Source organism: Emys orbicularis, chromosome 18 (assembly GCF_028017835.1).
Source record: "Emys orbicularis isolate rEmyOrb1 chromosome 18, rEmyOrb1.hap1, whole genome shotgun sequence".
NCBI classification, from domain to species: Eukaryota; Metazoa; Chordata; order Testudines; family Emydidae; genus Emys; species Emys orbicularis.
In genome coordinates this window covers 7,385,590-7,527,863 of record NC_088700.1, presented here as the reverse complement: position 1 = coordinate 7,527,863, position 142,274 = coordinate 7,385,590, and the positions used below count along the sequence as shown (strand labels likewise).

Sequence of the window (142,274 nt, the reverse complement as noted above, 5' to 3'; positions counted from 1 at the left end):
CCAAAGCAAGCCAGCAATGATGTGTAGGTGTTAAAAGGAGAGTCTGCTAAGATGCTAAGCTGGGGTCCTATTTCTGTGTAACTAGCTGCTAGGTCTTATTGAGCTCTCAGCTGTAACCTTCGCTCCCTGCACTGATGAAATAGCAATAATCATAACAATTAATAATAAATGAGTCATCCCCAAATCTGTTGGCTGCTTCTAACGCCAACTTATTCAGCTGGTGGCTAGACATTGCAACAGCTGTGTGTGACTTGAAGCCTGTCGGATTGAAAAATCATCTCCTCAGAAACAAAAAGCGCCAAGAATAGCTCCCGAGCGGTTGCAGAGGAAAGCGCAGGTGGCACTGAAATCATTCGCTCCTGATGGGCCTCTACCTCAGAGGACATTGCTCCTATTGGACTGCCGCACAGCTCTCAGCTCCTGCAGGGGCTGCCGAACCACCCCACTTGCAAGGCACTCCCTCATGTCTGCACGTACCTTCCCCAGGGAGGTTCTGTTTTCCATTCTGATGTTGCTCTCCCCCTTGGTCATAATTGCTGGCCTTCAGGGCATGCTGCAAGGCTCATCTTTTTTACCGGGACTATTGGGAAGGGGAGATGTTGCCTCAGGTGTCACGTCTAGGGAAGGTGGAATAATCCTGCCCTATCTCAGAGGGGTACGGCGAAGCCATATTCATTAATGATCATGGTACTAGGTTGATAGGGGTCATCTAAGTACTTGGACACCCAAATGCAGGATTTTAACTGCTCAGGCAGAGGTGAAAGGGTCTGCTGAGCATTTCCCAAGCTATATGACCCCTCCCCCCAGCCTGATGTGACTGAAGACAGTTCACACCATGAACAGGGAGGACTCTATGCTGCCCTTTTGTTTCCACATGAGCAACTGCCCTTGACATCAATGGGAGATGCATGCAGGGACTGAGGGCAGAGTGCAGCCCTTAATCATAGAACCAGAGGAATGTGGGGCTGGAAGGGACCTTGAGAAGTCATCAAGTCCAGCCCCCTGCGCTGAGGCAGGGCCAAGTAAACCTGGCCCATCCCTGACAGGGGTTTGTCCAACCTGTTCTTAAAAACCTCCAGTGACAGGGATTTCACAACCTCCCTCGGAAGCCAGTTCCAGAGCTGAACTAGCCTTAGAGTTAGAAACTTCTTCCCAGTATCGAACCTAAATCTCCCTGGCTGCAGACTAAGCCCATTGCTTCTTGTCCTACCTCCAGTGGAGATGGAGAACAACAGAGCCCCATCCTGCCTAGACCAGCCCTTAACATACTTGAAGACTGTTATCAGGTCTCCCCTCAGTGCCTGGTTCCCGGACTGGCTTGCTCCCTAGGCGTGGCGTGGGGAGAAAACAGCTAGTGCATTAATGGCATCACCTGAAGGAAGCACCTGTGCCAGATATCAACTGATGTTCGATGTAGTGTGCTCCAATATGAGATGAAAGCAACCCTCATCCTGTTACTGGGGAAAACAGTCCCCAAGTCCTCCAGCCTCTGTTACTTCTCATACCGCAAACCATAAACCCTCCTCCAAACGATTTGCCACCTGCCTTCCTGTGTTCTAGAAAAACAGAAGGAAGTATTTAGATCTGAAGCCCTGCTGCTGTTTGAGCAGGGCCGGCTCTGGCTTTTTTGCCGCCCCAGGCAAAAAAGCCTCCCGCCGCCCCCCGGTGGGGAGCGCCGCGAATAGGGCGGCGAGCCCGGCCGGGGCCGCGCTCTCCCCGACCGGCCGGAGCGCCGGGAGGAGGGCGGCGAGCCCGCTCTCCCCGGCCGGCCGGAGCGCCGGGAGGAGGGCGGGGAGCCCGGCCGCGGGCCCCGCTCTCCCCGACCGGCCGGAGCGCCGGGGGGAGGGCGGCGAGCCCGCCGCGGCTCCGCTCTCCCCGGCGGCAGGAGCGCCGGGAGGAGGGCGGCGAGCCCGGCCGGGGCCCCGCTCTCCCCAACTGGCCAGAGTGCCGCGAGGAGGGTGGAGAGCCCGACCGGGGCCCCGCTCTCCCCGGCCAGCCGGAGAGCTGGGAGGAGGGCGGAGAGCCCGCCGCGGCTCCGCTCTCCCCGGCGGCAGGAGCGCCGGGAGGAAGGCGGAGAACCCGGCCGGGGCCCCGCTCTCCCCGACCGGCCGGAGCGCCGGGGGGAGGGCGGCGAGCCCGGCCGGGGCCCCGCTCTCCCCGACCGGCCAGAGCGCCGCGAGGAGGGCGGAGAGCCCGGCCGGGGCCCCGCTCTCCCAGTCGCGGCCCCGCTCTCGGGCCTGAGCGCCGCCCCCCTCCAGGTGCCGCCCCAAGCACATGCTTGGTAGGCTGGTGCCTGGAGCCGGCCCTGTGTTTGAGTATCACTGGGCTGGAAAAATATGCGAGCTCAGCTGGTTTAAATCAGCCCGGTTCCAATGGAAACCGTGGGCGAGCTCCTGAGCTGTAGTAAATCAACCCTGCTCTGTTGGAGGCAATGGGCCAGATTTCCAACTGGTGTAACTCAGCACCACTCCATTGGAGTTAGGGGACTAGATCCTCAGCTAGCATCAATCAGTGTATCTCCACTGAACTCAATGGGGCTACTTCAACTGACACCAGTTTAGGATCTGGCCTATGCAAAAGTCAAAGGGACATAGTCTGCCCTTCCGCAGTTCTGGAAAACTCAGAAGAGATTTACATCTGCTGAGGATCTGGCCCTGTAGTGGTACATGAGCTGCAAAAAGAATACAGAAGCTTGGGGTGGGAGGAATCAGAGCCAGCTCTTGATAATAAATTTCTCGCACCAGGTGAGGAAGGGAGACTATGAAGGATTAGCACAGACATGAAAATTAAGAGTCAGAAATAATTAAAACTGCCTGGATCTCTGTTTAGCCCCAAAGGAAGCCCTCATCGCAGTGTGGGTGCTCATTAAAGAGATATAATTAGAAATCTGAAACCACTGATGAACCACTTTAAATCCCCAACACCGCATTCTTCCTGATAAAGGAGCCTTCACCCTCTTGCATCTCCTCTCAAAAGACACTTAGTGCTGCAGAGGGCCCTAATGAAAGAGAGCGAGTGCTGGCCCGGCCTGGAGAGTTAAGAGACACAGCAAATTACATTGCAGCCTTAATTCTAAAATAGCTTCATCAAAGGTAGGAGAAAATGAGACGTGAATCAGGAGCTCAGGCATAATTGGCCACCCCCCTGCTTCTTCCAGACTCTTCACCAGCTAATCTAATGTCATTACTATCTGGGATGACCATGGAAGGACAGTCTCTGCCCTGAACAGTACACAGGGATATATTTCACTCATGTAAATTGTTATATTCATGGCACACACCGAGCAGTTAGATAAAAACCTGAAACACACTAGCTGGAAGGTTGCAACATAACACTGGTTTATTTCTTAGAATCCAGAGCCCTAACACACAAGAACCAAAAGCAGAGGGAGATAAAACAGGCTGCTCCCTAAGGCACAGAGGCACAACTCACCCCACCTCACTCAGCTCACACACTTCCCTATGGAGCCCACTAGCCTGCAAGCAGGATCAGGGGCCTTATATCAAATCCCAGAGAAAGACGTCAGCTCTGCTGATGCATGTGAATAATTTACGGTTTTTGTCAGATGAATTTACTTCACCAATGATGCCATAGTATCATCAACAAAGAGCAGGGGGGTGGTTGGATGAGTGCCTTCAACATTCTCCGGACTTCTGTTCTCCCCTTTCCCCCGATGGCCATCAGGTGCCCTTCTCTGGTTTGTGACCCAATTTTCTCTTCGCCTCCCCTAGTGGCTGCAGATGTCTCTCACACTTCCTAAGGTCGCTAACCCTCCAGGATTGTCCTGGAGTCTCCAGGAATTATGTCATTTGACGAAACCTCCAGGAATATGTGCAACCCTACATAACCCTCCGCTCTATCCCACCATCCCTTCTGCACCGTTCCATGGCAATCTCAGGACATCCTCCTGCTATCTCACCCTGCCTGCTGCAGTTCTCTCCAGCCCCAGCATGCACAGGTGGGTGCTGCAAGAACGCATTGGCAGACGCCCCCGCACATAAACACCATGCCTCTGCTTGGATGCTACCCACGGTTCCTTTGAATTTTGCCCCCTAGATCAGGGCCGGCTCCAGCATTTCTGCGGCCCCAAGCAAAAAAAAAAAAAAAAAAAGCCGCGATCGGCGGCGGCAGTTCAGCGGCAGGTCCTTCGCTCCTAGAGGGAGTGAGGGACCTGCCGCCCAAGAATTGCCGCAGGTGCCGCCCCTCTCCCTTGGCCGCCCCAAGCACCTGCTTGTTAAGCTGGTGCCTGGAGCCGGCCCTGCCCTAGATGCACGTTCTCACAGGCGCACATTTGTCCCCAAAGAATGTTCCCGGGAAGAGGCAGCATCCATGAAGACTTGTGCAAATTGGTATTGACTCCCCAGGAGCGTGAGGTTGGCCATCCTTTGTGAGTCTGGGAGCGAGCCAGCTGTCACAGATCCTAGCCAGTACCCCCCATGGCCACCCACTGGGACTACTGGGAGGAGAATCCGAGCTTCTGCTGCTCTGGAGATCCTGGGTGTTTGAAGCTTCTGGAGCCTGCAGCACCGGTTCCTTCCTTGGACTCTCTGGCATATTTCCTGGGCACGCTGACTCTCAGTCTGCTCCCCCTCTTGGAAATTGACCTCCTCTGTCCATCTGCCCGAGGACCAGCGCTGACCCCTGAGATACCCCAGTTACTTAAATGCTCCCCTGTTCTAGAAGGTGCACCCCTTTTTCTAATGGTGTGACGCGTCTGGTTACAGTTTAACTCTGATGAGGAAGGGACGGGCGGCGATGGTGAAGCAGTCAACACCGAGTCTAACAAATCTGTGCTCTTGTACTTTATCATACAAAGCAGAGGAGAGCCCAGACCATGCAAAACACTAAACGTTACATGCGTGTCCCTCTCTGGCTTGCCCTTTCTCTGGAATTACATATCCCACCCTACGACCAAAGCCTCATTCCAAAAATGGCTCTACTTTCATGTTCCCAAACTCCCTGAGTCACTCTCTTGCAAAAGGTCCCTGGCTGATTCAGAAGAGCTGCCTGGGCTTTAACAGAAACACTTAAGAAATATTCTGGGTCCGAACTTTTGCTTCTAACGAGCTTTCAGAACTCCAGCAAAGAAATGACTGATTAATTCCAATCCTGAAAACTAGTATTTACAGTGGGCCAGGTACAATTCCCCAGTTGCACATTCTGGGTCTCTGTACATTGGAAGCAGTGGGTAAAGTCATCTCCCACTGATCAGCGTTGAAGCGTGCCCTGCAGTTAGAGGAACCTGGGTCGTGCTTGGCAAAAGCTTCCAAACTGCTCTCCTGTTGGAGGCAAGACAGATTTAAGGCTTCCCAGCTCAGAACAGCGTCTCAGCTGACAGCGCAGTGCTCTTTATTTACATATTGCACGGCCGCTGAACAATGGAGTGTCAGGGGCGATTAAACGGAAAACCATCACGGCAGCAGAAATAACTGCAAGGCCGGCACTTAACACCATGTTTATGGATGTCCCGTCATAATCCTCTGCAGCATTTCAGATCCAGGCTGGGGTGCGCCAGGCCTGCAGACATTCTGATAGACCTGAAGGCAGATGGGAATGTTTATAGGGTGCAGCGTTAGGTTAAACCTCTCAGGCCAGCTGATCAGCTGCCATAAATCAGCATAGCGCCGTTGGCCTCGGGGCAGCCACGCCACTTTACATCACCTGTGGAGCCTTATATTTAAAGGAGGGAGAGAGACTTCGGCTCTGTGTTGCCAGGGCCTTGGAGAATGAGCAGGGGAAAAGATGGAGAACTCTGACTTTGCACCATTTGTGCTGTTTGTTTGACTCTTCTGTGCTCCGGAGCTTATAAAAACACGACTGAGGAGAGGTGGTTCTGAGGAGGGTGGGGTTACGGACCTGATCTTGAGTAGAGTCTGGGCTTGAGGCAGACTCAGGGCTTGGTTTTGCATTTGGGTTTGGATTCAAGGGACCTCAAATCCTGCAAGCTTTACTCACAAGATCTGGGCCACACCTAAACCAGAGAAGTAAGTCCTGGGTGCTCCTCCTGTGGAGGGAAGAGGCAGGATATTGTTGTAATTAATAAGACAGGGAATTTTTATAGAGGCTGCCGGAGCCAGATGGACCCTAGGGTCCCTTCTTACTCTCTGGTTCCCAGCCTGATTAACACAGCTGGTGGTGCTTCATGTCACTGCGCAGACCTGGGCTGGACAATGAAGTCATGGAAGGGTCTGCTGACTACACTGCAGACCCCACTCTCAGTTCTGGACCATATCCATGAAATGCAACTTCCCCCAACCCCTTGAAACTCAAAGGGGGTTTGGATCAGAGGTTCCACTTCTGTCCCAGCTTTAATAAATACAGACGTAATTAAAGGCAAAATCATATGTACCGGGGATTCTATTTTACTGGTGGCTTTGGAGCTCTGTTCAGAGGCCAACGTTTATCTAAGGCACTCTGTCCATCAAGGGTCTCCAGAGCTCAGACACCAGCTCCGTTCTGGGGGTTGATGCCACACTGACCCATAAAGCTTGTTGGGGGGGGTTTAACGTAACTCTGAGAAAGAAGCTTTAATCCTGGAGATTTGGGGCCAGACTCAGTCCTGGCACAGGTGGGGGGAATTCCATAGCACCCAGGTAAGTGGCACTCACTTACACCGGGGCTGGATTTGACCCCTTTGACTGCACACAGCCCAGGCTGAAAATATTCTGTGAATGGTTTGAATACGTGATGAAAACCCTGGGGCTAACGATAGCACACTAGGGTGTTGTGAGGCTTAATTCCTTTAGGTCTGAAAGCACTTGGAGACCCACACAGGAAAGACACCATTAGAGAAGTGCAAAGTAGTTGGGTTTTTTTTCCATGAGGAGAAAGCAGCAGCCAACCCTGGCCATGTTTCCTCTTTAAAGAGCAAAACATTATGATGAATAGAACTTAGATTTTATCTTGTGGAAATGATCCTGGAGTTTGTAGTGATGAGACATAATCCCTGACAGAAGAGGGCATGGGAGGGGGGTGAGGCGGAGGAAGCCTCCCAAACGAGAGCTGATTATTTCCTCCTAAGGCCTTTGAGTTGTACAAATGTTAGAGTTTGGGTCAAAATGTCTCTATGTTCATCCATCTCATCCATGCCACAGGCGGCATTTCTGAGCCCCTGGGGATTCCCCTGGTGTGGGACAGCCCCAGTGGGGAGGAGGAGCGTCTGCAGTGGGCTGTGCTCTGGCCATCCCCAGCTGGCAAACTGTCCCCTGAGGGCCACTGGCAGAGGTTAGAACAGTCTCTCTGCCGGGGCTTCCCTTCTGATGGCAGGTGCAGAATTTCTGAGCTTCCATCACATGCTTCAGGGCTGCGTCTTTCCCAGTGAAGATGAAATAAGGCACTGACCACACCAGACTTTAGGGTGAGCCGCTCTCTCGTCTTTCCTGTTATATTTTTGCTGTCTGAGCAATTTGGCAGAAAGCTTCTCACTGCAGCCTCAGCCGGCTCCTCAGCCACGCGGGGACGGTACTTGGCAGTTTTCTTCTCAGGCACCGAATTGAGAGCATCAGGCAGGGGCATGTCCTTTCCCTGGATGACTTGTCAGAGCTACGACCTGAATGAGGTTTGAATCAGGCAGTCAGGTCTTCAGGGCCAGGATTATATTCCCACTCTGTGTTTGCACAACCTCAAAGCATACTAGCTAACTTAGGTACAATCATAGCCTCCATTCCCATAGTATCTGATCACTTCACAAATTCTTTAATATAGTTATCCTCACAACACCCTTGAGAAGTGCTGGTAGCCCCGTGTTACAGAAACAAGGCATAGAAAGAGAAAGGCTCTGATCCCATTGAAATCAATAGGAGTTAAGAAACATAAGAACAGCCACACTGGGTCAGAGCAATGGTCCATCTAGCCCAAGATCCTGTCTTCCGACAGTGGCCAATGCCAGATGCTTCAGAGGGAATAAACAGGCACCTAAATACTTTTGATCAGGAAGGGTGAGGCAGAAAAGGGACACGAGTGATGCTGTACCAAGTCCCATGCCAGCACCCTGACCCCTGAGCCATCCTTTGGCTCCTGAAGTCTGTTCCACTACAAATAAAAATAAATAAATGTGCCTGATGTTATTTGAATGAAAGGTGCAACCCTTCAGATTTCAACGTGACTCACCGTTCTTCAGCCAACTGAAAAGAGCCCTGGTTGCTCTCTGCTAGGAGGAGGGCAGCATTTTGAAGGTGATGGAAGCAAATGCATATCACATTCCCCGCACTCTGTGTCCATTGACCTGACATTAATGTGAAACCAAGTGCACAGTGAATTAGAAATCAAAGACCCAACCATCAATACACTAACCTAAATCAGTCAACCCTGAAGGTGTAATGAGGGGCGAGTTTAGAAATTATTACTCAGCCAAGTGAGAAAAACCTCAGGTCCCCAGCATGAGCACAAACAGGCAGAGAGACGCAAGCTCATTAGGAAGTAGCCTGCGGGTGTGTAATAGAGGGAAGTGCGTATTACCTACCCAGCACCTGCCACTTCCTTCCTCGGGACCCTGCTATTTGGGGAGGGGGGAGCAGAAACTCCCTGCTATTTGGGGAGGGGGGAGCTCGTGAAACTCAGCTGGACTGAGCCACCCAAACAGAACTAGGGAATTGATGAATGGCTTCTCTTCCAGCTGGGATTAGGTCAAGAGATGGAAGGAACCATCAATACACACAACCCGCGGCTGGTACCAGCTCCACTATCAGGATAAAGAAAGGTAGTGCATCTCCTATGAAACGGCCTCTGCAGAGCTGTGCTACTGAGTGTAGACCACGGGGTGTTGTTAAATTAGGGGTTGGATGAACTAGTTGTTTGTAAAGTACATTGACACTAACGAATCCTGTGTGCACTTTAAAACTTCTTTCATTTTGTTAATGTGTATTACAGTCGTGGCTAAAGGCCTCAACCGGGATTAGGACTTCATTGTGCTATGTGCTATACATACACATAGGAAGAGCCTCAGTCCCTGTCCTGAACAGCTTACAGTCGAAATAGAAAAGACAGACAAAGGGGTTGGTGGGGGATAACAGAGACTCAGTGGTCACACAGTGGGTGAGTTGGGAATAGAATGCAGGTCTCCTGACTCTCAGTCCAGTGCCCAGTTCACTAGACCACACTGGCATAGTTACCTGCATCAATGCCCAGTTCACGTTGTGCATCTCCCCAGGCTGAAATTGACGGGTTACAACTATGGGTGTCCAGAGAAACATTAGTTTTCTCTCTCCGTCTCTTGCGACCGACCCAGCTCCTTCCTGAACTCGATGGAGGTCTGGAAATTGCAATAGTGCACGTTCGTTCCAAATCCCACTTCCAAAACCATCCTAATCATTCAGAACACAACAGTACAGGAGATCTGAATGTTGTTTTGCTTTCCTGTTGTAGATTATTAATCCGTATACCCTCACCCATCTGTAGCCACATAAGAACTTCATGCATGTCACCCGCTGCATGCCAGGGATACTTGGAAGTTCCTGGCAGCATGAGATATAGCACCCCCTTCTCCTGCTTCGGAACCACAGGCTCCTGCCAGTTGAATTAATGGAGAATCTCAGTTAGGTTTTAGTACTATAGAGCATATGACACATAGTTAAGTAGTTCAGATTTCTTCCAGAAGAAGGCAAGGGGGTCCACATGAGCTAACCAGCTCTGGAGAACTCAACAGTGGAAGCTGTGTGTGTTATTGTACACTGTTTTAGTGCACACAGTCATTTCAGTACCAACATGGTTAATTGTAGCTTTATGTACCAGATCATTTTTAGGTAAAATTGCTTTGCTAGTGGGTGTTAATTTGATTTGGATGGTTTTTTATGTGAATGGAGTCAAGCAAGTTTCACAGCTAATGATTCAAAGGCTTGTGCCTCATGACTGCTGAGATATGACAGCAAAGGGCTATTGAATGCAAATCAGACTAGAAATGTATCGCTTTAACTAAGGGAAGGGGAGGGGAAATCAGTATTTTAATGGGGAGACTGTTGACCAGATGAGTCAAATTTTCCCTGGGTTCTGTCCTCACGCATACAGGTACAAATCTGGACACAACAACTTCTCCCAGGTGCTAGAAAACAATTTGCCACAAGTCTGGGAGTGACAGGCCAGCTCACAGATCAGACCAAGTGAACAACTACCAGTCAGCCAAGAGCAGCACGGAAGGAATGGAGAAAATCCAGGCACCCGTGTCTCTTAGGGAGCCTTTTATTGTTGGGCTGTAGAACAAAACAGCTTCATAGCTGACACATGGCTGAGTTGTCCAGGGCTGGTTAGCGTGTCCCCATCTCTCCCCACTCACCGCATGCACATCCTGCTCTCCCATGCACTGATGTTCACCCCATGTTGTTCTGGGGTTGCTCCATCTTGGCCCTAGTGTAAACAAGAGCAGGCTCTGACCCTGAGCATCTGAGGGAGGCAAGTAACACACCTGTGCCCATTCATTGTCTGGGATCCTTGCAGATTCCTCCCTCCCTCAGTTCTTTCCTTCCACTTCCTCCGGAAGCAACTAGCAGTGGAGAGAATCCTTGGGGGCAGGGACATGTTCCTTGACTTACTGTAAGGAGGGATTTTTAACCCCTTGTCATCACCACCACCCCATCGTGGCCTGTGTAGCTCTGGCACCGCCCCTCCTCCGCGGTCTGTGGGACTTTGGCCCACCCTGGCCCCATCACCTGGGCATTCGTTAGCCAGAGCTGCTTCGTTCTGCTCCAGGTAGGGACACAAACAAACCCTTCTGGCAGGTGACTCTATGCCCCTGACCACTCTGGTTCGGCTGCCCCTGAGCATCCATGGGGTTGGTGGAAGATCTGCCCAGCCTGGGGTATAATCATTTGTGGAGCTGCTGGGAGCTCGTCAGCATCTGAATCTCCATCTCTGTGTCTTTCCCCCCGATTTAGGGATCTTTTCCATATGGCAAGTGTCCCTCCTGCAGAGCTGTGCACACTCAGACTGAAAGTGCCTCATTGCTGTAATACAGGCCAAAATCTCGTTCTGCAATCCCATTCCAACCAACCTGAGCACAGCTGGGCCAATCGCTGCAGACAGGGCTGTTCTGAACAGCCAGCACACCACACTCCATATCAGTTCTGCACCAACACCGTCCATTGTCACCCAGCAAGCTCCCACGGAGGGGATGGAGTTCTGCGGTGGAGAATGCTCCTTGCTGGTGTTTGATGTTCTTGTATCACTGGAATGGGCAAGGCCCATTTCTCTGGGGGAATGTCCCAGAGTGCACTGGGCTATTGAGAAACCCCACCCTATCTCCCCACTGCCTATCCGTCTGCAAAACCAAGCTGGGAGATGGATGAGAACAGGCTGTGTCATGAATTTTCAGCACTTCCATTCCTAACTGGAAATCACACAAGAGTGGCCTTGTGACGCTTTGGTGTTTCAGCTCCATCCAATCCCAGGCAGAAATTGGAAGGGGGAGAGGGGAATGGATCTGAATATTTAATAACCTTAAAAGGGAATCGGGTTGTGCTCAGTTCTAGTAAATAGTGAAGGATCAGAGAGCTGCTAATGGATTTGTGTAGCCATGCTGGGGGCCACTGGTCCCTAGAGATTATCCCCACAAGCATCTATTATGCTAGGTCCCCCAGGTGAGAGGTGCTCTGCAAAGGGTCAGTCCGCTCCCTTGAGCCTTGATCACCTTTCCAAAGGGGAAAGAACAGCACCTCGGAAAGGTCTGTTTCTCCACTTCTCTCTACGGCCCCGCGTTGGAGTCTCATTTCCTGTATCTAGCAGAACCCTAACCCTCCAAATCGTTAATTGTACCTGGCAGGCTACTTGCTAATGGCTTCATTCGGACTAGTCTACGTTTGAGCTCAGCTCGGCTAAAAGGAGGGATGTCGCTGCAATAAGGATAGCTGCCCGATGAAAATGCAAGAGCTCTGCTTGTGAGAAGAGAGAAAAAAAGAAAACCCAGGAGCCTTTTGCTCCTGTGAATATATTCCAGGGGGAAAGGGTCTGGAGTATTTGCAGACACCAGGGCTTAATTTGTGCCAACCTGAGCCCCGGCACCTCTATGCTTGGTAATTCCTAGCCCCAGCACTTCTGGGCTTGGCAGTTCCTAGCCCCGGCACCTCTGGGCCTGGCAGTTCCTAGCCCCGGCACTTCTGGGCTTGGCAGTTCAGAGCCCCAGCACTTCTGGGCCTGGCAGTTCCTAGCCCCGGCACCTCTGGGCCTGGCAGTTCCTAGCCCTGGCACCTCTGGGCTCGGCAGTTCCTAGCCCCGGCACCTCTGGGTCTGGCAGTTCCTAGCCCCGGCACCTCTGGGCCTGGCAGTTCCTAGCCCCGGCACTTCTGGGCTTGGCAGTTCCTAGCCCCGGCACCTCTGGGCCTGGCAGTTCCTAGCCCCGGTGCCTCTGGGCTTGGCAGTTCCTAGCCCTGGCACCTCTGGGTCTGGCAGTTCCTAGCCCCGGCACCTCTGGGCCTGGCAGTTCCTAGCCCCGGCACTTCTGGGCTTGGCAGTTCAGAGCCCCAGCACTTCTGGGCCTGGCAGTTCCTAGCCCCGGCACCTCTGGGCCTGGTAGTTCCTAGCCCCGGCACCTCTGGGCTCGGCAGTTCCTAGCCCTGGCACCTCTGGGTCTGGCAGTTCCTAGCCCTGGCACCTCTGGGCCTGGCAGTTCCTAGCCCCGGCACTTCTGGGCTTGGCAGTTCCTAGCCCCGGCACTTCTGGGCTTGGCAGTTCCTAGCCCCGGCACCTCTGGGCCTGGCAGTTCCTAGCCCCGGCACTTCTGGGCTTGGCAGTTCAGAGCCCCGGCACCTCTGGGCTTGGCAGTTCCGAGCCCCGGCACCTCTGGGCCTGGCAGTTCCTAGCCCCGGCACCTCTGGGCTCGGCAGTTCCTAGCCCCGGCACCTCTGGGTCTGGCAGTTCCTAGCCCCGGCACCTCTGGGCTCAGCAATTCCTAGCCCCGGCACCTCTGGGCTTGGCAATTCCTAGCCCCGGCACCTCTGGGCTTGGCAGTTCCTAGCCCCGGCACCTCTGGGCTTGGCAGTTCCTAGCCCCGGCACCTCTGGGCCTGGCAGTTCCTAGCCCCGGCACCTCTGGGCCTGGCAGTTCCTAGCCCCAGCACCTCTGGGCTTGGCAGTTCCTAGCCCCGGCACCTCTGGGCTTGCTGCATCAGTTATGGAAGTAAAAAAATTATTTGAGCCCTGGCATCTCTTTCATTACAAATTAAGCACTGGCAGACACCCTAGGGCTGACCCCTCGGCAGAGACCCTAGCCCATGTCCTTTCACTGCCTGCAGTTTAAACACGTGATCCCAAAAGGATTTGCAGAGCCACCACAAATAATACAGAGAAATAAGTTGGCTGCCTGCTTTAAACAATGACATCTTTCAACTGCTGTTGCGTCCTTCTGCTCTGTGGATCGCCGGCGGCCTCTGGTGACCTAAGGCAGTAATTGCAGGTGAGGAGAGCCCCTCTTCTCCTTCGGGACTCCAGTGAGGGTTCCAGGTAGCAATGGAAAGTCATGTCAGCAGCATAGCAAGCCGTGTATAAAGGTTCAGCCCGGTCCTTGGTACTGTGCTGGTCAGAGGCAAAAGGCTCAGGGAGCAGATCTGGGGCTGGTGCGCTAGGGAGATGCGACAGGCGTCAGCCAGCTTTGCGGAGAGGGCGTCCAGGGGAAGCAAAGCTCTGATGCGTCGGGCTGGATTCGTCTGGCTGCTGAGGTCCCTGCATGCCGCCCTGGTAGCGTCAAAGGAGCCTTCCAGTAGGAGTTGCATTGCTAGAGCGGCGTGAAGGAGCCTTTGTGTAAATGAGAGCCCGGCATTGCATCTCCAAAAAACAGGCCTCTCCGTCCCTCTGAGAAGAGCTGTTGTCACTGGTGCGCGTGCCCTGGGACATTTCTTCAGCTCCCTGGCCTGCCCAGACTGTGCCACCCAGGCCTGCTACGCTCCAGTCCCTCTCCTGCGTGCTTTCCAGACAGACCCCCCTCATCTCCGCGGGGATACTAACGTTCCTGCGCTCTGCGGGAGGGCTCGGCTCAGGGGGCCTGACAGCTCCGAGCAGGCTGCCTGGCGAAGATGCAGAGTGGGTGGGGAAGAGGAGAGAGGCAGAGCAGGCGGAGAGAGGGGAGCGCAGCAGGAGGAGAGGAGGGGGCGGAAGGAAGAGGAGAGAGTGAAAGCAGCAGGAGGGGAGAGAGAAAGAGAGGAGCCGGAGGGAGGCATCATCCAGAGACAATGCTGAGTGAAACCAACTAACGGGGGGACTGGGTTAGAGGGCAGACAGGGTTGGTCCCGCTGGGGCCTGTTGGACCTGCTCACCGAGGTCACATATAAAGGGTGGAGGGAGGAGGAAACAGCCTCACTGGAACATCCCCTCCAAGGCTCGGCGCGAACCGTTCCCCTGCTCACCTCACCCTGCATCTCTGCTCTCATCCCTTCACCATACTAATGAACCCGCTCTCATCAACTCCCCCGGCTCCTCCCCCGGCTCCTCCCCCGCCACCCCCACGCTGCTTCCTACACCTCCCAGACGGGGTGAGTCGACCAGCTGCTTGTTCAACACCCTCCTGGAAAGTCACTGCTCCCACAAGGCCCACAGGCCTTCAGCCAGATCAGCAAGAGCCGTCGCCCCACCTTTAAAAGTTCACTCTACACCCGCAGCCCCGCTCGGGCTCTTGAACAGCGCCCTGAGCTGGCCAAGTGTTTAGCTTGCAAGTGCCATTGGTGTCTTCTCCTGTGCTTTGCTAGTGGGTGAGGCAAGTGCCTTGATGGCGCATAATAAATAGAGTATGTGGGAAATTTTGCACACTTCCCCCACCCTTGCCCCCTCCTTCCTGACCAGATCTAATCAGTAATGAATGACCCTAATGCATGACTGGGAGAAGACAGAGCTACTGCTCCACCCGCTCTCATGTTCATGTCCCCCGCATCTCAGGATGACCGACTGCTTCAGTGAGTGGTACGTGACCCACTGTGTTGACTGCTCCAATATAATAATAATGCCTAGCTGCTATCTGGCAGTTTTCATCAGTAGATCTCAAAGTGCTTTACAGATGAGGTTAGTATCATTATCCCCATTTTTACAGATGGGAAAACTGAAGCACAGAGTGGTGAAGTGACTTGTCCAAGATCATCTAGCAGGCCTGTGGCAGAGCCTGGAATAGAAGCCAGATCTCCTCAATCTCAGTCTAGCGCTCTGTCCAGTAGGCCACACTGCCTCCATAGAGGAGAAGAATTTACTACTGCTACCCACTGTCGGAGCCACTCCCCTAGCTCAAGTGGTGGAACCTTTGCTCTTGAGCTGGAGGTTGTGGGTTGAATCTCCATGGATGGCCCATGATGGTGCGTGGCTGCATTAGCTTTGTTTATTTCTGTTCCATACGGGCTCGCAAGACTTCAAAGACAGATGTGTGGGGACTGATCTTACCCCTGTTGAAGTCAATGACATTATTCCCACTGAGCTGAATGGGAGAAGGCCTCTCCTGTATCGCTGGCTGTGAAATCTGGAAATGAGGTGCTAGATACTGGGCGAGTGAGGGGTGGGATGAGGTTTCTACAAAATGTAGGATCAGAGCTTTGCTGTATGACTATCACATGAGGGAAAGTGCTGAGGGGTTCCTGCTTGAACAATGCAAGGCCTAACTAAGCCAAGTTTGAGCCAGCAATGCCGTTGTTTCTGCTAACACCCCAAAAACAGGCCCCACGTCTGTGTGTGTGGTTGTGTGAAATTAATTAACACAGCTGCTGTTGCCATGGAAAGCCCTAATTGTGATGCAAGAGAAGTTAATGAAATGACTGATAATTAACAGAAAATGACACAAAACTGAAAGGGAGGGTTGTTGTGGTGAGCAGGAGCGGCGCCAGGGTTTTTGGCGCCCTAGGCGGGGGTCCTTTCGCGCTCCCAGTCGTCGGCGGCAATTCTGCGGCGGGGGGTCCTTCCGCACTCCCGGTCTTCGGGGCACTTCAACGGCGGGTCCTGGAGCAAGTGAAGGACCCGCCGCAGACTTGCCGCCGAAGACCCGGAGCGCGGAAGGACCCCCCCGCCGCCGAATTGCCCCCCCCCCAAAATCCTGGTGCCCTAGGCGACCGCCTAGGTCGCCTAAATGGAAGCGCCGGCCCCGATGGTGGGTCGGTTCTGTGGTCAGATTACAGGGGTGGGTAAATTGCAATGACAAACTGACGATCAAAGCAATGAATGAATTAGGAAAATAAATAATATTAAAGTCTGACATGGGCTGCGTTCCTTGTTTTTGTCCTGAAAGCAGAACTTTTAACTCCCACAGAAACACTCTTCATAGGATACTGAAAGCAGCTGTGGATTCATCCTGCTCTCGAATTCATTATAATGCTTTTCAGCTTTTCAGCAAAACCCTGGCAAAATCAGCCTCACAGCCCCTGTGTGAGGTTGGGAGATAGCACGTTATAGGTTGGGAAACACACTGTGTTTAAAGGCCTGGGTTTCTGAAGCACTGTATGTCCACAGCTCCAATTGAAGTCACAGAGAGCTACAGATCAGTAGTTCTGAAAATCAGGCAACAGATAAGTAAAAAACAAAAAAGGGAAGATCATGTAGACATTCTTGGATCTGTATCTGTTCCTACAGAAAGGAAACATTCATGTTTAAGCCCCCCAAGATGATGGCCAGGAAAACTGAATTCTAATTTTGGCTGTACAGAGTTCCCAGGTGGCCGTCAGCAAGACACTTCATCTCTCTGTGTCTCCCTTTCCGCATCTGTGAAATGGGCTAACACTTCTCTGCTTCAGTGGAACTGTTGTATGCAGAGCTGGTCAGAGAAATTTCAACAGAGCTATGTTCCATCTGAATATGCAACTCCATTGACATCAAAACACCTCGCAAAATTGGGTGGATTTTGCCAGAATTTTTGATTTGGAAGAAAATCAGAAGGAAAAAATTCCAACAATGTGGAAACATCCCAGCTCAATGCTTTTGGAATGAAAAATTCCAGTTTTTGTTGTTGTTGTTGTTTGCTGTTTGTTTGTTTGTTTAAACGACTTTTTGTTCCAAATCTTTTAAAATTGTATTTTATATAATACAACATTTTAAAAGTCAAAATTGAAACAAAACATTTCAGTTGACCTGAAAAGGAAAAAATATCGAATTTTCCTTCACCGAGAATTTCAAAATTTGGGGGTTTACTCCAGCTTGGAACAGTGCCAGCTTTTGAAATCTCAAAATGGAACTGCCACCCTCAGCCCAGCTCAAGTCGTGAGACTTAATTCATAAATGCTTGTGACATGCTTTGAGATCCTCAGGCGGAAGATGCAAGGAAGGGAAATCTGGCTCAGGTAGAGCATCTTGATTGTTCACAACATCCTGACGTTGGTGCATCTCGGAGAAGAGAGAGAACTCTTCACAGATAAGCTGAAAATGTATGGCTCACAGTGCTAATCTTCGCAAAACCCATGCTGGCCCCATAGATTTTGTCTGCATCCACTCGTGCTGTCTTGTCCATCCCCTGCCTCTGGTTAGATTTGCCAGGCAGAGATGGCCTGGGCACTGATCTGTATTCACAGTCTGTTCAACCTGCCTTTTGGAGGCAAAAGGATGATATCATCACCACCATGTGGACGCTGCTTGGAAGATGCCCTGGGTCTCCACACTGTCTGGAATTCCCTGGGGGTCCACATGGTTCCATGGGAGCTTCCCGGCCTCGAGATGCTTTTGGAGTATCTTAGCACAACTGACAGATACAGTGTAAATGAAACTCCAGAGAAGAGGGGAAGAGCAGGAAAGCTCCAGGTTACAGATCATTCCGCTGCTAAGCAAGAGACTCCCATTAGACTGGGCACAGTCCCTGAAGGACTGGTTTGCAGAGAGTGAGTGCCCGCAACTCCAGATGAAGTCAATAAGAAATGCAGGTGCTCAATACCTCTGATTATGAGGCCCTAAACTAAGTCCTCCTGTTTAAAGAGGATGTGAGCCTGATAAACCAGCTTCAGCACTGTTTGATGACTCTACTGTGAAATGTGGCATCAGATATATCTCAGCACCAATTTATACAGCATTACAGCGTGTACCTCCATATCTCCTGGACATCGTTTGGCAGATCTGTGCTTTGAATGTCACTGCAGTCTTTCAGAATATCTTCCCCTACTATCCCATCAAGCTCTGTGTACCTGTGTACCATCTGCTGGAAACCTTTCTCCATGTGGAGAGAGCCATCTCTCTCTTTTCACTAGATAAACCCTAAAGCCTTTTCTTGTCTCTCTTAAGCTGTCTTCCTGTGCAACAGATATGGCTTTGCTTTATTAGTCTCTACATTTCTCTCGGTAAGTGCAAACAGCTTCCTTTTATCAGTCCCGTTACAGCTTTTACTCCTTCTGTCTACCGTGAATGCCACTTACTGCTCGATTTTAGATGGTCAAATAGTTTGAGTGTAGTCGTCAGATGCTGGCAATCTTGTCTTAGAGAGGATACTCGCACTAGAACAAGATGTTAGGAATGATTGTTAAAAAGTGACCACACTTTCACTCCATTTTAAATTCTTTCTCTCAAAAGACCCAGTCAGCAGCACCTCAGACTCTGAATTTGTCATTCTGGACAAAGATTTGTAACTTCATTTCCCCAGTCAAGAACATGTGATGCACAATAGGGGAAGATTTGATCAACTTCACTGAGACAGGTGTTCTACTCTGAAATATAGAATTATAAACCTGAATTATAAATCTGAAAATAGCCTCACATGAACCATTTGTGTTCTGATCAATGAAACAATCTAACATATGGCTTGATCCAAAGTCCACTTAAGTCAATAAAAAAAAAAAACTCCAATCCAAGATCTTTTGGGGCTTAGTACACCTCTACCCCGATATAACGCTGTCCTCGGGAGCCAAAAAATCTTACCACGTTAGAGGTGAAACCGCGTTATATCGAACTTGCTTTGATCCGCCGGAGCGCGCAGCCCCGCCCCCCCAGAGCGCTGCTTTACCGCGTTATATCTGAATTTGTGTTATATCGGGTCGCGTTATATCGGGGTAGAGGTGTACCTGATCGCACCTACAAATCAGTTGCATAGAAGCTCCAAGTGAAAATAACTGCAGCCAGAATTATCAGGTTTCAGATTAGCAGCTGTATCCGCAAAAAGAACAGGAGTACTTGTGGCACCTTAGAGACTAACGAATTTATTTGAGCATAAGCTTTCGTGGGCTACAGCCCACTTCATCAGATGCATTGATGAAGTGGGCTGTAGCCCATGAAAGCTTATGCTCAAATAAATTCGTTAGTCTCTAAGGTGCCACAAGTACTCCTGTTCTTTTTGCAGAATTATCAGAGTTCCAAACTTGCAAGCACAAAAGAGAGACCAGTTTTTAATAACTTGCATTAAAATGTGTGGGATGTTGGGGGTGGGGAGCATATTTTCAGTTGGGCTGAAGCCCAGCTGAATTTTGTGGACACAAGGATCTAAGTACTTGTACACGTTATTGCACAAAATCTGAGTACCAGATAGTGATAGGCACAGCTGCTTAGATGTGTCCCGACTCCCTGCCATGTCGTTGCAGAAGGTCGGCACATTTGCAGCCATAAAAGGGTGAAAATTTGCTCCTCTCTCTCTCTGCACCTAGAAAAGCACTTTTGGTGACAGAACAGTTTGCTTCTCCATGGCTTATCCCAGCATATTTTTGGTTTTAAGGGCTGAAGAGGAGTTTGGCTGTGTCGTTAAAATTCCAGATGTTGAATTCAGGCCTTGGCTGTGGTGACAACGATCAGTTAGCCTTTTCTCCAGCTTTGAGGTGAGCCGGACGGTGCCCTTGGAGCCGTGAGTGGATAAGAGCACTCATTGCTATAATAGCTGAGATGAGGCACACAACCTTGTTTCCAAGTACATTTCATGCATCAATTCAAAAGTGCTCCTTCAGCAAGGGACCCAGAAGAAGCAGTGCCATGTTCAAAGCCCACTGGAAAGGCTGGGACAGACTCATTGCATTTGTTCCGTAGGAAGTGACAATGGGCGGGTGATTTATGGCTGTGTTTTCACAGGAGGTGGGATGCATCCAAGCTGTAAAGTCAATTAATACAGGAGAGAGAGATCTTGTCTTTTTTAAATGGTACTTATTTATTTATTTTTCTGGTAGCACCTACAATGTGCTAGGGAGGGAAAGCATAGTCCTCACCCCTGAGAAACCTACAGTTAGAGCAGGTAGGGAAATAAAATAGAGATATCTCTTTTTGCAAAAATATGTGAAGTGATTTCCATTTTGAAGGGGGAAAATGGACCCATTTGTCACATTTTTTCAACTTTTTTATTATCAAAATACCATCAAAATGCTTCCTGAAGTGTAATGCTGTATAAATTGGGGCTTTGCTAACTGAAATTTTTCTGTAATTATTTTGATAATGTTCTCATTCATTTTTTTTCACTTACAAATCCGGGCGGGGGGGGGGGGCGGGGACGAAAAAAGGCATGACGTATTTTGGGGGAAAAAACAAAAAAACAATTGGAAAAGGGCCATTTTTCAGCCCCCCAAAATGTTTGCTTGAAAAATGTTTAACCAGCTCTGCTCACAATCTAAAGACAGACGAAAGGACAGAAGGCACGGGGATGAGCCGTTTGGGGCAGGGACAGTACTGAACACAGTAAGAACCCTTGTCACAGGTACTACGATAATACAAATAATTTATATATATATATATATATATATATATATATACGTCAACACAGATATATATGACTTCGGGGGGCTTTGGCTGGGCACAGAGGTGCATCTGGTTTAGGGAAATCAAAGAGAGGGTGTAAATGCAAAGTATTATAATCAAATATTGTTAGTACCATGCAGCAAATAGGAAAGTGGACCAACGAGTTACACTGCACTTATGCCTTACCCATAGTTTCCTTTCTTAGCAGATTGTGATCAGACAATAATTATCTGCATACACCAGTATCTCTCAAACCAGATGGCACAGGGGTCCCCTTGGGCAGTGCATTGCAAACCTGCTTCCAGGTTTCCCTGTGTACAGTGAAATGATGCAATTTGGGATGGTTCTGTAATGTTCTCTACATCCCTCTGTCTTTGTAGATTTGGCAGTGATGGATTTGATCTGAGAAAGTGGCCTTGTGGTTTGGTGCTCTATCCTGCTCCTGGACATCTGCTCGGTGTTGGAAGCTGAATCTCTCCTAGTAAAATCAGGGTCTTTCCTTCTTTCTAACCAGCGAAGGGACGGGAGCCACTTAGTCAGTGCTGGAAACTGAAATCCTCTCTCTAGGCATGGACCAGGGACAGAGTGGGTGGCACCAGGGCAAGCTTCCTGCCTTGCCAATGTGCTTCAATCCATCCCTAGAGGGATCCATGTTCCCACATCTGTTCACTTCCTGGCCCGCTATGAGCACTGCAGTAGAGTATCCGTCAGGATGGTAGTTTTGCTTTTCTGGAAACTGGTCCACTAGGAACTGGACTGAAAGAACCAGCTCTTTTCATGTGGGCCCCTGAACAGCCCTTGGATAGTAACCCCTTCGAGTCGTTTGGCCTGAATTGGAAACATCCATACCTGTTTTCCAGTCTGATTTGTTTTTCACCTTTCCTTTATTTTTTACAAAGGGCCCCAATCCCCTCTAGCATGTCCGGTAATGATAATAAACTGAACCACTGCCTTGTTCTCAATTGAAATGTTTGACCAAAAATGTAATCAGGTTTTAGGGATTGGCCATTACTTGGTCTTTATTTGTAAATTTCACAAACCCTCTTGCCAAATGTAACAATCCTCTTGTGAATGACATAGTCAACCGGTTGGCTTGTTTACTGATCTGAAAGCATAGGCTACACAGCAGCTGGAAGGTGGTCTTGTGTTTAGAGCAAGCACCTGAAAGTCAGGATTCCTGGGTTATGTTTCTGTCTCTGCCACTGACTCGCTGTGTGAGCTAGGTCAAGACACTTAAACCTCCTTAAGGCCTCAATTTATCCGTCTCTAAAATTCATATAAGGATATTTACTTCACCAAGCTAGCCTCCTAGGGGGTGTTATGAGTAGAACTGGGTGGGAAACAGTTTTCCAAACCCATGAAAAGAGTTCCGATTTTGAAATATTTTCCTGTCTTGAATTGGGATGAAAAGTTGAAATGTCGAAAATTTTCACAAACCAAAGATCCACACACAAAAAAGAAAACTGGTTCTGGTCAATCGAAATATTTTGGTTTTGGCAATTTTGAAATATTTTGTTTCAATTCTGGCCATATTTTATTTTATTGTTTTAATGGTTTTACTATAACTAGCTTAAATTTTGGAACAGAAAGTCATTTTGAATTGGAAAACTGGAATTTTTTCTTTCAAAAATGTTGAAACAAAACATTTTGACATTTTTTACCAAAAAAAATTTAAGTTAAAAAAATCAGTTGGAACAGACCCTTTCCTGCAGAAAGTTTTGGTTTCGATAGATCAGCGTTTTCTGATTAAAAAAAACATTCTGTCGCAAAATTCCCGACCAGCTGTCGTTATGACGTTTAGTTAATGGAATATGTTGAATCCTGCATAACGGCCATCCTCACTGAATGAACTTTTGTTTTAAGAGATCGTTCCTAAAAGCAATAAGTACAGTTCTGCTCCATGATTATTAGACGACGCCCTCTCTTTTAGTTTTGGTCAGTCCTGTGAATGGTTGCTTGGAACAGGTTCCGCTCTAGCTGCAGAGTCTTCGTGAAAACTGCTGTCTATGTGAGTAGTAGTTGTTGTCCACGCTCATCCTTCTGCAGTGTCGCAAATTACCTTCCCTCTTCTGGCATGGGAGAGCTTTCCACTACTCCACCAGATAGTCCAGTTTGGCTTCAGGACATCCTTTCCATATGACTCTGCTGGACTGAGTTACATTGGAAGTCAAATGAAATGATCGTATACAATCATTAATTATTGGTATTACTGTAGTGCCTAGGAGTTCTGGTTTTGGGCCAGGTCCCCATCACAGTGGTTCTCAAACTTTTGTACTGGTGACCCCTTTCACATCGCAAGCCTCTGAGTGTGACCCCCACTTATAAATTAAAAACCCTTTTCATATATTTAACATCATTATAAATGCTGGAGGCAAAGCGGGGTTTGGGGTGGAGGTTGACAGCTTGTGCCCCGCCCCCATTAATAACCTCCCGACCCCCTGAGGGTTCCCGACCCCCAGTTTGAGAACCCCTGGGCTAGGTGCTGTACAAACTCAGAACACAAGGTTGGTTCCTTGCCCAGCTTACAATCTATATAAAAGATCATTGTGGTTCTTTCTTGCCTCAAAATCTAGGAAGATCTCCAGGGACTCCGTGCATTACCTTGCCGGTGCCTGTTCCTGATTTTTGCAAACATGTGACTGTGATTAAGTGTGAGCAAGTGAGTGATAGGAACCTCTGCCCTCTTTGGTTTGAGTTGAAAGCAGGTGCAAGGTGTTTATTTGGTTGTATTGTCTTTATTAAGCCCAAGCAAAATAAAATGACCCTCACCAGAGAGGCCACCTTGGTAGAGCCAGAGTCTTAGTGCAAAGAAACCAGGATGGGACAACCATCTGCCTCTGGCTTCCAGGTGGGATCAGCAACAAGCAGCATTAGATTGCCAAGGCAGATGTTATTTTTAAGATGCAGATTGGGATGTGGGGGGAGGGGAGGAATAAACTAACTCTGGAGATTCCCATCAAGGCATATTTGCATAATTAACACTAAAATTACTCCCCGGTCTGTCATAATAATTAGAATGGCTCATAAACTGAGCCTGATGACTCAGAATACTAAACTCTGAAATGAGCCCTGCTCTCAGCCCTGATGGCTGATGGAGTGGGGCGGTGGGGGATAGTCCAGCCGTGCTTCTGTTTTTATCTTTCATTCTTTCCTTTGTTTTTCCAGTGAACCCAACAGCAGCAGACTGTGAGGGCTCGGATTCCCCTGTGGAAGGGCTGATGTCCTCTGTAAAGGGGGAAGGAGGGGGTCAGTCTGGAGATGAACAGACTTTGTTAAGTGTTGATCAAGAACAGATGTGAAGAGAGACCCATAGCAGTGACATTCGTGCAGGTTAGGGGAACATTCCAACTCCACTCTTCCACTGGGGAGACGCTGCCATTCGGTCACAGGCTGTGCCACATGTGTCATCCTTAAAGCAGGAACCAAGCCGGCTGCGATACAGCTGACTGGAGAGGAAGGATGGTCCAGGCTGAGGATGCCAGCCTGACACTTGGTTCAGCTCCCTTCTCTGCTACAGTCTTCTTGGGTGACCTTGAGTGAGTCACTTAGTCTCTCTGTGCCTGGGTCTGTATAATGGGGATAACAGCACTGCCCTACCTCACGGGAGTGTTGTGAGGATAAATACATAAAGGGGCATGAGCCAGATAAGTATCTAAGTTAGACAGAGGCGAAGTGCTGGTTACTAATAAAGGCTGGATTGCTCTAGCACAGAGAAATAGTGCCTTCCATGGACAGAGGGGCTGAAATACTTGCATTCCCCAGACCCTAGCAGAAGCTCTTCTGTACCTCCTCTGTGAGGATGGGAAAAGGAGCATCTGCTCTCCCAAGTGAGTTAATGCAGACTCACTCTAATAACGGTAAAGCCAAAAGCTGATATTCAGATAAGAAAGACCCAGACTGCAGAGTCCTTTGTCCTAAGGAAAGGATTGACGGGGCCATGGCTTGGGGCTCTAGAAAGTCCTGGCTCCTTGCAGTATTAATATACATGCAGAATAAATAAATACATTTCCAGAGCTGAAGAAGAGCTCTGTATATCTTGAAAGCTTGTCTGTTCCGCCAACAGAAGTTGGTCCAATAAAAGATATTCCCTCCCCCACCCTGTCTCTCACATTAAAAGGACGTTGTTTAGGTTGCAAAACCAAACATGGAAAGTTAGGAAATGCCTGTGCACCTGTAATTCTAGCCCTCGTCTCCCCCCAGCACCTGTGCACTGAATGAGGCAGAGGGTCTATGGAAACTCTAGTAGGTGATCGTGTAAGACTGCAGGTAAAATTTTCAAAATACCTAAGTGACTAAGGACCCTAAGGCCCATTGACTTTCACTGGCCAAACTCCCAATGGAAGTCAGTAGGACTTAGGCTACTTAGCCGTTAAAAATGTTACCAGGTATCATAATGCATACACACAAGACAGCCTGCTTCAGGAATCTTGTGGGACTTAGTTAACCCCTCTTTGTAGAGCATTTTAGTACTTTTCATCTGAAGATCTCAAAGGAGGGCAATTAGACTGTGAGGATGTTTTAGGACCCAGAGTATTTTTTTTTTTTTGTTCAGCACCTTGCACAATTGGGTCATGGTCTCTGACTGTGGCTTCTAGATGCTACCACAATACAAATCATAAATAATAATGTTAGTGTCTTTGAATTCATCTTTAAAATAGACTTAATTCAAACCATGTCCTGAAAGCACAGAAATCTGAGCAACATTTGAACATAAAGTCATCGTTTCTCTCCCCCAAAAACTCTGTGTTTTTTCATGTTGTTGTTTTTTAAAACCGTTCCTCCCACCCAGCAGCAATTGTGTTCAGAGCAGCATAATTCTGTGCAGCAGCTAGTGTGCCAGAGCAAAAAAACAACCCTCAACCCTAAGATTAAACTCAGCATCGGGATCCGGTGCACTTGGCAACACTTATTTTTTTTCCCCGCAACAAAATGTCAAAAATGTACTTAATGAGAACTTCTCCTTTTACAAATGAAGCAGTAATCTGTCAGAAGGGAAAATCTGCTGCACAGCTCATCCCTTGTCCCTTTGCCAGCATGCATTAAAGTTCATTAGCTAGCTTCTCTTATCTCAGCTTCTCTGCGGGTTTCTACCATGAGGATGACAGATAGTGGGGCAGGAGTGCCATCTATAGAGACCAGGTAGAATTAGTGAAGTGTGGTTATGCTCCAGAAAGTGTGTATACAAACAGGCACTTTCCCTTCCATCCTATTTGCTCCCTGTGCATCTTTGAGCCCGTTCTGCTGACTTTATTAACGAAGGGCGAGATTTTTCAAAAGGAAGTTCCTGGCTTGGAATTGGGCACCGAGAGCCCAGCCAAACGTTTGCTACTGTTAGTTCTGCAGAATCAGTGCAGCTATGGGAGAGGGAACAATCTGGATCCTGTTCTGTTTCCTGCATCGTCATTCTCATTTTATTTTGATTACGGCACCACCTTAAGGTACATCTATACTGCAGTAAAAGCTGGCCTGGGTCGGCTGATTTGGGCTTGCAGGGCTCAGGCTGTAGGCCTATAAAATTGTAGCTGTTCTGACTTGGGCTGGAGCCTGGGCTCTGAGGCTCCATGCGGGGGGAGGGTCACAGAGCCCAGGTTCCAGCCCCAAGGTCTACAATGCAGCTTGAGCCCCATGAGCCAGAGACAGCTGACACAGGCTTTGAGATTCGGTGCAACGGGCTTTTTATTGCACCGGGGACATACCCTTAGAGGTCCCAAAGATATCACTGCCCTGACAGCCTTACAGTCTAACTAGACACGACAAAAGGTGGGAGAAGGGAAATACTGCCATCTCCATTTTACAGGTGGGGAAACGAGGCACAGAAAGACAGGCACACCACTCTGTCATCTATTCTGTTGTGCAGTTGGGCCTTAGCAGACTAAGAGATATCATCGTCATCATAATCCCTAGCTCTTATAGAGCATTTTCCATCAGTAGAGCTCAAAGCCCTTTACAATGAGGTCAGTGTCATTCTCCCCATTTTACAGATGGAAAAACTGAGGCACAGAGCAGGGATGGTGTCCCTAGCCTCTGTTTGCCAGAAGCTGGGAACGGGCAATGGGATGGATCACTTGATGATACCTGTTCTGTTCATTCCCTCTGGGGCACCTGGCATTGGCCACTGTCAGAAGACAGGATACTGGGCTAGCTGGACCTTTGCTCTGACCCAGTATGGCCATTCTTATGATGAGATTTGCCACAGTCACAAAACAAACCAATGCCAGAACTAGGAATTGGACCTAGATCTCCTGGGTGTTCTCCATGAGGATACAAATAAAGTTATGCATGCAGGAAACTTTAAGTACTGTCGGAAGGTTGATTCCTGTAGTGTAAATAACTTTCTATATCCTCCGTACAATGATTGTTTCTGGTGTAAATTTTGACCAGCTTTATAGAAGAGACAGAAAGACTGGAAGAAGTGTAGGTTCTATTCTATATTGATCCTTTGTAACAGTGGGCAAATTACTTGTCTCTCTGCCCCTCATTTCCCCATCTGTATCATGGGGATAATTGAACTGCCCTGCCTCCCGGGGTGTTGTGAAGATAAATATATTAAATATTGTGAGGGGCCCAGATATTATGGTAATCAAGGCCATATAAGTACCTAAGTTAGCTAGGAACACTGGACGACTGACAGCTATAGCTTCATAAACTCTCATATTACAATGGCTAAGATGACTAATTCTCTTCTCACTTACACCAGCGTGACCGTATTGACTTCAGTGGCGATCTCCTGATTTACACCAGAGAAACAAGAGGTGCATCGGGCCTCTAATATCCAAAACACTGCTGAACGAGTGCACAGTAATAAGCGGACCAACAAAAATGCCGTGACCTTTCAATAAGAATTCATTTGCATCTTGCAGTAAACCGAACTCACATCAGAGACTCGGACTGAGTGAAAAATGAGAAGCAATCAACTCTTTGAGGCAGGGACTATGTCACTCACAGTGTATGTGTTAGTCCAGCAACTCACACAATGGGGCTCTGGTCTGGACTGAGGACTCTGGGGACTAATACAATCAGTAAAAGAAAAATCTACTCTGGATTCATTCTGCATAGGAACACGTGGTGCATTCTGAAATGCACCCATGACATTTATTTCAATGCAAGTTCTAATATTTTCCAAGATATCATAAAAGGAGGAAAAGCTTCCTTTTCACTGGAATTTCTCTGATTGTTTCACACAACTCATTAAGCTTCTATATATTTTTAATCTAAAAAAGAGGGACTGCGGTGAGAAAATTGCTTGGGAATTTGGGTTTCATCTTTTGTTTCCTCTCAGTGGCTCCAGATCAAGTATGTTCAGTTCCTGAGTCAATAAATGACTTTTCCTAACTGTCTGTGTGGCTCATTTTGCCTGGAATTGGAAAATCCAGCTGATTTCTTGCTGCTCTTGATGGCGTCACCAGTAATAAAGTCTCTGCTAATGAGGCCTAAGGGACCGTAGAATCCAGGTCTCTGTCTCATAGCTGAATTGGATCTTCCAGGCTAACAGGATCAAGGACCCCTCTATTTTATACAGGCTCCTATACTGCCCTCATCACCATAGTATCTATGCACCTTGTGCCCATCCCTCATCCTGCCTCCTGCCAATAAGCCACCATCCTACCCTGGAGGGACCAAATCTAGAATGGAGAGGGAAGCTCAGCCTCAGGTCTTCCAGCGAGGATGCCAGTTGAGACCAACGATGGCTGTATTTTGAATGATGTGGATGCTCATTCATTGGGAACTGGGTTGCGACTCATGTAACCACCTTTCCCCCCCCCCCTCCTTCCCACCCAAATTTGGCAAAGAGAAATCTCCTCCTAGGCCTGAGATGAGACGGTAGGTGACAAGTGACTGGGGTTCCTCATGAAAAAGTGTGATAGAACCTTCACTCCTCCAGCAACCCGTTTATACAGCTGGCAAAGCAAAGCAGCCCCAAAGCTACTGGGCCGATCCTCAGCTGGTGTCGACTTGTGTAGCTCCACTGACACTAGCTGAGGATCTGGCCCATTGACTATTTCTTTGATTCAGTTCCATTTTTACTGCTAGCCAGGTTGCCAGTGCCTCACTTGGGCTCATGCTGCCAGGACATGCTGTGCCGAGGACAGATATGCCAGAAACAGCATGAGACAGATTTTTGTCACATCAGTTCCACATAGTGCAGTGTCTGCTGTTGACTGAACACTGAGGATCTGTGGAGCAGAATCTTGAGCAACTGAGACAAGCGGGACTGTCTCATCCAGACAAGGCAGAAATTTGGTTATCTCCCATTAAGAACTGATGCTAATGTAAGAACCTGTGAAGCTCTGAGCACTTCCCACAGCACTTCCCTCAGTACCTTGTAGGACGTGCTCAATTTTGTACAGGATCAGGCCCATATTTAAAGGCATGGAAGGATGGTAAAGCACATAAAAAAACATCTCTTATAGACAAGTACAATGTCATGCACTGTATGTGAGGCACTTTCCAGGAAGGATGGGCTCTGTCCTAAGGAGCTCATGCTCCAAAGACAGGCAGATCAAGTAGACAGAGGTGAGGAGGGGGAAAGGGCTATAAATAAGTCTATAAATAAGTCAACTTGATTTACTGTAAGCAACACACCAGAAGTGGGTCTTTCTGAGGGACTGAGATACGGACGGAGTTGGGCTTTTGTGGATGAGCCCGGAGAGGACGTGTCATGCGTAGTGGGCCAGGTGACAGAAGGAACAGAGGTGACGAACAGGAGGACAAAGTTGAGAACATTGGAGAGGGGATAGGGCCATGCAAAGGAAGATAACTAGAGAAAGGCAGAATTAGGAGCTGTAGGATGCTGGCCTGTTTTCTCAGCCCAGGGCAGACTAACACCTGGTTCAACCCTCTTCTCAGGGCTTCATCTTTGTTTCTTCAACATAAGCCCAATGAAGCACATTGCTTGTCCCTTCCCCCTCAACTGGGGTCTATCTATTCCTACAGGTTTCCACTCTATGGGCCACCTGCCTGACGGTCAGACTCTGCTCCAGGGCCTGACCCAGAAGCAAGTTTGCTTCCTGTAGCTCTCCCCTTACGGGCTCCTGGCAGCTCTCTCCCCAGCTGGGCTACTTGCTAGCTTTTATAGCCACCTGATTCCAAGCTGATCAATCTCAACTGGGGCAGGGGGTGAGGTAAGCTGATCCATCACAGGTGAGGCTGGGACAGGTGCACACTTATGCACACACGCGTGTATACAAGCGCACACATGTTCATAGACACACACACGGTCCTGCACACAGAGGCCACAACTGTAGGCAAGAGATTCCTTGCAAGATTTTTTTTTTATCTAAAAGCTGTCAGAGCTGAACTAAACAAACGTGGAAAAATGAGTGCCTGCACAGTAATGTACTTTAGAAATGTAATGGCATGAGCTGTGTGTCCTGATGAAATCTCATTCATCACTGGTATTCCTGCCTTCCAGAAGAGAAGTTAAATTAACCGAGAGTTTTGCTCCAGTCTTTTCAAATGAAGATGTTGCCTTTTTAACTGGCTTCTAAAGACTGCCTTAAAGCATCTGCTCTCCGGCTAAGGAGCCAGTTCCTGCTGGCTTCATTGGGAGGGAACCTGTGAGCTGTGTATCTGAGGGAAGGAATGGGCTCCTAAATAGCATTGGTTGTCCTGGCAACGTCCTGAGGGAAAAGATCCCAAAACACACAAGTATGGACATAGACCCGGACATATGAAGACACCATTCATGCAGTAATTTGTGGAGCTAAGTAATAAAGTGTATTTATCATGTACCTTTGGCTTACTTGCCATGCGCTCGCTCAGGGTGAAATTTGCCCTGTCCATAGAGTGAGGACAAGGCCTACGTAACACATAATTCCCCTTACGTTGTATCTTGAGGACTAGCACCACATAGCCTTGTGCTAGCCCTCTGCACAGGAATGATGTTCACGCTGACCCATCTCCACCAGGCCTCGCTCTATCATTCCAAAACTCTAGGAATGTTCCAGAGAGCTGCCACCCACAAAAATGTTTCCTTTTCTTCCTGTAAATGTGGAATTTTCTTCCCCAAAAACGTCACAGCCCCAGGCTTGAACCAGTGACAGGTTTGAGGTCAGAAACCTCATATCCTCTTAGTGCCGGAAAGGAGAACTGTATACCAATGGAAAGAGTTGAGTCTCACATGGACACACACCGCTGGCTCCTAGTCCTTGCAGATCCGGAGATGTTAGCCTCTAAACTTATCTATATAGGTGCTTGTATGGGCCCTATCACTATAATATCTGAGCGCCTCACAATCGCTAAAAGACTCACAACACTGCTGTGAAGTAGGGGACTCTTATCCCATTTTACAGATGGGAAACTGAGGCACGGTGTAGATAGGGTGACTTGCCCGAGGTCACACTGGAAGTGTGTGGCTGAGCTGTGAACTGAACCTAGGTCTCCTGAGTCCCATTCTATGCCCCTTTCACTAGCCCATCCATCCTAGCCTGGGAACTCATGACATTTCTAGGTATAGAAAGGCTATTTTTGGCCATTGTTAGAGGCTTTTAGAAGACATTTCTTATATATATTTTCCCTTCCCTGTGACAACTTGGCTCCTGTGACCAAATTCTGTGCTAACTTACGCCTCATGAGATACTTATGACTTCCCTGGGCTGTAAGCAAGTGCAGAATCTGGCCCATAGTTACTGAAGCACTAGCTCTACAGGTGGCTAAGGAAGCAGGAACCGAATGTCTTTCATTAATATGCACCTGTCCAGTGTGGCCTTAGACTAAAGTCCTGACTATTCTTTGTATGTCTGAGCAGCACAAGCTCCACCCTGCTCTAAAGAATAGGGTCATGGGAGCAGCAGAAATTCTGCTGCCTGGGGAAAAGATGCATCTATTATGCAGTAGAGCTGACCACACAGCCTCCTGTGCTTGAAATAAAACAGCCCTGAAAGCAATTTTATTACTCAGCTGAACCTGTATTACTTCTGCCTCTCAACAGATGTGCCAATGACATTCATATAAATTACCCTGGTGGAAATGTGAAGTGGTAATTAAAAAGAAACCTCCCTCCATCTAACAGCAGCATCTCTTCTCTCCTCGCTCCCAGCGTCTCTTTCTGCAGGGCGATAAAGCCACTCCTGGAGCTTTAGGCACTGAACGAGTGTCAGGTTTCTGCTTCCTGCAAACTCTTCCCTGTCGCTGTAGCGAGGGGCGGCCTGGAACCAAACCGAACTGGCGCCACGTCGACAGGAAGGCAGAAAAAAATAAGCGATAAGACAGAAAGCAACACAAGGCCTGATCCACAGCTGGTATCACTCAGCAGAGCGCCTATATCTGCAGCAAGCTACAATCCCACTCGCATCAACAAAACTGCACCAGACAGTGAATCCAGAAGGGTGCATCCATTCCCCACCTACATGCTCCAGGGAGGGAGTAAGCTAGTCAGTAACTCTATTTACTCCTGTCTGTCTTGATGCAATGCCTAGGTGGCCTATGCACAGGTGTAATGGGCACTCTTACTCCCTTAAGCAGGCATGTAGTCTGGCAGAATCTAGCCCTCCACATTATCTCTGCCACAAGGAGAGATGATGATACACACAAAGCCACGTGCAAGTGCGTGTCAGATTTTAATTCTCCCTAGTTCGCTGCCATCCAGCTTCTTCCCTCTAGCTCCTTACAGCAGGTTCCTTCCCTGTGGTCTATCCAAGCTGCTCATGCCTTTCCTTCCCACGCTCATCACAATTTGCTCAGCCGACCTGAAGCAGGGTAACAGAAGGAACTGGGCCTGATTCCCCTCTTTGCCTTCCACACTGAGCTTATTCCTCTGCGGGTGATTCAAACGGTGTGATGACCAGGAAAGGAAAGGTGCCATTAAATATGGCCAAAGTTCTCCGCTGAATTTTCCCATGGAACAGCTCTGCCCAGGGGGACCTAGCAAAATGTGAAAGACACCAAGTAAATGGTAAGGAAACTTTTGTCTCTTTGATCCACATAGTCCAATCTGACCAATGCCACATAACTGAACAAAGCTGGGCCTTTAGTGACTAGCATTCAGAAGCTACTTTGTTATATGAACTAAATGTCATGCTTCCTCAGGCAAATAATTTCTGAAATGCATTGTCAATGGTAGACTGCTTAAACTGCCCAGGTGGCTTAATAGACTGGCCTTTCATCTCCAGAAACTGGCTTCTCTTACAAAAAGCACCAAACAATCATACCCTGCTCAGCTCAGCTAGTCTCTGCTCAGTGCAGGCCCAGGAGTGGAATAGTGAGGAAGCGTGAAACTCAGAGATAAAATACATTGGCAGAGCTAGACTAGAGAAACTTCCATCAGTCAGTGACTAGAGCTAAATAAAGCTATGGGCTTGACTCTCCCGTGTCATGCTGGTGTAATTCCACTGAAGTCATGGAGTCAGACTGGTTAATGGAGTGGAGAATTAGGCTCATATATGTGACTCTGCCCCCAGAGTCCCTGTGTGACCTTAGACAAGTCACTTAATCTCTTTCTGCCTCGGTTCCCCATCTGTAAAATGGGAATAACAATCTCCCACCCTTTGTTCATCTTTTCTATTTGAACTGTAGGCTCTTTGGGGGCAGGGACTGTCTCTCACTATGCCTTTGTACAGCACCTGGAGACACAATCTTGGTTGGGAGATTCTAGTTGCTACCGTTAATACAATTAGTTAATAATAACCCCCCCCCCCCCCCCCACACACACACACACACACACACACCACACTACATTCAGCATTCATGCCTGTGACTGGTGCCTCGGCACCACAATGCAGGGGGCTATATAAATGCAGAAAATAGATTAGAGCAGATAATTAGCTAAAGGCTTTGGCTAGCAGCCAAGGAATCAAACACTGAATGGGTGATAATTTCAAATGGGCTGCGTGTTAAGCACCCGATGACATCAGTTACAGTCCCTGCCCAGAGGAAACATCTCTCTAAATATCAACTTGTTTTTCTTCATGTTTACAGGAAGGACAGGAATAGACCTGCTTTATGCTCCAGAAGGCTCTGATAAACCCTTCTCACATAACGTATTTCTAGTGCCCTTTTACAATCAATATTTCTCCAGCCCTTGCCAGCTAATAAAAGGATGGGATGATAAATCAGATATTGTCCTTGGTCAAAAATTGTCACCACTGGAGATACACCAGGGCCCTGACAGTAAAATGCAAGTGGATCCAAAATAAGGGATAAAAATAAAATGTCTCCTTCTAGAAGTTCAGCCGGGTACAGTAGGGCGCTCTTCTATCTGAGTCTGCGCAGAATTGATGCCCAGCATGGTGCTAGGAGATGCTGTATGCCACTGCTAGGGTGACCAGATGTCCCAATAAAATCGGGACTGTCCCGATATTTAACCCTTTGTCCCGCGTCCAGATCAATGTACGATCGGCACGCCATTTGTCCCGATATTCGGGTAAGGAGGCAAGCGGGAGGGATAGCTCAGTGGTTTGAGCATTGGCCTGCTAAACCCAGGATTGTGAGTTCAATCCTTGAGGGGGCCATTTAGGGATCTGGGGCAAAAATCTGTCTGGGGGTTGGTCCTGCTCTGAGCAGGGGGTTGGACTAGATGACCTCCTGAGGTCCCTTCCAACCCTGATATTCTATAAGGCCCTGACCCTGTGGGTGCTCTGGGGTTGGAGCATCCACAGGGAAAAATTGCAGCCAAGCTCCCCCCTCTTCACTTCCTTCTCCTCCCCCCAATGCGCCATGTCCCTGCTCCTCTTTCCCCCCCTCCAGTGCTTCCCGACACCTAACAGCTGTTTGGCGGCGCTTAGCACTTTCCAGGGGGGAGGAGCAGGGACACAGCGCGCTCAGGGGGGAAGGGGGTAGAATGGGGTGAGGGCGGTGCAGAAGCGGGAAGAGGTGGGGGGTGGGCGAGCACCCACCCAGCAGAGAGGAAGCTCTGCCCTTTTACACTAACAGTGGATCTGGCCCCAAAATTACAAATTACTATTTATTATTTGTATTGCAGTGGCACCTAAAGGCCACGATCGATGCCCAGTTGTGCAAGGTGCTGTACACATACATCTAACAGTAGGGGAACCTTTTCCCTCTGAGTCAGCATTGTCCCAGTGGAGCACTAGGGGTCAGCTCTCAGGTGAGATGTAAGATCAATGTGCTGACCCCAAGATGCTTTTCATAAGACATGGGGTATTTGTTAACCATGCATGTGCTGGCCCAATTCTGCCTCCCTAAAATTATCTTGGAATTTCAGTCTCCTTTCCAGCACTTCTCCTGCAGGGAGGCCTGCACTGACATCCAGCTGCTGAGTGCCATCTCATAGGTGGCTAAAGTGATTCTTGTGTCCATGAAGCATGTGGACAAGATAGGCACTCTATATAGGCGAGACATTATAATTGCAGCTAAAAAGCTGTTGGTCCAAAACTGTGTTGGGACTTGGCAGTAAAACAGTCAGAAAAACAAGAATGAGGAAAGCTTGGTAGTTTGAGGCTAGCATGCATTTTCTTTCCACTCAATTCCACTGAAAAGCTTTCAGTGATCCTAGTGAAAAGTCAAAGCGGAGCCATTTCCTTTTGAAATACGTGGCACAGAGCATCATCTTAGTTTCATTATGTTTTTCCTTCATTGTGCTTCTTTGATCTCACCCTTTAAACAGTCCATGTTGAAGCACACAGCCCTCTTTTTAATCGACTTCACCGACCACTGTTGTGGATCCTAATGCTCTGTGTTTATATTCCAGCTCGGGGCTGGAATCAAAACATCACTGTGGGAAATTCTCCAGCAGGATGGGACAAATGATTCACTTAAAAAAAAAAAAAAAGATATTGGCTTGAAGTCCACGAATGAATCCCTCGGTGTTCTGCAGTGCTCCCGAGCTTCTATGACACAGAAAACAGATATGCTTTCAGAGGCGCATTACAGTCGTTAAACTGACATGACCCTGGCCTCCCGTCTTTGGTGTTCTTTGTTTTGATTGGCTGGCCATTCTGAACAGAGCTTGTGAATATTCAGCCTCTTTGATGAAGGTGGGATGAGAGCCCAATAAAATTGTACAATACTGAAAAAGTCAGGACCCTACTATGTTGTTATTTTGTATTTTTTGTACAGCTGCCAGGTTGTGACAGGCGCTCTACAGAACCAATCAGAAGGCATGGTCCCTGTTTGACACGCTCATGTTAGAAGTGACACAACAAGTCAAAGTAACAAACAAAAAGAGGGGGAGAAAGGACAAGGGTTGCAATAATAATATCACGCAGTTGCTTGGGTTTGGCATGCACCTGTCTTGATTCCGTTCAAAGTAAAGCTTTTGTCTTATTTACTGATCCTTTTTTTTTTTTTTTTACTAAATAACTTGTAGGTGGTGGGTCGCATAGGCTACCAATGTGTGATGTATGCAGCACTATAGTATGCCTGGCATTTTGCAAGCCCAGCTCTCCAGCCACGCAAGTCATCCTTCCTCATGTGAGTAGTGCCCTGAAAGGGAGTTACTCCTCCTTAGGCCAGGTGTGTTTGGCCCAACGGGCTCAAAGTGCCGTGTCACCAGATACACAAAAATGTTTTCTATAACAAACGATATAAATTGCCTTTTACAGATGATGTATTTTTGAAGAGAGATTTTTAAAGCTATGATCCGTGAGATGCGTCCTCTGAGCTAGCCGAGCTGTGCGCTGCACAGAAGAGAGTTGGAACAAAGGTGATTTGTGCCACTTTTGCACCTCCCCAACCCTGGGGTTGGGTGGGAGCCAGTTCGGACCCAAGAGTAACTCAGAGCAGCCTCTACAGTCTCACCCGGCTCTTTAGGGCCCCAGCAGCCAGGAATGGCCAGAGTGCAATGGCACTGTGGCCATGCCCCCTTTATGCCAGGCATAGAACAGATTCATCAGCTCTGCACAGCCCAGAAATTCCCCTTATCCTGGAGAAATTCTCAGGATGCTAGTTAAGCTGCCTTTACAGTCCTTTTCTGTGCAATGCTAAGGTGCTGCAGTAAGCTTAAAGATGTGGCCTGAGATGTAAAAAATAAATGAATCATGTAAAGTACATGCAATAAAAGGGCAGAAATCTCTGATCCACACTCCGGAGCCTCCACCTACACCCCAATCTGTAAACCAAGGTCCATGAAATGGAAGTTGTCCCAGGGCAGAGTCTGAAGTGGGCATTAACAGGAGCACAAATGAAGCCCATAAAGAAGGTGCCAGTGGCTGGCACAAGGTCATGGTTTGGTGGCTGATTAAGCACCATCACCTCTGGAGCTTCTTTTTAGCAGATGGAATCCAAATGTCCCTGTGTGGGGGGAAAAAACCTCTGTCCATTTAGAGTGTATCCTGTACTGTAGACATGTCATATTACTCTTGATATCAGCTCACATTGCTACTAATAGGACTGGAAGATGATATCTTGAGATGACTTTTCATGCTGTCTGCGGCTCTATGGGAAATTTCAGAAACCCGATATTGTCTATGGTGATAAAAGTCTGACACCTAATGGTCACATCCGATAGTGTAACAAAAATAGAAATTGGCCGGCTATTCAGTTATGGGGGAAAAAAACTTATAGCATTTATTAAAGATGAAACCAGGAGGAGTCCACAGAAATTTAAGAGATATCTGTGGAAATTACTCTCATAATCTACATAAAATTAGATACTTTCTGTGTTTTTTAAACCTCCAGCAGAATTTATAACAGGATTATTTATATATGTATGTATATGGAAGGAAAGAAAGAAAAAAAAACCCTTCTGATAGTTTTTTTTTAACCTATTTATAGCCTGTAATGGAGACTTATTCTCTACTGATTTCTATAGATAGGTCAAAATATAAGACTTGTCTATAATGATAACCAGAAACAGAAGAGGTTGCAACCAAATCTTTTGGCATTAAATTTTATTCCTAGGTTTTACTCTAATTCCGGGTGTGCAGGCTGCTAGCACCAATATAGGGAAGTCTGAAAACAATACCTGACTCTGCCCCATACAAATTCTGGGCCCAATCTTGGGAGGTGCTGAATACTTTCAGCCCCCATTGGTGGTAATAAGAACTGAGGCTGTTCAGCAAGTCATAAGATTGGATCCTGAAGCATTAAAAGTAATAATTTTCCTTTGGATATATTTAGTAAGTACCATGTGCCTCTATTTTATTTTAAGTGGTATGTAAGGGCCATTTACATTGATTGACCCCTCTGCTGCAGTCGCAGCAAAGGTGCCAAGGACGAATTGGGCCGTGATGACTAAGAGTGGAAAGTCAGTGAAGCTATGCCGAGGATTCACCAGCTGAGGATCTGCCTGCAATTCCCCTTCTCCTCCTACAGGTGGGCCTTCCAGGTCAGCACTGAGGCACTCTGGGATAGAAGCTCACACTACCTCTGCTCCTGCTGTCTCTCTCCTGCAAATAAATGGAGACCTTCAGTTTCCAAGGTTGTTCGCTGGCAGCTTTCACCAACAGTGAATTCACTCTTTAGAAAATGAGATCTGTCTCTTACGACCTCGAGGCCCAGATGTGTCCCTTTGACATCCATTAAATAACAACTTAACTTTGCAATCAGTGATATTACTCCCTGACCTGATCGTTCTCCATCTACTCTGCTGAGTATAACCGTGTGGAAGAGATTTAACAATGTTTCAAAATGAGAAGGTGCAAGTGGGCATTATTTGGGGGCCATTCCTTGTCACTTCAACCCACAAAATTACAGTGTTTATAACAATCCTGGAGAGTTGATGCAGTTCTTTGTTTGTTGCCGGTTGATGTCCCCTGGCATTCAGAGCAGTGGGTTGTGCTTCCCACATTAGTGGGAAGCAAGTTAGAGCCACACACAAGTTTTGCAACAAAACTAGGGGGAACATCCCTTCTGGGTTTCACCATAAAGCCAAAACTTGCACCAGTTTTGCTGCAAAGTTTGCTGTGTCTCATGAATCTTGGTTGACAGCCATGCAAGCCTGCAGTCCCAAGTTCTGAGTAAACCCAGGGGTCAGTTATAGCTTCCACTTGGAACCATACAAAACCATATAATTTTATATCGTTTCCACCCCCAAACTCAATGACCTGGGCTGGATTTCACTTTTTTAAGGTTTGTTTGAACCTGAAATTCAAAGTGAAACTCAGAGAATGTAAACCTACCAGGACCAAGGAAAAAATAGTTCACGCAAACCCCACAGACTGAGATTGCCAAGTTTCACACTGCTGTAGACACAGCTATATGCTTGTGCATTGCACAATTTAGGAACCCCTAATGGTCTGAATGAAACAGGAGCATGGTAGAAGTGTGTGGTGTTTTAACAAGGGTCACTATGAGAAATATTATTGGACATGGAGCCACAGGTTACCTAACATCAGGAGAAACTGCCAGGTAATTCTTTTTTCGTGTCTTTTCAGCTTTGTCCTTTTTTGTCTGGGGAAAAAAAAGCCATTTCCAATGCTCCAGGCTCAACCCTGGATAATCCATATACAGAAGCAGCTTTAGCATCTAGCATCTAATGCACGTATAAGGAGAGCCCCTTGCAATGAGCTGCAAACGAAATAGTCAGATCCTGCGGTCAGGAGAATGTTCCATTTTGAAAACACTGACATTTTCATTCTGGTAATTTTAAAAAGGGTGCCAATTAGTGCTAATCAGTTTTGTCATGTGTCCCCGAGGGAACTGGGCTGAGACCACTGGCTTCATTTTCACATACGTTACACTGGTCTACAATTTTTGAGAAGTCGTCTGCTTCAGAGATAAAATGTGCTATTTATTATGTATTTTGATGTGCTGAATTCAAATATGACAATTAAAACAACTGATTGGCTACTGTTTCTGAGATATTTAAGTTTTTACATTTTATGTCTATGTATATTGTGTAGATAGTAGAGTTTTAATCATAAATTGTAAACCTAGGTCTTTTCATGTGTTTATGGTTGCTTTACATGATAATATTTCACCTGTCCTGTTTATGTAACACTTTAAAAATCAGCAAAAGGGTTATATAAATAAAATTTATTATGAAACAAAAGGCAAAAAACTATTATGTACATAGTTTAGTCCTTCTTGGCTTGTCTCTTGTATTCATTAAATGGAGCATCTCTTGTCACTGTTCAGCAATAGTCTGCAAGCATTGATGGGCTCCATTTGCCCTGTTAGCGTTTCTCCATTGTTGCAATGTCCTGGTGAAATTGCTCGCCGTGCTCGTCGCTCACTGCGCCGCAGTTCGGTGGAAAAAAATCTAGATGAGAGTGCAAAAAATGTATCTTTAGTGACATGTTGCAACCAAGGCTTTTGTATGCCTTGAGGAGGTTTTCCACCAACAACCTGTAGTTGTCTGCCTTGTTGTTTCCGAGAAAATTTATTGCCACTAACTGGAAGGCTTTCCATGCCGTCTTTTCCTTGCCACGCAGTGCATGGTCAAATGCATCATCTCGAAGAAGTTCACGAATCTGAGGACCAACAAAGACACCTTCCTTTATCTTAACTTCACTTAACCTTGGAAATTTTCCACGGAGGTACTTGAAAGCTGCTTGTGTTTTGTCAATGGCCTTGACAAAGTTCTTCATCAGACCCAGCTTGATGTGTAAGGGTGGTAACAAAATCTTCCTTGATTCAACAAGTGGTGGATGCTGAACACTTTTCCTCCCAGGCTCCAATGACTGTCAGAGTGGCCAATCTTTCTTGATGTAGTGGGAATCTCTTGCACGACTATCCCATTCACAGAGAAAACAGCAGTACTTTGTGTATCCAGTCTGCAGACCAAGCAAGAGAGCAACAACCTTCAAATCACCACAAAGCTGCCACTGATGTTGGTCATAGTTTATGCACCTCAAAAGTTGTTTCATGTTGTCATAGGTTTCCTTCATATGGACTGTAGGACCAACTGGAATTGATGGCAAAACATTGCCATTATGCAGTAAAACAGCTTTAAGACTCGTCTTCGATGAATCAATGAACAGTCTCCACTCATCTGGATCGTGAACGATGTTGAGGGCTGCCATCACACCATCGATGTTGTTGCAGGCTACAAGATCACCTTCCATGAAGAAGAATGGGACAAGATCCTTTTGACGGTCACGGAACATGGAAACCCTAACATCACCTGCCAAGAGATTCCACTGCTGTAGTCTGGAGCCCAACAGCTCTGCCTTACTCTTGGGTAGTTCCAAATCCCTGACAAGGTCATTCAGTTCACCTTGTGTTATGAGGTGTGGTTCAGAGGAGGAGGATGGGAGAAAATGTGGGTCCTGTGACATTGATGGTTCAGGACCAGAAGTTTCATCCTCTTCCTCTTCCTCGTCTGACTCAAGTGAGAATGATTCTGGTGCATCAGGAACCGGCAGTCCTTCTCCGTGGGGTACTGGGCGTATAGCTGATGGAATGTTTGGATAATGCACAGTCCACTTTTTCTTCTTTGACACACCTTTCCCAACTGGAGGCACCATGCAGAAGTAACAATTGCTGGTATGATCTGTTGGCTCTCTCCAAATCATTGGCACTGCAAAAGGCATAGATTTCCTTTTCCTGTTCAACCACTGGCGAAGATTTGTTGCACAAGTGTTGCAGCATATGTGTGGGGCCCACCTCTTCTCCTGATCTCCAATTTTGCAGCCAAAATAAAGGTGATAGGCTTTCTTAACCATAGTGGTTATACTGCGCTTTTGTGATGCAAAAGTCACTTCACCACAAACATAGCAGAAGTTATCTGCACTGTTCACACAAGTACGAGGCATCTCTGCTCACTTTGGCTAGACAGAAATGTGTCCCTTTGCAAAATCAAACACTGACAAATAAGAGAGCACGACACTGTATGATTTCTAGAGCTGATATAGGGCAATTTGTTCAGCAGAGTGATGTAAGCTTCGTTATGATTGCATCATCCAGGACTTCTAGGAATAACATGATGCAATTCATATCATGTATGACACAATACCAGCTTCAGATTGCATCATTCATTGTTTTGCCTAAAAAGCAAGTACTGTCCAAACCCAGTCATAGATTTATTCATAGATCCAGTCAAAGATGTATTTTAGTCATTTCTGGTTTAAATTGAGATCCCTTCCCTTTATAACTCACTTATCCTCCGCCATTCCCAAGTCAAGGGTCGTATATACTGACCCAATAGCATATCTTGAAAACTAGAGCCAATCAACAATTTTAAGCATCATTTTCGTTCTCAGTGACCCAGAATTAGTAAAGTTTGACTACATTTATTTCAGAAGCATTGTGGCTGTAGAGCAGTGTTATTGATCAGAAAGACAAATGACCCTTAAGGGGACCTCAGGAAGTGGCTTGGTGGGTCTCTCAAGTCAAGGGACGTGCAATGTGACAACTCACCCAGCAGAGTCGTAAAATCCTGCCTCAGCTTTCTAGCTCTCGGTAACTGCAGAGTGCTGACAGTCAACAAGCAGTTTCTATGCAGCTCCCAAGGAAAGGTGTGTGTACAACAACAGTGCTGCAATCATTTAGGTGTTTATCTTAAAAAGTGTGTGTATGTGCAAACTGAACTGGCACATTTCCAACGGGGTGCACAAACATTGAGTCCTTCCTCCTTTCTCACGTGGCTTTGGAGGGAAGGACGTGTCATGCAGAGAGCATACCTTAGTCACCACTGAGCTACAGTCTCAGCGGTTAGGGATGAGGGAAGCTTATTAGAAGCTTTGTATGGGTGGGGTGGGGTTTTGTAGAAGGTGCCTTTTAGAAAGCTTGTTCAGCCAAGCAATCTCTGAATTTAAAAGCACATTATATATGCCAAAAGAAACACTGACCATTCAGTGAGTTTTATTTCCCCCGTTTCAGCTACCGTAGGGTAGGAGGAAGTTAATATGGGAGGCTGTAACCATACATGCCAGCCGGAGTTGGCATCTCATCAGATTTTGCAAACAAAGCAGGTCAGTAGTTAGTTGGGGATGTCTAAGGAAACGTCAGGAAGTGGAGTTTGTTTCCCAGGAAATGGCATGCTTCTCTCTGAATCGGTATTGAAATAATATCCCTGTTCTCTGGAAGTGCCCTCTTTTGGGCGAAATAGAGAACCAATGTCTTGTCCTCACATGGGTTCCAGTTCTCCTCTGCCCACACCCAGTTTAGACATTTGCATGCTGCAAAGTGAGTGCAAAGGTGTGTGCTAATGCTACTAGATCGTAACTGGAGCATTTTACACCAACATTTGAACGGTGCAAAGACTAAACAAGGTGCAGGGCAACAGCAAATTGGACCAGTGATCATTAAAGTTCCAATGGCACTTTTTGCAAGAGTAGGAGCCATAAGCCTTCGTGTCCAGACCAAATTCTTCTAACTGTTATATCGTAACTAGCTAAACCTCCCCTCCAATTTCAGTTATACTTTCTAGCCTAAACTCTATTGTGTCATTGCAATATGCTGTCAGACAGCTGACATGTTCCATCCCGAGGTGGCAGCAATTCAGTTGTGGTCATGCAATCGCTATCCAAAATGCATAGCATGCTTTGTAATATTTGAATAAAATAAGAAAATGAATGTGTGATATCATTATTAAGAGGAGTAGGGTCTGATTCTGACCTCATTTACGTTAGTGTAAATCAACAGCAACTCTCCTGAAGTTAATGGAGTAACGCTGGTGTACAAAAGGTGGAACAGCGAAGAATCAGGGCCATTGTGTCAGGCTAGTGTTGTGCAGCAGATTGATGGCACGGCCACTAGATGTCACTCCGTTTTAAGATTGTGATTGAAAATTTTAGATTTTTTCTCATTGACATGTAGTTGAGGGGGGGTGGGGTGTCTGTAAAATTTGCAGCATTTCCTGCATTCACGGTAGATCTTCTCTGTGTGGTTTTGGTAACAGGCATACCAAATATTGCATGTTTCATCAGATGAATGTGTAGTGAATGCTAATTGTTGTGAAGCATCATACAAATATTTATGCTCTGTGAAATTAAGTTTATTGGAAAATAAATCAAGGTGGCATGTTGACCCTTTCATCTGTGGAAAACTAAAGAGAACTGACATACATTTGGAGATATTATTAACAGGAGCATCATAGGTGAGACACAGAAGATAACTGTCCTGCTCTACTCAGCACTGGTAAGGCCTCAACTGGACTATTGTGTCCAGTTTGGGAAAGATGTGGACAATTTAGAGAGAGTCCATGGGAGAGTAACCAAAATGATAACATTTATATAAAACTTCGCCTATGAGGAAAGGTTTAAAAAATGGGGCATGTTTAGTCTTGGGAAAAGAAGACTGAGGAGGGACCAGATAGTCTTCAAATATGTTAAGGAAGGTTATAAAGAGGACAGTGATCAATTGTTCTCCATGTCCACTGAATGTAGGATCAGAAGTAATGGGCTTAATCTGCAGCAAGGGAGATTTAGGTTAGATATAAGGCAATCTTTCTAACTGTAAGGATAATTAAGTACTGGAATAGGTTACCAAGGGAGGTTGTGGAACCCCAACATTGGGTGTCTTTAAGAACAAGTTAGGCAAACGCCTGTCAGTGATAGCCTAGGTATATTGGTCCTGCCACTGCATTGGGGGGCGGGGAGAGGAGCTCTCAAGGTCTCTTCCAACCTTACATTTCTGTGATATACAAACTGAGGGTGACTTAAATATTCTTTACATGAACATTGAAATTGGCTTCTCGTAAAAGAGTTGCTGGGCTTTTTGATCATTAAGGCCCCAATGAGCAAAGCTCTTAAGCATGTACATAACTGTAAGTATGTGAGTGGCTGTACTGAAGTCGTGTTGGATCAGGGACTTAACGGAAGTTCTTGCTCTCTTCTGAAAAGTGTTACATCTGCTGTTCCATGGTATAGTATCTGAACAGCAACAAACGCTCTAGAATTGCCTTCTCATTAATCCTGAGGATATATCTCCCTATTCCTTTGTTCATAGAGGTTTCTAGATGCAGCAATTAGAAACTGAAGCCAAATTCTTTGCTGAGCCAACTCAGGGGGAAGCTTTAAGCCACCTTTGAACCCTCCTGATTCAAAGTTTGTCCTGCGGCAAAAACAGCTCCCAGCATAACTGTTGCTTTCTCCTCCTCAGTGCTGCTTGTGGCACGAGTCAGAATGGCTATAACAGTATGTGCTATGCCCGCTCTCTTCCGACTCCCTGGTTCCACCCTCAACATGCCTCCTACACCGGGGCTTGCTGCAGACAGGAGCAAGTATAGGGAGCAGAATCTCTCTTTGAGTTTTGGGGTTGTTTGGTTTTAAGGATTTTTTTCCCCTTGACCAAGGGGTTTATATTACACTCCCAAGGGTCCATTAGCGTGAATTGTTTTTTGTTATCTTTGTATGCTACATTTTTCCTGGTCTTGGTAATAGCATCTGTGTATAAATGCACTGCACTGTGTGGGCCCAATCTTGCACATTTAAAACAGGTGAGTAGTCCTGTTGGACAACTCAGGTGAGTAAAGTTATATATGTGCATCAGTATTTGCAAGATTGGGACTTTAGGCCCTGATCTTGAGATGAGTTCCACACAGGTGACTCTAGGCCCCAATCTTGTAAAGACTTATGTATGTGCTTATCTTTAAACATGGCAGTAGCCTGGGACTACTCACCTGTGTAAGTATTTGCAGGTTGGCGGAGTGTCTTTTTTTGTAATTTTATTGCAAAATATCCATTATATATAGTTTAAAGTATTTTTTGTTCTAAAGCATATTTTCTCTATTTCATTTTCACCTGGTGTTGAAAGACATTTTAGGTTTTAACTCTTTCCAGTCTTTAAAAATGTTATGTACATTTACATAGAAAATGTTACCTATTTGTTCAAGGAATATTCCATTATTTCCTTCTCTCTCTAATGCAGAGTGCAAACTACAGTTTAGCTTTTGTTGATTCCTTTGTACACCTCCACCTCTAATCTTCTTCAAACTGATTGTCCCTTTGCCCTTTTCTAGGCCTGCATAACAATGCAGGACCTAAAATGAACAGAGTAAAAAGGGCTATAAATATAATCCTGAAACAGCACCATCACTGCAACAATAGTTTGCTTTCACGGCTAAGAAAAAGGAACCGATAGTCCTCTTTATGAGCTGTCTGTTACTAGAAGGAGTGGTATTTCTGTCCGGGTGTTTCAGTGAGTTAAATAGGAGATGGCAGATGGTGTGGAGAAGACTCAGAGATAGCCACAGAGCTAGATGGGAAGTATAGCTTGAGCTAAAGGTCTTTGTTAAGTGCAGGGAGAGACAGACATGGCTGGGAAAATGGAAGAACTTAAAACAAGCACTGTATGATGATTATTTGCCTACATAAAGACACTACTGAAGGGGTCACTTGCAAATTTTGAACATGGGATCTTTAGATCAAGCCTGAGCCTCTTACTGCTTGAGCTATACATATGTGTGTAAAGACTGATACTCATGACTTCACCAAGTCCCAATCTAATACCTATTGAAGTGTCAGTAGAAAGACGCCTGCTAACTTCAATGGGCTTTGGATCAGGCAACAAATGCGTTAACAAGGTTGAACTCATGTTAACTCTTAAAAAAAAGTTTACTTTTTTGAGAGGCAATTTGTTTCCATGGACACGAGCAGCATCTAGGGACCGGTGACTGTCCAGAGATTAGCCCCACAACTGAAGTGCTGGTGTTAATACAACCACTGCAACTTGGGGTGCTGCCCTCCTGAAGCAGCACGCCTAGAGGAGACCTGCTAACATCCCCAACATGGGACACCTGCAGTGACGTGCAGGGAACCTCGGGGGCCATTGCTGGGGCAAGATGCAGAGAATCCGGTGAGCCATGGAAAAGACGCATTAAGTCCTGCAGCCGAGGGAGACTTCACTTCAGGCTCTTGGACTCGGAGAGGGGATTTTTCAGAAGGGCTCACACCACCCACCGGAGGGGGGAGGCGCAGGTTTTCCAGGGGACTCCCCTCCCCTTTCGGTACCCAGATGTGGGGCCAGATTCTGAAAATCTTTAGGTAGCTAAACGGGAACTGAGCTCTTTTGCAAATCGGCTCCCCAATGCCTGAACAAAGGATGCCGCAGTCTTTGCTGGTCTAAGGCACAAGGGGCCGGGAGGTTTCGGAACCGATGATGGGGGGCAGAGATTAAAGAGGCGGAGCCGGTTCCCCCCCTCCCATGGCCTCTTAGCCTCATGTAGCTCAGGGACCCCCCAGCAATTCGCCATCTGCAACCCCGGCTCCCGTGCACGCTCCGCGGGGGCAGAGCTGGCAGGGCTGGGGCCATGCACCCGCCTGCCTGCGCTGCCCCCCAGTTGGGGCCCGGACCCGCGCGCCTGTAGCCCCGTCCCCACCCCAGGCTACGGCGCGGGGCGATGCGCCCCGGGCAGCCCGGTCCCTACCCCCCGCTCCGGCCGGGGCCAGGCCACCGCCTCCCCCGGCGGAGCCCTGCGGCGCATGCCCCCCGCTCCCCGGGGGCAGGGGAGGAAGCGCCGCCCGGCGCCCGCCCCTGCACCAGCTCGGCGGGCAGCGGCCGGAGCAGGCGGGAGCCGCGCCCCGGGGCCCACGCCGCGACCCGCTCCCCCAGCGCCCCCACCCCGGGGCCCGGCGGCAGGTGAGCGGCCAGCGCGGCGGGGAGGCGCCGAGGCCCCGGCCGGGCAGCGGAACAGCCAGGCCCAGGGCGGCGGGAGCCGTTGCCAGGCGGAGCCGAGGGGCCAGGCCCGGGGCAGCCTCCGCTCTGGGCGGCGGGGCGAGGCCAAGGGCGGTTGTGGGGCCGGGGTCTCGGGGACGGTTAAGGCCCGGGCTCCTGGCGGGAGGGGCTGGGATCGCAGAGCGGGGTCCTTGGGGGTACGGGGTGGGATACGGGGGGGGCTCTCTGGCGGTGACAAGGCAGGGGCCCTGGGGTGATGGGGTGGGGGCCCTGGGGTATGCAGGGCTGGGGTCGAGGGCTCCCTGGGGGTGACGGGCTGGGATCCCGGGAGCGGGGTCCTTGGGGGTACAGGGCTAGGATATGGGGAGCGGGGTACTGGGGAGGCTCGCTGAGGGGGTCACAGGCTGGGAACCCGGGAGGGGGGCTCTCTGGCGGTGACATGCTGAGATCCTAGGGAGTGACAAGGCAGGGTACCTGGGGTGACGGGCTGGGGTCCCTGGAGGTGACATCCCTGGGGTGTGCAGGGCTGGGGGTCGAGGGCTCCCTGGGGGTGACAGGCTGGGATCCCTGAGGCTGGGCTGGGGGAAGGGGTCCCTAGGGATGGCAGCCTAGGGTGTGTCTGGAAGGGATTGGAGGTTACAGCCCAGGAGGGTGGAGGTGGTGATGTTTGAGCAGAGAAGCCAAGGGCTGGTTAGGAGTGTTCCTGGGTTGGGGTCCCTGGGGGGGGAGGCAGAGGCCAGTGTGAGGTGGGGCTGAGGAAGACCAGTGCTTTGATGTCTCCTGATAAGGGCATCTCCTTCAGGAAGGCGAAACTCAGTGTGCCTGGCCATTCTTGGGCACTGAAGGTACCGTGGCACTGTTTGTGGGCCATCTACTTTGCAGTGATCGGACTCTTCAGCTGCTGTTCTCAAATCCTTTTGCCGAGGCAGGTTGCTATCACTGTGTCCATTTACAGCAAGTTGCTGAAGGTTGTGTGGCAAGTCAGTGGCACAGCTCTGAAGAGAACTGTGTCCTCTTCAGGTCTACGCCCAACCAGCAAGAGTCAGGATGCTAACTTTAATGTCCTGGCCAAACTCCACTTGGATAACTAAATTCTACTTCCTAAAATGTCTGTGCTTGTATTTGGGTGCAGTATCCCTCACTTGCTGTCTTAAATTACTGTGGTACATTACTGTCTAACATTAAATAGCTGCTACGTAACTCCTTAGAAGTGGCTGCATTTCAAGACTCAGTGACTTGATAGCTGTGTATACTCTCTGTAAAGTACTTTGGGATCCTTTGTGCATAAAAATGATGAATGTGGTTATTATAGGTAGTCTATTGCTTTAATTTAGTGGTGTGCAATTAAGTTCCGGCAGCCGCTATTAAATGATTGGCAGTGGCCCACTGACGTTATGGGTGGATAACATGACACAAAAGTTAAACCCAATCCCCTGTGGATAGCTATGAATTTTCAGTATGCCAACAATCCCATGTTCAGATAATGAAGACATCCGCTATTCTGGAAAGAAAGAGGTTAATAGGGAAAAATAGTGATGTGTACAGAGCCAAAAGCTTAAACGTATTGAATGCATTACTCAGGGGTAACTAGCCCAGTGTTCTGATTCTCTCTCACTCTTAATTCATTTCTCTCATAACATGATTGTTTAACTTACCACCAGTGCTTGAAAGCTTTTGGGGTTTTTTATGAAGTATACTGTAAATTATACCACAGAAAACTTGGAAACTATTTAATCATCCACATTCTTTACCAGTGACCCTCAGTACATGTTACAAGTAAAGTCTTCTAGGCTGCTACTAAGTAATGACCACCTAGCTAGGTCACCAGTTCACCTGTGGTTCCTAATTGCTTGACACTTGAAAGGTCAAAGATACTTGTATTTTATTAGAATGTGCATACGAGGGGTAAACCCTTAACTTTTTTTTTTTTTTTTTTTGCTTGACTATAGAGAGAATTTATAATGGCATGTGTCAGATTGCTCCGGGCACCAACCAAATGGAAGAACATTCTTAATCAATACCCTTAAAAATTAAATTATACAACAAGAGCAATGCTCTAAAACTAATTATCACGGGGGGGGGGGGATCAAGAATCGATATTTAGATATTTAGAGCCAAAGGCTTGAGTGAGAATGTTTTATACCAGAACATTGTGGCAGGGAGCCAAAGGATGAAGGAGCAGCAAAAGCATTAGCTCCGTTGGACTTTCCGGGATGGGAAATCATGTAAGGCAGATCGGGGTGACTCTGCCTAGACTGGTGGGATTTGAACAATGACCCGGGCTGCTTTTAAAATGGTGTTAAAGTGTTTTTTTCTTTTCCCTTAGGATGGACGAGAGACCAACCTGAAAAACAGTTCTTTTGCGGACTTCTTCATTGCCTGCTAGAATGTTTCTTATGAATGCCTCTCCTTTGATTGCTCTGCAGACAAAATGGGAGTCCTTTGGACAATCAAGGAGCTGTAGATACCCTGTTTGCTTCTCTGAATCTGAAGAGGATGTTACTAGAGCATCTGTAAGTGCAAAAGTTCAGATGATCATAAACAACCTGCAAAGTCAAGAGTCTTCCCTGGGTATGAACAATGATTATGACTGTATTACACAGAAAAAACGAAAGGGAGAAAAAAGGAGTAACAGACTTACATCTACACAACAGCACACTAAATATTCCAAGCGAGGTTGCCCTGCTGATTCTGATGGCACAGAAGTGGAAGACAGTTCAGAGTTTGGGACCCTCCTGTTGGAGTCTGATAGTGACGATTCTGTTGATCGAGACATAGAGGAAGCCATTCAAGAGTACTTGAAAAAGAAAAGCAAGAGTATCCAGCCGTTGCCAAGCAATGCAGAGTGTTCAGATAGAACAGATGGAGACAAGAGGGTCAAAAGGGAACTCTCACAGAACAAGGTGACTAGAAATCTACTCCCTATGAAATTTAAAGCTGAAATGGTGACTGAAGGCTTCATTTCTGACCACGTGGGAATTTGTGAAAAGCTACGGTCTGCTTCACCTCTGAGCATCAGTAGTGATGACTCTTTTGAACAGAGCATACATGCTGAAATTGTACAGTTCTTGAATGAAAAGAAACAGCAAGAAACTAATAAGTGTGTAATTGTGGAGGATAAAAACCTAGAACAGAGAGAAACTCAAGTGAAATCTATGTTTAAATGTAACAAAGAATCAGCTAACAAAGCAAATCGCAGTACTTTAAAGCAAGGATGCAAAGCACTCCTCTTAAGGCACCAGCCCAAACTAAGGAAGACCAATGTACAATCTAAATGTTTGAAGTCTAAAATCAGTGAAGAGCCTAGTGACTTCAGTAGAGGAAACCAGGCACATTTTAAAATGACTGCTACTAGCCAACCCTGGGTTGTCGAGCAAAATAAAGAAGGTGAAGGCAAGAGAAATTTCTGCAAAACCGAAGGGGAACAAATAATTGAAAGCACACACTTATCTGATTCAAGTAGCGATGATGGTATCGAAGAAGCCATTCAGCTTTATCAGCTGGAGAAAATCAAGAAAGAGGCAAACCCTACAACAGACTTGCAAAAAGGTGTGGCAGACATTTCGGCAAGCCTAACAATTAGCTCAACAAAATGTGCATCGGCAGAAGACCATAAAAAACCCTTAAGCAGCAAAAGGAGAGAGATGAGTACAAAATCTACACAATTTAAAGGCACTGGCAATGAATTTAACAAACTGTTTAAGCCGTTGAAAAAAGCCAGAAGTTGTGCATCTCCAGTAAACAAAATTGCCAAATGCGAGCTCACGTTGCAGGCTTCTTGCAGGGCAGACGCATCTGCAGAACTGATGTGTGCGGAAGCCATCCTTGACATTTCCAAAACAATCGTGCCACCCCAAATGGGAAGTGAGGACAAATCATTTGCAGCAAACCCTTTCTTCTATCCCCAAAGCATGCCTTCCTCCCACTGTGAAAGTGACAGCAGCCCTGTGGATAGCGATGATAGCATAGAGCAAGAAATCAGGGCTTTTTTGGCTCTCAAGGCACAGTCAGAAAGGCTTGTAACAAAACCTGATAATTTGTCCCACTCTGTGCAGAGGCCTTTGTCTTCTGAGCGTAACAGTGTAATTGGTGGCGTTGAGCCTTCCCTCCCCAAAACACTGAATTTATCGTTGAGTCGTAAAAGGAGACTTAAAGGAGAAAGCAAAGTAGCAAAACAGAGCATAGACAATAAAACAGAAGGGATGGAGATGGGATGTACCCATGCAGGTTATGGTAATAGCGCCAAAATGCCAGTTTTGCAAGATGGGAGTGGCCTGAGCTGTCATAGAAAAGCTTGTGAAGCTGGAAGGTCTGGTAACAAAGAAACAAGTCAGCAGCAGATCTCTACAGAATTTACTGGGCTTGTTGACAAGCACGTAGCTTTAGACTTCGCAAACAGCTTGATGCAGGTTCAGAGTAACACAAGAGAACTGATAAAAAATACAGTCCAGGCTCAAGAGAGAGATGGTACAGATGACAAGAGCAGTTCTCTGGACAGCGATGAAGATCTTGATAGCGCTATCAAAGACCTCTTAAGGTCCAAGAGGAAACTAAAGAAAAAGTCCAAAGACCAAAAAATCCAATGCAAGAAGAAAGTCAGATTTGGTGACACAGAAACCCAGCTTTTGGATGAACTCAGTAGCCTCCAGCAAAAGGACTGGAAATGCCAAAGTTCTATTCTGCTAAAAAGCTGCCTCTCAAAATCACGTAAAGATACTAAGGAAAATACAGTTAGAAGCCCCCAGAACAATGTAAATGGCAGGCTCTCAAAGGGAAGAACAGAAAGCATAAAGGACTTACCGTTTGCGTTGCAGTTTAAAAAAGAATGTAAACCTAAACCAGTTTGCAACGAGAATAACCTGGAGGCAGCTAAAAATAAAAGATGTTCTTTGACTGCTACTTCAGCAACAGATGACAGCAGCTCTGTGGATAGCGACGACAGCATCGAACAAGAAATTAGGAAATTTTTGGCAGAAAAGGCTAAAGACTCTGCAAGCAGTATGGAAATACGGAGGGATAACTTAACTGCTGACTCATTGAGAGTTACCAAACCATGTGCAAATAAAGGAAAAGCAAAGCATCAGCTAATTGAAAATGAGACTAACATGTTATCAGGTCAGAGTAAAAAAACTAAAAAGGTATCTCATCAAACAGATGAATTGAAAAGCTCTCGGAGAACTGTAGGAGAAAGTGCAATAATGCATGATGGTGGGAAAAGTGCATCCTACGCAGAGAACGTGTACCTCCATACTACTCTAGAGTTGAAGGCTGAGCAAGGGACAGTATGGACTAAAGGTTTAGCTGCTGGTGCTTTGTCTGTAAAAGGAAATTCATTAAGTAAAAAGAGTACTATAGAGCCTAAGCAGAAAAGCCTTTCATCTACACACAGCAAAGGTGATGGGTGTAAATTGCAAAAATACTTTAATGCTAAGTCTAATTCCAAAAGAAATAGCACCTTTCAGTTAAAAATTTCAAGCAAATTTATAGCTGGTCTAAAGTATGCTCGCGATAGAAAGAAATCTGTGCTTTTAAACAAAAGGCAAAATGTAGAACATTCACTTCCCCATAGCAGCACATTAAGGACTGAGGTAGCTCTCCCGAATGTTTGTGCACTTGAACAAAAAAGTGGAGCCTTGGTGCAAAATGGGGACCTTGGTGGAGAGGGAAAGACAGGAATAAAAGAAGCAAATTTTACTCAGAGCCTCATAATAGAGGAGACAAGTCTCCGTATAGCAGAAACCTGTGAAAAACTGGAGGCTGCTCCTTTGCATGTTAAAACTGAAGCAGATGATTACAGAAAGGATAACACTTTGGGAGACAAACAGATGTATTGCAGCTCAGATTCAAATCCAGATCCCCAATTGCAGGAACCCATCATGGCAGCAGTAAATGGTGACAGAGTTAGCGTAGGAACATTTATTTTTGAGAGCCAAAACACGTACACTAAGGAAGAGGAAGGAGAGCGCCAGCAAGACAGCAGCAGGCAGGAAGAAATTAATGTACCCAACTCTAGTTTGGAAGGGAAAATGTTAGCCCAGCAAAGTAGGGAAGCTGATTGTAAAGAGGACCATGTTCAGGAAACTTTAGACAGAAGTTCAGCAGAATTTAGTGACCTAGCTGTAGAGGAATGCACAAGTTCCCTGGTGAAAAGCGAGGTGTCAGATTTGTAAGTACTTTTTTTTATAACAATATTCAGTCTTTAGAAAATACCTATCATTGTAAATATCTTGATAAAACATGAGAGTAAAAGGAAAAAGATGGAAGATACTGATCATGTGTACACTAATGTGAAAAATCCTATTTAACAGGTGTATCATGGATAAATGTTTAATTTTTTTTTGTAGATTTTGTAAATTATTTAAAGTGCTTTAAGAAAATATTTTTATAATGATTTTTAGGGCATGCATTACTACAGGATGCTGTATTTAACATGTAATTGTCATAGATAAGAAGATAGCATGGCTAATTATGCTTTAAATTATATGGTGCATCAAAACATACATATATTGAAAGTGAACCCATTTGTGTCCACAATGTATTGGCCAGTTGCTAAGAGATCTTAGAAAACAACAGCAGCTGATTAGGAATATTACAGATACTGAAGCACATTCTCTGACATTTCATGGAATTGGAACTATTTTAGAACAGCCTCATGTAGCCATTTTCCACTTGGGTCCCCATCTTGAAATTAGAACTGCTCTGCTGGACTACTGTAACTAACACAGGGCCACTGAAGTCAATGTAGCTCCATGCAGATGCAGGGGTCTGTCCCTATAGATTCAATTGCAAGTTCAGGAACATGGTGTGGAGCAGTCTTTTAAGGGCTTCCTGCTTCAACTCTGGGACTGCTGAGTCCTTTTTATCTGCCGAACATTCTGATAACCTCCTGTAAGCAGATGCTTCAAAGCACAATTGCAGTTCAGTAAAGTGAAGCGGCTTTTTGCTTCTATATGTTCATTCAAACAACATTATTTCAGTGGATTGCACTAGATCTACATGCTGCTGAAGTATCCAAGGCCAAAATAATTCCATAGGCATTCTTTAATCTCATTTTGATGCCCTACGATTACATGATGAGTTTTGGCCTTCAACATTAACTTCATGTTGCATTGGAGTGTCTTGTGTCTAGTTTTTAACAGTGGTTTCTATAAAATGCATCTCTGCAAAAATTTGATCCCTTTCTACTGTTTTGTGCAATAGAGCAAACTTAGGCTTGCTACAGTAAACACTTCCTTAAAAGCTTTGACTGGCAAATATTTTGTTTGAGTGAGATCCTAGGGTATTTTCAGTGTCCCTACTCCATTCACCCCTCACACCCCCCTTCCATCGAGAGTAAAAATCAGGTTGTTTTTTTAAATGGGACACTGATGTTGGAATAAGAGCATCCCCACACAGAGACTTGCACTGAAATAACTAAAATATGTGAATTAAAACTGATTTAAAGTTATTTCAGTTTCAGTTTGTGTGTAGTGAAGCCCTTCAAGTCAGTCTGTATCTTTTGTATCAGCGGTTTGATTTGGCATTTCTGTAATAATCTGGTCTTTTTAAATGGGTAACCTCTTCCAAATCTCTGTCTACCACCCATCTATTTCTTATTTCAACAGCCTGCCTGAGGCTGGCCTTAATTTCCCAGAATAGAGCAAAAACCGTCAAGAATGCATCCAGTATTGCATTTCATCCCCCTATGTGCTCTGATCTTGCAGAGAATTGACAGGCTATGGCATAGAATAGTGTAATACTAGTAATGTTGTTATAAAAAAAGAAACAATGACCTTTATGTCTAGACATCTATTGTGTGCTTTATACTGTTGTGCAGTTACACTTAAAAATATTTTAATAGTGGTTGTCTGGCATCTTATTGCCTGACCACGTTTGATTTTTAGATTAAATATTTACATCAGGTCACTGCAAATTTTAATTTAGTAATAGTACACCTGGAAAAAAAGTTTTATTCTAAGCCCCCAAACCTGCAATCAGTCTGCACAGGCATAAGGTTCTGCCTGCCTGAATCTGATTGCAGGATTGGGGTCTTTAGTTTGAAATTGGGATGCAAGCTAGTATTTTAAAATAGCAGTTTTCCAAATATATTGCTTTAATAAGATTAAGCTGTAATTGTTTTTAATGATGGAAGCACTATATACCCTGTCTGTATAAACTAGGCTGAGTGTTTCCTCAATTAAAATTTCAGTAAACCAACATTAAGATTTAAAAAGTGTCTCATGCCCCAATTGATGTGCATGTGGTTGAAACCTTTCTTGATGTACTAATTCACTTTCAGTTAAGATGCAGTTCCTTGTAACTTGTGCTTTAAACTAATCTAATTTTTAAAGAGCACTTTTTTAAAAATTGAAAAACTTGATTTGTATATAAGAAATGGTGTGAATTCATAAGTTTATAACATTTAATAAATTGGGTTCTGATCATGAACCATGAAACCAGCAAGATTTCAAGTGGTTTGTATCAACATCCTGAGTCGAACGACTGATTCAAAATGAAATCTTTCTTTCCCTGCCCATTTTTTTTTTAAATGCAAAGTTGTCAAGAACTGCTGCCAGCAGTTTTTGTGACTAGGGTCAGCTGGATTAAAAAAAAAAAGATTTACTCCTGCTTCCCTTGAAGACTGTGGCAAAACTCCCATTGACTTAACTGGGAGCAAGATCAGCCCTAAACATTCATCTGCTCCTGCTGCTTATTGTCTCCTCCCACTTCTGTACACATCTTATCTGAAATCATAATTCTGTGGCTATGACACCAGGAGTCTGGTTTCCAGTGGGAAGAAGAAGCAGGAACAGATTTAAAAGATCTGGGTTCTATGTAGATATTCCTAGTAACAATAAAGAGAGCCAGAGGAGAACCCACGAAGCTATAAGAAGAAGTGTGACTAGAATGTAGTTTGTAGAATTTCATGAGTGATGTGAAAAAAGGGGTCTGTCAATCTAGAAGTTCTAATGGCTCCCAATTGCACTGAGAGCTGGGTTGCCAGATGCTCCAGCGCTGCAAGGGAAGTAATAGCCGGCACCTTTCTTCCCCTAAGCTTGTGGACAAGGAGTGGGATCTTTCCTCCGCTTGCCGTAGCAGCTTCTGAAGACTGCTTTGCAGGAGCATTATTTTTGCTCTCTTGGGAGGTAGGCAGAGGTCAGCAGGAGATAGTGGGATTGGAGATGGAAAGCATTTGTAGACACTTCACTAAGGTACTTGGGCACCACTAACCCCCACCTTCCAGGATCAGCACTCACTCTTCTTACCCAGCACCACTTCTCCAGTATCCAGGACCAGTATACACTCTTTACAGCACCCAGGACCAGTGCTGAGGATTGGAGGCAGTGTGGGTGGTTGTCTGCCTGCACTGGGAGAGGAGGCGGCGAATGGTTTCCGGCTTACACTGGGGTGTGGATGGCTGGGGTTTGAGACTATATTGGGAGGAGGGTGGTTGGGGATTAAAGATATTCTGCACGTGGCAGAAGCTTGTCTATTGTGGCCTGAGGTTGCATTTTGGTATGTGACCCAACCAGTCTTCCCTGATGTTTCTGTCATAATGTGTGCCTTACGGATACCTCCCTAGATTGCTTTGATGCTTCTCCTGAATTTTTCAAACTTCATCCCCTTAGAATTGCTCACTAGTCAGAGAAGCAAACTGTCCACAGGGCACTTTATTCTAAACACTACACATCACCTTCAGTGTTGGCACCACAGCCATACGCAGGCTGTTGTCGGGCTTCTTCCCATGCTGTGTTTGCAACAGCATCATTCTGGACACCATTCTCATCAACCATTCACTAAGTCAAGAAAATAAAGCCTGAGTCCTTGGAACAATAAACAATCAATAGGAAACTAATAGACTAAAGGCTGCCCAGTTCAGGAATAGTAGCACTACATTAACTGAGTCAGTGACTCTGTGAATTTATGTGGATTTAAGCTTCATCCAGAACCTGCTTTGGGATCACAAAAGAGATCTGCCTGACCCCTTCGTACAAGGCAATGTCGTCTTAGGCACAATGCCAAAATGGTTTGAGCTTCTGCTTTCTTTGTACTGAGGAATGCCTTATTGGCACTCATCAAAGAAGCCAATGACTGAAAAGGTATGGAGCTAGACTAACCCACTTGACCCTTCCTGTGACACCTCCAGGTGATGGTTGAAGGTGCACTGGCATGCCCTTGCAGTGCCTGTCCTGTAGTTACAGTGACTCCAAACTTCCTTTAGAGGTTGGTGTTATCCTTTTACTGTTCCATATTTCCTCTGCAGTAGACAAACTCAGATCTTAGCAGGTAAGTAAAGAAGAAAATGACTTACTTTAAAATCATCCACTGTCTTATTTTAAAATGTAATTATTTGTGATTTTTAACTCTGTGCATAAATTCTGCTAATGTAGGTTTTAAGCAATTTAAAATATATATATTTTTGATGCCTAAAGCAGAAGTGATTATAATGCAGATCTGTTCCACTTTGCCTACTGATGCATATTTTTTGTTGTTGTTGTTATTTTCCAGTTCTTTAAGAACCTCTATTGATCCTGGATTGACAATACAACCTTATATAACTTTATCTCCAACACAGCTATGTAAAAATCTTACTTTAAAAATCCAGAATGGAAGGAGAGAATTCCAGGTAGATTCTTTTTTTTTTTTTTTTTTTTTTTTTGAGTGCCTCATTTTTTAATCCTCGGTGTCCCAAAGTTTAAAATATTTAAACATATTGAGGGCCTCTTCGTTGCCATGGATCTTCTCTGGAGCTTACTAGATATACTTTATCTTATACTTAATGCTCCATATAAATTGATCCTAGCAGGAATCATCTGTAGGGGCCTTTTTCTGGTTAGAATGGACCAGGCCATCGTTGTAGAAAAGCCTCCTCTTTACCTTACTTAATGCACTATTTTAAGAGCAGACTACAGTGAAGCATTTATGCAGCATGCAGATGCAAGGAGAGAGAACCATTGTTCGTACACATATCCTAAATGCAGAAGTCCTGTGTTGACCATGATATACATTGTATGTGGACTGGATAATCTGGAGGATTTGTAATAAGATAATGGAGGCTTTCACCTCTAGGTCAGCTGTGATTTTAAGTTGCTTGTATCTAACAACGGCCTGGTGACCTGTGTGCAATGAATTTGACAAGTCTCAGTCCCATTCCCAGTGTACAGATGTCCCCATTAATAAAGCCACCACTTCAAATGGCATTAATTAGCGCCTTTCTTGGCAGTCTCAGTAGAAAGGTCAAGAATTAGATGGGACCATAGAGGTTCCTCCAGGTCAGGAAGAAAGTACATGTGTATGCCTGCACTGTCTATTCTTTACCTGCTCTGCTACTAAACAGAGGATTACAGTCCCCAGAGCTGTCAATACAGCACTTTTCACCAGTACTCCATTCATCTAAAACTGGTAACGGTTAAGTGTTCGCTATATTTCAGACTCTGATACAACACTGATGGGCTCATTAAAAATAACTAGGCAAAGAGATTTGTAATATTTGTCTGGTGGGGGTGGAGAGGGAATGAAGGGTTGTCTTAAAATGTTTGGAACAAGTGTTTCCAGAGGCTGAAAAAATGTTATACTAGTAAATTCTGGATTAGTCACACTTAGAGAAAATGTAAATTTACAACATCTGACATCAACATCTTAGCTTAGGACTAAGCATATCAACAGCATCCCTGTGATAAATACTCAAATACAGTGTAAATTTTTTAGACTAAAACCTGTGTAAATACCTAGAAAAAAAATCAAATGTCCTAACACTCTCTTTTAGTATGGGCAATTTTCTTCATAACCCTATGGAAAGACTTCCCCCCCTAAATCATGTTGGTATGTTTAATCTAGGAATGGTGGGGGTTATTTGTTTTGCTTTGTTTTTTGGTGCTTTCAGAAAGTGTGCTGCATGTTTGAAGGAAGAAAAAAAAAAAAAAAAAAAAAAAAGCCTGACTTGTTTCTCAGGGTTGAAAAGCAATGGAAATAACAAAATAATGTATGTACTGCACGTCACTATGACACCACCCGTAGTTTTTAGACCAGCTAGTAGGCTTTCTGCAGGCAATTTTGTAGCTCATCTGCTGTTTAAAACAGCTATTCAAGGCTTTTCCCACGACAGTTAGAAGTTTTACCAGTTAGCATGAATATTATCCAAATACCCAGGTCATGGTGATGTTTGATTCTAAAAATGATGGAATAATCACTTTGTTTCCTAAAAGGAGGGATGAGTTTAGTTGTGCAACTTGTATTATTTCATCTAAAAGTGGTGTGGTGGTGTGTTCCAGCTCTTTATAATGATACACAAATACAATTCTGTGCAATATGACTTTATTTTGCATAGCATCTTTAATACAAACTGTATCCCCAAATGTGCTACAAAGTTAAATTATGCAAGGCAGCCTGTTGTGGAAGATTGTGAGATAAACCATATGTAACAAAGTGAAGCATTCAGCTCAAATACCAAAACCAGGGAAGAGGATTAGGCATAAGAGAGAAGATTTTTTTTTTTTTAGGTGAGATTTTAAAAATGGTGGAGAAAGTATGTGGTAGAGAGATATGGGCAGGTAAATGTGAGTAGTTTTTTAAAAAGAGGCAGTCCTCTCTGTAAACTAATCTCATCGGTAGAAAAAGTGGACGGAATAGTAAAATTGTGTAAAATTGCCTGAACTGTTTCTTATTTATTCTGCACTGTGTTGACTTTGTATTTCAGGCAAAGAATTGGAAACAATGGAGGAAATGAAGACATGCCCTGAAGTCCTAGAAGAGAATTGGTAAATGAGAAAGCAGAGGGCTGATTTTTTTTTCTAAATTACTTCGGTTTTTCTTTGGAAGCCATGTGATAGATATTGAAAATATAAACCCTTTGGGTGAATTTCAGCCCTTGCTTTATTATACTTGTTCAACCGCATTGACGGGTTATAAATGAAGGCAGAATTCTGCTCGGTATTTCTGTATTTGAGATCACCAAATATTGTGTGGTGTAATAGTGGAACTACACCATGGGCCTCCTCCAAAATTCTTTAGGAACTACAATAGGTTTTAGATCAGGCACCATATATTTGTATTTGTTTATTCTGTGTTCATGCCTTTATTAGACTTACTATTCAGTTTCATTATTGATCTTGTTAACTAGTAAAGTAACCTTGCCTTGCTTGTATTTTTGAAAACTTCGCCCTGTCATGCTTGATCCATTTGGTTTTATAAGACAGTATAAAAATGATCCATGTCAGAGTGAAGTTTTCTTAAGAAAATGTTATGAAAAATATAGGTTGCAGTATTACCTGGACACATCTCATCTATTATACCAAATATTATTTTCAGCCAGCTGCTGGAAATTTTTCATAGCTTTTAGTTATATATTACCAGTGTGTTGCACTGTTAAACTAGGATAGTGTCTCCTCCACAAACAAAGTTCTTGAGAACTATAAGTGGAAATACATTGCACAGTTAGAACTGCAGTGGAGTGTGAGTTATATAAAATGACACAGTTTCATTGGTTGTATAACTGCATTTGTTGCAATAAAACTTTAGAAAATATTTCTCTAGGATTCATTGCCCTTGTTTGAATAATTCATTAAGAAATTATAGTCTTGAGACAGGAAGGAATAACAAATGTTCTACAACAAATCAGTTAACAATACTATTTAAAGGGTTAATATCTTTGGGAAAACATGGATCTTGAGATATCCTGGTCAGATTCTAAACAACATAGAAACAAAGATTCAAAAATTCATTCATCCTTTAGTACCATGCAGTACATGAGCCAAGAGTTGAAAGGATCACTTGTGATTGAAGAAAAGCCTATTAAGTATATGTAGATCTTTGTTGTAAGCTATGTTAACTGAACTACCACTTAATTATAAGTAACTATATGTTGACTGGAAGGGGTTCAGCAAGGATTTCTACCTGAACACCTGAATATCATTTAACCATAATAAATGTGTGTTAATGGATGTCTTTTTTTCTAATAAAAGTTTATTCTTGAAATTCTATAGTGATTTTTTCCAGTTCCATGGTGAAACATGTTTGTGTTTCCTAGACAGAAGCTATTGAAACTGTTTACAATGAAATTTCTTTAAAATTTTTGTATCTCCAAACCTAAATTTGAGGGTTTAGCTACTTGACAGTCTCTCTCAAACAAATTTCCCTGATGACATCTTTTCTCAGCTTTATGAACACAATTCCACCTTAAAACTCTTAATTTTGTAGTTGCTTTGTCAAATCCTCATAGGAAATGTCCTGTTATCAAGCAAGGTAATTTTTTTTTCCTGCAGTGGGAAAAACATAGTTTAACAGGACAAGATTTGACTTTTAAGGTTAATGTGTCGGAGCATTTTTGTTAATCTGCTACTGTAGGAATTATTTTACGGCCAGTTTATGTACTTCTATTCTTCTAAGCGGTATCAGCTCAAGTTATTGGTACCATTTAAACTACTGTTTCTTGCAGTAGACAAGAGTCTATGTCACAGAAGTCACCATTGTAACTGGTACAGATTGTGTTCAATAAATATGTCTGTTCTATTTTAGGGAAAAAACTGATGATTATTCATATCAGATGATGATATATTTCTACTCCAGCAGTAACTAAGTATGTTAACCAGCAGCTACTAAAGTTAGACATTTATAAATCAGTAGGTTCAGATTACTTGCATCCAAGAGTTTTGAAAGAGCTGGCCAACGAGCACTGTGGACCTTTAATGTTGATTGTCAGTAAGTCTTGGATGTTGACAAATTGGAGAGAGAAGAGCCATGAGAATGATTAAAGGGTTAAAAAATATGTTGTATAGTGATAGACTGAGAAAGCTCAATTTATTTATCTTAGCAGAGAGAGGATTAAGGGGTGATATGATCACAGTCTATAAGTACCTTCATTGGGAACAAATGCAGATAATGGGCTCTTCAACGTAGCAGAGAAAGATGGCTCACTGGAAGTTGAAACTAGACAAATTCAGACAGGAAATAAGGTGTAAATTTCTAACAGTGAAGGTAATTAACCATTGGAGCAATTTACCAAGGCCCTGGTGGATTTAAATCAAGATTGGATGTTTTGCTAAAAGATCTGCTCTAGGAATTGTTTTGAGGAAGTTCTGTGGCCTGTTCTACAGGAAGTCAGACTAGATGATCACAATGGCCCCTTCTAACTCTAGAATCTATGAATAAGTGTAGCCCTTACTTGGCAATCTTAGCAGAGACCCAAGATAGGAGTGGGCCGTAGAACTTCTCTGACATACCCGGCAGTGGTGTATGCTGGGCATTCCTGAGGCACACTGGCAGGGCAGCGTGGCATGGGAAAGTGTGTGTGCTGGCTGCCTGTGCTGTACTGTAGAGTGGAGCCATCCATTTATGTTTAACAAGCATTAAATTCACTTATGTTCACAGGCATTTTAAGAAAACAACAAACATTTTTCCGGATTTTTTTTCTTTATTAACACACCTGCTCTAAAGCAACATTTTGCTCTTATTACTCTCTCAATGACAGAGATTTCATCCTTTCTCATTTACCCATTTTATTCTGTTTTCATGACCTTTTCTACTACATCATGCTAACATTGGATCTAGGCTCTCCTTCAGCAAGGTAACCTAAAGTCAGACATTATAATACAAGATTCCCATTGCAGCTTAATGATGCTTTAATGGCATGTAGCATTATTGTAACAGAAGCCTGTGTTTGTTGTGGTGAATCATCCTGCAAGCTAACGTGGCAGACGGAAGTATATTTAACATCACTCAGTGCAGGAGTGCACTGTTTCCAGTCATGCTTTCAAAGAGAGTCTTAGGAGCTGATTTAGAGAGAAGCAGAAATCCTAAGGAAATGTCAATGCTATTGTTTGCTTGTTTGATTTTTTTAACCAGGCAGTAGACAGTAAACTGAAGAACAGGTGTCATACTGCAGACACTATGGCTGAAACATTATTCACAGTGGGATGGCCCACTGCCATTGTAACTGGGGTGAAAGTTGAGTCTGTCGTAGAAGGTGATAAGGTTATCTATGCCAGTCACGTCACTTTTCTCCATGTAGGTGTTGAGCCCGTTATTCCTATACATGCCACACTTTCCAAGATGTTTTGAAAATGCATGTGAGGTAATGTTAAAGGAGGTCTGTGGGGGAGAAAAGCAAGAGGAAATATTTTAGATACCCATATGAATAGCATCTCTGTGTTTTACAAGAGCTAGGGTATAATTACAAGGGCTCTAAATCTTCATGCTTCAAAGCATGAACCAAACACCAGCCATGGTCAGGAAAAAAACCCTACACATCCACCCATTGTTTGCGTATTTTTAATCAAGGGCTTTGTAGTCTAGGAAACTTGTCCTAAATTTTGCTGCAAGGGTGCTGGTTTCTGCAGCACACGAGTGGAGCAGGCCAGAGATGTTACACCAACTTCAGCTAAATTCAAAAACTGAAATTCTTACATAGTGTATTAATTCTTCTATCGCAGAAAGGTATACTATGTGTGAGTGGGGAGAAGAGCTAGGGCCACCTTCTGAAGCTTCAGGCATTGATCATCACACATTTCCCTGTGTGTGGTTTTGGTTATAGTTTATTTTTTCACTTTGGCAATCCCTATGTTCCACCTCGGCTTTTCTGATTATTATTTTTTTTTTTACGTAGTAGTAGTAGTATAATTGTTTGTGGGGGTGTTTGTGAGTAAACACCTTGTTCTCTTTGGCATCAGACTTCAGCCACAAGTTGCCAGAGACTAACTCTTTTTGTTTATTTAGGAGGGGAATATATTGTGTCCAATTAAAAAATCATTGATCTACTCCAGTGTGTTTCCAAAGAGATTCTAGATCAGTGCATCTGCCCCCTTTTAAACTACTGCGTCTTTTCTTTCTAACCCTCCTATACTGTAAAATTCACTGCTTGGAGATACCAAAGCTTCTGGGTGGGATTTTTCAAAAGCCCCTAAGTGACATGAGAGCACGTGTCTCACTGAAAGTCATTTAGAGGCTTCTGAAAATCCCACCTTCTGATTTCAAAGATCTGCTGAGACCTACAATATGAAAATAGAACTATGGTGCCCCTCAGTTTTTTCATGAATTATATTACTGTATTTTTCCTTCCTTTGTAAGTTGCTGGCGTGGCAACATGAAATGCAAAATTGAATAGCAATTGAAAAATTCGCCTATTGGGTCTTATACAGGAGACCTAAATTTGAACCACTGCTGGCCACCATCAAAAACCCTTAAATTTAACAAAAGGTATAAGGGTAAAATAAATTCTGAACATCAATTTCCCTTGACTACTTTTCAGTATTCTGTGCCTGTATTCTGGTTGGCTGTGCCACACACGTACTGTTTCCCTACCCAGTTTGCTCATGCCAAGAACAGGCGATTTCTGGGCAGAGGAGGGTGAGTAAACAGTGCCTGCAGGATAATATATGCATTTTAAAATACTGCAAACCGTAGATACTCCTGTAAGGAAGGTAATGAATTAGCCTGAAGTGAATTGACATTTTTTTAAAGGAACAAAGCAAAAAGCGTAGCTGAGTATTTTTTTAAAGTACTCCTACAGATAAAGCAAATAACTTATTCCTCAACAGGTACCTAGAGTTCACTTAAAAGGTAAGATTGATACACACTGTAATTAGCTTTGTGCTGCATATACTTACTGGCATTTCATGTACAGTAGGCGCTTTGCTTCCATAGATCTGGTTGGTGGTCCTGTACATTGGATGGGGCTCATTCGTTCTACACAATAGAATGTAATTTTACTTGGTATGGTTTCTTTCATACAAACTGTATCCCACAGCACTCTACAGAGTTAAATAGTACAGTTTACGGAGATAAATTACAGTAACAGATGGACATTAAGAAGTGCAGACAAAGGAAAAGATGCTTTTTGGGATGAGATGGGGAATGGATAAGGTGGGGAGAGATGAGAAGGCATTTCTAAGGGTACGTCTAGTGTACGAAATTATTTTGAAATTATTTGAATTTTCGGAAGCGATTTTATACATTCGGTCTTGTGTGTCCCCACTAAAGCGCGTGAATTTGGCGGAGTGTGTCCACAGTACCGAGGCTAGCATCGAATGCTGGAGTGGTCCACAGTTCCCGCAGTCCCTGCCGCCCATTGGAATTCTGGGTTAAGCTCCCAGTGCATGATGGGGCAAAAATATTCTCGCGGGTGTTTCTGGGTGTGTGTCGACACTCGCTCCTCCCTCCGTGAAAGCTACGGCAGACACCATACTGCCAGCAGACGGTGCACCGCCTGTCTCCTGATACTATCCGAAAATTCGAATAGAATAATTTCAAAATAATTTCGTACTGTAGACGTACCTGTCTCCTGGTACTATGAATCCACCTTGCATGTCCTCTCGTCACCAGCAGTGAGATTGATGGGGCAGAGAGGAAATGTCTGCTAAGGAAACAGCAAGACAAAGATCCTGGAGGAATTTAAGAACAAGGACAATTCTATGCATGCTTGACTCTGGAGAGCTGGGGCTTGAATGAAGATGGAGCAAAGCGTGCTTGGGACCTCTGGCCATGATGGCTAATCTGGCTGTAGGTAATGGGACACATCCCAGAGGCCCTTCGGGCCTTAACATGGGTATCATTTTCACAATCTTGCAGAGGTCATGATGCCTTCACAGGATCTCAGGTCATTGTTGCAAAGTGTGGCAACCTCTGGGTGCACCATGAACCCCTCCCTCTCTCTCAACATGCTGCTTTTGCTCATCACACAAGTTGTATCAGCTTCCTCACCTGTAGCCCCGAAACCATCCTGGGTGGTTGAACCTGGCTGGCAAATCGTCATTAACTCTGTAGTAATCACTGGTTCTCTGGGACCGACCCTCCTCTGCCTCTTTGTTACAGGTGGTGATGGCTTCCAGCAGATGCTCCTGGGACATTTTGAGCTAAGACCTTTTGGGGACTCTGGTCCAAGCTGGACAAAGAGGCAGGAAATTGACCAGGCCCATAAGAAACAGGGTGCTTAAGTAACAAACGATGTTGCTAGGAGACAGGCGGTAACTTGGCAACAAAGAGAGAGGCCCTTAAAGGCACAGTACTGTTTCTTAGACAAGGGTCCAGCTTACGAACACTTTCCATGCACACCTCTGGGAGTAGTCCCTTGAGGGCTGTGGAAGTGTTAGCTCCTACTAAGCCCTGCAGTGGTTGCAGGAGCAAGCCCTTATTTCTGTTACTTTCAGTCCCCCTAGTTCAGAGGTTTTCCTGAGAGTATTTTGCATGCCTCCTTTTCTATCTGTATATGTACCAGAGAGAACCCCGCTGAAGTGAAGAACTGAAGGTGCATTTGCTGACCTATATTGTCTCATTGTTTCCTGGCATTCCCTTTCTGTCTGCACCTGTTGTCTTTTATCCCATACTTAGTCCCTGCTGCAAAGAATTGACCTTCTATCTTTTTGTTCTGTTTGCACAGCGCCTTGCGCAATGGGATCCTAATCTGTGACTGGGGCTTTTAAGGGCTACCCCAGTCCAAACCATCAATACTGATCATTTCTAAAAAGGGGGTTGATCTGAGGAACAGTCATTTGCTCACCAATAAACCCTGCTGCTTCCAGGGGGGCTGGAACAATGTTTACAGTGGGGGTGCTGGGAGCCCTTGTACCAAACTGTAAACCCTGCATATACCGTATGGGAAAGTGCTTCAACCCAGGGGGTGCTGCAGCCCCCCAGTTCCAGCACCGAGGGTTGTTTCTAGCGCTTCACACCTGTGCGGGTCCCTGGAGAAACCCAGTCGGCCCCGGCTAGGAATCCAGCCAACACCGGCTCTGTGAGGGCAGGTTTTTGCAGTGTCTGCCTTTGAAGGGGCATTTACAGGCTCCCTGCGGGGTCTGGGTCGTTACACCGGCCCCAGCCCTGCAGACTAGCCCGCGGCAGGGCGGGCTCGCCGCTGGCGGCTGCACCCCGGCAGGGGAGGCGGAGCTGCGGCTGGAGGAAGCGGAAAGGGCCGGTGCAGCAGGCTACGCTGCCCTTCCGTGCCCGGGCCTGCTGCTGCCGCAGCTCCGCTCCGGAGATGGCCGCTGCCAGGCTGCTGCAGGCGGGTGAGGCAGGGAGACGGGGCTTCCCCTGCGTGCAAAGACTCGGGCTGCAGGGGGGCTGGAGCCGCGGGGAGCGGAGTTTGGGGGGGGGGGGGGACAGGCGGGCGGATCCGAGCCCAGGCGAGCTGGGCAAGGTGCCTCTCTGCTGCCCTGGGCCGTGGCTATGCCAGGCTTTTCCCTGGTGGGTCTCAGGCTGGGGCAGGTCGGCCAACCTACAGCATATGTAAAAATCCCCAGTGGCTTAAAAATCCGGAGGTCGTTTTTTAAAAAATGGAGCCTGGTCCTTTGCTCTCTGGTGTCTGAGCCTTGAGGGTGCACGTGGGTGACCAGGACCAGAGGGGGGGGGCAAATGGGGCAATTTGCCCCAGGCCCCGCAGGGGCCCCCACGAGAATATAGTATTCTATAGTATTGCAACTTTTTTTTTATGGAAGGGGCCCCCGAAATTGCTTTGCCCCAGGCCCCCTGAATCCTCTGGGCAGCCCTGTGGGTGACAGAAGCTAAACACTTGCCTTTAAATGTGAGCTGAGCTTCTCCTGCCATCTCCTGATTCCAGGAGCTGGGGCTTTAAGAACTCCCCCCGGCGATCTGGAGACTTGCCTCTTGTGGGGTTATGCTGCTGGAGTCTAGCTCCCCGGGAAACAGCCCCTGTGGTGGTTACCGAAATCAAGCAACCAACTTCCCGAGCCGCTGGTTTTGTAGCAGCTTCCCCCTTCTTCTCCCTAGCAGAGCTCCTAAGCCTGTGCCCCCTGCTGCCTACCCTCTCCCCTGCCAGGGTGTCTGCTCTATGCTTTGCTAGAGGAAGGGGGGCTGCTTGACTTGTTATGAGGTCCCAGTATCCCTTATGCAGAGCCTGCCCCATGTTCCCTGCCATCTGGTGTGCACACTTCATACTTCCCAGAGCCCAGTTGGAGGAGAGAAAGTTCTTCGATCTTTCTTAGGAAACTAGGCTCTAACACTGAGAGGCCCTGCGCAAGCCACTTCTCCACGGTTTGCACCTCTGGGAAGTGGGTCTAATATTAACCTGTGTTTCAAGGACTTGGGAAGCCTTAGTGTTTGTGGGTGCTACAACGTATTCTGATTGGTGTCTTTATTTTACTACCCATCTGTTTAAGGCTTTTGTTTAATTTCTCCCTTCTCTCCATTGTCAGGGGTACCGAGGTTTCGCTGCCTGGGGTCCCTGGGGAAAGCCGCTCCCGGTACCTCACAGCTCAGCAGTCGACTTTTTGGAACTCTTCTTGCCCCGGAAGCGAATCAGCAGGTGGACCCCACTGGTAAGAGTCCTGACCCCACCTACTTTAGGAGAGTGAAAGCAACCAGGCTATTTGGCTTCTACTATCCAAAGCAAGTTGAGTTAAGCCAACCATCCCTCTCTGATAGCCACCAGGTTTGCTTTAAGCCAGAAGATAATGTATCATTAAATTAATGAGCATCTCTTCTAAGCCCTGTTGGCTACTTTCATTTTCAGATTGTCTATGCATGTGATTTTCAGTACATTAGATTCCCCTCTAACCTATCTGATCACGCACCTAGGAGAGGAAGGAAGATTTTGTGGCTAAAGTCTGGGATTGAGAGTCAGGACTCCTGGCTCTGCCACAGACTTCCAGTGTGACCTTGGGGAAGTCACTTAACTTCTCTGTATATCTGCTTCCCTGTATGTAAGAAGAGAGAAATAATATGAGTCTTGAAGTGTAAAGCTCTAAGATACTTGGATGGAAGGGATTGTATAAATGCATTAACCGCCATATACACGCCCAAACATTGTGCTGTTATTGGCAATCCAGGACTAAACGACGCTCTCCTTTTCACACCACAACCGAACCTTTGTGCTGCACAAACTGGGGGCAGAGCTCAAACCTCTTTTTTGTCCTTCTTTCAGTTATTAGGAGAAAGCTTATAACCGAGCCCCTCAGACACCCGGACTTCTTCAACGTGAAGGAGCTCTTCTCCCTGAAAGAGCTCTTTGATGCCAGAGTGCACTTGGGGCATAAAAAAGGTTGCCGTCACAGGTAAGTTACACAACTTGGATGTGGAGCCTTGGGGTTGAGCCAATACCCACTGAGTCAATGAGTGTATTTCCATCGACTTTGGATCCGGTCTTTAGTTAAAAGAAGGGTAGGATTATTTGCCCTGTAAAGTGCTTGCAAGGTGGCTCCTTCCTAATGACTTTGGCAATAAGTCTGTGTTTGACTGTCATAGCACCGAAAAGGTTATTTTATTTGCTGTCACACGGGCATGCAGCATTGGAAGCAAAAGGTTTTAGGCGTCCAAAGATTTCTTCATATTGCCGATATTCTGGGATTCCAGTGTCATGAGCTGAGTGGCCGGTGGGTTGGTTTAGAACCAAAATAAAACCAGATCCACCTGGGCAAGCCCCTGTCTATCGGGGCGTGGTGCAGGGATCTGATTGGTTGATCAGGGCCTTAACTGCCCTTTCCCTTAAATGGAACACAGGAATTGCCAGACAGGATCAGACCCAAGGTCCGTCTAGCCCAGTGGCCTGTCTCTGACGGCGGCTAGCAGCAGATCCTTCAGAAGAAGGTGAAGAAGGCAATTATGGAATAACCTGCCCCCTGGCAAATTTTCTCCTTGACTCCCATTGGTTAGAGGCTGGCTGATGCCCCAATGTAGGAGAGTTTCTATAGGGGCAGGGAGCATTTGGAAATGTCAGTCAAAAAATAAAAATGTTCCGAGTTCTTTATGTCTCATTCTCCTTCCCCAGGTTTATGGAGCCATATATCTTTGGCTGCCGCCTTGATCAGGACATTATAGACTTGGATCAGACGATGAAACACCTCCAGCTGGCTCTGAACTTCACAGCCCATGTCGCCTACCGCAAAGGGATCATCCTCTTCATCAACCGCAACCGTCAGTTCGGCCACCTGGTGGAGGTCACGGCCAGGGACTGCGGGGAGTACGCCCACACCCGCTACTGGCAGGGGGGCCTGCTGACCAATGCCCATGTCCAGTACGGGAGCGGGATTCGCCTGCCCGACCTCCTCATCTTCATCAGCACCCTGAACAACGTCTTCGAGCCACACGTGGCCATTCGGGATGCCACCAAGATGAACATCCCCACTGTGGGAGTGGTGGACACTAACTGCAACCCCTCCATCATCACGTACCCCATCCCTGGGAACGACGACAGCCCCCTGGCGGTGGAGCTCTATTGCAAGCTCTTTAAGATGACCATTACCCGGGCAAAGAACAAAAGGAAGCAGATGGAGGCTTTGTATGGACTGCAAAACAAAGCTGACAGCAGTTAGATCAGCCTCGTGCTCTTACTAGCCCCAGTGCAAAATCTGCTAGCTCATCCATACCACGATGGTGTTCAGTACTCAGCAGGTTACCTACCAGGCGTCTTTGACTTGCCGGCAACATGCATAGGGCTTGGGAGGGAAGGAGGAGGGGATGGGAATGCTGGCTCCCACCCTAGCTCTGTACAGGTCTGATCCAGCTCCCATTGAAGGCAGTGGAAATATTAACATGAACTTCAATGAGAATTGGATTGGGTCCTAGGAGAAAGGTCCCTGGCCTACTCCTGAGGAGGAGATCCCATGGTGATGGCAGCCCCCGCTCTGCTGTCACACATCTGGGCTCATCTGTGATTCTTAACTTGCCAAACAAAACAAAAAAAGGTGAGTGGATTTGTCAATGAATATCAGTCACCTGTGGGAGCCACTTCCCCCCCCAAAAGGAATTTCATCCAGAGCAACTAGAACTATGCAAGACTAAATAAGATAGGTATATCCAGTTTGGTTGCTTGTATTTGCCTCTTTTTCAAGGAGGAATGTGTAAAGCATCTGTCGTGTGATTTCCCTCCCCCACCGTCCTTAAACTTACTGTGATCTGAATTTAACTGTTAAAGTTCCCATCCCCTCTCCTCCCACTTCTCTTCTCCCTAAGAAAAAATAAAATATTCCTTCTTTTGCACATGCAGGTGTGTTTTATTAAATGAAAGCTGAGAAATCCCTTACAAAAATATAAACTGACTGAATGTCATTGGTTGGGGGAGAGAAAAGGGGTCTTACTGCCTAATCAGTGCCAAGTCTGAGTCAGGTGTTAGGTCATAGGCTGAGTATAAATTGCATCATATGATCCTAAAATACGGCTGGTAAAATCTCTACTCTTTCAAGTGTCCCTATCAGCTTGAAATCTGGTGAGTTTAAAAAACAAGTTACGTAGTTTCAGGTTCTACACTAGCCCCTGAGTGACCCAGGCCCATTTTTGTAGCTTGAAAATCATAAGAATGGCCATACTGAGTCAGACCAATGGTCCATCTAGCCTAGTATCCTGTTTCTGACAGTGGCCAGTGCCAGATGCTTCAGAGGGAATGAACAGAACTGGACAATTATTGAGTGATCCATCCCATTGTCCAGTCCCAGCTTCTGGCAGTTGGAGGTTTTAGGAACACACAGAGCATGGGGTTACACCCTTGACCATTTTGGCTAAGTGCCATTGATAAATCTATCCTCCATGAATTTATCTAATTCTTTTTTGAACCCACTTACATTTTTGGCCTTCACAAAATCCCCTGGCAATGAGTTCCACAGGTCGACTATGTGTTGTGTGAAGAAATACTTCGTTATGTTAGTTTTGAAGCTGCTGCCTATTAATTTCATTGGGTGAAACTCCCCACCCGCCCCCACCCCGCCGGTTCTTGTGTTATGGGAAAGGATAAATACTTCCTTGTTCACTTTCTCCACACCATTCATGATTTTATAGATCTCTATCATTACCCCCTCCCCGCCCCCAGTCATATCCATATTCAAGGTATGGGCATACCATGGATTTATATAGTGGCATTATGATATTTTCTATTCTATATTATCTATCCTTTTCCTAATGGTACATAATGTTGTTAGCTTTTTTGACTGCTGCTGCACATTGAGCAGATATTTTCAGGGGACTGTCCACGATGACTCTGAGATCTCTTTCTTGAGTGGTAACCGCTAATTTAAACCCCATCATTTTGTATAGTTTGGGTTATTTTTTCCATTTTGCATTACTTTGCACTTATCAACATTGAATTTTCATCTGCCGTTTTGTTGCCCAGTGACCCAGTTTAGTGAAATCACTTTACTCTTTGCAGTCAGGTTTGGACTTAACTTCTCTTGAGTAATTTTGTATTGGCTGTAATTTTGCCACCTTTTCACCTACTTTTCCAGATCATTTATGAATATGTTGAATATCATAGCCCCCAGTACAGATCCTTGGGGGGACCCTGCTATTTACCTCCCTCCATTGTGAAAACTGACCACTTGTTCCTACCTTTGTTTCCTAATGTTTAGCCAGTTACTGATCCATGAGAGGACCTTCCCTCTTATTCCTTGACTGCTTAGTTGTCAAAGATTTTCTGAAAGTCCAAAAATACTATGTCAACTGGATCACCCATGTCCACATGTGCGTTGACTCCCTCGAAGAATTCTAATAGATTGGTGAGGCCTGGTTTCAACTTTACAAAAACTATGTTGACTTTTCCCCCTCATATCGTATTGATCTATGTGTCTGATCATTTTGTTCTTTACTATAGTTTCAATCCATTTGCCTGGTACAGAAGTTAGGCTTACTGGTTTGTACTTGCCAGAATTGCCTCTGGCCCCTTTTTTAAAAATAGGCGTTACATTAACTACCCTCCAGTCATCACACTTTCACTCCTTTTTGAGTGTTTTGTTTTTCTGTTGCTGAAAGATCCACACAAACACTAGAGGGAATTGGCTGTAAAGGGGAAATGACGCTGTATTTGGCAGCATTTTATATACTCATACTTAGGGTGACCAGATGTCCTGATTTTATAGGGACAGTCCCGATATTTGGGGCTTTTTCTTATATAGGCTCCTATTACCCCCAACCCCCTGTCCTGATTTGTCACACTTTCTGTCTAGTCACCCTACTCATATTCAAACTAAACTAACAGGGGAAATATTTTTTTCTCCAGTCTCTTCCCATCACAATGATTGTAAGTGTTGCTTGTAACAACAATAACTAAAGCATTATCCAGACAACAGTGTGATATTTTTAAAGATTAGAGCATTCCATTAAAAGCTTTTATGTTTTGTTTTTTATGTTATAACTCTATTGCTTTATGTGGAAGGAAAATATGGGTGCTGAAATTGAATAAGGCCCCAGTTCACCAAAGCTCTTATGCTTGTGCTTAACTTTTTAGCTTAACATTGATTTCCCATTGAACGACTCACATGATTAGGGGGTGCTTTGCTGAAGTGCAGCCTATGTTATGAAAAGACTGGGTTCTCGGCTTAGCATTTGAAACAATCAGTTTCTTTTAACACCAGTGGCAAGATCTGTGTTTGACTTAGAAACTACTAATCAAATTGTGCTTGTCCGTGTGCCATTGCTTTTTAAACCAGCCTCCCCGTTCATTTCAAGAGGAAAGTGTGTTTAGTAATGGCTGTTACCTATATGGTCCTATGTATATGCACACCTTGAATATGGAAATGGTGCACAGGTCTTACTCAAGCTCACCAGGCTAGCTTCCCGTTTGCTTTCAGTCCATCAGCCTTATTGCAGCTGTCTCCTCATATGCATGCACAATGAGATATTCCAAGGGTAAAATCACTTCCTGGACAGGAATGGGTCTCTAATCCAGCCTTACCCCACTTCTCGTTCCTCCCCAAGGCTGATCTCCTCCCCATTTCCCTTCCTTTCGTCCCCTGCCTTTACAGACCCCTTTCCAGTGTTGCCAGCTCTTGAGATAGTTGGTGTTTCTCTTAAAGTTCCATTTCCTGGAGTCATGGGATTCATTGAGACTCTCGCCATTGTAGGTTTTTTTTTTAAAAGGAAACCTGTGTGTCTAGCCTGCATGGCTGGGGAAGGAAGCTGGGAAATGTGAGCTCTATAGGCTCAGACACCAGGAGGAGCAATAAAAAAACACATGCTATTTTGAATGTATTTAGCTGTTGAACAGAGCTAGGCTCATGCCTTTTGAACGCTAGAAGTTGGCCATATTGCCCCCCGTTTCTTTTTGCCTTGCCCCCCCCCTCCCTTCCCCATGCTGATTCTCCTCCTCCCTTCTCTGCTTCCTCCCCCCATTCCTCTCCTCCCCAGGCTGACCCCTCCCTGGGCCCCTGAAGCCGACTCGCTGCACTTCACGCTCCTGTCCAGCAGGGGGAGTGTGTCTGCGACCACGAGGCAGCTGCGGGCCGCGGAGGACACGGTGTTTTGTCCCTCTAGGGCTCCCGTCGGGCAGCTCTATATAAGCGGGAGGCGCGGGCCTATGGGCCCCTTTTTCTCGGCTAGCTGCAGAGCGGCGGTAAGTGAGGGGCGGCTGGGCTCCGCCCTCGCCGGACTGTGCGGGGGCTCGCCACCCCGCACCCCTGCCAGGCCCTGCCTCGGACCCTCCCCTCCTGGAGCCGCTCAACGGTCACCCGCGGGGCTGGGCCCGGCTGCCCCCGCCCCCCCGGCCCGTATTCGCGCCCCGCCCGTGTATCTTTGGGAGGGGTCTTCCCGGGGTTCCAAGCTCCCTTCCCCCCCAGCCTGCAGGATAGACACGCCCCCCCCGAGCCCCGCCCCCACCTGCCCCCGCTTGGGGAGGGGGAAGGGCCTGAGAAGCGCGGGGGGCCCTCTGACACCGGTCCCCAGCTCCTGCCCGGCGCTTTCGGGCAGCGGGTCGCAGGGCGGCTCGCGCTGTGCTCCCCCTTTCGCAGAGCGCGGTGGGGTGGGGGACGCAGGCGGGTCCGTGGTTATGGGGCGGGGGGGCGTTTAAAGCGGGGGGGCCGCGCTCCAGTGGGAACGTGGCCCGGATCAGCCGTAGTGAGTAACCTGCAAGTGATGTCTGGGAGCGCTTTGTGTGCACCGATCTTGCTGGTTCCTTCCTCTTCAAATCAGCCATTTTAAAGGCATTTGTGTTGTCTTGAAGCCTTGTACACCAGCTAGGGCCCTACCAAATTCACAGCCATGAAAAATGCATCACAGACCATGAAATCTGGTCTCCCTGTGTGACATTTGTGTGTGTGTTTTTGCCCTGTACTATACAGATTTCACGGGGGAGACCAGCGTTTCTCAGATTGGGGGTCCTGACCCAAAAGGGAGTTGGGTGTGGTCACAAGGTTATTTGCCATCCTTACATCTGTGCTGACTTCAGAGCTGGGTGCCCGGAGAGCGGCTGCAGGCCGGGAGCTGCTGCCTTCAGAGCGGGGCGGCCAGAAAGTGGTGGCTGCTGGCTGAGGGCCAGCTCTGCGGGCAGCGGGCAGCAGCGCAGAAATAAGGGTGGTAATACCTTACTGTACCATCCTTCTGCGCTGCTGCTGGTGGCATGGCGATTCTGCATTCAGAGCTGGGCTCCCAGCCTGCAGTTGCTGCTCTCCGGCTGCCCACCTCTGAAGTCGGCATCGCTGCCAGCAGTAGTGCAGAAGTAAGGGTAGCAGTACCGCCACACACACATACCCTTACAGTAACCTTGCAACACCCCCCTCCACACACAGCTCCTTTTTGGGTCCGGATCCCTACAATTATAACACTGACATTTCAGATTTAAATAGCTGAAACTATGAAATTGATGACTTTTAAAATCTTACGACCATGAAATTGACCAAAATGGACTGTTAATTTGGTAGGGCGCTACTTATGGCTTTGATTTTCAGAGATGCTGACCACTGCCCAACTTCTACTGACTTCATGGGAGTTGGCAGTGCTCAGCTTTTCTCAAAATCAGACCCTGCTTTTCCTGCAGATAAAATTTTTAAAGTAATCTGGCCATGCATCTTGAATTGTTAAAGAGGGGAAATTGTTGTTTTCAAAACTCTCTAAAGCTCTTTTCCTTGGAAATATTTATTTGATTATGCCCTCTTTTCCTTGTGTAATATGTCATGCATCCAGACACAAGTGAACTGCCAATCCTGTGCTTTTATTCCCAAGGTTTTAAAGGAAGGTTGGGACGAGGGGTGAAAGTGAATATTTTAGAAATTAAAGTGGGGAGAAGATTTTTGGGGACTAAGGTAAATTGAGGTGGGCTTTCAGGCAAGGGAATTCTTGGGTGAGGAAAGAATAAAATTTAGGGGCTTGTGTGTGAGGCAGCTGTTTGATACTCAGTGCCTTTTTTCTGATTTTCTTTTTCCTGTTTAGCGAAAATATATAAAGAGATTGTGGCATGAAAGGAGGCTTGATCCTAAAAATGAGACACAGGGTGAGTGAATTTAGGCCTAGTACAAAGTTATCTAAGTATGGTGGTCTATGAAACACGTTGTGCTGGCTAGCAGAGAGCTTGTGTTAGCTGCTACTCATTATTTGCAGCTGCTAAATTACATGGAAAATACATGAAATGTTTTCCTAATGTTACTTTTCCTGTAGGTCCCAGAGGTATGCTGCACGATTACAAATGGGAAGGGGCCTGTCCATGAGACCATCTCTGTATTAAAACATGACTCGTACAATGGAAGACATTGAGCACCCTCACTTAGCAATTAGGATATAAAGAGTTGTGCATCTACTTTAGAATTAGTGATATTATTCCACTCTAAGCACATATGGGTTTGATTTAGAAATTATTGTATGATGTTCTTTGGCAGTGTTATGCAGGAAGTTAGATTAGGCGATCTAATAGTCCCTTCTGGCCTTAAAAATGTATGAATCCTAAAATCTCACACTGTAACTAGCTTTGGGGAAAATTCCCTTGAGAGAGAGCAGTATGAGGTGTTACATATGCACACAACAGTGCATGAACAAATGGGGGTGTAAAGAGGTTGTTATAAGGCTTTATTGATGTCCTGAAATGTTTTCGTTTTATTGACTGTGCATCAGAATCTTCACCAATGTAATGAAATCCTTGCGATTTGCCATTTATGTATGCATCTTTTGACGTTAGATAGGTCCCTGCCCCGGATTTTACAATGTGGCTACCGTGTGCCATCTTTGTTCATTGGGTGGCAGAGAGCGAGGGGCTATGTCTGCACTCTGTGCTCTGAAACCCATGAGCACTCAGAATGATTAATAGCCTGACATCATTTATAAAATAGACTTGCTTTATTGGCGGCACATGAGAAACTGGATAAACGTGCCCTAGAAGTCTCAGACTTCTCCCGTTTTGAACTTAATTGATCAAAGAATACCTTGTACTACAGTGGGAAAGCACTACTAGAAAGTTTGTGGAGCATTGTCTGGGTTTATCTTTTGAAATTATACGATCCACTCAGTAAATATTCCTATACCCACAGTTGGGAAACTGAGTAATGGAGAGAATATGATTTACCTATGGTCATATAACAAATTGGTGGCACTGCTGAGAATAGATCCCAGAAGTCCTGACTCCTAGTCTACAGCTCTAGCCACTTGATTAATTTCTCCATAATCTCCTTCTAATCCAATTCTGCGGTCAGGTCCATCAAGGGAGACCTTGTAAAAAACCACTCTGCTCTTGCTGTGGGACTGGTGGAAAGTAAAATTAATTGCAAAGATGATGTACATGTTTTATCCTCATAAGGTAAAAAAATGGTTATATTCAGTTTGGGTGTAGTGCTTAGTCTTCCAAACTGCTCTCAGCCACACGCTGATACCCAAATAGTGGGCCTCTGAAGTGCGTGTCTAAGGGTACGTCTATACTTACCTCCAGGTCCGGCGGTAAGCAATCGATCTTCTGGGATCGATTTATCGCGTCTTGTCTAGACGCGATAAATCAATCCCGGAAGTGCTTGCCGTCGACGCCGGTACTCCTGCTCCGCGAGAGGAGTACGCGGAGTCGACGGGGGAGCCTACCTGCCGCGTGTGGACCCACGGTAAGTTCGAACTAAGATGCTTCGACTTCAGCTACGTTATTCACGTAGCTGAAGTTGCGTATCTTAGTTCGAAGTGGGGGGTTAGTGTGGACCAGGCCTAAATGGGTATAATAACTGCTCTAGTTATTTTCTGTTTTTCTTTTTGCTCTTTTTACAGGGGGGCAAATGTGAATACTGCAAACGCAGGAGGTTTTCTCCTAGAGCTGAGGTGGGCAACATTTCATGCAGGTTCACTACGTGCCCCTAAAGGCGTTGCAGATATGGTTGCTGTGCCATGTTTGTGTCATCAGGTGGCAGAGAGGAAGAGGCTGTGTCTACGCTCAGTGCTCTGAAATCATGAGCACTCAGAATGATTAGCAGCCTGACATTTTGTTTGTTTTCTTTACATTGTTTAATATAAATGTAGTAGTCAGTGAAAGGTGCTCAAGTGCAGGTATCGCAGGAGCAGGGACAGTTTCTTTGCCCTGTCCCAATGTGTTCACCTCTGGGCAAGAAGGTAATTGGTCTCTCTACCCATTCCATTGGGGCAAATTGTGGTGATGCCTTTTGCATTGTGACACTTGTCCTACATTGGACTGACACCAACTAACCTATTGTGCATTACCAGCAGATAGCTGTTTAGCGGCTAACCATTTTTAGTTGCAGTACTACCAGTTGGAGCTGAATTTGAATCCGAGCCTAGAATTGATGAGTATTGTATTCCACCAGTACCAGTCCCCTTCAATCATTTGGTATCCCCTGATGATGTTGGTTCTAAAGTAGCGTAAAGAGGATGAACAAGGTCTTTTGTGAAAATTCACTGTTTTGATCAGCAAGAGTGGGGAGCTCTAACCTTGTTCATGTACCGTTGTGACCTGGTGTTTCCGTGAACTGCAATTTACTCAGTATTTGGTGATCTTTAAAATTATAGGTGGAACTGCCCTGATATTTCACTCTGCAGACTGGGATCCTTTAATGGAAATAAATGCCCATCTAGCACATTATTCCCCCCCCCCCCCCGCCCTCCATTTGTTCAAGAACATAGTTTGCAGAGGTGAGCCTGAATCCAAACTCTGCTTCTCTGAAATATCCTAGATCCAAACATCCAATCCTTTCCATCTCTCTTGAATTCTAATTCCTTTCCATGTCAAGTTTTAGAATGATTATAATTGCTGTACAATGTGTTTTGTCTTTTTGGGCAGAAGAATCAAAAGATCCCATGGTCCAAGAAGTCTGCATCCTAGATGTGAGGTGAGCATGGAGACCGTGTATATTCTAACTAGTACTTCCATATACCAGAGACCATCAGCTAAGCTCTTGTCCAGACTAGGAATTAGAATGTGTTTGCTAACCATGTTGACAGCCACATGTTAAACTGACGTGTTAAACACACAGCCTTGTCTACACTAGCCTGTTAGTATGTGTTGTCTAGACCAGAATTTGGAAGAAGTTAGCTAAGTCCTTGATGTACAGCTCTGCAATCAAATGTAGATATAAGCTGTAAAATGGCAGGTATTTGCATTGCTTTAGATTGCTGAGAGATGGTGGGAGGGAGATGAGAGCTGTCTCAGAGGAGCTGCTTATGAAATTCAGCAGCAGTTTTGAGTTTTCTAAAGCCCCCTGTGTTTTGCACAACAGTAAGTGGATAGAGGGGCAATTATGTGTCGATTTCAGTCTCATGGTTGAGATTTCTTTTTTGTTGCTGCTTTGTTTTTATTGTGAAAGAATCGCTACTTCTCTTCAGCATCCTGTGTGTTAATAGTCCCATGCCCCTAGAGGCATTACACATGTGGCTGTCATGCCATGTGTGTGTCATTAGGTGGCAGAGAGGAAGAGGCTGTGTCTACGCTCAGTGCTCTGAAACCTGTGAGCACTCAGAATGATTAGCAGCCTGACATTGTTTCCAGGTATACCTGCTTTCTCCAGAGGATTGGTGAAAGATGGCGCAAATGTCCTTTGAAAGGCAGTTAAAAGCACACTAATTTTAGCTGCATCAGGAAAAGGCCCTACATCCTTGTATGCAAGGACAAGTAGAAGTGACTGTTCTATTCTAAGGAACTCCTCAGTCCTATGCTTGCCTTTCAAACTGTCTTCTGTGGCCTTGGGGAAATTGCCACTTGATGTCAGTTCTGCTATCTCTAAATTGGAGATAACATTTTAATACCCCTCATGAAGTTTTTTGAGGGTTATACTTTTAAAGCACTTTGAAGACAAAAAGCATCATGTAAATGCTAAGAATCTGGAATGAGAGAGTGACTTTCCAGTTTATCTAATGCCACATGAAGAGTTCTCCCAGTATACCTATAGCAGTCTAATTATGCAGCTGTAGTTTTGCTGCTTAATTTCCCATGTAGACAAGCCGTAAGTAATGCTTCTATTTAAAATGTTAATCCATTAGCTTCAGTTCTGGGTTTGTGAGACTAGGCACACTTGTTAATGAAAGAGCAAAGAGATAAATTCTGGTTATTTATGAATTTAAGTAGAAATATTTGTGGCTATTTTGTTGGCATGCAGCATGGTTGAATGTATAAGGTTACACAGTATCCAACAAGGGGGGGTAAGCAAAGGATGTATGAATTGTAGGAACATTACTGAGTTCATGCAGTGCCTGCATGGAAATAAAAGAACAGTTCAATGGGTTTTACATTTGAATGCATAATTTTAAAATAGGGAGAACTGAGAAGTATTTTAAAATGCTTTGCAAATGTTTGATTTTCTGTCTCCTATTCACAGTTGCTCTTGAGGAGGACAGCACTAATTTCCTTTGAAATGGTATAACATAAATGCTGTTGAAGGTACGTATTATGGCATCCTTCGCACTGGAATCTAGTATTCCAGGCATGACATCAGTTACCACAACTGCTGGTGCCAGTGAGTTGGAGCATAAAAACTGATGTTTAAGGGACATCATGGTCAGGTTATTTTAAAAAAATCATATTTATAAAAGAAAATGTCCGTATCTATGTCACTAATAAACTGTAAGATGCTTGAAAATGAAAGAAGGGCTTAAAATGTAATTTACCTTCCATAATTTTTGCTGATTCCCCTCCCCTCTTTTACTGTCCCTAATTTAGATTGGACAATGAAATTAGATTGATAGTTTCACTTTCTGGTTCTCTGAAGCACTGTGCTTATGCATATGTTTAGGTTACTTAGGCTGAAGGGGATTTTTAAATTCAACCTGGATCTAAGCTCCCAGACCATCTACTGTTAATTTTGAGCAATTATTTTTTCCTACATTGTGTCCATCTTTGTTTTTTAAGCCTTAAAGAAAAGCCCAGTGACCATGGAAGGCAGTCCTATAATGCATTCGTTATTTAATTTAGAACAATCATGGTCATACATCATTGTCCACTGGGTTTGGGCTGGAACTTTTTTCCTGGCTAATGTAGGAAACTGATAGTCTGTTAGAGCTCTCACATTTTGTTTTATACGTACATTTTAATATTTGTAAGCACTATAAAATTCATGTGCACACAAGCAGAACTACGTAACTTTCATCATAATTACTGATAACAGCAACTACCTTTGAAACCAAATTGTTTCAGATGTTTGTGTGTTAACACTGCTTAGCCCTCTGGCACAGGGCAGGTCCATCGCTAGTGTGTCAGCATTGTGGAGACATATTAGCCTCTTAAGTTCAGATAGATAAAGTAGATGTTTGCTACTTCACTTGGCAAGGCTACGTTTTTAAATTTTCCTTTTACCGTTGCCTGCTAATCAGTTACTGCCCCGTGGAGACATAACTACGACTGCAGTGTTGTCTTTATGCCAGAAGGAGGCAGACAGGAAGCATTGGCTGCTTTGAGTCTATATCCTTAAAGAATGGATGCAGACATTTACAGTGGCTAAACAATTTATTAATTTGGGGAGGAAGAGTGAGGGGGCTGTCTGTTTTCTTTGCATCAGACTGTTCTGTAGAGATTGGGTTTGTGTTAAGGTTTTTTAAACAATCATTTCAACAAATGAAAATCACTTACCTTTTAAAGTAATCCGCATGTTTAAGGACTGTTTGGTTTCAAATTAAATTGGTCTTAATGCGTTAATATAGCAATTAACTTGTAATACAAAGTTATTATAGCACAGCATTTCTCTCAAATGTCTCAACAACAAAATTATGCTAAATCCGGTAGACACATTTGCTAAAGAACTTTAACGCTGATTGTATGTTTCCACACGTCTGTTTGCAAAATCCTTTCAAACACTGCAAAAGCATTCATCATATGTCACAAGTTTGTAATAAAACAGACGTTAATTCAGATATGTTAAAGGAATAGATCAGCTAAAAGAATACGCTTTCAATATCCAATCCAAGCTCTGTGCAGAAATTCAGTGAAGTCCTTTTATAAGAGAGGAATAAACTTAAGAGTGCATCCAAAGGTGAAATGCTTTGATCTGATTAAAAAAAAACAAAAACAGAACTTTTCTTTAAAGGTGCAACATGGCTTGTAAGTTTTCTACTGAGTTTATATGTTAATGCATCTGCAAAGAAGCTTGACCTCCAAGCTAATGAGCTGTTAGGGAGCAAAGATATAAACATGTTGTAATAATTGTGCAACACCTATGCCATCTCGGGGGTATAGTGCAGATAGCCCTCCACTGTATTGCTGTTGTAATGTGACTGAAGAGGAATAGGCTATGGCCAGACTGAGCATTCTAAAACTCCTGAAGGCTTTGACTAATAAGCCTGGTCCACACTAACCCCCCACTTCGAACTAAGGTATGCAAATTCAGCTACGTTAATACCGTAGCTGAATTCGAAGTACCTTAGTTCGAACTTACCGCGGGTCCAGACGCGGCAGGCAGGCTCCCCCGTCGATGCCGCGTACTCCTCTCGCCAAGCTGGAGTACCGGCGTCGACGGCGAGCACTTCCGGGATCGATTTATCGCGTCTAGACAAGACGCGATAAATCGATCCCAGAAGATCGATTGCTTACTGCCGGACCAGGAAGTAAGTGTAGACCTGCCCATAGCCTGACAAAATTTGGCAGTGCTGAATGCTGGATAATGTCCTCATTAAGTGGGCATTAGAGGGGCCAAAGGTACCATTAACCAAGTGAATAGCTGGTGGCTGCAAAATGAGCCATTTAATTGAGAAAAGGCACTGCCCGATATCAGTGGCTTCTTAAAAGAATGTTAATAAGGTTGAAGTGGATTTCCCAACATGTTAATAGTGCTAGTTAATAATTCTCTTCCCAAAGGCAGACAGCAATCCAAATATGGACTACACCTTTCTGGGGGACTCATCCATGGTTCTGACTTTCAGCCATTGAAAATCCCAACCTTTTAAAGTAAGACATGTTTTGAAAGAAAAACCATTGTTCACATTGACTCATACATCAGAATCTAGAACCAAGTCTTTACCATTGCATATGTTGCATTTAAATCACAAATATTCAAGATGTAAATATTGGGAAAAATAAAGCGCTTTTGAGACTCCCATCTATCTAACCATTCATACCCCATGTGAGGAGAGATTGAGGGGGTGGAGTTATAGCATAGCATATTGAAAGCTGTGCCAGAAGGAGGTCAGTAGTAAAATGGTAGCCAATTAAGAATCAAGATAATTAAGAGTGGGGGAAAAAAATGATCTGCATAATTACAGTCTGAGATGTTGAGCAAAATTTAAGATAATGGCTTTTTTGGACTAACTACACAATTAAGTAATGGTCTGACTCAAACCAAAAAATACAAAGAAATTAAGAGATTAGGCTATTGCTCTAGTTACAGCTCACTGGCTAGATATTGCATACAATACCTTATGAAAGTCACTGTTCCAAGACCTGGACACAGCTAAATGAGTTCAAGAGAAACTAAATCCTATGTTCCACTATGTGCTCTCTAGCTGGCAGTGAGGAAAATACCAACCTTCCTAAGGATTAAACAGACGAGCATGGAAACCTCAGTTGAGTTCAATGTTACTGTATCAGGTATTTATATGTAATTTCCTGCAGATGTAATTAGCATCATGAGACACTGCAAATAGGTAGTAGGTTAGGACTTCAACACATTTTGATTTAAGCACTCCAGCAGTGTGAGGGTTGCAGTTGTAAAATCACCATAGCCATGTGGTGTCAGGCCTTTGAGGGTCTGAGTTTGAGAGAATGAAAGCTCCAGTCTCGACACAAGTGTTAATACGGAACAAACAATAGTTTGTGGAACTGTCATATGATTTCACTTCAAGTTTTTTTTTTTTTTTTTTTTAATTCATGTACCCCCACCAACATCTTGAACTCATGAAAACAGGAATATGATGGAAAAGCTATAAGAGACAAACTTGGAGGATTTTAAAAAAAACTTGGAAGAGTTGAAATATTACTGATATAATGAGAAACTTAGTAAACTGTCAAGAAGCACGTGTATTAAGAAAGGTTAAAAATGTGCATTGTTGCATATTCTAAATTAAACCTAAAACCTGTCTTGAGACCCAGTTTAGCTTATGCTGCCTTTACTTTTTCTTCTAGGGTTGTCTTAGAATTCATACTTACTATATATGGCAATCTCTTCATAAATATTGCTATCGTTTGGTTTCTGCATCAGGTTCGCTTATCAGTTGCCATGGGCTTTTACCTGCAGCTTGTGGCAATGGTGTTATTATCTGAGATGGGTTCTTGTATCAAATCTTATTACTCAATATGCCCAGAAACTACTACAACTCGATAATATTAGTGAAATTAGTTGCCAAAGGAGATGAAGTAATTTGCATAATAGCAAAGTAATAAAACCTTAGTCAATAACTAAGGCTGGATCCAATCTGTTGGAGTGCAGCTGAGAATGATAAATCCTTGATTGCAAATGGTTTTGGGGAAAAATCCTTCCTTTGGTGCAGCTCAGTGGCATCCTGGGTAACGCTCTGTTGCTATTGGAGACCCAGTTTGAATACCAAGAGCCAAAATCCAAGCTAGACTTCATAAAGGTGTCTAAATAGCTGCATCTTCCTACTGAGCAGCCATAGGAAGGTGTAAGTTAAAGAAAGTGAGAGTTGGAGCAGGTGCCGGACTGCTTAATTTAGCCTCTGACATCCTTCTGTTATTGATCCTCCCTGTACATCCCTCTTGCAGCACCTCCGCATAGAAATTACACTCACATAGATTCTCAATCTCAAGCCTACTTGCTGACGTAATCATCTAGTTTAGTTTTGGCTGTGATTGATACGGGCTTGGACCTGCTGTGAGGTTAGCACACACCTTTTAGTTTTGAGGTGGGAGGCAGAGAAAGAACCTTGCATTGCTCACCAGTAGCATCTGCTCATTGAGATTTGCTATTGATGCTTCGTTCCTCTGCAGTTGGAAGGAAGGTGGCTACAAGTTGGCTTTACAGTGGTGATTAGGGGGGAACGTGGGAACTGGCAGAGGACTCTGAGGGATGCAGAAGACCCTCCCAGCAAGAAAGGATTGGAAAAAAGCCCTATGGCTTGCTAAACTCAAATGATTAGGTCTTTAACCTTTTTCCTGAGTGACCCATATCCTGAAGCTGATGGTTCAGTGTCGCCCAATAACCCTATGCAAAAATGGAATCCCTTGCTGTGGACAAATCACGAGGTCGTGAACGGCTTCTTAACCCTGTGTCCTCTTTGTTAAATGGGCCCTGAGTATTCTTTACTGGAATGAAATTCAGCTCGGTGCATGCACAGAGCCATATTCATGACTTAAATGCATTGTCAAAGAGATTCATTGGGGTTTACAGGTTGCATAGGGCCTCCTGCCTGGCCTTCAGTGCTGGGATAAATTTTACCCACCGAGAGTCCATATTGCTCTGGACTAGTAATGTCCACCTACCACTGTTCTTGGGCACGGAGTGGTTAAAATGTAAGCACCTTTCGAATTCTTCATTTAGCCGTTGTAATGACTTTCCTGGAAAACTGGGTTTCATTTTATGGAGCTGTTTTTCTTTGAGAAATGAAATTCTCTGAATAGTCCTTGAGTCATAACTGACTCGGTTCAACATCCTTGGTTCATTGGCTACAGGGACAAGATCATCTTGTTGCCAATCAGAACAGAGACGTATGTTCATTTTAAATGTGTAAAGTACTCAGATGCTGTACCACAGTGATCAGCAAGGTCTTAAATGCAGGGACTGATCAGCTTCTATCTTTCCCCTAGAGCCACAATCAGAGGTGTCAAACCAGACGTGCTTGAGGAGCAGTATGATGTACCTTCCTGGGCTACGGAAGTATTGCAATGTCTAGCACTATATGAGGACGGCATTTATTTGAAGTTCTAATTCTAATATGCTGGGGCACTTTGTTTGCAGATGACACCTGTAGGTTTGTGTTTTCTAACAAACCTGGCAGCAGCAAAAGAAACCATTTGGGGTCTTTGCACTTGAAGTTTGCTAGATATATCTTCAGCCTCTGCCATGCACTGCCTCAAAGTCACTGCAAGCACTACAGACAGTGAATGTGAATATAATATGCGGTGATGTAAATATATTCTTTGCAACTCTAAATGTTCTCTGTAACCTGTTTAGCCAAGGTGCAATAAAGAATAAATAGCTATTCTGATCTTCACATTGCTTCTCTGAGTGTTCCTGATAAACTACATTAAATGCTATATGCATGTATTTTCCAGGCATTTTCAGATTAGCAAATGGATAGTGAAACCATAAAGAGACTAGTTTAAACTGACTTTCTTCCTGGCTTGGGGTGGGGGCTTCATTTAAGTGTCAGTCTAAAGAGAAAAGGGGCCTACCCAATTATCTAAAGTGAATTATTTTGATGTATTCACAGTACCATAAGTAATATCCATTTGAACCATTCCAATTTTTTTATTTTTAAATTGCATTCAAAAAATTATTTAAATTCACTTCTGATTCAACTGGCAAAAGATGGAAAATCTGGCTCTTAACTAGGCAGAATCCTTAAAAACTCTTCAACCGAGTGCCCTTTTAATGCAATAGCATGCATGACGTTCGGATTGTGGGCCTTGCCTTTGCATTTCTAGGTCCCTTTCTTTTCCTTTTTTTCTACCCACTGTAGTTTTATAGTATTTAACAAGTCAGAGTAACTTTTATGGACATAACACAATTAATCTGAAACCCCAAACAAACAAAATACCCCCCACAAAAGATGCTTAGCCTTCTGGTGTATGAATTACTGTGGTGCAAAGCTGGCCTGGCTCTGGGAAAGCAAGTTAGACTGGCTGCAAGCTAGATTTAAAGCATTGTTGCCACTAAAACATTTTCCCCATAAATAACAGTTGAGTGGTGATGATGATCTTATAGAACTAATAGAAGGGACTGATATCTCTACTCCAAAGGGCTCATAACTTTACAGCTATGACATTAAAGATTGCTTTCAGAGGCCATATATCCCGTGGGACAGAATTTTTTTTTTCTAGTGATTGTACTTCAGATGTGCTTAACTTCACGAAGCTACTGTCGGATCACCAGCATGCAGTCTATCAGAATGGATAAAATTGTGCAGGGAATGGAGAACCAACAATAGTTTACATAAACTAAACACCCCGCTCAATCCATGTGTTCAGAGCATCTTGAATGCTAAAGGATTATTATAAGTGAATACAAATGGAAACAAAGGGTCAGTACTTCAATAGCAGGTAGTGTTCAGACAGCCAAATGAGATTTGTTTTTGTTGCTTACTGGAAAATTGTCTGAAATTCCTTTTTTATTTTTATTTGGGGGCAGGGGAAGAGCAGTGGATTAATGGGGGGTTAGCCTTTTACTTTTCCAGTCAAATCCTGTCAATTTTAAAAGTGCCGATTAAACCAAGGGGTGGATTTGGACCTGAACTGGTGTCTGAGCACTGTTTTTTCTCTTGATATGGGGAATACAGTATACCATGTAGCATATATGCCACTATGTTAATTTGGTTTGTGTCTGCCTGGGGACTTTCTGTATTTGTATAGGTCTGTTTTATCCTTATGTTATAGCCATCAGTGTTTTCCTTTAACTGTAATCATTTTCATACATTATTAAACAATGCAAATGGGTAATGGTGCGGTCCACCGGGTAATGCTCCTTCTCGCAAGCGTAGCAACTGTTTACACGAAACCTAGAATTTGCCAGAACCTACCTACTATGTGGTCAGGCAGTTCAGGAAGGTGTGTAACAACCAGAATCAATGTGTGTGTGGGTGGGTGAGCTTGTCTATCGGCTCCCTACACTATGTCTGAATTTTACAGTATCAAATTCAGACATTAAAATAAATTGTGCAGACTCCAGGCTGGGATAATCTACCCTTTTAAGAATCACCAGACGTTGGTATTTAAAAGGCTGTTTGCCATTGATGTACCAGTGCTACTCTCACAAAAGCTATTTATTTACATCAGAGGTGTTCATCAAAATAAGATATGACAATTACAGCATGATGATTCATTCTCTGTCTGCACTTGTGATTGTTCCTTGATTAGCAGGAAAGAGGTGCAGCTTGACTCTGATTCCTCTTATCTTCTTCCCTCAAACCTATTCAGTCAGGCTCTTGGTATTTCTACTTTGCATCATGTTCTTTACAGACCTAAAGCACGCTATTGATGATTTTGCATGGGTCATTGATGCTTTATTGGGGGGGAGGGGGGAATTCATGAAGGAAAAAGGGCTGCAGCCATGTGAACTACCTGTTTCTGGTGCATTTCCTCTGGCGGAACGAAGAGGCATGACCGTCTATCCTTAACTGGATACCAACACTATAGCCCACCATCACGGCTGCCCTGTTAGGAATATTTGGTATTTGAAATCTTCTTCCAAAGCAAGGTCTTGAGATTATTCAACACAAGTGAGTGGTGCACTTCCATCTGGCTAGCCAGGCCACTAAGGGTCATACAGGTTCGTAGCTGCTTCTGCAGCTCTTCTTTCAAGTCAGACGGAGCTCCATATAGCAAGTAATCCTGCAGTAGCCCACAGACTTTTGCCAGGTTGGGCTGGACCAGGTCACCCTTGCACTGCTTCATGAGTTTGTCACAAGTTGCCATGCAGTCCTTCCCGTAGGTGCAGTCCACGTTCTGCTCACAGTGACGTCCCTTGAGGAAACCTCTGATTGTCATCTCTGTTGCCACCTTCCTCAGGTTGACCATTTTGAAGTCATACTTGTCGTTATAGCCCACGTTCTTAAAGCTAGTTTCACAGATGTAGAAGTTCCCGTACGTCCCATGGAATATCTCCTCCACAAACTCCAGAAGGCCAATGGCGATTTTTGCTCTCCTGGGCCAGGCTGGGGCAAACCACTGGTGAATAATCCGATGGATGGCTGAAGGCAGCAATGGCTGGAAGAAGTGAGGGACATTAGTACCGTAAAGGGAGTTGTGAGGGATCTTCTCCGTGACATACAGGTCCCCGCAGTGCCCCAGCAATTTGGAGGTGTGTTCTTTCTCATGCAAGGAGAGCATGAGCAGGAATTCGTTTAGATGAAGTAGAGCCCAGATGGATTTGGCCTCTGCCAGCGATACTTTCCCATCTCTGTTCACGTCTGCCATGGTGATGATTTGGTTCACCAAGGCTGCAAGTGATGTCTGATCTCCTAGGTTAGCCTGCAAATCAATAAGAAATCACATCAGCTCTTTAAATTTTACCCATTGTGTACATTAATTCAGGGCAAAGTCTTAGGGTGCTGCTTTCTGAGGTAAAAGTGCTAGAACAACCCTGAGCAATGCGCTCTGCTGCAGCCAGTTGGTTACAGCCATTCAGATTCTCCGAGTGCTTTTGCTGCTGAGAGCTGCTCTAACGGGGGAAAAGCCCTCAAGGAGATAGACCGAGTGCAGCATGCTCTGGACACACCTTTGTGCCTGTCCACTACCCTTGGAGTTGCAGCCAATCTGGGATCAGAGTCACCAACCCCTTCTTCACGGGAAATCTATTGCAATTGAATCTATATTCTAATTAGATGTATTTACTCTTTTGTAAAGTCAAAATAAGAGGATGTCCTCTTAACACCCTGATTTAGGTTCAAACATTATTGCTAGATTGCACAGGAACAGTTGAGACTCACATTAAAACAGAACATCATTTATTTCCCCATGGCTTTGAAAGTCTGTGCTTGCAAGCTCCTACTTTTGCATTTTAACCTACTTGCTATCAGGAGGTGCAGCTAGACTAAATATTTGCAAATATGCAGTTCTAGGGGGAGAGAGAAACTAGCACTTTGGGATGAAAGCGGGGGCGAGTGTTCCTAACATGTTTCTGAACATTTTGGGACTCTCTTCTGCAGAAAGTACGGCAGCAGTCTGTGGTGTTCTAATTAATCCGTGCAGTCTCTCTTTAAGAAAATTCCCTTTTTTATACCTCTTTAAAGATGATAGCTTAGAAAAGGAGTTAAAAGGAAGCCAGTGCTTGTCAGCTTCCAGAGGCCAGAAAACTTAATTTCAGGCGTGTGTCACATAAGATCACTAATTTCTCTTCCCGTAATGCAGGTTTTATCCCCGCCTCACTTGGAGGGAATTACCAACTGAGAGGTGATTTGAGTATTCCTAACAGGATGACTTAAAGTTTAATCAAATATCTAGAGCCCTAAAGGCCATGTTATGGTTTTTATTGTTTCATCCACACCAGAGTGAAAAGTAGCAAGTGCTTAGCAGTGCTACCCAGCAGTTCTAGGCTTGGATGCGATGAATACCTCAGTCAAGTAGACACCACCTTTATACCTCCTTCAAATAGAATGGGATCTGAATTGGAAGCTGGCTGGGTTACTGGGCTTATAAACTCCTCCCTAGCAAAAGGGCACTGTGCTGCTTTAAGAGTCATGAGTAGAGGTGGTCAGAAAAAAAGTAAAAGTTGCAAGAAGTAAAAGTTTTTACTTTGGGTTTTTTTATAATTTTTTTAGTCAGTGTGGTTGTGGGGTGCATTTTAATTCAGCATTTTTAAAACATCATTTTTGAAAATGGGAAAAATGAACACTTTCAATGAAAATGTTCAAGAAAGCTAAATTCAAATTCAAACAGGGTATTTTAAAGACAAAGACTTATAAGTGCTTAGAACCTCTATCTACATTCAAAATAGAATGATGCTCCAGTAGTGTCGCATTAAAACCAGTAATAGTCTTCTTAACTTCTATATAAACGCGCATGGGACATTGCCCAGGGCTCTGTATTGGCAATGCTGAGAGAAGAGCCAAAAAGGGCCTTTGACCCAGATCCTTAAATATATTTCGGCTCCTAACTTCCGTTGAAATCAATGGGAGGGAGCAGCCTGAGTCTCTTTCTGACTGACTGTAGGTGTTGGTCTTGCAAATAGAATTCCAAAATGAGATTGAAATGTACCCTCGCACCTAACACAGTGGTTTTGTTCGATATATATCCTTATCTAGTGGTTCCTACGGTATCTGCTCTGGGGATTATCTTGAATATGACATATCACACGAAGCCTCACTCTACAACAAACAGTGGGTATCAGAGTCCTTCTGACAGGACTGGATCTTTTCAAGGATTACAGAGGATAGAAGAATGCATTTAGCTTAGGCTTCTCCCCACTGGCAAGCACTATTGCTGGTCCCAAGGCCTTCCAAACAGAGGTGATAATACCCTGTCCGGAAAAATGCAATGCGAGAGCTTGGGAGCCTCAGCGACACTGACTTTTAGGAAGTTCAGGAGCATCTCTCTGAATTCGTCCATGGATGTCCCTCTTGTAGGCTTGTCAAAGAGAACCAGGTCCCTCCTGGGCACTGAATCGGGGTTGCTGTCGGCCTTTAAAGCATCTTCAACACCACATTTAATGATCACTTCTTTCTCCATCCAGCGCCCCCTGTACACCTGGACCAAAGCAGAGGTAAGTGACCATGGGAAGATTGACTGGCTGAAAGCAAATGCAAATAATTATTTGGTGGGTTCTTGAAGCGTTCCCAGGAGAGCCCAGTTGCTGTGGTGCCCATTAGATGATATCAGTGAGATTCCTTCCACCAATTCCAGTTAGTTTCGTATTGGTAACAGTAAGAGGGTGGGTTTGCAGCCATGCAGCCCTCTATCTGCATCACAGGCACCACATAGGGGGGAGGGATAGCTCAGTGGTTTGAGCATTGGCCTGCTAAACCCAGGGTTGTGAGTTCAATCCTTGAGGGGGCCACTTGGGGATCTGGGGCAAAATCAGTACTTGTTCCTGCTAGTGAAGGCAGGGGGCTGGACTCGATGACCTTTCAAGGTCCCTTCCAGTTCTAGGAGATGGGATATCTCCATTAATTATTTTATTTATTTATTTTATTTATGGGCAGTGGCAGTGTAAGCTTCGCCTACGCTGCTGTGCCAACATCGCTCAGGCAAGAAGAGAAGGGTTCTGGGTGGCCCACTCGGTTCTTGGCCTTTCCACTGACGCAGCCAGTGCGGAGGCACATGGGGGGTAACCACAGTGGAGGTGGTCTGGGGAGCGTGTTCACCCACCTATGAAGGGAGCGGTTGAAAAGCAGCCCCACAGAACTGCCATGGTAGCCCAGCGTTGCACCAAGTCTCCATTTTATTTAAGGGGGATCTTGGATGCCAACTCCAGTGAGTTCAGGTAAGCACTCTTCTAATGGCTTCTGTACAGCGATTATTTCTTGTCAATGCCACCCCCACCAGAGGCCAGGAAAAGCTGGTTGACCTGCCTCCTCTCCAAGGGCGTGATCCAAAGTCCATAGAAAGGCTCCCAGGAACTTCCATTGACTTTGGATCAGGGCCTAAATGTTTTTTTTCCCCCTCCCTGCTGTGACTGTAGGAGACGGGCCAGGGGATGGATGAGGTTGCTTAGCAGCACAGGCTGGCCTGCAGCTCCAGGAGAAGGAAGCAGTATCCACTGAGGTCTCTAAGAAGCTCAGCCCAGACCTCCCAAGCAAAAGACAGTTGTGACAAGAATGGTGCAAACCAGGCTCTGAGGAGTAGGGGCGTGCATGGCACATGGCTTTCTTAAAGGGGCACCAGTAGCCTACTCCCCCTGTGGGAAGAGACTCATTTACCCACCAAGCTAAGTTCCCAGAGCTCAGATAGCCCTACCTACCTGCTGAGTGGGGGATGAGGAAAGACACTGCTGGAACACCAGGGTGTGCTCCTCACACAGGTCTTTGCACGTTGAACCAGAAATGATCCCCTTCTTGTACTGATCGCACTGGGGAGAGGGAGAGAGAGGTTAGCCAACTCATTTGCAGGCTCAGAGGCATAGCATGACTGCCAAGGGCAACGAACGAAAGGCGGGTCAGACAGATTTAACCTTAATGCAGAATGCAAACAGCCAATTCAAAGGAACTAATGGCCACGTCTGATTGTGGCACTCTCTACTCGCTGTCCTGCTCCATGTAAATCTGTCGGCCGAGTCATGCAGGATGAAACCGGCAGCTGTCCAGCCTACCCACCACCATTTTCACAGGGTGTTAACTTCAATGCTTGCTGCTAAGGCTTTTAAATACTGAGCTAGAATAGCTTGAGTTACTAAAAAAAAAACAAAACCAAAAATGAATTATAAGAGGCAGCTGGGTTCAGTTCAGTTTCCGACTCTGTGACCCATGTGCAAATAAACACAGAAGCGCCTGTAGCAGCTGAGTGCTTTAACTATACGTTATGAACTGCTGCCAATCTTCTCTCTAGGTTTGCCTCTGTGATTGATGTAAAGTTCAGCCACTCTTGACTAAGAGATCTATGCTTCCCTCCGTGGGAGTTAAACACAGCCAGTCCAGGGCCATTGGACTCGAAATGAATCAGCATGCTTAGAAAACCAGCTGAATGATCAGCACGGTTTACTTCTTTTCATATTCTAGCACCTCATTAGTTACGTTTTGAGATTTGCATCTTCCTCTGAGTACAGCGAGATGCTCTTCAGGCATCTGGAATCCCATTTGCTCTCATAAAGAGTGCATGGAACTTGAATGTTGTGTCCTCGTTATAGCTGCAGCCTTTTAGCTTTCGCAAGCCCGTTCCTAGGGTAACCCCACTAAAGGGGGAAGCCAAGGCCCAAGAGCTCGAAGGGGGCAGCAGTGCCAAGTGCAGTGAGCACAGCACCACACACACGTTCATATTTTGAAAGCTGCAGAGTCTCCTGGGAGCGGAGAGGCATTTTGGTGTCTCCGGGGCTGGAACTTGTCCTTGGAAGAGTATCATGGCCTTTTTTGGGGGGGGGGGGGGAGGTTGTTTCCAGTTTTCCCGTCCCTCCCCCACCCCCCATTGGTAAAAAAACATCTACTACTAATTTTTTTTTTTAATCATGGATTCAGGTGTAACTAGCTAACGGATATTGTACCTCATACATAAAACGAAAGTGATGTTAATTAACTGCTATTTACTATAACCCTACAGTAAATGATTCAGAACTTAGACTAGCTAATGGTTCAGTAGCTATACGGACTAGTTTTATATTGTTAGATATGTTTTAAATAGGTTTTATACGGTCTGGTCAAAAGGACACTGTCAATTAAAAAAACACGCACAGTTGTCTGAAATTACATTTTAATCTAGTGGTAGAAGTTGACCAGCTAAAATGACCATACATGCAGATTAGAGGAAAATATATACTTGCTCTGTTTTTCTGTTTGTTTACTTTGTGCATTCAACAGCATTTTGTTTATAGTCAGTTTCACAGTTTCCTCTGCTCGGGAGGGCCTTTCAGCCAGTAACGGGGTCAGGAAAGAAAACCTTACAAACTAGGAAAGGGCGATTGTAAAAACACAAAACTTGTCTGGGGGATTCAGATATGTGGAGGTGCTCTGTGCCTCAGTTTCCCCACCTGTAACTTGGGGATAATGATACTGAACAACTGCATCTGGGTGGCTGAGGCTTAACCCATTCATGTTTGCAAAGAGCTGTGAAATCCCAGAGGGGCTATGTCAATCCGAAGGGCCAACATTTTCAGACGTGGTTAGTGATTGTTGCATGCCCAAACTGAGCCAACGAGAAGAGTCGTGATTTTCAGTGGGCAGGTGCTCAGCCACTTTCTAAAAGGCAAGCCTCTTTGGGGCTCAGGTGGGGTCCCCACAAAGGGCAGTGCCCAAACTCCCCAGTCACTTCTAAAAATCTTGCCCAAGAATTTTTACCATCAAGAGTCACGGCTAAGGTAAAACTGGCTCCTATCACTTCAGCTGAGCTGGGCCTAATTTTTCCACGTGCCATCTACATTTGGCTTTATTGCAAAAGCAGATCATGCAGCTCGGGTGGAGCTGTTGCCTTTCCTGCCAGTTTGATCTGACCTGTTGCCTACAGCACATGTCCAGCCTCTTCCTGGACGCTATCAAACGGCCATTATCAGAAGCCAGACGGCTGCTGCAGCTGACCCCACTGCTTGGGAATGGAGCAAATTCCCCCACCCAGGGATGTGTGCTGCACATCTGCCTACCCAAATGGCTCTGTTCTGAAAGAAACCCATCCCTTTAAGCCCGTTCTGTCCCAGGCTCAGGCCTGCCGTAATCATCCAGCAGGCATCAATAAACAAATTAGTCCCCACGGGCAGGGGGTGGATCAATACTTGGTAATCACTCATTCCATCGTGGCAGTCTCCATCTGACACAATGAGTGGTGCCTTAATTAGGACGGACTGGCAGGCAGCTCAGCACTGAATGACCTGCCGCTCTCACTGGGGGGAGATGGGCTGTGCGGTCACCGCATTGCTTCCCTCACTCGGATTGTTTCACGCCACTAGAATCATAGAATATCAGGGTTGGAAAGGACCTCAGGAGGTCATCTAGTCCAACCCCCTGCTCAAAGCAGGACCAATCCCCCGACAGATTTTTGCCCCAGATCCCTAAATGCCCCCCTCAAGGATTGAGCTCTCAACCCTGGGTTTAGCAGGCCAATGCTCAAACCACTGAGCTATCCCTCCCCCTACTCTTGGCCCAGCTCTCTCAGTAAGTGCAAACAGGATGCTCCGGCTCAAATCTCGCTACTCTCGAGATTGGGATGAGTCGCAAACTGGATTGGGATCCAAACTCTCCCAGCGTTCAGGGATGCTGGGGTTCCCGTTCGGCCTGTTATGGCGCTAAAGACCAGCCACAAAGGGCAAGGAGCTCGGCTGTGCTGTGGTCAGGGCTAACTGGAGCTGTGGGGAGTTGGTCTGAGCCCCTCTCCAGGTGAAATTGGTGCTAAGGCATGGCCCAGCCTATGGTAATGGGAGCATCTGTCACTAGAGATTCCTCCCCTCTTTAGCACAGGATCACACATTTCCTCCAGTCAGTGCCACTGCAATCTCAAGTCTCACCTACAAGGCCGGGGCTAGGGGAGGGGAAACAGGCCACCTTGGTTTGCTTTTAGTGAATTGCAATTTGAGATGGGCACATTGACCCTGACCTAGGGCTTCATCCTGCCAGGGGCAGAGGGCCCTTTGGTCCCATTGAGGGCACTTGGCATCTCCCAGGAATGCTCAGCACCTTGCAGGATGAGCCACCATCACCCCATTTATATGAAGAGGGCCCTCTGCTCACTATGGTGGTGATAGAAGAGGGTTACCGGCTGGATCAAACAGTAGCACCACAGGAGAACCAGATGGGGAAGCACCTGAACTCCCCACTCATGTAGCTAAACAGGGGTGGGGAGGGGAGAAGCACCCCACTTCGCAAAGAGACAGCTAGCTAGCTAGAGAGTTCAGGGGAAGCTGCCAGGCCCTGGAGCAGAGCTGAGATTCCCTACCTTGCAAAGCTAGGGAGGGTCAGTAAACAAGCAACATTATAAAGCCCAGTCTTGGGAGGTGGTCACAAGCAGGGGCTTGTGAGTCTGAGGGACTGGTTACAGGTGGAGTTATTCCTGACTGACCTGCTGGGTTAAGCTAAACCGGAACAAGGCCCCCCTTATTCCAGAATCAGAGTGGCCACACGTGGAGTAAATCAGGACCTTTTACTCAGACACAACTCTGTGTAGACAAAGCTCTGAATGGGAGATGGGCTACACCTGCCATCACTGAGCCTGACTGATTGGAGAGCGGGAGGGGAAGGTGGCCAAGCCTTTGAAAGGGCCTGTCTCAGGGCTGGGCTGCCCTTAAGTAGGTAGCAAGTCTCCTAGTCACTGCAGTGCTAGGGCCCTTGTGGGGGGATTTCTTGATAGAGGAAAAATGTTTTTTAAAAAAGTCTCCTTTGCTCAAGCTGTTGTGTAGCTAGTAGTGGGGGGAGAGTCTAGGGAAGCCTGGGGGCGTGATAATGCAAGATGTGCCAGGTTGCTGAGTAGATGAAACACCTCTGAGGTTTGACGGAGGAAGGGGCAGCTGCTGGGGATAGGGGCTAGCTGGGATGAACCTGAATCAGGGAGAGAAAGGGTCTTGCCGTGTGTATTCGTTCTGTGTTTGCTACGATGGCTGGTAGAGCTGCTGGGAAAGGGGGGGCTGGATACAAATCAGTGGTGACTAGGGGCCACATATAAACTGAAAAAGCATTTTAAGGGGGAGGTCCTTTACCCCTGCCTGGCCAAATGAATCACTGTCCCGACCTTGCAAGCTAAGGTGCTTCCCTCCTAAATCCATGTGTCCTATTCTGTCCTCCAAGGACCCCGTTCCTGCCCCTCCCCAGCAGGGCTGTACACCTGCCCATGCAGCCCAGGTACCATCTGATCCACAAGCTGATTGATGCCTCGATACAAATGAGTCAATTCAAGGAGCTGCTCAGTTCTCCTCTCCTGAGGCAATGTAGATGCTGCCTGCCTGAGCAAGCATCCCCTGAGATCTTGCCCCTGAGGTCCAGTCAGAGGCTGGATTCGTAGCAGCTGTTGTCAATTAAGACGTTTGGGCCCTGCAGTGACTTGGACTTTGAGTTAGGAAAACAAATGGATTTTTCCAGTGTCCCCAGATGACATTGACTCTCCCTCCTCCCCCAACTCCCACCAACAGCTCTTCTCCCCCCCCCCCGCCGGGACCATTCTGAGCTTGCACCTGTGCAGTCTGGCAGCAAGGGATTGGGCTGTGAAGGCCTGTGCAGACGTCAGCACTGTGCTTGCCCTGGCTGTTTGGCCTTCCCCAGTGACACGCAGCCTGATGCACCTGCAACTCCCACCAATTCCCCCCTGAGCTCTCAGTGCCTTGGGGATTCAGGCCTGGGAATAAGCCTCTGAAAAAGGAAGCTAAGGGAAAGCAAAGAGCCAGGCGAGCTGCTGTCTCAGCTGGGCAGGGAGGCTGCTCCCAGCACCACATGGCCTGTGTACCCCAGTCCAACACTTTCCCCGTGGGGCTGGACCAGCTCCCCCAGCTGATGAACGAACCCTCAGCTCAGGAGGGCTGGGTGCCTGCAGCAGCGAGCTCAGCATGGCCAGATGGCGGACTCCTGCACTGCTCCCACCCACGACCTGCCCCAGCAGAATCTGTTAGAGCCGACAAGGGAACCCAAGGAAGCAGACAGAGCCTGGAATCCGGGCTGCCAGTGAGAAATAGATGGGGTAAAGCAGGGTCAGCAGAAACCCAGCCCAGCCATTGCCCACTGCCAGCTCAGCGCACGGCAGGGAAAGGCGCCCTTACCAAGGCTGGCAGCCTGCGCTCAAGGGCACAATGATTTGTGTTCCTGTAGTGTCCATCATGCCCCAGGCTCTGCCCAGGAGATTTCACACACTCTCCTTCTCTCTGCCCCAAAGATCCTGCTGCCTAAGGAGTCACGTTCTGAGGTTGCGATGTGTCTCTAAACCCATCGGGCCTAGATTTCAAGCACCTCCACTGCTTGGAGTACTCAGCTGCAGGGTTTGGGCCACCTCTATAAATCAATCTAGAGACGGAGAACATGCATCCCGCTTACAGGATGAGGGACTGTAGCCCAGCTCTGACGAGGACTTGGGGGCCCGGGTAGAAGCCAGTTGTCCATGAGCTCCCAGAGGGCTATGGCAATTCTTGGATGGATAAGAAGGGGAATAGCAAGAGAAGGGAGCTGGGATTACCTCTGTACATGGTATCATTAGATACTATGTTCGGTTCTGGTGTCCACACTCCAAAAAGAGGTAGAAAAATTGGAAGGGGCTCAGAAAAGAGCTACCAGAATAATCTGAGATCTGGCAAACCTGCCTTATCGTGAGAGGCTTAGGAAGATCAACCTACTTAGTTTTATCAAAGATAAGACTAGGAAGTGACTTGATCATTGTCTATCAGCAACTAAACGGGGAAACAGCTTCTGCTAACAGAAGGCTCTTTAATCTAGCTGGCAAAGGCATAACAAGATCCGATGGCTGGAAGCTGAAGCTAGGTAAATCCAGGACAGAGACAAAGCACACGTTGGTTTTTTTTTTTTTACAGTGAGGGGAACTGACAATTGGAACAATTTACTAGGGATGTCAGGGATTTGCTGTCACTTGATGTCTCTAAATCCAGATTAGATGCCTTTCCAAAGGAGATGATCTAGTTCATCTAGAAGTTATGGGCTTGAAGCAGGAATTACTGGGTGAAATTCCATGGCCGGTGCTGCACAGGAGGTCAGATTAGATGATCGTATTGGTCCCTCCTGGCCCAAAATCGACGAATGGTATGCCCTCCACTGGAATCCCGTGCTTCATTCTGGTCACCCAATCTATAACAAAGCTACAGCAGAACTAGCCAGGGGTTCAGAGACAGCAGGTGGAAATGATCAGAGGCTAGGAGAGACGTCCAGGGAGAGACTGAAAAGATTGTGTTTAGTTTGGCAGGGGGGGAGTGAACAGGAGGGAACATGATAGAGGTATGAAAAATGAATGATCTAGAGAATCTTTGTTGCTCTGTCATGTCTATGTAGACTGCAAGTTTCATGATGTGCCTGTTCAGCATCTGGCATAATGGGGTCCCCAAGAGCAGTTGGGGACTCTGGCCACTACTGTCATACAAGCAAAGAAATAAATAAATAACGCTTGGGGGGAGACGGGGAAGAATAGATTTTTGAAGCCAACGCGATCATCTCGTCTGACCTCTTGCAGAGCACAGGCCAGAGACCATCATCCAATAATTTCTCACCCCATGTGCTGGGATTACCAGAGTGACGTGTGTTTTGTTGTGAACAGCTCGCTCCAGGTTGAAAGTCTAGGGACTGCAACCCACCCACCTGCACCCTTCTCCCCCCCAACTTCCCCCCACACACACACTTTAGTGGGAAACGTATGCCAGAGCAGCAGTGAGCTTGGCCGGCCATGCGGGTGGACTCTCAAACGGTGCTGGTGACACGACAGCAGCAGACCCATGGAGCACCAAGCATTTAATCACTCCGTAGCTATTCCATGTAACAATACGTGCACTTCCGAGGCCAGCCCTAGCTATCCTGGCAGCAATTTCCAGCAATACCGTCGTTATATGTTCCCTCATCAAGCGGGCTCGTTAGGAGCGGGGTTGATTCGGTGACGTCTCACCAAGTAGAATCAATTAATGTGTCAAAACAAGGCAGGCGCGGTAGTGCTGAAATCCGAAGTGAGCGCAGCGCGCCTGCAAATGAAAAGGCTCCCTACCAAGGGAGCCGTTATTAGCGATGGAGCTGAGAGGGGAGAGATCTTAGCACAAATGAGGTGGGATTGCAGCTTTACCGACTGCTGCCACATTGGGGGTGAGCAGAGGAGCTCGGCACGAGTGGCAGTTCTTGGATGCAAGCTGCCGGCAGAGACAAGTGCAAGGTACAGAGAACAGGTGTCAACATGTACCGCAGCAGCAACCTCTCTGACCTCTGAGCGGGCATCACATGCGCTTTCCCCCTGCCAGCAGGCGAGGAAGGGCCCCTGTCTTCTCACGCTGGCACCCTAGAAAATCCTAGCAAAAGGGAAGTACTGGGAACAAACAGGAGAATGTACATGCCAAGAGGAAAAACCCGTTAAAATAATGAATCTGCAGGGCACTTGGTCTGAGGGTGTCAGTCAGCTAAACCTCACAGCAACGGGGGGGACAAAGTGTTTTTAAATCCATTTATACTGAGTGACAGCAAAGTGAAGTGATGACTCAGTGGATGAGAACCCAGGAGTCCTGACCCTCAGTCAGCTGCTTTAATCACAGGCCAACACTCCCTTCCAAAGCTAGGAACAGCATCCAGGATTCCTGACTCCTGAGTCCAGGTTCTAACTTCTAAACAATGTTCTTTATGTTGGAAAAAAAATGACGAAGGAGGAAGAGGCCATAAGAAAGGAACTGACTGTGAGTTAGGGACACCCGGAGCATGGGGTTGCCTCCCTGACATCCTGGCTAACAGCCGTGGATGGACCTATCCTCTGTGAACGTATCTCATTCTTGTTTGAACCCAGTTATATTTTTCGCCTTCACCACATCCCCTGGCAATGAGTTCCACAGGTTGATGGTGCGTTGTATGAAGTAGTACTTCCTTGTGTTTGTTTTAAACCTGCGGCCTATTAATTTCATTGGGGGACCCCCGGTTCTTGTGTTATGGGAAGGGGTAAATGACACTTCCTTATTCACTTTCTCCACCCCAGTCATGGTTTTATAGACCTCTATCGTATCTCCCCTCAGTGGTCTCTTTCTAAACTGAACAGCCCCAGTCTTTTTAATCTCTCCTCATATGGAAGCTGTTCCCTACCCCGATCATTTTTGTTGCCCTTCTCTCTTGCACTTCTTTATAAGGGCCTGTGTATGCGTCCAGGTCCCTCTCATGGGCAATGTGTGCTTGGGGGACATAACAGCGACTCCTCCACGTTAATGCATCCTTAATGGCCTAGTGCTTCTGACCTCCTGATCTTCCCTTCCCGTTATTACCGCAGGATTAGTGATCAGGCGCCCACTGCCTCACACAATTAACTCAGTAGTTCCTCACTGAGGACGATCAAGGGCTGCTGTTAAAATCTCATTAAGGGCAGTTGTAGAGACAGCGAAGCTGTCTGCTAATGGCTAGGAATTGCCTTGCCAGAGAAGTGGAGCCGTGCCATAAAGGAGAAAGGGATAAGCCAATCTCCCGGAAGGGTTCCTTGGAACCCAGGTGAGGGAGAAAGGAAATGCAATCCGGTGTGCTGACAGGTAACTCTAGTATAACCAGGAGCTTCTTCGTTAACGCCTCAGCCCAGCCATGTCGGCCTAGCCCCAGCAATGCACAAGACCCTCTCGCAGAGGGGCCTGCAGGGCATGCCCTTTCCAGAGATCTACTGATGTGTTCGGGATCTCCCCAGAATGGCCACACACGCTGCATCTGTTCCTCTGGCAGAGCAGTTTGCGTGCTACATAGCCTTGGCACCAGGTTGAGCTCCGGCTGGCAGCCTTTCTGGGGCACTTCATTGCTCCTCTCGACGCATCGATTTTAAGGCCAGCAAGGCTCCTTGTGATCCTGCAGCCTGACCCCCTGCCTAACACAGGCCACTCAGCAATTCAGGTCAATCGCGTAACGTTACATTAACACAACCTCTCGGTGTTTCACGGCTTTTGTTTGGGCCTCTGTACCGCTGAGTGCTAGTTCCAGAAGCCACGGCTTTCCCCCACTTCTCTTTATTATGCAGCTCTCACTAAGAGGCCCTGGTTTCCCTTGGCAGGCGCGGACTGAAATCATTTTGCTGCCGTGCTGCTAGTGCACCGTGATCTCCCCTGACACAGGAATCGCTTTGTCATTGCCTTGACATTGTAACTTCATTTCCATGGCCTGACTTTGACGTTAATTTGCCGCTGTCTGCCTGGCCTAGCCTCCTCTCTGCCGACACCTAATTAAATTGCTTTGCCATCCTCCGGACAGGACAAGCTCAACTCGCTCATCTTGTGACCTCCCCATGTGACAATGCCAAGTCCTAGGCAGTTAACAGGGAGGGGAATTAGGAGATACGAGGAGTTCTTGGGGCCCAGCTTTCAAACCTGAATATTTTAATATCTCAGCTCCCCTTTGCCAGGATGCAAAACGCTTGAGAGCAGTTAGGCAGCTGGTGTGCTCAGACCACAGCCTATCATGCTGACCAGTACTGTCTTATTGATTCCTTGTGCTCCCCAGGGGATCTGCCTGTATCCATCTATTGTCTCTTGCCTCATACTTAGATTGTCAGCTCTTTGGAGCAGGGATTGTCTTCTCGTTCTGTGTTTGTACAGCCCCTAGCGCAATGAGGCCCTGGGCTGTGACTGGAGCTCCTATGTGCTACTGCATTACTAACAATGAACAATATTATTCAACCGATGTAACAAGCTAAGGGGCCAGGCTGTGAACTCCTTCCCCTCTCTGGGACAATGCACGGTTGTAGCCACTCACCAGTCGGAGTAAGGGGGTTCACAGTCTGGCCCTACATGGCTGAAATCCACATTCCAGGCTAGCTGGCTTGGGGAGTTGGACTCAAACTCAAGCATTATAAGATTGTGCCTAGGAAAGCCCAAGAGAGAGGAGCTGAGAGAGGGAGTGATCTCTTTGTAAGGTGCCCAGAGGCCACACTGATGGACGTGGCATTACAATTCTAGATGGGTGGATAGAGGGACTAGACAGGCAGATAAAAACACCAGCAGAAAAACGAGGTGAGAATGAAGCACCGCGGTAGCAGGGAGCTGATTCGTGTTACTCGAACAGCCCCGGTGACGTTCAACTGTGGCCCAAACCCAGAGAGCGAAGCTGGCTTCCTATCCTCCATCCTCGTTGGACGAGAACAGGGGGAGGTTTAGTGGTGCGCTCACGCCCCCTTTAGCACAGGCTCAATTCGCTGCTGAGAGCTGCAAACCTCTTCAGCATCCCTGCTCTTGAGATCTGTCTGCCATTGCGATAGCCTCCAGCAACCCTTTCCTCCCACGTCCCACTAGCTGCTCGGTGTCCGCCATGCGTGTCACCCTGCATATAAACCCATCACTCTAATACGCTTGAACGGCACTACAATGCTCCCGGGACCATGGCTATGGTCTCCCTGCTCCGATCTTGCTGCTCGTGCTATTAATTTACATATAAGACGTGGCAAGTCTCAAGCGAAAGCATTCCCTAGCTTCCGACTGCAGCATGACCCGAACCGGTACACAAGCCTTCGTCCCTGGCTGATCGCCAGAGAAAACGCCAGCGACAGCCTACAACTCGGGTGCTGTAATATTAATGCAGCTGTAATGAGACAGAGGGAGAAGCCAGGAACAAGGGTACAGACTCGTAGGCTTGCTGATGTGTCACAGAGAGATTACTAGCGTTGGCAGCTGGAGACAGGTAGGCAGAGCGCGAGGGGAGATGGAACGATAAATTCAGGGAGCGGAGCTGCTGTTTTCCAGGCACCTGGAGATGCTTTCCCAGAAGGAGCTGCCTCTTCGTGTCTGCATCATGCCTCCCTCTGCTCGAAGCCTATTCTCTAGTCTAGCGCCTTTTAGCACAGGGTCTGCCATCGGGTTCAGGCACTGACCTGAGACTCCGGAGACCCGGGTTCAGTTCTCGGTACCGCCCCAGATGCCCTGTATGACCTAGGGCAAGCCACTTCATTTCTCTAGGCCGCAGTTCCCCCTCTGTGACATGGGGTAATAATCCTGCATTGTCTGCTTAGACTATAAGCTCTGCGGGGCAGGGACTCTCTCTCACTACATGTCCATGCAGCACCTAGTCCCATGGCTTCTGATCTCCGTTGGGGTCTCTCTATCTAAAGAAGTTCTAATAATATTATTATAATAAGGTGGCCCCATAGGCTGAGCGGAACAGCGTAATCCAGGGCCTTGCAGGGTTGTTCTGCCCGGGTGAGAAATCGTTGATATGAGTCGGGTATATTCTGGTGCAGTCTGTTTATTCACAGAAATAGACACCCGGTCGTGTATCTCTGACCAGCAGTAGGGAGACACAGCCCACAGGCTTTTGCTGAGATCCCCAGCAGAGCTGGCTGGAGGACGACAATCCCATTCCATGCCAACTTTCAAGGTTTCGATATTGGTTTTCGTTCTGCATTGGAACGAGACCAAAAACCTTCGGAACATTTTCACCAATTGGACTGTGCCAAAACAGACATTTTGGGATCAAAACTCTCAGGTTTTTTATTTGGGTCTCTCTCCCTCTCTCTGATCAGAGGTGACCAGAGAGCCCTGGACCACAAAAACCATCACTGTGAAAACTCTGTCGAAATTGACAGATCTCCACAAAATGTTTCAGCTTCGTCTAAGCACCATACTGTGATGACATTTAATTTTGTCAAAAATGCTCCAACCAGCTCTCCTCCCAAACCAGACATGCCAGCCCTGGTCTCTCAGCCTCTGTCACCTTCCTGGGTCACTCTACACCTCTGTCTATTGCTCACTGCTGTTCCCCTACACACAAACAGCACCGTAGAGCACCCAGCCCTTGTGTTGGCTACTTGGAAAACCCTCTTGCTCCTCACTGGCTTGCCTTTCCAGGTGCCTTTGAGGCATTCACCGCACCCTTTGTCTGCAGCTGGTTTTACTGCAAGAGTCCCAATTGTTGCTCCTCCTCTTGGACACAAAGGAGAAAGGTTACGTGGACCCATTCACCTCGAGCTCTGTGATTGTCCAGCATCCAAGACCCCATCAGCACCTTTCACCATAACAGTAACAATAGCATCCACGAGCACTTTGTAAACATGGATTAATTAACCCTCATAACTCCCCTGGGAGAACAGTTTTACAGATGGGAAACTGAGGCACCGAGCGATGATGTGAGTTACTCACTGGGGGATCTTGGGAGAGTGGCAGAGGTGCTGATGGAATCCAGGAAGCCTGACTCCCAGTCTCCTCCTTTGAACACTGGACCCAAGTGACGGGTGCTGGTGCCGGGAGAGCTGGGACTTACTGAAATGAACCCTTTGTGTACACCCAAGTGGGATTTGACTCCAGATCTGGGGTGTGAAGAGAGACAGAGAGTGAGGTGAGCAAGTCCGGGGGGTGGGTGGCGGGCAGGGAGGGGGCGCAGACACTGGATTCACAGGAGTGCGTCACGGCAAAGCCCAGGCTGCATACAGGGAAATGCTCAGAAGCCCATTAACCGGCAGCTGTCAGGGAGCACCGTCTGCTTTGTAATCCTCTGCCTCTCAGCAGTTCAGAGAGGGAGGCAGGGATCTCCTTGGAGACCGAGCCAGCCAGCATGAGACTAGGATCAAGGAGGAGGAAGTAGGGTCTGCCATGGCAGGGGAAGCAGGAAAGAAAACGGAGCTGAAGCTGGGGAAGCTGGCACATTGACCCATGTCCCTGCCACCACATCTCAACCCCTGGCAGTGCCCGGGCAGAGCTAAGTGCAGAGGGAGTGAGGGCTCTGCTGTCCTTTCATAAAGCTCTCACTCCATAGACAGCCCCCCCCCCCCCCCCAGCCCCTTACCTTGGTCACCGCCTGTCCAGTCACTAAGCTGTAATCACCAGTCCATAGTCTCCTACAGCAGGATACCAGCCAGTCCCATTGAAGTCAATGGGGCTCACTCATCCCAGCCTCACAGTCTCTGGCTAATCAGTGGGTGTCTGCTTACATGTCCCCCACCAGATACACCCAGCTTCTCAGGTGCCCTTGCCAAGTGTGTGCCGGGTTCAGAACCACCCTCGTGCGGACACGGACATTCCACCTCAGCCCCCCCGGCTCTTTCTGCCAGCGCCTGGGACACCTGCCTGGGGAGAGGGGCTGAAGCACCGATCAAACTGGGCATGTCTGGTCTTGAGAAAAGAAGATGGAGCAAGGACCTGAGAACAGTCTTCAAATATGTTATAAAGAGGAGAGCGATGGATTGTTCTCCATGTCCACTGGAGGTAGGACAGGAAGCAATGGGCTTAATCTGCAGCAAGGGAGATTTAGGTTAGATCAGGGGTTCTCAGACTGGGGGTCGGGACCCCTCAGGGGGTCGCGAGGTTATTACATGGTGGGGGGTCGTGAGCTGTCAGCCTCCACCCCAAACCCTGCTTTGCCTCCAGCATTTATAATGGGGTTAAATATACAAAAAAGTGTTTTTAATTTATGAGGGATCGACTCGGAGGCTTGCTGTGTGAAAGGGGTCACCAGGACAATAGTTTGAGAACCACTCGGTTAGATATTAGGGAAAGCTTTGTAACTCTAAGAGCAGTTCAGCTCGGGAACTGGCTTCCAAGGGAGGTTGTGTAATCCCTGTCATAGGAGGTTTTTAGGAACAGGTTGGACAAACCCTTGTCAGGGATGGAGACTTGGCCCTTCCTCAGTGCAGGGGGCTGGACTCGATGACCTCTCCAGTCCCTTCCAGCCAGGCATTTCTATGAGCCTATGACCTGAATCTGTGTCCCAGACTGGGCCCTGCCTTCATGGTTGGAAGCCATGCCAGTAGCTTTTCCCCACTTTGCCTCCCTCGGCACGGCTGCAAAGGAAACACCAAACATCTCCACAAGCAAGCCAGTGCTCTCTGGACTCCCAGCCCCCTGGCAGCAGGAACTCTGCCCTTGTGAGCTTTGCAGCCAAACCCTGCACACTCCACAGGTAGAGAAGGTTCAAAGAAGCATCCAGGCTCCTAAGTCCTCATCCCTTGTGCTGATCACAGTCCCCAGCCTAGAACTCACTGTCCCCACCTCGCTGTGGACTGACTTATAAGCCTCTCTGCTACTAAACTGCCACAGGTCACGTCTCAGCACCTCTCCTCTCCTCTATTTAGTGCTGCAATAGGTTACAGCCTCTTCCGAGCCCATCCAATTGGTTTCAGTCTCTCCAGGTCCCTGCACAGTTCTCTGCACCATCATCCAACGATCAGCAGTAAGTGAAGGATTTTCAGGTCATGCAAGTTTTAGAGATTTTTGACTTTTTGTCCCACTTTGGGCCAGGAAATTTTTTTAAAAATCTCAAAAATTCTCACAGGATGAGAAAATCCACAGAAGCTCTAAGAATCATCCGGCCTTCCTCACATCCTGTCTATTTAGGGTCTAAGCTCTATGGGGCAGGGACTGTCTCCTCCTGGGCGTTTGCACAGTGCCTGGCACAATGGGCCACAATTTTAGCGGGGGCCGCTGGGCGTTCCCATAATACAAACCATTAATACATCCTAATGGAGATGTTCGGCTCCGATCACCCATCGCTCCACGCTACCACCCCGCAGATCACCACTTTTTGGGACCGTATCAGGACAGAAAGCCCTGGCCACTCCTTGCTCTTGGTATCCCGCTAATCTCTACATCCCCAGCCTCCTGGTTGCTGCATGTTTTCCAGTGCCCTCCCTCCTCCTGTCACCCAGCACCTTGCTGGGCAGTTACCCCCTTTGCTGCCCCTAGAGCCACTACTCAATCAGACGGAGGCAGGTCACGCCTCATTTAACAGCCAATAAATCGGGGCCTTAAGAACTGTTCAGTAGAGGCCGCTCCCATCCCCAGCTCCCGATGGTAAATTTTGGCCCCGACCCGCTAAAAGCTTTGGATTTCTCTCCCTCTCTCCTGTCCCTGATCCATTAGCAAAACATAGTACGACCTTTCAATAATCGGGGCTGATTAAAAAGCCTGTCTCGGTAAGTGGGGAGAGAGAGAGAGAGAGCTCTCTCAAGACTTTCCTTCCATTTTGCGAGGGCCTTACCCATCCCCTGGCTGGGTGAATTCCTGGCCAGGCGTGGCGAGTTGCCATGGAAGGCAGTGGAGGTATGTATGTATGCAGCATGGGCCGGCTGTGCACACAAGCTGGGGAGCAACATGCAGGTATCTGCACCCACCTACTCGCTACCTGCTGTGTGAAGCCTTCAGCGTGAAACCAGCCTCCGTCACCCACTGTGCGGGTGACTCAGTCCCCTTGGTCAAGTCTTCCAGCTCAGTGAGGGGTCATGGAGGGATTCACCTCTGGGCAGAGGGTGAGCACGAGGCCTGTGCACCAGTTAATAACAGCACAGAAGGAATGGTTCAGATTGTGACCTCAGTAACAACCCTATAAATCAGGAGTAACTCCACTGATATCATAAGGCCTAGTGGGCAGAGCACTGGACTGGGACTCAGGAGACTTGGGTTCTATTCCTGGCTCTGCCATGGGCCTGTTGGGTGACCCTAGGCAAGTCACTTTCCCACCCCGTGCCTCAGTTTCCCCAGGTGTAAAATGGGACTAATGATACATCTCTCCTTTTGTAAAGTGCCTTGAGATTGACTGATGAAAAGTGCTATATAAGGGCTAGATATAATTATTAGTAGGGGATTACCCCATCTAGAACAAAAGCTGTTCCAAACCGATGCTATCGTTTTCCCTTGTCTTTTATTAATTAGATCACAACACAGATTTCATTCATCAGGGCTGCTGTCAGAGCCGACTCCAGCAGCATTCACAGTAAAGCCTCTCCTCCCCACTTCATTCCAATTACAAGAATTAATCACCACTGAAGGCAGATCTGATGTAAACGTTAGATTGGATAGTCAGTCAGGGGTGACCCCTGGAATAAGTAACAATAGCCCAAAATGCTATCTAGCTCTTGTTCAGGCAAAACTTCCACTGAACATAATGGAAGGCTTGTCTAAGTAAGGACTGAGTATTGGCCCAATATGAATATCTTGCATTTCATTCCAAAGTGATAGATAAACTATATGGGGAGTCACTTCATCTCCCACTGAAATGTGGCCACTTCTGGGTTGGAGTATGGCAGCTTTTTAACAGCACACAACAGCACTACACTGCAGTCTAGAAAAGATGCTGATGCGGAATCTTATATCCCACTGAAAGAGAGAGGTTTGAAGTTGCCTGGCCTCAAATCTGATCTATTTTCATCTTTTTCTCTCTGTTTGCAAAGTCTGTGTAATTCTTTGTATAGTTTTTTCCCCACAGTCGAAGCTGAAATGTTCTTTTCTTCTGTAAGTGTGATCCACGCCTGCAGCTATTTACAAGACGTTGCAAAAACAAGCCAGTACACTCTCATGCTTCAGGGTATAGGCTGACCACTAATTGCTTGAGGTCAGGAAGAAACTGCCCCCATATGAAACGTCCAGCACCTTCCTCTGAAGCATCCTGTCACTGGCCACTTTTCGAATCATGATACCAGTCTAGGTGGACCAAGGGTTTGCTCTGCTCAGGCAATTCCTATGTTTCCAGGATACTCAGCTCCAGGACTCATGAGCCACCCAAACAACAAACACACATGCGCAACCTAGGACCATGCACAACCCTGCAATAACAAACTCACGTGTGCAGCCCAGGACCTGTGAGCAACCCTCCAATAACAAAGGGAATGTGCAGTCTGAAGAAGAAAGAGAGTTAAGGCCCAGGCAGGACTATGAAAGTCACATCTCAGGTTTCCGAGAACCAGCCAGGTGTGGGGCAGGGGCCCAGGTATCAGATGTGGACGGGCAGCTGTGGGGTGTGCTCCCCAGGCCACTTCCCATGGCTGGTCCAGTGACAGCTGCTTCCACTTTAACGCCTGCTTGTCCCTGCCGAGCTGCCCAGCGGAGCGGCGCTGCTCACACACAGCACCGTGCCATCTGGGCATTGTGCACTAACCTTTCATCCAAGCCATGGAGGAGGGGGATCCCTGTGACCGCAGGGCTGGCAGCACGGAGCCAGCCCTGGCACGGGCCCGGAGGGGCAGGGAGCATACCTGGCACATTGGTGGGCTCACACAAGGGCCGATTCTCTCCTCATGTTACAAGGGAGAGGTTTGGGGTTCAGGGAGAGGTGACCGAGTCCAAAGGAGCCGAGACGGAGCCGGGTATCCAGCGAGCGATGATTGCCTTGAACAAAGGGCCCTGTGGGAGCGCCCAGAGGACTGGGGTCAGTTCACAAGGCATCGAGTTTCCGCAGACGTCAGTTACTATGCACAGGGCTGTTCCTCACCGACGCCCCCCCCCACCCCCCGCCGCTCCCAGTCCCTCTCTCCCCTCTGAGTTCTACACAGGAGCTACCACGCCCTTCCCCCGTTCCTAGCTGCAGGGTCAGGATCAACAGCAGGAGATTAAGACAGGCTCAAATGGGTCAGCTGGAGCAGGCTTCAGATGCCTACCTCCTCCAAAGGGCACTCAGGCTCCAAAGGGAACTCAGGCCTGGAAATGCACGGGTTTCCCCAGGCCTCAGTGGGATAGCAGTAGAGGGACGGGCCTGGACACACAAACATACACCTGTTTATTGGCTACTGAACCCCGCTTATCACTGCGGTACCTGAGTCCCTACCACCTTTCTTTCTCATCATCCCAAGGCTCCCCTCGACCCAACAAGTGGTACAGGGCCAGACCCCCACATCGGGTGAACTGATCTGACTTCAGAGCTTTGCGGATGATCTAGTGCCTTATAGTTCCAGCCCCGTTCCAGGTCCACGCCCTGCTCAGAGATTGTTACATTTCCCGGCCCCAGCTCCATGGGCAGTTCTGAAGCTCTGGGGCAGAGATTCCTCCAGATTTGCCCCAGCCCTGGAATGCTCATGGCACCTCTGCAGGTGGAAGTGACTCCTGCCTCCTCCTCCCCTGTGGGCCCGTGCGGCTCATCTCCCTGTGGGTGACAGGACCAGGCCGAGGCCTTCCTGGTCTGCAGTGGAAAAGACCCTTCATGGCTTTAAAATAAGAATTAAAAAAGGAGATGAACGTGCCGCTATTTCATTCTAATCTTGACAGCAGAATTTACATCCTTAACGAATAACTTGTTAGGAGCTATTTAGAACCCCAAAGGGAGATGACAGAGAGTTAACGATAAAATTGATGGACAGCGTTGCATCGTTTATTCAATATTGTCTTTCTCGTAGCTCCCCCCATCCGCCATCCCTTTGGGTTTTAACAGCTTCCCAGAGCTGGCTGGTTCAATTAGACAGCTCAGCCTGCACGCCAGATGAAGCATTTTTCAATCCCACTAACATCCTCCCTCCCCCACCGCTCCTTTCTTCCTTCCTACTATCGGATTAGAACATAACAATGTTACCACGGCCATTTGCAGGAGTCGGTTAGGGCTGGTTAGTGGGGTTGGGGCGAGAGTTAATCTGTCTCAATGAAACCCACAGCTCCAGCCAGGAAATACATTTCAGGGAATTTAAATGGAGTGAACACACACACACACACACACACAAACAAACCCTCACACGTGCACAAGGCTGCACAGACACAACCACGCTCACGCCAACAGGCATACGCACTCAAACGTGCATGCGCAGATGTTCACAAGCATGCACGTACACACACAAGCACGTGCACGCCTATATATACAAGCATCCATGCCTGTTGACACACAATAGCTCTTTTTATTATTGTGCAAAATACCATTAATCCCATAGCAAAGAGATCTGTCCTGCAGGGTCTGAGCCGGAGAGATACTGAGAGCATTGCATCAGGGGGAGTTCTGGGTGCTCAGGGGATGCTCAGGATCAGGCCCAGAAGGATTTTCTTTGCCAGACTAGGATTTGTATAACAGGAAGACACTGGACTCCATCCTATGACCCTGAGCGATGGCTACCTGTCCATCTCCGTGTGCATTTTACATTGGCACAGGACATCCCTGCATTTTGGGGGCATGACCCCCCCACACACACACCTCAAAAAATCCCTCTCCCACCCATTTGCCTTTCTAGCCGTCTTGTCAGTTTGGGAGGTTTGCACAGCAGGACAAACTTCTCCCAACACAACAAAAGGCTGCAATGGGACCCCCAGGATGTTTCTGTGCGACGTCACCATAGCTTCATGCTGCAATCCAGCCCTCAAAGCATGTGGAGGTTGTGTCCCAGTGTCAACACATGGCACAGGAGTCTCAAGGTGGGGTCGCTTGCTCGGCCCCCCACAAATAGCCATTCAGGCAGCTGTGATCATTGCTCGTGGGATGTGTATTCACCCCAAACCAAATCAGCATGAGGCTGGAAAATTCAGCTTCCCAGGCATGTTGGTATAATACACTGGCTCAAGGCATTCAGCTATGGCTCTCCCTCTAGTCTCTGCCCCCATCCTTCTCCCACTCCCAGATGAAAGACTTAGGACAGGATTTTCCAAAGTGACTAGTGATCCTGGTTAGAGCAGGCCCAACCTGAGTCACTTTGAAGCGGTCTGATTTGAGGGGTGTTACAGTTCAGCTCTTCTGAATATTATGCCCCTTTGAGGCATCTGAAGTTGATTACTGAGGCACCCAAAGTCACTAGTTGCTTTTGCAAATCTTGGCCTTATTCCTGCAGCTCAATAGTAGATGCTTGTGCATTGGGTACCCAGATCCCACCCTCCAGCCGATGGTACTGTCTAGACATGTTAGCACAGCTCTACACGCTGGCTGTCCCATCTGCCCTGCTGGGTCTCTCATATCTGGCTATCGGCTCACATCCTCTAGTGTCAGAGGACCCTTCTCCAGCAAGAGAGCGGACAGTGTCCTAGCACACACAGGAGGGAAAATGTTGTAGAGTGGGAGGAAGCTGCTACCTTCCCCAGGATCAACAGCACCTCCACACCCTGGATGATGCTTCAGTGGGTGGATCTCCAGGAAATAGATGGGTTGGAGATCAGGAGGCTGTCTTGGCAAGTGGCCAGATTGGCAGGGCTGGGTTTTAGGGAGGCGGCTTTGGAGGAGGGAGGCAGGGCAGAGAGCGACCGTGGAGTGATGCCACTTCACAAGGCGGCAACATTTGCAACTTCCTTTCACTCCTTGAGGCCGTCGCCTTCTCACATGTGGTGCCTGCTCTTCCCCACATGCCGGGGGGACAGGGTGCTGCTGCGGTTGCTGACACCATTGCTGAGTGCAGGGGTAAGGGGCTGTTTTTGTCTCGTTCCTGCTATATGAAGTCAGGGGCCTGGTCTCAAGCCCCGAAGATCAGCTTTGTGGGCTGAAGCAGGGTCAGGGCCTTGTCCTGGCAACAGTACTGTGAGAAGGGGTAGACATTGACTCATTTTTTAAAGGAGATCTGAACTGAAGGGGCCCTGCCCCCGTTCTGGGACTCCAGGGGCGCCCACTAAAGCCGACTCGGGGGCCGGTGTTATTTCCATTGCGGAAGGCTGGGTGAGAGCAGAGGTGAGCTGAGACGAAGCAGAACCCAACAAGTGTTAATGGGGTTAGGAAGGCAGTAAGAAGTGAGCCAGAGAAGCAGAAAATTCTCCGGCATCTACGCCTCATTACACCGCTGAAAACTCTTGTGTATGTTAACTGTGGCATATACGATCTTTGATTCCCCACTAATTACAGCTATCGGGTGAATACTAAGTGGGCTTCTTTGCAGGTCGGAGGTTTCTGGTACTGGGAGGTCACAGACGGGAAGCACTGGGCGAGTGTCTGGGACAACCAAAGGGGTGTTCACTCTAATTAGACGTCTATTCATAAAGCCCAAGGAGCCTCGTAAGAAGCACCGTGATGGTCTGAGGCAGCTTTCCAGCCATCACCCTGTGCAATCATGTAGCAGCACTTTGCGGGGCTGCTTGCTCAGCACATCCGGAGGCTGCTGGGGAGGGGAAGAGCTGCCCAGGACGCCTTCAGGGCACCGGGCGTATTGGCGCAAGGTGAGAAGGAGTGAGCAGGGGCGAGTGCACTGAAGAGCAAGGACCCTACCACATCGGTTCATGTTCTTAGTTATTTGTGTTACCAGCAAGCCCCCAGTCAGAGCTCCATAAACACAGAGTTTGAGACAGTCCCCAAAAAGAGATTCTCCCCATGGTACCGAGAGGGAACTGGCACCAAGGCGAGGTGACTGGCCCAAGGTCTCACAGAAGGAGTCTGGGGCAAAGCTGTGATTTGAAGCCAGATGTCCTGCCTGGGGTCCCTTCCAGTCGTACGCATCTGTGACTCTGTGACAGGAGTCCCAGCACGAGGCCTTCCTTGCAAGGACATCTTTCCTCTCCAGGTTACTCCAGCTGAGTACCAGGAGTGGGGCCTGAGAGAGGAGAGTCTGGCTACATGTCTGCTTAGCATGATGAGGCTGGCAGCCAAGCCCAGGTCAGCTCCTCAGACACACCCATTCCCGGCCCTACTTTACCCTGCCCCCATGGGCGTGCAAGGGGTTGAGACTCCGCACGGCCCCGTGTGAGACTGAACTCATTCTGACAACCCCCGCTGCACACAAGGCCCTTGCCACACATTCACGCCATGCGTTCATCAGGAAACGTTTTCCACATTGTTCGCCTCGCGCCATCTCTGTCCACACGGACGCGTTCCAGTCTCAGATCCCCCAGCAGCCGGCTCATTCAGTAGGAGGTACTCAGATATTAGGGGGATAAAGGCCGTAGAGCTCCCTAGATATGTTACCAAGCACAGTAGATCATCTCCCCACAAAGGGAAGGAGCCAGGTCCATGCCAAAAAGCCCTCCAGCATCATTTGGCTACAGCCATCCGCTCTCTTCCATCGGGGAGAAAACAGAAACCTCCCCCGACTCCTGGCCCCTTATAAGAACTCAAACCAAACCTCATCTCAGTCCTGCAATGTTAAGATCAGAGATGAGGCCAAGCCACAAAGCTGGGGCTGGAGTTGCGTCCACACTTCTCCAAAGCTTGGGGATGGTCGGGAATTTTCTGAGGAAACTTTTTTTTGCTGGAAAATGCCAATCTGTCAGAACCGAAACCTGTCACGGAAGCAGCTTGGGTTTGATGTTAATGTTTCTCAGACCTGGGGACAAGTCTCTGCTCTGCCTGGGACTCTTTCTCTCTGCTTTTTCATACAAATAATCTCCGACACAGAATGACAACAAATGACTAAATCTCGAAACGTTTCGTGAAAAGGAATTCTTGTTTTCTGGCCAGCCCTAGTGTTGTTCTGTCCCTAGGGGGCAGGATCAACCCATTGTGGGAACTGAGACCAGAGCAAAGAATGGGAAGGGATGCCAACATCCCTGAATTTGGTGGGCTTCTTGTCCAGGGACTTGGTTCAGTCCATTATAGAAGCACACACCAGCTATGAAATGTTCATCAGGCTCTGAGCCTCTCCACAGTATGTGAGTGCCTGGATCTTTAGCTGGGCTGTTTCTTCACTTCTGAAATGTGAAAACATCATGGAACCGGCTGTTTCCCCTCCATTGCCTGGAAGCCGAAGCACCAGAAATCTCTCAGGAAAGCGTCTCCCCTATGAGATTCTCAGCCCTCTCCTCTCTTAGTTTTATATATGGCCCCTTTCATCCTCAAGAACTCTCAAAATGCGTTAAAAGTGACATCCAAACAATCACAGTGATCGCTTCCCTCGGTGAAATGTAGCCAGGACTTCCGAGTCCGGTCCCCTGCCCTGATGACACTACCTCCCAATGTCCCAAGTCCCCCGCTCCCCTTCCTGAGGGCTTTGAAAAACACACAGATCTGAAGCAAAGCAGCAGAAGCAAGTGAAAGTCGCCAGCACTCACGATTATCATCTGGCAGACGTGACCTCTGCACAGTTCGGAATAGGATGAGTAATGCATGTACACCACCCAGCTGCCCACGAAGATGCCCAGCCAGGCAAGGAAAAGATATTTCACTTTGATGCCAGGGAGACGACTCTGGAAAAAAACAGGAAAATGCCAACATTACATACAAGGAACATAAAAGTTAACGCTTGAAAAGGGCTAGGCAGGGGGTATACTGTGACTTATTACACTCCAAGTGGTGATTTCACTGTTACGTTGTCCATCCTCCTAACCCCAGCTGTTGTATTCACCTGTTGCCTTGCTGAGCTTTGAGTGTGATATCTCTGGGGCAGGGCCAGTCCTGTGTCATTTTTGTTATTTGCATTGTAGTAGTGTATGTTTGTACAGCTCCTAGCACAGTGGTGGCAGTGATCTCGGATTGGGGCCTTTGGGCACTACTACAATGCAAATAACAAAAAGGAGGCAAGTACAGAGAAGAGGATTTGGGCCCCATGGGAGGAGCATTGCTCTCCTTCCTCTAAGGATCAGGTAAAATAAGCAGGTGGCCATGGGTGAGTCTCTGCAGGGAGCAGCAGTATTAAGGTTTTGGCGGCGGTCCCCATAGGGGACATATTGTACAATGAGGATCCCCCGTAGGCCAATTGGTACAGACCGTGGCTGGTGGAACTTGGCCATTGAAGTCAGTGGAGCACTGCTGATTAACACCAAATTACCCCAGCTGGGGATCTGGCCCCAGTGGCCTCTGGGCATGGAGGGAAGGAGCAGGAGGAAAGTGCAGGAGTCACTCCCCTTCCCCGCTCCTGCAGCCGTCTTGAATTTAAAGCACGCTGGGTGGAGCAGTTAGGTGCATTTATAACTGGGCTGTTTTTCACTCCCAGAATTACTGGCAGGTACAAAGCAAATCACATCAGAGTCACCCACAGCAAGTTCTGCTCCTGCACAGTCCTTCCTAGGGGAAGAAGCAATTACCCTCCTCTCAATCCCATTGTGTATGTCTACACTGCACTGTAGACCCAGGCTCAGACTCAGGTTTGAGACCAACCCCGCCCTTCTGTCCACACACAAATCAGTCTGACTCGAGACAGCTACTCAGGACCCAGGTCCTAGGACCCACCTGGCATGGGGGATCTGAGCCCGAGTCCCACTGAGACTTGAGTCCAAGCCCTGTCATTTTGCAGTGCGGATGCAGCTCAAGCCGCAGATCCAAGTCAGAGGGTCTGCGTAGGGCAGCATGGACCCATTAGCCCAGGTGAGAGACCACAGGTCCAGCAATTGTAAACCCAGGTTTACAATGCAGTGTGGATGCTCAGGCCTGGGCTTGGAAACACTGAGTCCACTAGCCCGGGTCCCACTGACCTAGGCTTACCATGCAGTGTAGACACACCCGTGCTGCCCTGCTGCACAAAAGCCCAGCTGGAGGGAGTGTCAAAAGCCTCAGGCTGAGATCAGAGGAGTCTAGCTGGTTTCTGCCCAACTCTGATCATTTTTTTCACGGATTATAGCCCCAATTAAGCTGAAATGGGGCTTTTGTCAGCCCCTAAGGAGGGGAATTGCCGTCGAAAAAGCTTATTACATGTGGAGGCGGGAGGAGAAGGTCACCGAACAGGCTGTAGACATGCATTGACTATCAGGGGAAATATCCTAATGGCAGACACATGTGAGCTGTGTGTGTGGCCATGGGCATATGTATTCACGTGTGTATCTGGGAACATACCCATTGGGGGAGTGAGTGTGTGTGTGTGTGTGTGTGTGTGTGAGAGTGTGTGTGTGTAAGGGAGTGACTGCGACCCAGATCCTCACGGGCAGCTATACATCTTGGAGGACCTGGGCCGGGGAGATCCGAGTGCTGTGTCTGCGTGTGTTCGGGAGGCACGCTTACGTGATTACATTTCCACACGGAACAGTCTGAGCACCAGCAGGAACGTCAGACTTTCTGTTCTCAGTAACCCTTTTTCTAACCTTCATTTGGATTTCTCTACACACCCCAATCTCTCACGGAACTGTGGCTGCGAGTAGGTCATTTGCAAATTAAAGAAAAGGAAGATTATGCTGTGAGGATCCGAGACGTTGGCCAGACTCTTCAGGACGATGGAGATGTGTAACCACATGTCCTGAAACCCGGGAGGCGAAACCACATGCCAGCTGACTCCTAGGTTTGGGGTGATGTCGCTGTGCCCCAAGGTGATGCAGCTGTGTCACTGCGATGCAAGAAACATCAGCCCTTTCCAAAGCAAATATTTTCTGTTATGTGAGAAATGAGGGGCAGGGGTCTACAGAGCCCTTTCCCCGCCTTCAAGTCCCTAACACCAGGCCGGTGTTTTGGTTCAGTGCCAGCTCAGAGGGGCGGGGAATCACCCCTGTGATCATGTGCAGCCCCTGGGGCTCTCTTTGAGCTCCATCTCCCCTGCACAGAGCCGCTCCAGCGCTGCCTTGCTTGTGAGAGCTCACAGTGCAAGCGCCTATCTCCCGGGACACCCTGGGCTCAGTCGGTGTATACCGGTGTAGCTCAATTCACTGGGTTGGTTTGCAGCAGCGGAGGCGCTGACCCTCTTATGAAACTGTTCCAAGGGCTTGTTAAAAAAACTACATTTCCTAGATACAATATAATCCCAGGGCAGGGATTCCAGTCATCCATAAACTCTCTAACACTGCCACTGTCCCCTTGGCAAGGGGCCCTGGGATAAAATGGTTCTATGCTGCCATATACAGCTGGAGGCATCGCCTGTTGCTCCTTCAGGACACCTAGTGTACATGGAACAAAAACCCCAAGCACTGTCAGGATCTGTCCTCTGGTGTCCGTGCCTTGTCGTGGTGGGACAGCTTGCGTGCTCTAACGATCCCCAGAGTCTGTGTCGGTGGGGGCTTTTTGCTCCGGGCAGGTTCAACCAGGCTGGATTGGTCTGTGGAGGAGAGGCCGGACAAAACAGACACCCTGGTCCTCCAGGTTGGGGGTTAGGCACAGGGCTACCAACCCTGTCCCATAAAAAATAAAATATGTTACGGAAACAGCAGCGGAGAAATCGACTGTTACTGTGTGTGATGGCCTGCAGGAGTCAACAACCCGTAGGACTGGCAGCGGTGAAAGCCAAGAGGAAGCCACTGGCATGAAGACTGAAGTGCTCACCACCAAGACAAAAAACAAACATGGTGTTTGGAACACACGGACATCTCAGCAGAGATGAGACGCTTCAGCTTACACATCCTGGGTGTCAGCGAGAGCAGATGGACGGGATCAGGAAGATTAACAACAGCCTTGGGCCATGTGCTTCGGACGGACACTGATTCCATCACCAGAGTAGCAATAAGATGGACACCTGAAGGCAAGCGAAAACGAGGACGCCCGAAAACAACATGGTGAGGAGCTGTGGAAGCTGAGCTGAAAAACCTGGGGCACAGCTGGGGAACCATTGGAAGACTTGCCAGAAACAGACAGGGGTGGAGGAGCTTCGTCGCTGCCCTAAACACCAGAGACGTAATGGGAACGTGATGATGATGATGACTGTCAGGTTCTTACTTCTGGGTTTTCATTCTGGAGAGTTCACAGGAACAATGAATAATGAATGGTCTGTCAAAGGCATCAACAATATTCCATGCAAACGACGCCAAGGTTCAGAGGCTGATTTGTTCCTGGCATTAAGATGGTAATTTCTCCCTCTCTGCCCCGGGGCCAGCAAGTGCAACGCCGCTATCTGATATCATTTGGCTGCCCTGCCGTGAGGGTCTTTGCCTGACTTTTGTAATGGGATCCAGGAGTCCTGGTGGATCCCCCGTGCCTCTTAAACAGTTAAGTCGATGTAGCAGCCAACTGCTTCATTTCATCTGCATGTGATGAGGAGGTTGCAACCTTTCCTGGGGAGGAACCTTGCCCCAGTGAGCCAGTCCTTGGTTGGCTCTAGACTGGATTCCTGCATTGCACTCTTCCTGAGGCTGCATCTGGAGATCACTTTGAAACTTCAACTAGTGCAGAATAGCAGCTGCAAACTTAGGACCTGAGCCAATGACCATGGGAGTCTTCCCATTGGCTTCAATGGACTTTGGATAAGTCCCTTAGTGGCACAGCTCTTCACAGGAGACTTTGTTTCTAGATGCAATTCCTGGCACTAGTTTTGACTTAGAAAGCACTTTATGGCTGGGATCCTGGCTACCACAGAAACGCCCTCTCTCCTCATGTTCTGTCTCAACAGCTGTGATCAGTCAAATCACTCAAACTGAGAGTTCCCATTTTTAGGACCAGATCCAAAGGCCATTGAAGTTAATAGGCATCTTTCTATTGATTTCAGTGGGCTTTGGATCAGACACCCAGGGGCTGGAAGTAGGGTATCTTCACTTAGAGGTCACCAGCTGTGGACTCATGCCCCATACTGGTCTGAGAGGCCAAGTTTATTGACCTTCAATGTGTGTTTCAATGCCCCCCTATTTCTGCTGGCTTTTCCTGGAGGGGATGAGCCGGAGGGGCCAGCACGGTTTTAGGAAGTGGCGTAGAAATGTCAGTGAGAACTTCCACTGACACTGGGGGTCACGTTGTTAATTGTTCACTTTGTTATTTCATTAGCGCGTTTCCAGCTGAGCCTTAGAGAGTTCGGCAAACAGGTTTTATCAACCAATCAATGTCGCTCTCATTGGTTTATCCGTGCCCACTCAGGGATGTTGTATTTAGGTCTCTAGCAAAGAGTATAAACACACTGATCCAAGTAATCAGAGAGTCACATCGGGGTGAATCTGACCCACAGTTTCCAGTGAAATAACTAACCAAAATTGGCAACTGTTTCCATTCATGTAAGGCCAGATCTGAATGGACCCAATGGATTTACACCAGTCCACACCGGCTGAGGATTTGGCCCATTACGTTTTCCAAAGCCACTTCTGAATTCTAAATATTGGGGCTGTAGCACCTCCTTGATCTAGCTGCACGAACGCATATGGTTTTCTGACCTGCTGTCGGAAATCAAGGGCACCAAACTCCCGTTCTTGCATTTCCGCTCGATGAGCTTGAGTTAGCTACATTATTTCAGTTCAATCTGAATCACTGTTTCTGAACTAATTTGCAGATAAGTGTGAAAGCGTCTAGGTTTGAGCAGACATCTTGACACAGTGTGTGCTAACTGCAAATACTGCACCAAGGTGTGAATCAGCCCACAAAGCCCTAGGTTAGCAAGCCTTATTTCACCATCAAAAACATTCACCACAAATTAATGTCTGTAAAAAGGGGGACTCTAATTACCACGAGCAGTTGTCAAATATAAGAGATTTGTGGCTATTCCTATTTGACTATGTTGCACTTAAGATCTAAAAACAGCTGTACTCAATAAAGGGACACACATATAATCAGCAACTGGGGCTTTCTCCTGGCAGTTTAATACTGCCCCCAAGGCTGCTTCTGTTGGATCTAGAGGGGGGCCTGATATGGGGCTGTCAAGTGAGACTGGGTGTTTAGTCTAGAAATCAGATCAGTAAGCAAGGTACTCCTATTCTTTTCTATTCCAGTTCTTGGTATCTGAATGTAATGATGCCCTGCTTGGGTCACCTACAGCACTGAATCCAGGACATCTCACGCTACAAGCATGACCTGGGTCTGCAAGCTTGAAATCAGTAACAGACTCATACTCCTTTTACATGATTCAGCCACTAGAGGGGGACAAAAACACACTGGGCCAATGCATTTCATGAGCAGGAGGCTTCAATAGGAATTTTGCTCAATTAAGGGCAGCACACTTAGGCCCAAACATTTGTAAAGCCACATGGTATCGGAGTCCTTTGGAACACCTGAACATTTATATTGTCCCGGTTAGTCTGGTTATTTGTCTGACTGTAGGTGTCAGTGTACTGATTTCAAACTGGCCCAGGAAAACTGATGGAGGAATCTTCATGAGTCAGTGACTTTGGATTATCTCTGATGGTCACAAAGCTTCACCGGGTGCCTTCACATTGATAGCTTAGAAGGAACAAAGTGGCTCTATTGCATTGGCCCAAGCAGCAAGGCCAGAAACTCCTGTGTGGCCAAGAAGGGAGAGCTGGTTCAGCAGGTTGAAGCTAGCTCCAGCAGTATGGACAACCCCAGGTGTTCACAAATCATGAGTCAGCCGCCACCCCACCACAAAAAAATCATGAGATTTTAAAAAATAATATTTGCCTTCTGGTGTTTAAGCCTTGATTCTGATGTATTCACATGATTCCAGCAGCTGGGGCTTTAAGAAAAAAAACACCAAATATCCTGAGACTCGCAATAAAATTGCCAGAATTTGCCACACCACTACAAGCTCAACAACAACGGAGGTGCTTGGGAGCCTCACCCAAGAACTACAGGACAGGTCCCTAAAATGTTAGGGTTCTTTATTTTACACCTGGTCTCCATCTGTGGAGCAAGCCAGCCAATTATTCCAGAAGACAACACTAGTGGCTTCCCCCCCTTGATGAATTTGATCCAAATACCAATTGCCTTTGGCCCATTTGGCCATTTAATTCTTTTTAAAAAACCCAGCTCCTTGGCTGAGCCTGTCAAAGAGGTTTGCTGGGGCAAGCTGCCGGGGCTGGGATCCAACCTCCAGAGAGTCAACTCTGGATGGGCCTGGACAGCAACATTTTGGATCTAGATTCTGAGCACCCCAAACTCTGAAGGTGTTTGGATCTGGCAGTTCGGATGAGGCCCTGGTTTAATGTCAGCGCATCACAAACATAGGTTCATAAATCCGTGCAAGCCAGTTACAGGAGAATAGTATATGTTATATTGGGGCAAGTGATTAGAGAGAGAGAGAGATTAGATGATAACTGAAGAGATGAGAGGCTGCACTCATGTTATCCTATCTCCATTTTCAAGGGAAGTTACATATCCTAACAGCTCAGCCATCAGCCCAATGATGGTCCAGTCAACTATGTGCTCTCCCAAGGTGGGTATTGGAAATGCCATTTCTTAAGATATGTGAAACTTGCCTAGACAATGTATTCCAAGATACACTGTAGGGATGGACTAGATAATCGAATGGGCCTTTTCCATCTTGAGCTGCTATGAGTGGCATAGTCCAGCCTTCATCCGCTGAGTTAGTTTTTTCCAAGCCATTGAATAACTGACCATGTGTAAGCAACCCACTCTTGCCCTGAGTGATGCAGAGTGCCCGTGTATTTCACATGAAATGAAGGGAAATCAGACCCCTGACCTTCCTAGCATGGTCCTAGAAGACAGACATCTCTATTGCAGCTCCCAGTGCCACGGTCTCCTGCTCCTTTTATTTCACTTTTTTGCCTTCCCCGTGAATTGCAAGAGGAAATCCTCCTCCAAATGGGGCACGTCAGAGCTGAGACAATCGGTATTAGAGTTTCCAAGGTCAGGGCTACTTCTGCTCTCAGTTAAACCAGTGGAATCCAGAATAAATCCACTGAGCTAAAAATCTCGGCGTTACTCTGGATTTACACCAGAGCTGTTTGTACGGCATCAGCCACAATGCGACTGCCCCCTCTCTATAAATAATAACAGGACCCATTTGTCTAGATTTATTTAGAGCTGGATCTTCACTTTGCATAAATCAGCATAACTCCACTGAAGTCAGTGGAATTCTGCCAGTTTACACCAGCTGAGGATCTGGCCCTTCGGGTTTAATTTCTTCTGGTTTTATGAGTAACTCCACCCACCAAGCTAAAAACCTTGAGTGATTCTAGGTTCATATGGTGTAAATCAGAACAGAATTAGGCCCCAGAAGGGATCTGTTTGTTTGCTTGTTTGTAGGTATTTAGTTTTCGGCAAACTATGGGCCACTTTCCGGGAAATCAGAAGAAATTTGTACTGGTGTTTAAAAGGTCACTTTCCTTGGCTAATTATTAGGTAACCCCTAAAGGCAGGGATCAGGGCCCCCTACCAACTAACACAACGACACTTCCCTGCCCCAGGAGCTCACAGTGTGCTGCAGGTGAATGAACAGACGAAAGGGAGGGAGTCGGGCTGGGAGGACAAGAGAACTGCAGACAGGTGTGTTCCAATCCCCTCTGAAACCCTGAGAACGAGTGACAGATCTTCTGCTCCCACTGGCTCCCTCTGCAGGCAGTTTTCATCCCAGTGAGGACGGATACATTCGAGGTATGTTTAAAGTATATTTCACAAAAATCTATTCTCAATATCGGACGGGGTTTTACCGTAACACCGGACCCTCTCATTAAGTTCAACTACATCTGATCAGCAGCTAGCGTCTGCCCTTCCTTTGGCCAGGGTACAGTGGGTAGGCTAAATAACAAGCTGTCAGCTGGCCAGCAGGAGTCTTCAGTGCCTCCTGTTTGAAGTGCGACAGATACTTGGCTGCAGTTAACTTCAAAAGAGAAACTCCTTTCTTTTGTCGCAGCTCTCCATGACCTGCCAGCCATTCTCATGCCTACCTAGCCGCCCCTCTGACGATGCTCTTTCGGGATAGATGTGGGACTGGGGCCAAAATGTGCAACATCCATTCTCTTCTCCGCTGGGCTTTACTAGCGGATTGACTGTTATTTCACTACAGAGAGCATCAGTGCATTTCAAACCCGCATCCTTCCAGAGTAACCTCGGTTTCATCACCCATGTCATTCTGGCTCTTTTCAAAACAATTTGCCCCATGGCCTGTATATTTGTACTGTTTCTTTAAATCGGTTGCAGGAAGCGAGACAAGATGAGCCTTGGGTTCTCAGCAAAAGCTCCCCATTGAAGCCTGGAGACACAGAGAGTAGCTTTAGGGATAATGCTGGTTTTTCCCTTATTCTAATGGAGTTCAGTTTTGGAGGAAAAAGGCTCTTTCTGTGATTCTTTACTACTGCCAACTGCCGGGCCTTGCTAACAGAGAGAGAAACTCAGGGCTTGTCAATAAGATTTCCCACGACTCTTACATTAAAGGAGTAAACTGTATAACAGGCAAATTTTTTAAAAAGCAAAATACAGCCTCACAAACAACACTGGTTCAGGACCATTCTCAGCGCACACCAGGCTCTCACCGACCGAGGTTCTCTAGCCAATGAATATCAAGTTCCTTTCTGTCGGCATCGCATTTCTGATTTCGTAATTTGATGAAGCAGATCAAAATCAAATGTGCACACATCAGCTGCCAAATGCACTGATTTCACACAGACACCCAGAGGCGGATTCTCCACTGCCTGGCACCTTACGGCAGCATGTGCACCTGGGCAAAGGGAGCGTGAAATGCTATCAAATCAGAATCCGACACTCACGCTGGTGCTGGCATTTTACTCCCCACTTTGCCCTCCCTGGGCCAAATCCTCAGCTGGTGCAAATCAGCACCACTGCAGTTTACATTTACAGGGCTTGATAGAGGGTTGTGGAGAGAGAGAGAGAGAGAGAGAGAGAAAGAGAGAGAGAGAGATGGGTGTGTATGGAGATAGATAGATCGATTGATAGATAGATAGATAGATGGGTGTGTATGGAGATAGATAGATAGATTAGATAGATGGGTGTGCATGGAGATAGATAGATGATGGGTGTGCATGGAGATAGATAGATAGATAGATAGATAGATAGATAGATGGTGTGTATGGAGATAGAGAGATAGATGGGAGATGGGTGTGCATGGAGAAAGATAGATAGATAGATAGATAGATAGATAGATGGGTGTGTATGGAGATAGAGAGATAGATGGGAGATGGGTGTGCATGGAGATAGAGAGATAGACAGATAGATAGATGGGTGTGCATGGAGATAGATAGATAGATAGATAGATGATGGGTGTGTATGGAGATAGATAGATAGATAGATAGATAGATAGATAGATAGATAGATAGATAGATAGATAGATAGATAGATGGGGATACTTGGGGATAGGTTGAGGACCTGGCCCCCACTTTGCCCAAGTATAAATGATGACACAAGGTGCAGGGCACAGAGAATCACGCCTTTATGGCTTCAATGAGACCTCTTGTGCGAAGAAGCCGAGCTGGATTTGGTCCTTAAACAGCTCGGCTGGTCTCCTGACCTTGCCTTGCAGGGTTAACACAGCGAGTACTCGGAAAAAGAACTACGGCACTAATCCTAATGCAAGTGCAAAAGGCTGCTAAGTATTGCCAGAGCTGCACAGTTGGCACAAGAGGAGCAGAGCGCAGTAAAGAGATGCCAAAATGGATGGCTAACATGCTCGACTGTTTCTATTCCGCGTCGGTGGGGGCTCACTGTTTGACACTCCCTTTTCCATGCCAGGGACTGATTTCAAGTCCTGCGTGTAAAGCCCACGCTGCTCCTCATGTACAGCAGGACCCCCACTGCCCATTTCAATGCCAGGATTGAGCATTATAAGGAAAGCAGAGAGCTTGGCCAGCTCCGGGGCCCTTCACCTCTGAGATCAGGACTAAAAGGAGCCAGCAGAATGCTTTCAGCTCAGCTCCTTCCTGGGCAGCGGTCCCCATCTCATTGTGACTGTCCCACATGCTTTGGCACAGGGCCAAGCTAGGACTGCAAATTAGATCTCTGCTGCCAGGACTGTGGTCGCTCCAGTCAGAGAGGGGTTGAGAGGGCAGTAGGAAATACATCATTCTGCAGGAACAGATCTGCCATAGCTGAGAACTTTGCTCTTTAACTGCTCCCTGGACCTTTTGGGGTTTGCTGGATTTCTCTCTCTTTTTTTCCCCTTGCCATTCCTCTCATTTTCTCTGCCATTCTTTCCATTTCTCCCCCAGCACTGGCCCTAATGGATCATAGGAAATCTCCTCCTCACATTAGCCCATTTTCCATCTAATCAAACATGTAAGAGCAGCTGAGATTGTTCCTTCAGCTCTAATGGCCACCTGAAAAGACAAGCATCATTGCTGGCTTCAGTGTGACTTTTTCTGGCAGAACATTCATGGATGAGGAACTTCTGCTCTCCAGAGTCAGATCTGCCCCCACCCAAAAAAAAAAAAATCAGTGAGCCCCAAATCCTGCTCATTTTCCTTGAAATTCCCTGGGAGTTTTGCCTTGAGTAAGAACCTAAGACTAAGGATAGCTCAGTGGTTTAAGCATTAGCCAGATCCACCTAGGGATCTGGGGCAAAATCAGTACTTGGTCCTGCTAGTGAAGGCAGGGGGCTGGACTCGATGACCTTTCAAGGTCCCTTCCAGTTCTAGGAGATAGGATATCTCCATAAATTTAAATAGGATAACCTCAGGTTCTGTTGCTAGGTTCTATTCCCTGCCACTCCAAAGACCTCCTGGGAGATCATCATTCCTAGTCCTACTTCTCCTCTATGAACCAGACTTTGAATCCAGTTAGGTCGGCATGCCAGAGAAAAAAAGTAATCGTTCTAGACTGGTACATTGCTGCATTGGCTCGTTCCATTATTTATGTAAGGACTGATTGATTAACTGGCTCTTTCATGCTATGTAGAGGCAATGTGGGTTCTTCCCAACATGAGGTTCACAGTTAAATTTCCTGTTATGCAATTGGTGTGCCGTGCTGTTCCATATTTACTCCATGTAGAATAATCCAGGATCACTTTTCAAAATCAAGCTAGAGAGTGGGACGGGGGGGGGGAGCATTAGTGGTTAAAATATCTCACTGCAAACCAGTGGATTAAGGGCTTGATCCAATGCCCCTTGGAGTCAATGGAAAGACTCCTGCTGATTTCAATGAGCTTTGGATCAAGCCCTAAATACAGTGGCGCTGAAGCTGAATATCCATCTATTTGCTTTTTTCATTACATGCACACCTGAGATTTCACTCATAGCAGGGTCAGAAACAGATTTACAAATGTAGCATCCAGACTGACCCTGTCCAGCAACTACAGGGAACCAGTCACTCTTATCAAATTAAAATAAAATAAAAAATCCTCAGGGGAAATGGAAAAAGAAGCCACCACAATGACTCACAGCTCACAGGGCTGGAGGTTTTTCTAATGTTTGGTATAGGAAACCAGCATTCTACAGGAGAAGAAAATGCGTTTGGTACCAGGGAATGGTTTTGTTGGACTCTTCCCGTCCATCCATCTGTCATATGCACATAAAACTAAACAGCCACAATTTTCATCTCTCTCTATGTATCCAGCACCCTGACCTACAAGGACCCTGACAATGGAAAAGCAAAGGTGCAGTGAAATTAACCATCTGTAAGTTTCCCCCTCATGCGAATCCCTTAGGGAATGATGGGGGAGGAGAGGGTTGAATCCACCCCCCTCCTTTTGTTTTTTTTTTAATTTCTTTCTCCAAATTGCCCTAGGTTGTTCAGGATCAATCCGAGGGGCCGGACATGGGCTTAACTTTGTAGGTATCTATTTATTTCCAACTTGGGATCAAAGGCAGCGCCCCCCCCCCCCGACCTCCAGCCTCCGGCGACGCAGGATGTACCCCCACCAGGGCAGCCGCCCCCTCACCACCCCCACCCTCACCCCCACCCCCGGTCCTCACCTGCAAGCCCTTGGAGAGCGGGCAGAAGAGCACCAGATGCACCAATCTCCGGAGACGCCTCATGCTGCGGGCTCCCCCGCCGCCCCAGCTGGGGCTGGCCGAGCCGCACGGGGAATCGAGTCCGCTCCCCTCCCTGCTCTCCGGCGCCGGGGGGTCCGGCTGCAGCCCCAGGGGCGGGAGCGGGGTGCAGGGGGAGGAAGCCCCCGCCCGGGCGCGCAGCTCAGCCCCCGCCGCCCAGACAATCCTCGGGCGCGGCGGGGTCCGCGGCTCTGCTCCGCCCCGGGGGCGGGCTGGCTACCGAGCCCGGCTGCTCGGCGGCTGCATCGGGCACGGGGGCGCGGGCAGCGGGGGGCGAGGACAGCCGCTCTCCCCGCGGCTGGGGCATCCCCCCGGCCCGGAGGCTGCGCGGGATCAAGCCCAGCTCGCTCCGGCCCCGCTCAGCCGCACGCCTGGCCGGGCCCCGGGGACCCCCCAGGCGCCTTCCCCGGGCCGGTGCATGGGGACCCCGGCGCCGGGCGGACACCTCCTCCCGCGGCTGCGGGGCGAGCGGCGGGAGCTGCAGCCGCGATGCCGTCTGGCTCCTAGCGCAGCGCAGAGCCCGAATTAAAGGGGAAGGCGAAGGGAGGCTTTCTGACGGCCGATAGGGAAGGGGAGGGGGGGGGGTTGCTTTCCACTCCTCCCCCCACCCATCCCCTGCTGCGCTGAGCGCCCCCCCCCCCCCCCCAGCCTCCATCGCCCCCCGCCGGCTGGTGCTTGAGTCAGAGTCAGTGTTTGGGGGGAGCCCTTTGGGGGAGATGAACCCTGGTGAGATCTGGGGGGCCCCGTCGTGTACCGCAGGCAGGGGAATAGAGAGACAGGTCCCCAGTTTCTTTTCAATCCAGCAGCCCTCTTGAGGGTTTCCAGACCCCATTAAAGGCCCTCAGGGAACAAGGCTGCTCTGGCCCCTAGATAGAGGCACTGGTTTCTGAATGAGCTTCCCCCTCTCATTTCAGTGCAGGAGACCATTTATTTGCAGAGTGCCCCCAAAGTGCGCCTGGCTCTTTGCTGCCAGATAAAATGGGGCTCTCATCTTGCAACTACATCTGCTAGCCCTGGCCCACACGGAGCCCACACGAGCAGGTCCCATTGCAAGATTGCGGTGGGGGTGACAAAAATCTTGTTGCATACCTGTCCCTTCTAATAAACCTAGAGCTATCTATCTATCTATCTATCTATCTATCTATCTATCTATTGTAGGTACCTATATGGCCCTTATCATTATAATGTCTGAATACCTCATCTGAAGTCTCATTCAACTTCAGAAAGTATGCCCAGAAAATGTATCCTTTTCCTGCAAGATGTTCAACTGGAAATAATGTGTTTAGCTGACAAAAGCATTTCAATAAAGACACTGTTTTTTCTGACCAATAATTTACACATGCGCACAAAAACGCCCTGACCTGTTTACAGCAACTAACCTGTGAGAGCGTTCTCAGTGCTACACATTTCCCTTTTGTTTTATGTTCCAGTAGATGAGGCTTATAATAGAAACTCCACAGAGCTATTCTCATAGCCAGAAGGGACCATCATGATCATCCAGGCCACAGCACCTCGCCCACCCCCTCCTGTAATAGGCCCATAGCCTCTGGCTGAGTTACTGAAGTCCTCAAATCTTGATCTAAAGACTTCAAGTTGCAGAGGATCCACCATTTACACTAGTTCAAATCAGCAAGTGACCCGTGTCACACGCAGCAGAAGAAGCAAAACAAAAAAAAATCCAGGGTCTCTGCCAATCTGACCTAGGAGAAAATTCCTTCCCTGTAGTGAGAAAACAAATTCCAAGTTTCTTTCTTTCATCTTATTAATTTAACAGTACACTGATAACAATATTAATTATTGGTTTCAGAGTAGCAGCCGTGTTAGTCTGTATCCGCAAAAATAACAGGAGTACTTGTGGCACCTTAGAGACTAATAAATTTGTTAGTCTCTAAGGTGCCACAAGTACTCCTGTTAATATTAATTATTGTTATTTGTATTACATAGAGGCCCCATTGTGCTAGGCATGGTACAAACTGATAGAAAAGACAGTTCCTGCCCCAATGCGTTTGCAATAGAAATAGACAAGGAAGAAAAACAGCAGCACAGAGAGGGGAAATGACATGGGTAAGGTCACACATAAAAGTTAAAACTCATATTTTTAAAATAATTGCTTGCCTGTGTTACTAACAGCACTTTAGATTATTAAACCTGCACAGATAGTTTTGTCGTTGGTTTGGTTTGGTTTGAATCTACTTCCCTTTTCACTGTGTAAGCTATTTGTTTACTTTTGCACTTCACTCAGAGTGGACTTTGAAACCAGAATGTGGTCACTTTCACTTTAGTTTCCCATTGGTTTCTATTCAGTTTTTCTTTCTGGTTCTTATATATTAGCACAAAGCTGCTATTGTTTAAGTTCATAACCCTCTAGGGATGTGCTTAAATTAACAAATAAATAAAACACCCTGTTTATTTAATTTTGCTTTTAATATAAAAAAAATATTCTATTCATATGAAACCCCCTAGAAAGATTTTATTACATCTGCCCTTGGAGTTTTAACCTACTAGTTAACAGCATCCCTTTCATAACAAGACTGGATTAACAGCCAGCCACGGTGTCTGGAGGTCTAATTTACTCAGTTTTCTATGGTCTGATGAAGTTGCCCATCTTATTTTTAGTTTTAATTGGCCCAGGAAAACAGATAAGTCCCTTGAACTTTCTTTTAAGAAACCATTTTCATGGAAAACATAGAGGGCAAAAAGAAGGTTGTGAGGGACATGTACAGAAACCCCTAGTACAAGTAGGGAAAGTGTCAAATGTCCCAGGCAGCAGGTGTACCTCTTAACACAAAAAGAGATCAGCTGGGAGACCTCTGGCATAGACCACCACAGTGGGGTGTAAACATATTCCACTGGGCTAGTAGACTTGTTTATCTAAAGTCAGCCCAGTGAGTGGAAGCACGTTTGAAAAGCACGTTGCCAATGTCACTTGCAGTGTGGGAAAATAGGACGTCATACCGGATCAGTTTGTGCACTCATTACACTCATTGATCTGCCTCCAGCCTCTCATGTTTCGGAGGAAACCAGCACTCCACCATTCTCCCCCACCCCAAAAAGCACATCTGCCAATCAGATTATTATATCCTTAAGCACGAGACTTTCCCACCCCTATTTTAGGACCTGACCCTGGAGGTACTGAGCTAGAAGAGGTTAGACTAGATGATCGTAATGGGCCCTTCTAGTCTTAAAATCTATGATTCACCTATAGTTGAGAGCACTCAGCCTCACTCAGGAGGTACTCAGCACCTTGCAGGATCAGTCCCTTCGCCTGCATCACTACAAATGCTGCTATAGTCCATAAGTCCAAGGCTGGACCCAGATTCCGAACACTTCAACATTCATGGGAGTTCAGCTCTGGATTTTCAGTTCAAAGCATTATAAAGATATGGAGGCAACTGCAAAAAGGGGATTGGCTCCTGGATTCAGAGTTCAGACAATCCCATATTTCAGGGATGTTTAGATGCAGGGTTTTGAGTCAAGCCTGTAATGCCCTGGCAACATCCCACCATGATTCCTCTTCAGGACTTTGGAACCACCGTTAGAGAATCCATTCCAGGTTTTACTGCAAGTTCACGGAGGACAGGACTTTTAAGAGTTTAGTCAGTGCAGAGTGGATGCCAAGGCTCTGTAGTTCACTACCCTCACTGCTGAGACTCAAGTGTTTTGCTTCAGGAGGCCCTCAGAAACCTGGATCACAGCCGGGCGTATGCCTAGCTTAATGGGATCCATGCATTTGCCAGAGCAATTAAAACAGGTGATTGACATCTGATCTGGACCAGATGCTCCTGGAGCAGCGGAGTAAAGAAAGGTGACCAGACAGGTCAATTCCGCAGGGCAGTGTTGGACAGCAGTTGGACACCTACTCAGGGCCACCCAGAGGATTCAGGGGGCCTGGGGCAAAGCAATTTTGGGGGCCCCTTCCATAAAAAAAAGTTGCAAATCTATAGAATACTATATTCTCGTGGGGCCCCCTGTGGGGCCCGGGGCCTGGGGCAAATTGCCCCACTTGCCCCCCCACTCTGGGCGGCCCTGCACCTACTTGCACAAGTTTAGTTAAATTGGAAATGGGATGCATTGCAGCTGCTACTAAACCAGTTTAACTCCCACTAGTACAGGGTTGCTTTGGTTGCAAGCCAGATTAATTTGTGTCGATGGAAGTCCGGAGAACTCCCCCAGGAGGACATGTGTGCATGAACACACAGCAGTTGCTACCAGTATAAGGAAAGTTATATAGATCCAGGTTTGGTGTACAGACAAGATCCTCCGAGTGAAATAGAATGAAAATCCCAAATGGGCCCAGCACATTGCAATGTGCCGATTGCCATTTTAGTTGTAGGGAAACATCTGTTTGGAATAAGAGGGATCCGTGGTGTGTTCGCTCACTCACACATGTACACACACACACACACACACACACACTCTGTCCTCTCATCCACCTCTCATCCACCTCTCATTTCATTTCATAACAGAACATGGCATGGTTCTCCCACTCCCCCTGTTCACCCGCTCTTCCTCATCATAGACTAGGGTCATAAAGGCAGGAACCAGCCGTGTTACTAAGCAATAATTCATTATTTTGCTTTGAATCTTCGGATCATTATTTTCACACTTGCCTGATCCTCATTGGCTTGGAGATCCATGAAGCAGTCTCCATGCCATTATATGTGTGTGTGTGTATAGATATAGATATATATGTTCTCTTGAGGCTTTTGTATCACAAATGGCAAGCATAATATTCCTCTTCCCCACGCCCTCTCCCCCTGCCTGTCCCACCTCCACCCCGGCTCTCTACAGACAGAGTCCTTCTAATAAGATTATGCAGCGATCCTTGTTTTATATTTTATTGACAGGTGACCTATTTGACCTACTTGCAAAAACCCACCACCCTGGCCACTTTGTGTACATGGAGCCTATGCTACCTAATAAAGCATCCAGCATTAGTATATAGCTCTGCCTTTGACTCCAGCAGCACCCTGCTTTCGCTGACATAGCCCTGGCAGATGTACGGCTCTTGATCTTTCGCTCCTACGCCCTGTGCTCGCTATTAATTGTCATTCTTCTGCTGGAGGTTTATGCATTTTAAAAGCCCAAGAGCTGGGGCAGAGCTCCATTCAGATAGGCACAATCGTACCATGTGTGGAGGCCTGGCGGAATAAGGAGCAAGATGAGAAATGACACATTTGTGAGAAGGTCTCAGAGGGGATTGAAATGCCACAGATTCCCATGGAGGCTGTGTAATATTCAGGGGTGGACTGTCCAGAGTATCTAATTAGGCATTAGCAGACCTTCTACAGCAGTATCCTGCCAAGTAATTAAGTGATTAGTATTGATTGTTGAAATGCTTAAAGATCAGTTATCACTGAATGATTAATTAATCCACTAATGAGAGTAATAAAAATTCTGCAGGTGTGATTATATCATCTACCCACTGAGCATGGGTAGAGGAATCTCTCTGCATCTCTGTCTGATTCTGGTATCTAGCTACATGTATTTACATCCTGTGCGCATAGACACTGAACACTGGTGTAAATCAGGACTGCCGATTCTGTTCTAAGGATCTGATCCTGCACCACTGAAATTAACGGGAGTAAGATCAGATCCTTCGCCAGGGTAAATCTGGAGTAACTCCACTGAAGTAATTGGAGTTACACCAGTGTAAAACTGGAGTGAGATCAGAATCAGGCCCTATGGCTCTTGCATTCAGATCAACTTACACAAAAAGGCCTTGGTGCCCAAACTGCATTGCTCTGACTCTCTGCCTTCCCATCAGGGGTGTGGGGATTTTTTAGATTATCCTTTTGTTCCAGGAAGAGCTGAAATCCAACAAAGGATTAGTGGCTGGTTGGGAAATTATATAGTTCCCCATGGAAATTTTGAACAAAAATAACTGTGTTGTTTTTGTCAAAAATATTCATAATTTTTTTTTCAGGCTTTGGCATTTTTTGTTTACAAGATACCCAAATTTTTCAACAAAAATGGACATTTTTCATGAAACGTCAAAAAAGCCATTCCCCATCCAAGAGTTTCAATGGAAAGTTTTTGACCAGCTCTACAAAGAGCTCATTAAAACACCTCATCTCTGTTAGACTGTCAGACCCAGAGAGGCCAGGCAAACGAAGGAGAGAAGAGGTAGGATGGGGTGGGGTGGCAGGAAATCTGGCTAAAAAAATAACTCATTCATTAAAGGCCTTAGGTGCCATCCCGGCTCCGTTGAGATCATGGGAATTGTGCCGTGGACTTCAAATGGAGCCAGGATTTTTGCCCCTTGTTTCCAATGGAGAAACTTTTCTCTGTGGCCTATATGGCCCACACTGCTCTGGCCATATGGGCCTCAGAGAAATCTACCACTAAAGCCCTTTGATTAACTTTTTTCAGCTTCTCTCCAGTAATTTAGATCACAAAAGCCCTGATAATCTCCAATAAATCGGCTTCCTAGAGAGCCACAGTCCTGTGATCACTTCTCAGCCATGGTGCGTCTTTGGCAACCGTTTCACTCTTACTGGCTGTGTGTCCTTGCATTGAATCAATACATTCTCTTCTAAAAACACCCAAAGTGTCCTCTCAATAAATGTAGAGCCATGGGAACGTTTCTGTGTATAATCAGAGTAGGATAGGAATATGTTATTTTGTTTTGAAGTGCTGTTGAGACCTCATGCATTCCAATTACATCTCCAGAAGTTCTCAAGTGGCAGCACTCAGATATCTGTCTCTTTCTGACACATACATGCAAATAGTATAATATATAATCCTTATAATAGTGCAATAAGCATCCCCGAATAATAAATAGCCCTTATTTATGAATGACACTTCCAACCCCTCCATCATTTGGTAAAACATTTACCAGTGTGCCAGGCGATTTCCCTTCCAAACAGATGTGGTAGACACAATTGTGATAACACATCAGACCAATGTCTCATAGACTCAGAGACTGTAAGGTCAGAAGGGACCATTACGATCGTCTAGTCTGACCTCCTGCACAACGCAGGCCACAGAATGTCACCCACCCACTCCTGTAACAAACCCCTAACCTATGTCTGAGTTATTGAAGTCCTCAAATCATGGTTTAAAGACCTCAAGGTGCAGAGAATCCTCCAGCAAGTGACCCATGCCCCACGCTGCAGAGGAAGGCGAAAAACCTCCAGGGACTCTGCCAATCTGCCCTGGAGGAAAATTCCTTCCCAACCCCTAATATAGCGATCAGTTAAACCCTGAGCATGTGGGCAAGACTCACCAGCCAGCACCCAGGAAAGAATTATCTGTAGTAACTCAGATCCCACCCCATCTAACATCCCATCACAGACCATTGAGCATATTTACCTGCTAATAATCAAAGATGAATTAATTGCCAAAATTAGGCTATCCCATCATACCATCCCCTCCATAAATGTATCAAGCTCAGTCTTTGGGTCTGATCTCCTGTATCTGACAATGTCCAGGACCAGATGCTTCAGAGGAAGGTGTACTAGGTTGTCTAGACCCAGGATATGGGAGTGGCATCTTTACTAGTAGTGAGGGGGGGGGGGGCAGAGAGGAATGAACAAATCCTGAACATCAGGAAGCCATTCCTGTCTGCAAGCTTTATTAGACTGGGTACAATTCATGGCCTGTGTTAGGCAGGTCAGGCTGGGTGGATATGGCCTTGCAGCCTATGTCCCTAGACTGTGGTGGAGTCTCTGAAGGGAAGTGATGGCTCTGTCCCTTGGGTCATTTAGGAGTAGAATGGATGAAGTGCAAGAAGCGATCCTGTATGGAGTGAGAGGACTGGCAGCAACACCCTCATTGTCCTTTTGTGCCTCTGGCTCCTGGGATGGACGGATGGACAGACAATGGGGCACGTGCTTGATTTTCCCCAGTGATGCCCCATTATTAGCCACCACCAAATGCGGATAGTGATGATTGTCCCCAGGGGGTACCAAGCCCTGCCCAAGTGCCAGTCACCCCTACTGTTTGTATTACAGTAGCACCTAGAGGCCCTCATGCACAGTAGGCTCCATTGTGCTCGGCACTGTACAAACACAGAGTAAGAGCCAGTCCCTGTCCCTGAAGAGCTTAAAGGTGGGAGAAAGGGAGTATTATTATCCCCAGAAGGGAAACGGAGGCACTGAGTGGTTAGGTGACTTGCCCAAGGTCACACAGACTCCCCAGAGTCACCGCAGCCCCTTCATAACAAGGCCTCCTTCCCTCTCCTCTTTGCACCTGTAATTCTGAGCAAAATCTCTCCAAGTGTTGAGTGCCTGGATCGTGTCTACCAACAGCCTTTGTGTGTGGGCCCTGCCCCGGCACACTGCTGCCATGACAGCCTACCTATCAGGGTGACTACATTCGGGCCACATTGTCCTACCACAAGACCGATGGTGCCTTCTCCGGTAGCTGCTTGGTGTAGGGAACTGGCACATCGCTGGAGACCATTCTGCCTTCCCATCCCGCACTCGCTCACCACCCAGCATCATTCCAGATTCTGGCCTCGGGGATTTTATCTGCACAGAGTGGATGTGAAAAGCAGCTGGGTAGCTCTAGGGTGCTGCTGACGCCAGGTTTCCCAGGGTGGAAGGATGGCAGCTCTCCCTTCCAGACACAGCAAAGGGAAAGGAATCCGAGACAGAGCCTCAAGTAGAATTAAATGGGATTGTTTGAATTCTCCCTAGTGGGACTGATTATGCTGCTAGCGCTACAGGAAACACGAGGAGTCAGAGTCTGCTTTGAGTGGCGCTGGTGTAAATTAACATCCCAGGGGTGAGTCTGGTGGAAATAAAAGCAGAATCCGGACCCCAGCCTCTCCTATCATCCCCATGGAAACAGTTCATGCAAAAATGGAGAGCAGCACAGCAGCCTCCCTGCTTTCTCGGGTCCTATCCTACAGGATCTTGCCTTCAGGGGGTCGGGGCAGGTGCTCAGCACCTCTCAGGATCAGGCCTGCAATCGGTTACAGGAAAGATTAGGGACCCAATCCTGCAAGGTGCTGATTGCCTCCTGCACATGCAGAGATGAGTTTCGGGAACTTGAGGGTGCTCGATCCACTACAGGATCAGCCCCTGGGGGGGGAGGGGAAAGGAACAGCTCTCACTGCCCGAGGGATCCACTCACAGAACAGCCAGGCCATGGGAGTGGCTAGCGAAGCAGGGGACGGGGACTTCCAAAGGACACGCACACTGTCATGAACCCCCAGACACACACTACCGCACGGAGACACAGACACTCTCGCACACTAACTCACAGCCACACGCGTGTAGACTCTCACACACATGAATAAGGAGATGAGCTCACCAGGAGGCGTGTGCCCCTCTTGCACGCTGCATTTAAAGCGACTCGGTCACATTGCAGAACATATGCGTTCGCTCCCGAGAGCTCCCAGCTGCCATCTCTTGGGAGCTGTTCTGCAAATGACAGAGGCGAGGCAGGATCCTGAAGAGGAATCGTTAGATCATTGCTATGCAATATTAGGGCAGGTTGGATCCCCTGGGATTGGTAATTGACTGACTCCTTGTGCAGAGACTTGCCCTCATCACATTTAGCTACCAATTTGATCTTGTCAAAGGCATGTGGCCCAGCCAGCAGGGCTCTGGGAGGGATGACAAGGCCACACCTCTCACACAGATCAGATCTTTCTGCTTGATTTGAAAAGAGGAGGTTTTGCTTTCCCAGCTCCCTGCAGTAAACCAGCCCTGCTGACCGTCTCTCTGAAAAATCCCCCTGAGCTGCCCCAGTCTTCAGGGCTCATCAGACCAGCCGAGAAGGCAGGAAGTTGGATGTTGGCTTTGCATGAGAGCGAACAGTTCCCGTTGGTGACAGCCAGGGCCGGTGCTTCCACTAGGCGACCCTAGGCGGTCGCCTAGGGCGGCAGGATTTGGGGGGCGGCATTTTGCCGTCCTGGGCGGCAATTCGGCAGCGGGGGGTGCTTCCGCTCCGGGTCTTCGGCGGAAATTCAGCGGCGGGTCCTTCATTCACTCCGGGACCCGCTGCCGAAGTGCCCCAAAGCCGCGGAGCGGAAGGACCCCCCGCCACCGAATGCTCAGAGGAGGAGCGCTGCCACCTAGGGTGGCAAAAACCCTGGCGCTGCTCCTGGTGACAGCCCAGTCATTCTGACTGGAAATCGATGACGTGTCACTGAGCACTTGCCCACTCTTAAGAGGCATCCAGATTAAACCATGATCCGGTATCTGAGGCAGTGTGGTCTAGTGGATAGGGCACAGACCTAAGACTTAGGAGAGTCTGGGTTCTATTCCTGACCCCCACTGGGTGACTTTGGGTAATCCACTTCCTCTGTCTGAGCCTGTCTATAAAACGGGGGCGGAGGATGCTTCCTTCCTTTGCCAGTGCACTCAGCTCTGTATAAGGGTTAGACGTTATTATTCTGAAACCCAGTGTTTCTGCCGCCTTTCAAATGCCTGAGGTTTCTGACTGTGGAGCTTCTGCTTAGCAAGGTGTTTCTCTACATTAATTTCCTAACAGGACAGGTCCCAGAACCCATCAGGGCCGGCTGGCAGCCTCAGTAGAGAGTGCTAGGACTGAGTGGTCCATGGACAGAAATCCCAAAAGCAAGGATATTCTGCCAAGTAAACTCCCGTCACTGGGTTTGCCAGTGAGCTAGTCTGGTATGTCAGTTCTTATTCCCTTCCACGCGGGATCTCAATCTCTCGCTCACAGACACGCATTTAAAAAGAGATTTAAATCCACACTAAGCTACTGCAAAGAGCCTGAGATGAGCCAGCGCCCCGAAATGCGGAGCTGAAAATGAGTCTTTCTCTTCCACTCACCCACTCTCTCCCCTGTTATTCGAGGGGAGGGGAGGCAGCAGGCACAGTGCTTACTGCATATGGTCAAACAGCGTAAGGACTCCAGCTATCTGGAACCCTCAGGTCAAGGTTTCCAGGCTGGGTCAAGCTAATCCAGGGTCCCCTACCAAGCCCCTCAGCTACCCCCTTTGTTGTAAAGCCCAAGATTTAGAAGCCTTCTCCTCATCTGCCCCTACCTCTTCTAGCAGAAGGCTGGTGGATCACTTGAGCTCAGGAGTTCTGGGTTGCAGTGAGCTATGCCAGCTAGGCATCTGCACTAAGTTCAGCATCAGGACGGTGGTCCCCAGGGAGTTTGGAGCCACCACTTGTAACACTGCTCCCTTGGGTAGGTTATCATCAGCAGGGATTGAACCTTGGACGTCTGGTTCTAACAGCGTTCTACAGCCTCAGCTGAAAGAGCCTGCCCTGTTACCCGCGGATGTAGCAGGCTGATAGATTCATGGATTATAAAACCAGAAGGGACCACTGCGACCATCTTGCCTGACACCCTGTATAGCACAGACGATGGGACTTCCTTGAATTCCCATGTGAACTAGTGTGTTTCTTGCAGAAAAACATCCACTCTTGATTTCAAAATTTCCAAAGATGGAGAATCCATCACAGCCCTTGGTAAATTATTCCAATGGTTAACTACCCTCCCTGTTAAAAATGTCTGAATCTGTCTAGCTTCTTCCAACCATTGGATCTTGTTATACCTCAGTTTGCTAGATGGAAGAGTCATTTATTACCAAATTCCTGTTCCCTGTGTAGGTACTTATAGACTGTGATCAAGCCAAGAACAAGACTCTTCTCTTTGTTAAGCTAAATAGATTGACCTCCTTGAATCTATCACAATAAAACATGTTTTCCAACCTTTTAATTGTTCTCATGCCTCATCTCTGAACCCTCTCCAATTTTTCAGCATCCATCAGGACTCATGCGCTGGACACAGTATTCCAGTAGCAGTCGCACTAGTGCCAAATACAAAATATAACCCCACTCCTCTTCAGTATTGCCCTGTTCATACACCTAAGGATCATATTAACCCTTTACACCACAGCATTGCACTGGAATCTCATGTACAGCTGATTATCCACCAAGACCCCCAAGGTTTTTCAGAGTCACTGCTTCCCAGGGTAGAGTCCCCCATCCTCTAAGTATGGCTGACATCCTTAGTTCCTAGATGTATACATTTACATTTCGTCTTATTAAAAGGCATATTTTTGCTTGCAACCCAGCTTACCGAGCTATGTATCAGTGACCAGTTCTCTTCATTATTTAGCCCTCCTCCAATCTTTGTATCATCTCCAGATTTGATCAGTGATGATTTCATGTTTACTTCCAGGTCATTGATAGAAATGTTAAGTAGCATAGGGCCAAGAAAGAACCAATCCCAGCGGGGCCCCGCTAGAAACATATTCACTTCATGGAGATTCCCCAGTTACAATTACATTCCGTTAGACATTTTTCAGTCCGTTTAGTGTGTGCCTTGTTGCTGTTGTATCATTCTAGTTTCTGCATCAAAATGTTGTGTGTTACCAAGTCAATGCCGTACAAAAGTCTCTCACATGTGTGCCATTACCTTTGTCAACCAAGAAGGGGGCTAGTTGTGATGAACTCAGGCAGGTCTTTGAAAAAGGGGATAACGCCCTGAACCCCCAAGAGCTCAATCAGCATGAAGCAGCTCGCACTGCCCCCTGTTAGCATTAAAGAGGAAACATCACATTCAGGAATTCCCCTTCTGCCTAGTGAGGTGGGAGCTGGGGGCCCCACATGGCTGCGGGTTTGGACCCATCACCCAACCTGGGATTCCCAGCTCCCCCCGCTTTGCTCAGTAGACGACAGACCCCTATTGTAATGTTATTTTCTGTTCATCCTTTAAGTGTTTGAGGCAGATCATCCATACTTCCTGCATCTAACTCACAGCTGGCTGTACACAATGCCATCAGCTGTCTCTGACTGCTTGACAGGGCTGATGTTGCTGGGTGCAGCAGTTATAATTAGAAATGCTAATCGGCTCTTGTTTTTCTGGCTTGGCAGAAATGGAGATTTCCACCCCCAACACAATATTCTCTTTCTCTGTGTGTGTGTGTGTGTCCTCCACCCCTTCTCTGAATTCCCCATTAATTATGATTAAACTCTGCTGAAATCAGTGAGTCTCCAATTTGGGAATTCAGGGTCTGTTCAGATCAGCAGGCAGGGCAGGGGAGGGGGGAAGAAGCAACGTTTGTATTACCTTCCAGGACTTCTTGGTTGTGCAAAATTGGGCCAGCAACCTCGAGAGTTCAAGGGGATTCCCAGCACTTCCACCTCCGGCCTCAGCCTGAAACAGGGCACGCAGTCACGGACCAGGCTGTTTCAGAACCTGAACGAAAAGGCCGGCGAAGATTCAGGGAGTGGGAGGAGAGGAGGGTTCTGTCTTTAATTTCTTCCTCACACCATGGGACCTCAGGATTCAATTCCCCCAGCTGAGAATCTTAGAGTCCCCCTTTCCTCTCCCCGTCTCCTCTCCCTTTTCCCCAGAGGACCCCTGGGTTCTATTCCTGGTTCTTCCTCTGTCTCCCTCGTGTGAGTCACACACAGCCACAGCGCTGGGACTTCTCCAGGGCTCAGAGATGCTCAGATTGAAGGCTTGGGGCATGCCCCCTCCCTGCGCCTCAGTTCTCCGTCTCTAACATAGAGATAATACCAGCCAGGTGTAAGGATAAGGACACTGAGCCGCTACGTACCACTGGACATTTCTCAAAGCACAGGGTGAATATGAACAAAGTCCTGGGGATAATAATCCTTCCCTGCCCCTTAGCAGAGCCTTGTGAGGCTTATTCCATTCGTGACTGTAAAGTGCTTTGAGATCCTCGGATGCCAGGGGCTGGAGAAGGGCAAAGGATTCTGGGTTCAGCTGGATCCTTGAGATGGTCTGTAGAGACAAGATGGTCTCTCAGGGACTGATTCATCGTTCCCTGCTTTTACCCCAGTGTAATCCCATTGAGTTCCGTGATGTTGCTCCTGATTTACACAGGTGCACGCTGGAGGTGCACGCTTGGCCGTGTCCTGCCCCAGAGCGCCCCATTTGCACGCCGATTTAGCCCGGCAGGAGCAAGAGCCGAGCCCCGCGGTCTCTCCTCAACCTCTCAGACGGCGGCAGAACTAATTGCCTATTGACTTTGTAAGTGTTTCAGGTCTCCGGCAAAATGTACATTGTGATCATTGTCCCCGTACCCCCGGCCCTGCTGGTTCAATCCATTCCCCACGCCCAAAACATTGCGGCAGCTCAGGCTCTGCGTCAGGGCAGCCTTTCTACCCCTTGCCCCCTCGCCTCATCTCCCGACAAACCAAGATGGAAAACACATTTCTCGGGGAGGTGACATCCTCTCAGGCCACGTGGTGAAGCAGTGGGGAACAGCTGCACTTGGCTTGTGTCTGCAGAGCTGTGGGGTGGGTTTGCCTCGCTCTGCCCAGATGGGGTGTGGCAAAGGGGTGGGAGGATGGACCAAGGGGGCAGCAGAATCCTGCTTGGGCCACAAAGTTCCCATAAAATAGGAAGCGATCTGAAATTTGATCTGAATTTTTGCCCAAGGCGCAAACTGACCCCAAGTCTTTGTCTGCAGGGGTGT

General features: G+C 47.0%; 4 protein-coding genes, 1 long non-coding RNA gene and 4 other non-coding genes across 9 annotated transcripts; 7 read left to right on the top strand and 2 right to left on the bottom strand.

The window, feature by feature from the left end:
- The first annotated feature begins 49,354 nt into the window (after window positions 1-49,354).
- PPP1R26 (protein phosphatase 1 regulatory subunit 26) lies at window positions 49,355-59,673 on the top strand. The gene is made up of 3 exons (XM_065418964.1): window positions 49,355-53,133; window positions 57,456-57,573; window positions 59,644-59,673. The coding sequence occupies exons 1-3, from the start codon at window positions 49,355-49,357 to the stop codon at window positions 59,671-59,673; spliced, it is 3,927 nt and encodes a 1,308-aa protein (XP_065275036.1).
- Window positions 59,674-62,843: 3,170 nt separating this feature from the next.
- Window positions 62,844-65,785, bottom strand: PIERCE1 (piercer of microtubule wall 1). Its single transcript, XM_065419038.1, has 3 exons — window positions 65,640-65,785; window positions 64,547-64,625; window positions 62,844-63,032 (listed from the first exon to the last, which is right to left on the bottom strand). Exons 1-3 carry the CDS (start codon window positions 65,783-65,785, stop codon window positions 62,844-62,846), a joined length of 414 nt encoding a protein of 137 aa, XP_065275110.1.
- A 1,061-nt stretch (window positions 65,786-66,846) lies between these two features.
- Window positions 66,847-70,868, top strand: MRPS2 (mitochondrial ribosomal protein S2). The gene is made up of 4 exons (XM_065418714.1): window positions 66,847-66,940; window positions 68,087-68,209; window positions 68,815-68,944; window positions 69,658-70,868. Exons 1-4 carry the CDS (start codon window positions 66,913-66,915, stop codon window positions 70,199-70,201), a joined length of 825 nt encoding a protein of 274 aa, XP_065274786.1. The 5' UTR covers window positions 66,847-66,912; the 3' UTR covers window positions 70,202-70,868.
- Window positions 70,869-74,127: 3,259 nt separating this feature from the next.
- LOC135891265 (uncharacterized) lies at window positions 74,128-86,150 on the top strand. Its single transcript, XR_010562261.1, has 6 exons — window positions 74,128-74,205; window positions 76,017-76,077; window positions 77,820-77,870; window positions 78,844-78,892; window positions 80,375-80,436; window positions 85,744-86,150. It is a non-coding gene; the product is annotated as an uncharacterized LOC135891265 (long non-coding RNA).
- Window positions 76,763-76,893, top strand: LOC135891484 (small nucleolar RNA SNORA17). The gene has a single exon (XR_010562273.1). It is a non-coding gene; the product is annotated as a small nucleolar RNA SNORA17 (small nucleolar RNA).
- LOC135891483 (small nucleolar RNA SNORA17) lies at window positions 77,899-78,031 on the top strand. The gene has a single exon (XR_010562272.1). It is a non-coding gene; the product is annotated as a small nucleolar RNA SNORA17 (small nucleolar RNA).
- LOC135891482 (small nucleolar RNA SNORA17) lies at window positions 79,407-79,540 on the top strand. The gene has a single exon (XR_010562271.1). It is a non-coding gene; the product is annotated as a small nucleolar RNA SNORA17 (small nucleolar RNA).
- Window positions 81,368-81,498, top strand: LOC135891485 (small nucleolar RNA SNORA17). Its single transcript, XR_010562274.1, has one exon. It is a non-coding gene; the product is annotated as a small nucleolar RNA SNORA17 (small nucleolar RNA).
- A 2,161-nt stretch (window positions 86,151-88,311) lies between the features above and the next one.
- DIPK1B (divergent protein kinase domain 1B) lies at window positions 88,312-127,876 on the bottom strand. The gene is made up of 5 exons (XM_065418924.1): window positions 127,814-127,876; window positions 115,478-115,612; window positions 92,552-92,659; window positions 91,162-91,338; window positions 88,312-89,124 (listed from the first exon to the last, which is right to left on the bottom strand). Exons 1-5 carry the CDS (start codon window positions 127,874-127,876, stop codon window positions 88,312-88,314), a joined length of 1,296 nt encoding a protein of 431 aa, XP_065274996.1.
- Between the last annotated feature and the right edge of the window lie 14,398 nt (window positions 127,877-142,274).

Excerpts from the sequence above, each read along its gene's own strand:
- DIPK1B (XM_065418924.1), bottom strand. The coding sequence starts at position 127,876 with ATGAGGCGTCTCCGGAGATTGGTGCATCTGGTGCTCTTCTGCCCGCTC. Across the intron at positions 115,613-127,813 it reads CGCTCTCCAAGGGCTTGCAG|AGTCGTCTCCCTGGCATCAA; the intron begins GTGAGGACCGGG and ends GTTTTTTTCCAG. Across the intron at positions 89,125-91,161 it reads TGCTCCTGAACTTCCTAAAA|GCTAACCTAGGAGATCAGAC; the intron begins GTCAGTGTCGCT and ends ATTGATTTGCAG.
- PPP1R26 (XM_065418964.1), top strand. The coding sequence starts at position 49,355 with ATGTTTCTTATGAATGCCTCTCCTTTGATTGCTCTGCAGACAAAATGG. Across the intron at positions 53,134-57,455 it reads AAAAGCGAGGTGTCAGATTT|TTCTTTAAGAACCTCTATTG; the intron begins GTAAGTACTTTT and ends GTTATTTTCCAG. Across the intron at positions 57,574-59,643 it reads ATGGAAGGAGAGAATTCCAG|GCAAAGAATTGGAAACAATG; the intron begins GTAGATTCTTTT and ends TTTGTATTTCAG.
- MRPS2 (XM_065418714.1), top strand. The coding sequence starts at position 66,913 with ATGGCCGCTGCCAGGCTGCTGCAGGCGG. Across the intron at positions 66,941-68,086 it reads TGCCAGGCTGCTGCAGGCGG|GGGTACCGAGGTTTCGCTGC; the intron begins GTGAGGCAGGGA and ends CTCCATTGTCAG. Across the intron at positions 68,210-68,814 it reads TCAGCAGGTGGACCCCACTG|TTATTAGGAGAAAGCTTATA; the intron begins GTAAGAGTCCTG and ends TCCTTCTTTCAG.
- PIERCE1 (XM_065419038.1), bottom strand. The coding sequence starts at position 65,785 with ATGTCCCAGGAGCATCTGCTGGAAGCCATCACCACCTGTAACAAAGAG. Across the intron at positions 64,626-65,639 it reads GGATGGTTTCGGGGCTACAG|AACGAATGAGCCCCATCCAA; the intron begins GTGAGGAAGCTG and ends TCTATTGTGTAG. Across the intron at positions 63,033-64,546 it reads CTACTGTACATGAAATGCCA|ACCTCCTTTAACATTACCTC; the intron begins GTAAGTATATGC and ends TCTCCCCCACAG.